Raw genomic sequence first — 144,179 nt, 5'->3', positions numbered from 1 at the left:
GGGATGATAGGTGTGCACCACTGCACCCTGCCTCCAGTTAATTTTAATCACCATCATTATTTCCCTTTGCTGACTAGTCATAGCAGTTACCTGTGTCATTCACAGTTTTTGTGTTTGGTTATATTTAATTTGGAATATAGATTTTTTTCATACAATTTAATAATGGATCTAATCATTTGCACTGAAGTCCTTAAGGACAGTAACTTTCTCACATATTTATTTTTAATTCTCTCAGATAAAACAGGCTAGAGATTTTATGATTCTAAAATTTTTATTTTGTTCAAATGAACTTTAGTGTAGCTCTCTATCAATGACAATTATAGAATTAATGATTCATTTAAGTTTTTAATATAGCTGTCTTTCTTATATATATTCAAGATTTCATTTTTAGCCAATCATGGTGGCACATACGTGTAATTCCAGTGATTAGCGAGGCTGAGGCAGGAGGATAGAAAGTTCAAAGCAGTCTCAGCAACTGAGACCCTGTCTCTAAATAAATAAACAAACAAACAAATAAATAAATAGACCCAAGGATGTGGCTCAGTGGTTAGGCAACCCTGAGTTCAATCCCTGATACCAAAAAAAAAAAAAAGAAAGAAAAGAAAAAGAAAAAGATTTCCTTTTTACCCAAGGCTACCTAATCTTTGCTTAGAAATTTATATTTAAATATTCAAAAAAGAACAAAACAGAAGTGAACTGCATAAATTCCCCTAGAGTTTTCCATGTTAATACGCAAAACAACTAATACTTTATATAGCAAGATGTCATCAAAAACAGGAACACTATTCACAAGATGTTTTTAATAATTTCCTTCCTTCTTGGGACAGGATGATATAGCTCAGTGATGGAGTGCTTGCTTGCCTAGTGTATGTGAGGCCCTGGGTTTGAGCCTTGCACCTAAAAAATTAACAAATAAATAGCAAATGAATAAAATTTCCTGAGCAGAGCCAGTGGTCTGGGTCTATAATCCCAGCTATTCAGGAGACTGAGGCAGGAGGACAGAGAGTTCAAGGTCAACCTGGGCTATAATATAATGTGGGACGCTGTCTTCAAAAAAGAAAAGAAAAAAATGTTTTCCTTTCTGACCTAAAAATCCAGGAATCACACTGGAGCTTTTCAAAGTGGTTTGAATTGCTGTATAATCTTTAAAGAAATGAAATCAGTAAAACTGAATCCACATCAGAAACAACTTTAAGGACTCATATGAACTCTCTAAATTACATTCAGATGTCAACATCATTTTCATTCATTCATACATTGGTGCCTAATCATTTTATACCAGGCACTGGAGATCCAAATTCACAGTCTAGTAGGGAATAAAGACAGATACATTATTATTTAAGCACTATTTTCTGTCAGATTTTACTGTTTCTTAAAGCCCAGCTCAAGTGCTGCCTCTTCAATGAATCATCTTCCTGTTTGCTTCAGAGAGAATTCCATGTTCCCCAAGTATACTGTCCCCTCATAGCAGTCCCCACTGTGATATCATTATATAGATTTCTCAAAGATTCTGCATCCCCTATAGAGCAGATAATTGTGTTTACAGTGGAACCAAAGCACATGTTTATGATATTGGACTTAGTGATAAAGATTTTATCTTCTGAATGTGGAAAAGATATGGTCATCAATGGGCATGGTGGTACATACCTATAATCCCAGCTACTGGGGAGATTAAGGCAAGAAGATAACAAGTTCAGAAACAGCCTGGGCAGCTTAGTGAGACTGTCACAAAATGAAAAGGACTGGGGATGTAGCTTAGTGGTTGAGTATCCCAGTACCACAAATAAATTAATAAATAGAATATACACATGTGCACACACAAGGTAATCCTATCTCTTGTTCGTGTGTTTCCTGAATACTTAATTACTCACATTTCCAAATATTAGAAAGAAAGAAAACAAATAATAAGTAATTAAATTATTTACATTAGCATAGAAATTTGTTCTGATATATTGTTAAATGAAAAACCAAGTCATATAATCAAACATAAATTATAGTCCCATTTTTTTCAAAGCTACCCTTTTTAAAAATGTGTGCTGTATTTAGAAAAATCAGAAAGAATGAACATTAGTCTATTAAAAATAATTACTTCTGGCCACAAAATGAAAAATGAAATTTTCCATTTTTTAACCTTTTATATTTGTGCTTTATCAATTTATTGTTTTATATGTTTGCACTATTTTCAATTAGATTAAAAGAACAATAGAAATAACAAACACTATTCAACTCGTGGCATTTTTTTTATTAAAATCTTTTTTATTTTTACAGACTGCATTTTGATTCATTGTACACAAATGGGATGTAACTTTTCATTTCTATGGTTGTACACAATGTAGATTCACACATTCATGTAATCATACATGTACATAGGGTAATACTGTCTGTCTCATTCTACTATCTTCCGATCCCCCACCCCCTCCCACCCTTTTTTCCCCTACACCATCCAAAGTTTCTTCATTCTTCTCCCCCAACCACCGTTATATATCGTCATCCACTTATCAGAGAAAACATTTGGCCTTTGGTTTTTTGGGCTTGGCCTATTTCACTTAACATGATATTTTTCAACTTCATCCATTTACCAGTAAATGCCATAATTTTATTCTTCTTTATAAGTAATATTTATGAGTAATATCCCATTGTGTATATATAACACAGTTTCTTTTTTTTTTTTTTTTCACAGTTTCTTTATAACACAGTTTCTTGTTTTTTTTTTTTTTTCACAGTTTCTTTACCCATTCATCAATTGAAGGGCATCTAGGTTGGTTCTACAATCTAGCTATTATGAATTGAGCTGCTATGAACATTGATATGGCTGTATCACTGTAGTATGCTGATTTTAAGTCCTTTGGGTATAAACCATGGAGTGGGATAGCTGAATCAAATGGTGGGTCCATTCCAACTTTTCTGAGGAATCTCCATACTGCTTTCCAGAGTGGCTGCACCAATTTGCACCTCCACCAGCAATGTATGAGTGTGCCTCTTTCCCCACTTCCATGCCAACACTTATTATTGCTTGTGTTCTTGAGAATAGCCTTTCTAATTAGAGTTAGATGAAATCTTAGGGTGGTTTTAATTTGCATTTTTCTAATTACTAGGGATGATGAGCATTTTTTCATATATTTGTTGATCACCTGTATATCTTCTGTGAAGTGTCTGCTCATTTTCTTAACCCATTTGTTGATTGGGTTCTTTGTATTTTTGGTGTAAAGTTTTTTAAGTTCTTTATAAACTTTGGAGATGAGTGCTCTACCTGAAGTGTGTGTGGAAAAGATTTTCTCCCACTCTTTAGGCTCTCTTTTCACATTATTGATTGTTTCCCGTCCTGAGAAAAAGCTTTTTAGTTTGAATCTATCCCATTTATTAATTCTTGCTTTTATTTCTTGTGCTATGGGGGTCTTGTGAAGGAAGTCTGGTCCTAAGCCAACATGATGTAGATTGGGGCCTACTTTTTCTTCTATTTGGTGAAGGGTCTCAGGTCTAATTCCTAGATCCTTGATTCATTTTGCAACTTGTGGCATCTTTGTCAGATCTTTCTGCCTCAAAAATATTCCAAAGTGGGTGATTTAACTGCAAACAAGAGGAGGAGCTGATGTCATTATTTAGATACATTTATCAATTTGGAATGAAGCCTTTATCACAGACAACAGTGTTCACAAATGTTTGACTCAAATAAACTTTATTTCATAGGCATATATGTGAAAGAGTGATGTGAGGGAGGAAGAATTCCTCACTGTGTGTACTTTAAGCAGGAGTCACCTTCAGTCTTCTGCACTCCTTCCTGATGAATCATAAGACTCATCTCTTGCCATACTCCAATATCTGTTACACTCTCCCACCTACCTGCCTTTGGCTATGCTTCACATATGTTCTCACCTCTTCACCTTCTTCTACCTCTACAAGTTCTGTAGTTATTTAAGGACTTGGTTGAATCTTATATCTGCCTTAAGACTTTGCCAGATTGTCCCCTACCTATTATGTTCTATTATTTTAGTACTATTTTTAGTTCTATTACTATATGAAGTTTGAGTTATACTACAGTTTGTATGTTCATATGTGAATACATATTTCATCTTGATTGTGAATTTCTAGAAATTAGAACATTGTTTAATTCATCCTGATTTGAGTATGGAATTTTTTTTTTTTAAACTCATACTAAACCTTAAAGAGATGTTATCTGAGATGAATTAAATGTGTTTATGCAGGTCATTCCTCTACAACCATCCCTCTCCCAATCCTCCCATCTCAATAGGGTCAATTTTTTGCATTTATAAAACAAAACAAAAGCAGAAGTCATAAAATGAGAAGTTTATGTTCAGAAATTCTTCTTCCCTAACTGTACTGTGTGTTCTGAAGAAAACATCTTGCTGTTAAACTCTCCCACTCTGTTCTTCTTTTTGTATCTAAGCCACTTAGAAATGACTCACTTAGAAACTTTTCTTGTGATCTCCGCCAGTGGTCTAGATCATGAGGCTTACTTTACCATCGGAAACAGAGAGAAGGGAAAGAGAGAACTCAGCAAGTTGCTTAAACATCCTTCATGACTTCATTGTGGCTAAGTGTGGAGGTCAGTCAGGACTCGTGGGGACCTGCAGATTGGTGCTGAAGCTAGTCTTGGGTTTTTTGGTAAGAAAACCTAAATTGATCTGATGACTTGTGCTTAACCGGCTTTGGTTATTGCAGATAAGGATTTCAGGGTTATTATCTCCAATTTTCCTCTATTCCTTCCCCACCTTTTATTTCTCTTGTCTTATCCTTTGTCTGCTTTTATTTTTATAAATATTTCACATTCTAATTGTCTTTGCTTTTAACATCTTCATTCTGAAATATAGTGAATTTTTATGCCATCCCCCCCCCTTTGGGGGGGGGAACAGGGGTGCTTAACCACAGAGTCACAACCCCAGCCCTTTTTATTTATTTATTTATTTTATTTTAAGACAGGGTCTCACTAAGTTGGTTAAGGCCCTGCTAAATTGCTGAGGCTGGCTTTGAACTTGCAATCCTCCTGCCTCAGTCTTCCGAAGTAACTGGAACTACAGGCATACACCACTGCACCTGGCTCATTTTTTCCTCTATTAAAGTATCTATGAGTCACCTCCTATTCTTTGATTCCAGATTTCCCCATTAGTTTTGGGGGTTTTTTTTGTTTTTTTTTTTTTTTTTAATCATTGATTACACACACATACATGCACACAGAAATTCTCATTCTACTGCCTTCTTTTTTTTTTTTTTTTCTTCTATTCTTCCCATTTCTTATTGCTACTGGCTCTGTCATCCTATCATTACTATTTGATTCTGGGATAAAATAGTTTTCCTTTCCTTATCATAGATGAATTTTAATTTCAGGATTTTATCTTTTTAACTACTATGACCACTTCTACAATGAAATCTAAGGAAAAAGTTTTCTACTAATCTTAAACATAGAGGTATTTTTTAGTTAAAGCTGAGGAAATGTAAAACATGATCTTGCTTTTAAGTCCTGACTCATATATACTTTCATTTCAAGACAGATAATGTATTATAACATACCTCATACAGATACTTCTCTCATATTGGAATTTTGCTCTTTTCAACTCTTTTTATTTCAGTTTGTGCAGTGCCATTTATTAGCAATACCTCAGGTTTTTTACTTATGTGATGCTTTGCATTAAAAAGATAATCGGCCTGACACTCAGTGGACCTAGCATCTTGAAAACCTCCTGAGTTGTGATTGTGTGAAAGTGACCTAATCTACTGAGTTTCAATATGAAAAACTACAAAACAAAAGTAGAGAGAACTAGAGATGATTGTTTTCTTCCAGTCCTAGCAATCTATGATTTTACCCTTCTTTCATTGTTTTATGGATCTATGCATAAGTCTGTATGAATCTCTGCATAAATGGTGCAATAGATCAGAGTAGCTGCCATTCACAACAGGGAAGGAAGGGATCATGATAGGACTTGAATATTTTAGTAGAAAAGGCCACAGAAAGGAGAATGGGAATCATTTCTTCTTTTCTATTTTGTTGACTTGTTATTTTAACTTCTGCTAATCCTATATATCTCCTTGAAAATGTTTGTTTAACTCAGCAGAACTACTTTCAAGTCAGGAAAACACTTTGGGCCTCTATAAAAAGAAATGTAGAGTGATACTGTATCCAGTAAGAATTAGGAACTTAAAGAGGAAGTTAGAAGCAACGGCATAAGAATTAAGAAAACAACCATGATAAGGATTAAATGGATAAGAATTAGAATTTTAAATTTAATTAAAGATGAAGAAAAAACTAACCAGGCACAGTGACACATACCTGTAAACCCAGCGGCTCAGGAGGCTGAAGCAGGAGGATGGAAAGTTCAAAGTCAGCCTTAGCAACTTACTGAGGCCCTAAACAACTTAGACCCTGTCTCAAAATAAAAATAAAAATAAAAAAGGACTGGGGATGTGGCTCAGTAGTTAAGCACCCCTGGCTTCAAGTCCCAGTACCAAAAAAAAAAAAAAGGAGAAAAAAAGTCAGACCCAGAGGTGAGCACTCATCTCTTCAAGTTATCTTTAGCCTTTATATCATATAAGGTATTGAGTTAAATTCTGTGGAACAATTATTTATGCAGAAGACTATTTTACCACTATGAAATTTAAGGCCAGAATGATAGATAAGACAGTCACAATCATAATTATAACACAAGACAAAAATGTGCCATTGCATAGAGCTTATGAAAAAAGATTCAAACATGTAAAATTAATAGACTGAAGAATTAATTTCTGAATGGTATTATGAGAGATTATTTCAAGGAAGATACCATATTTGAGCTTGATCTTGAAGAAAATGTAATATTTCAACAGATAGAGATTAAGGATGGAGGAAAGAAGAGACTAAATGAAAGACATAATTCCAGATAGAAGTAAACAACATTAGCCAAGAAATTTAAAAATGACATTAATGGAAGAATGAATCCTTTGGGAAAGTAGGATCACAAATTTTACATTTTGGAGGATGAAGACAGAAACAGAGTTTTGGATTTGTTTCCTAGAAGTAATTTTAGCACAGTAATGGGGGTGGAATAGAAATTAAAAAGATTAAGAAGGAAGTGGTTAGCACAATGCTCCCCCCCAAAGAGCCAACATCCTTTAAAAGAGAAACTATGCTAAATTAAGAAACTTAAGATATATAACACCCTGGAGCAAAGTATGATTCTAGATTGGATATTGTCAGGGACAAATCAATTATAAAAAATATTTTGGGGACAATTGAAAAATAATTGGGCAAAGACTGGATATTCCTTAAGGTACAATCTTACTATGTAATGTGAAGACTGGTAACTGAAATCAGAAAGAAGTTTACAAAACAATATGTATTTACACTACTATTTGTAGCTGCATTATTCACAATAGCTTTAAGGTGGAAGGAATCTGAAAGTCCATTACAGATGATTTGATAAATAAACCCTCATCTATGCATTGGAATATTAGCCATAAAAATGAAGGGAATAATGACACATTCCATAACATGAATGACAGTATGTTCAATGAAAAAAAAAATCCAGATACAAAAAGAAAAAGACTGAGTGATTTCACTTACATGAAGTATGTAAAATAGTCAAATTCATAAAAGTTGAGAGAATGTTGGTTGCCAGGGTCAGGGGGAAGGAGGGAACTGGGAATTGCTTCATGGGTACAGAGTTTCCTTTTTGCAATATGAAAAGGTTCTGATAATTAGTTTCACAACAATGTGAATGCAGTAAATACTGCAGAACTACACACTTAAGAATGGTTAAGGCAGGGTGCAATGGCACACACCTGTGATGGCAGCTACTCAGGAGGCTGAGGCAGGAGGAACACAAGTTTGAGGCAAATTTGGCAACTTAGTGAGACCCTGTCTCCAAATGAAATTTTTAAAAGCTGGAGATATGCAAGACCATGAATTTAATGCCCAATACTGAAAAAGAAAGGAAGAAAAGAAGAAAAAAGAAAAGAGAAAAGAAAAGGAAGGAAGGAAGGAAGGAAGGAAGGAAGGAAGGAAGGAAGAAAAGACTAAGATGGTAAATTTTGCGTTGTGTGTTTTACCATTTAAATTTTTTAAAAAATATTCATGGTATGATCAAATTTTGTTAAACTTTGTTTAAAAAATAAATGCATATACATATGTAGACATACATATATATGGAAAAAAGATCTAAAGAATATAAATTAAGATACTTAAGGTCTAGGATTGTGGCTCAGTGGTAAAGCGTTCACCTAGCATGTGTGAGGCACTGGGTTTGAGCCTCAGCAGCACATAAATATACATAAGTAAAATAAAGGTATCGTGTCCATCTACAACTAAAAAAGTATTTAAAAGAAAAAGATACTTAACTTTTTTTTTGACCAGGGATTGAACCTAGGGGCACTCAACCACCGAGTCACATCCCCAGTCCTTTATTGTATTTTATTTAGAGCGAGGGTCTCACTGAGTTGCTTGGGTCCTCCCTAAGTTGCTGAGGTTTGACTTTGAACTCACGAACCCCTGCCTTAGACTCCTGAGCCACTGGGATTACAGGCGTGAGCTCATGTTCTTATTTTGCTTGTCTGTTTCCAACTCTCTTCATGCCTATTTCTTGCTTTTGTAATAGTAAAGCTGTCTTTCCCAAATTATACTTATAAAACACAAATAAGAAAGAAATGATGTGTATCAAAACAGTCAATGCAAAGAGTATCAACAACTCTTGAGGAATCTGATAGTAAAAGAAGATGAAGTAGTATCTGAAAGACACAACTGAATGGAGACTCCCTCTTTTTGTGGTGGTTGAGTCCTTTGAAAGTCTGCTGAAGGGAATGGATCCAACTTCTGCCTTCAGAGAAATGAAAATAAATAAAGTTAAAATTTTGCATATCACTTTAGATGGTGAAGCTTTCAAAAGCTTTTTCATCACCTCAGGTTGGGGACCACAGTTCCAGAAGTTTTATTTATTCCTTTAGCTTACTGTTTTGTTTGTTACTGTTGAACTCTGGGGCACTTGATCACTGAGCCACATCTCAGCCCTATTTTGAATTTAATTTAGAAACAGGGTCTCACTGAGTTGCTTAGTGCCTCACTTTTGCTGAGGCTGGCTTTGAACTTATGATCCTCCTATCTCAGCCTCCTGAACTGCTGGGATTACAGGCTTGAGCCACTGCGCCCGGTTTACTGGTTTGTTTTTAATAGGGGATATGGAGGGAATCAGTGGAAAATGAGAGCTGAAAGTACAAAAACAAAACAAAACAAACAAACAAGAAACCCAAATTTGCACTAATATGGACTTCTACGTGAAATTGTTTTGATACACATTTAAAAATATACAGCAGATTTTAAATTGTCTGACAGAAAATATTTTTATGTGGTTTATTATGAAGTCAAGTGTTATGGTTTGGATATGTGGTATCCCCCAACAGCTCATGCATGAGACAATGCAAAAATGTTCAGAGGTAAAATAATTGGATTATGAGAGTTGTGACCTAATCAGTGGATTAATTCACTTTTATGGATTAACTGGGTTTAAGTAGGTACGGTGTGGCTGGAGGAAGTAGGTCACTGGGGGCAGGACTTTGGAGTTTATATTTTATCCCTGGTGAATGGAGCATTCTCTCTCTCTCTCTCTCTCTCTCTCTCTCTCTCTCTCTCTCTCTCTCTCTCTCTCTCTCTCTCTTTCTCTCTCTCTCTCTCTGATTTCTGGTTGCCATGTCCTGAGCTGCTATCCTCTGTCATGCCCTTCTGCCGTGAAATTATCCCTCACCTCTGAAAGCATGAGCCAAAATAAACTTTTCCTCCTCTAAGTTGCTCTTTGTCAGATCTTTTGATCACAATAATGCAAAGCTGACTAAAACATCAAGGAATACAAATGTTGTGAAGACCTTCTGACTTTGTGGTGCCACATCAATACGTAGGAAGTTTAGGATTCTAAGAATACACATTTTACAAAGGTACTGTTTGTTTTAATATTTTTTCATCTTTTTGCAGAAGTTTAACAATGGAGTCATTCTCTGCTGAGACCAATTCAACTGACCTACCCTCCCAGCCTTTGTATGAACCCCAAATAATTCTCTCCATGGTCATTCTTGGCCTCACTTTTTTATTAGGATTGCCAGGCAATGGGCTGGTGTTATGGGTGGCTGGCCTAAAGATGCATCGGACAGTGAACACGGTTTGGTTTCTCCACCTCACCCTGGCAGATTTTCTTTGCTGCCTCTCCTTGCCCTTCTCCCTGGCTCACTTAGCTCTCCAGGGATACTGGCCCTATGGCTGGTTCCTGTGCAAGCTTATCCCCTCCATCATCATCCTCAACATGTTTGCCAGTGTCTTCCTGCTTACTGCCATTAGCCTGGACCGCTGTCTGATGGTACTTAGGCCAATCTGGTGTCAGAATCATCGCAATGTGAGGACAGTCTTCGCTATTTGCGGATGTATTTGGATGGTGTCTTTTGCAATGTGTATTCCTGTGTTTGTGTACCGGGAAACATTCACTGAAGATAATGTTGAAAGGTGTGGCTACAATTTTGGTCTCTCCAGCTCATTAGATTATTCGGACTACACCTATGATCTAGATGTATTGGAAAATGGGTCTTTTACCAACTCCATTGTTCAGCAGCTGGGAAAAATGGCTAAGTTAAATTTTTCCTCTTTCCCAACAAATGATCATCCTTGGACAGCTCCCACTGTCCTCCAATCTCAAACATTTCAAAAACCTTCTGGAGATTTGATCCCTGCGGAGTCAGCAAGATTATCTAGTCAACATCCACCTTACAATTCGCATAAGCCTCCTGATATTTCACCTGCAAGCCCCAGTGGGCCTCTCATCGAAGATCACAAAACTAACGGCCTGCACAACCCTCATACTTTTCTCCCTACTGATTTAGACCTTTACCCCAGCACTCCTAATGATGCCTTATATGAGCCTGAGCTATCACATGATTTCCTGGATTATGATTTAGGCCAATTCACAGATAACAGTCAAGTGCCAAAACCTCTGATGGCAATAAGCATCACAAGGTTAGTGGTGGGTTTCTTGCTGCCTTTTATTATCATGGTGTGCTGTTACAGCCTCATCGTTTTTCGAATGCGACGGAGCCAATTGGTGAAGTCTCGGAGCAAAACTTTCCGAGTGACGATGATGGTTGTGACTGTATTTCTTGTCTGTTGGACTCCGTACCATATTGTTGGAGTCCTATTATTGGTTATTAACCCAGAATCTCCCTTGAGGGAAGCTCTGTTATCCTGGGACCACGTGGCCATTGCTCTAGCATCTGCCAATAGTTGTTTCAATCCCTTCCTTTATGCCCTCTTGGGGAAAGATTTTAGGAAGAAAGCAAGGCAGTCCATGAAGGGTATTCTGGAGGCAGCCTTCAGTGAGGAACTTACTCACTCTACCAGCTGCCCTCCAAACAAAGTCTTTTCAGAAAGAAACAGCCTCAGTACAGGTGTGTGAAAATACAGAGCCACCTATGAAAGTAGATGTTTTTAGGTGAGTATATGTAAAAGAATGAGGGATATGGTGAGCAGGAGACTTCAGAAACCATCAAATAACCAATCCAGCTATTCTCAAAGTATGGTCCCAAATCACTAGCATCAGGATCAACTGGAAACTGTTAGAAATTCAATTCTCAAACTTCCATTGCTGAATCAGAATCTCTGGGAGGTGAGGCCCATTGTTTTAACAGACCCTTTTGTTTCTGATCGACACTGAATTAGAGAATCATTATAAAAATTAGTCTATTTCTATCCCTGTCTAAGCCATGAGAGATGAATGAGAATCTAGTCTTTTTTCTTTTCTTTTTTTCTTTTTTTTTTTTTTTTTTTTGTACAGGGAATTTAACCCAGAGGTGCTTTACCACTGAGGTATATTGAGGTATATTCTCACAGCCTCCCACCTTTTTTTTTTTTTTTTTAAGACAGGTTTTCACTAAGTTGTTTAGGTCCTCACTAATTTGCTGAGGCTGGTTTGAACTTGCAATCCTCCTGCCTCAGCCTTCTGAGTAACTGAAATTACAGGCATGCACCACCATGCTCAGCCTAGTCTATTTTTCAATGTTTCCATCACTAAGTCTTTTACTTTTCTTTTCTTTTTTTTTTTGGGGGTGGGGGGAAGGTGTGGTACAAGGGATTGAACTTAGGGGCACTCAATCACTGAGCTGCATCTCCAGTCCTATTTTGTATTGTATTTAGGGGCAGGGTCTCACTGAGTTGCTTAGTGCCTCACTTTTGCTGAGTCTGGCTTTGAATTCTCAATGTTCCTGCCTCAGCCTCCCGAGCCACTGGAATTACAGGCATGCGCCACTGTGCCCAACTGAGTTTTTTCTTTAGCATTATCTAAATCCTTTTCCATTACTAACATAAGACCACTTCTTCTTGTCCTATGTGAGTAGAAGATAATCATTTATTCTATATGACTTTGTTATGATGTTGGTGGTGACCGTTTTAAATGAAAATAAGTTGCAAAAAGAAAAAGCATATGAAAACAGAGTTATGCACCTGAATCTGGAACAGAGTACAATGCTGGATGTCTGCTGCTGAGAATATCCCTGGATACAGGACAAGGGAATTCAAAGTTTCCAAGATTACCATTAAATGAGCATCTATTGTGTGACTATAGACTATGGATACATCTAAAAACTTACTTATGAAATGTTTTGGAAACTGTTTTGGGGCGTTCTCTATTTGTTCATTTAATCTGCCTACTGATAAAACTATCTATCTTTCATTTCTTTTAAATTTCTAAATTTTCTTACTGCTCCCCTGTGCAGGCTGTTAATCTTCCACATCAGACTTTGTTCCTCAACTAACCCCTGATTTTCTAAGATTCTAGTTAGTCCTCTTGCCCCAAATGAATACTTACCAAGGAACTTATTTCAAATGAAAGAAGAAAGAGAATGGAGGATGGAGAAGCATTTCTTTAATTCACTGAAAAATGACTGACAACCCTGCCAGGAATACCATTAAAAAGTGTTTTAAACATGGCTGCTTCTTGCCCAAATTAGCAGATGTAGCTTTTAAGTTTTTATTATTCTTATTATTTTGCTACCAGGGATTGAACCCAGGGGGTGCTTAACCACTGAGTTACATCCACAGCCTCTTTTATTTTTTATTTTGAGACAGTCTCTAAGTAGCTTAGAGCCTTGCTAAGTTGCTGAGGCTTTTGAACTTGAGATCCTCCTGCCTCAGCCTCCAGAGTTGATGGGATTACAGGCATGTGCCACTGTGCCCAGCAGCTTTTACGTTTTTAAAATTAATCTTTATATTTATCAAGTAAAAGAAAGTAACATACACATCTAATTATTACAGAATTTAAGGATTATAATAAAATATGAGGCCTTCTATTCCACTGTCCAAAAACTCCCGCCTCCCACTCTCATTTCCCAGAGATAACCCTTGTAACAATTTTAGTTATTTCTCCTGATATTGACCATGTTTCTAAGTAATGTGCTTTTGCAGCAGTTTTTGTAGACATAATAAAATGACTCCTTGTTTTGAAAGATGAAGATTTTTATCCAGGTATCTTCATATTTCTAAAATTGTTTATTCAACATGCGAACTTTCATAACCTGCTCATGAACACAATTTTTCTCCTAATTTGCCTATATATTCCAAAAACTTGTATAGCTTTCCTTTGTTTTTATTAAAAATTTTATGAACACATACTAATCATACATATTAATGGGACTTTTTTTTTTTTTTTTTTTGCCATGCTGGGGATTGAACCCAGGGCCTTGTGCTTATGAGGCAGGCACTCTACCAACTGAACTACATCCCCAGTCCTATTAATGGGACTTGGTGTGATATTTCCATACAGGCATACAGCATGCACTCATCAAATCCAACCACCCTTTTCCCGTCACACCCACTCCCAAGTACCACACCCCACCACACACACACCTTTCCCAATCTCTAGTAATCACAATTTTACTCTCAGATCAACTTTTTAACCTCTACCTATGAGACAGAACATGTTGTACTTGTCTTTCTGTGCCTGGCTTATTTCCCCTAACATAATGTCCTCAAGGTCCATCCATTTTACTGCAAATAACAAGATTTCATTTCTCTTTGTGGCTGAAAAACACTCTATTGTGTATGTATATCACATTTTCTTTATCCATTCAATTGTCAATGGGTACCTAGGCTGATTCCATATCTTAGCTACTGTAAATAGTGTGACTGTAAACCTTTGGTTTTTAAAAAAGCATTCTTCAATTCCCACCACACACTCTTTTTCCTGTGTATTTCATCATATTAAACCTTTGAGAGTTCAGCTTGTTTGTACCACAACATAGCCTTATCTAAGTTAAGTATGACTTACTCCAAAAAAATAGAAAATGAGATGTATTTTAGACTTTCAAAACCTTATGGTTTGCTCAATAATTGAGGTGAGGGTCTGGACTACAAATTTGTTGTAAGGTACTATGCAGAAACATTTCAAACCACTTGGAATTTTTTCAGTTGTGAGGTAATAATGTCTGACCTGATGGAAGATTTGCAGTAATAATACATTTTCAATTTAATTTGCTTATGTATTTCATGGGAATAAAGTTTTTTGCTCATAGTTCCTTGCAAGTGTCAGAAATTCATGGATCCTGGGGCTGGGAGATAGCTCAGTCGGTAGAGTGCTTGCCTTGCAAGCACAAGGCCCTGGGTTCGACCTCCAGCACCCAAAAAAAAAAAAAAGAAATTCATGGATCCTTTTAATGGATACTCAGAACATATTGTAACCTTTAAATATGCACTAAATAAATCTCATAGTAAATGACAGTAAACTTGCTATAATAGGAATTCACCATGCTTCCAGAAACCCCAACATATCCCATAAGACCCTAAGAGTAAGTTCCGAATTCCTGGGTTTAGTGTATAGGATATTATGGGAATGCTTTTGGCCTAGTTATGAAGACTGACTATACAATGGATAATTGTAATTGTTAGATTCCTTTTGAGAGGTCCATTTACTTTAAAATTATATTCTGAAGAAATCCCTACAAGTAGAATTCTCTCATTTCAGATTTAAAAAATAAATAAGTAATAAAAGGCTAATGACTACCCATAACTCTGTCTTCTCTAGGAAGTCCTAGACAGGGACATGAATCCTGAAAGTGGAGTATTTTTTTTTTAATATTTCTTTTAGTTGTATATGGATACAAAGCCTTTACTTATTTAGTTTTATGTGGTGCTGAGGATCAAACTCAGTGCCTCACACATGCTAGGCAAGCACTTTACCACTGAGCCACAACTCTACCCCCAAGGTGTAGTATTTTGAATCGTAAACTATTCTAGAATGCGAGCAAGGTGGGCCTTCTCCATCCATGAACCTGCAAGGGGTTACTGACTATCCCAACAAAATTTCACTATATTTAATAGCATTTGAGAAAAGGACTGTTAAAGGCATACTTTTAGTTCTTTCCATCAGTATTACAAAAACAGAAAAAAAGTCCAAAGTCAACTAATTAAACCCAGAGGTGAGGTGTGGGAAAGGAACTAAAAAGAAAACTGAAACTAAAGGCCTTCACACTTCTCCAGTCCTACCTGGCAAAAAGAAATTGGAGACCAATACTAGTAAGATAAAACTGGAAACATTCTTTTTTCTTTTTTTTTTTTTTATTAAGAAAGCATGCAAAAAAAAAAAAAAAAAAAAACAACAACAAAAAACAAACCCAACAACATCAACTTGTGAGACCATACACCCTTCCCAGCCTGCACCAATGCAAAGCATTATGGGTGGTATAAAGGACTCACCAGACCAGAAACATGGGGGTTGAGGAGAGGAAGCCTGGGATGGTTAGGTTGATACCAAACTTTTGTCCCTCTCCTCTGTTTTCTCCCTTATTTCCTCACATAGGCAGTGAGCTCCTGCATTTTTCACACATCACCCAATACAACAACAACTATACTGAGTGTCCAGCAATGCTGGACCAACAAGAAAAAGTAGTACTCTTTCCATTTCATGGAGGGGAAGAGAAACTGAGGCCCAAAGGGAGTCAGGTTTGTCCTGTGACATTTAGCAAGGCTGAGTTTGGTGGAGAAAAGCTGGAATCTCAGGAGCCTGCTGACCAATCTCCAGTCCCAGCCCCCAAAGTTCAGTTACTCTGGCTGCTCACAGGCATTCTTAATGAGACTAGTTTTCAGAAGACATAGATGAACAAGGGGTATTTGTGTGTATGATGTAGCCTACCCTTCCTAACTCTGTATGGAACTGAGTAGAAAGGGGTTTAGAAAAGAGAAGTGTTAATCTGTTAAGAAGGAATCTTGAGGGCTGGGGAGATAGCTCAGTTGGTAGAGTGCTTGCCTTGCATGCACAAGGCCCTGGGTTCGATCCCCAGCACCGCAAAAAAAAAAAAAGAAGGAATCTTGGGGAGAACTGAAGGGAAGTTGTATGTAGGATGCACCTTGAATGGAAGGAATAAGGAAGAGATACCTAACATAGGGACACTGGGCAAAGGCATTTTGCCACCCTCTATGAGAAATGCTCCTCTCCCTAAAGAAAAATATTGTGTCATACTTCAATCCCACTAAGTATTCTCCAACACAAAGAGAGATTCAATCCAATCTCACCCCCATTTCTTTCTTACAAAGGCTTCAAAGAAATAAAGTGCTCTTTAGTTAACTGCCCTATCTTGCCCCTTTACTTCAGTCTCACTGGACTTCTCCAACAAACTCTCATATATAACCCCTTTCCAAAGAAAGGAAAGGGGTGAATGACAGGGAAAAGCAGGAGATCAGAAAGCCCAATATCTTGGAAAACATAGATAAATAAAAGAATATGAACAAACAGTGCAAATCACACAGAGGGACGTGTCCATTCCATACATTCTGTCCTGCAGCTTTTAGAAAGGGAAAATTCAGTGAAATAAAAATAAAATTGTTCTTCCCTCACCTAACTCAAATGCAACAATTAACATTAAATATACACTAAGAACTTTGCAGCAATAAATCATGGCCATCTCTTGTTGAAGGAAATAAGTTATCCCTGTAATTTCTTCTGGAAGTTGCCCTTGGCCCTCACTGAACTCTTTCTTCTAGATTATTTGCTCCCCTCTCCTAATTTCCTCTACCTATCAGGAGCCTAATTGCAAAAGCTTCAGCCCTGATGATCTGGATTTCAAGGGTAGCATCTTCCTATGTAGTTAAATAAATGAAATATTCCCTATCCATATCTATGCTAGCTCTCTTTTCCTCTCCCCACCTCCACTATCAGTCCTGTAGGTGTGATTATGCTATGATGTGGGGAAAAGATTCTCATAGTATGAATGCCTTACTTTTTCTTTCTTGAGACTCCCAGAAAATAAAGGAAGTAAACAAGATGGTTTGAAGATTAGGGCAAACAACTAGTGGGCAAAATGATATTTGCTCCATGGAAAAAGGCAATGGATGACAATCAATAATTGTAAGAGCCATCATTAATTTTAAGAGAGAATTATTTTTAAAAAGCCAAAATGGCTCAGTTGAAATCATCTCCAAGAAGTAGGGTCTATGCTGAGTAGTTGTCCTCATGCCCAACCACAGAAAAAGAGTTCAAGCCAAGATCAATCCAATTTCCTTAGAGAATGGGCTAAGAATAAGCCATTGAAAGCTTATGTGACATACCAGTATATACCCAATTTCTCACTGGTTTATATTCCATCACTTCTCCACAGTGTTCTACTCAACCCAATCCAGTCTCTAATTCCACTAAGATTTTATTGTCACCTCCTGCACCATCATCCCTTTTATCCTTGAGGGGAATGAGGATTATCAGAAGTAAGAACTGATGGTATAAAGGGACAGGGATGAGCTCAGAGGACAGAATTAGCACCATTGAGTAAAACCTGCAAATTCATGGCTGCCAAGCAATGTTTTAGACCCCTTCTACTCGACAGTGTGAACTCTCCAGTCCTGAGCTGAAACAGACAGGAACAGTAAACAATTTAAAGCTGGGACATGGGTTCTCATTGAGAAATTGAGACCTTTCTGTACAGCTATCATGGCCTTGTCTTCCAACCTGATGATTTTAAATTAGCAAGGGGCAGACATAGTTCATGGTGTAGGAACAGGAGATTAGGGACAGTATATAACCAACAATAATAATATTAATAATAATAACATAATTAGAATAATAATAAAAGAATTAGGGAAAAACAGGACAAGAGAAGAATGAGACAAGAAAAAGGAAATTATCTTCGGCAGCATCTTGTGGTGGCTTCTCTGACAGAGAAAGAACAAAAAGAAGATATATATATCTATATACAGGCAGGGGAAGGGATGGGCTGGGGTTGCTCTCTCTTCATGGTCAGACTTCACCACCAGACTCTGGGCTGATGTCCACACTCTATTAAGTGATCAAGTCCCAGTCGAAGTCATCAGGGATCTCTTCACTGGCACCAGGAGGTGGGACTGGTGGCCGAGGGACCATATGGTGTGCTGTCAGGAAGAAAGAAAGAGAGTAAAAGGAGACTGGATGAGAAGCTGCTCCATCAGTTTAGATGGACAGTGTTCAGCTCCAAATAATACCATGAAGAAGGACTCGTGCAGCTATTGCTTTATCAGCCTACAGTTATTTTTGTCGCGGGTCACCACTTCAGTAAGAGCTCAGAAAATAAACTAGAGGAAGCCAGGTTATATGACAAAAAAATATTGTGCCATCAGCTATTATATTATGAAGACTATTAGTTATGATAATATAACATGACAAGGTAATATTACACTAAATAGCAATATATAAATTTGAATTTGTAAGCTGGGCACAATGACACACCCCTGTAATCCCATCTATTTAGGAAGCTGAGTCAGGTGAATCACAAGTTCAAGGTCAGTCTGGGCAACTTAGTGAGATCCTGTCTCGGAATAAAAAATAAAAAGGGATGGGTATGTAGCTCAGAGGTAAAGCTCCCCTGGGTTCAATCCCTAGTATCACAAAAAGAAAAAAAAAAAAAAGACGAAAGAAGAAAAGAAATTCGTATTACATGGACAGAGTCAGATGTCACCACCAAAATTGAAAACATTCATGATTATACAGGATGACAAGAGTGATTTTCCTAAAATGTATTTAAATGAAAAAGACCTATTCATTTTATATTATCTATGGCAATTCAGTGTCTCCCCCACTTCCACCTCCATCATCAAAGTTCAATCCCAGGCTAGGGGTGTATCTCAGTGGTGAAGTGCTTACCTAACATGCATGAGGCCCTGGGCTCAATCCCCAGCACCGCAAAAAAAAAAAAACAAAAAAAGATAGTTATAATCCAAGCCTCTGGTCAGGTGACAAGAAAGCAGCCATGTGCACAAAGCAGGTATATTTGTATAAAAAATTAATTTTATTTGCCTGAATAATATTTTCTATCTAGAGTCTACAGCTAGACACAAATGCCCCCCACATATATCTTTTGCTTATATTTGTGCTTTTATTTCCTTTCATTATTGTAACAACAAGTAAGTTTTAAAGTAAATCTAGGGCGGAGATGGGTCTGGTAGGGGCTCTCATGCCTCCACAAAATTAGCATTGCTTGCTTTCCTATTTGTAGAACTCATGGAGAGTCTACGACAGGCAGAGCAGAACTGGACTCTCGACCAGCATCACACTAGGAGTGCTTATCTAAAATACACAAGGGGGGCAGGCCATATAGCCCACCAGGTAGAGTGCCTGCCTCTCATGCTGGAGGCCTGGGTTCGAGTCCCCAGCACTGTGGGATCGTGGAAATTACAGGTAAAATACACAAGGCCCTGGGTTCAATTCCCAGCACTGCTAAATGAAAAAATAAATCAGACTTTTTAAGTCTCCTCTGATATATACCTCTTAGCAAGTAAGCCCATCCCTATCCTTGGGCTTTGGGAATCACGGACAGCTCACTCCCTTCTAGCAGGTGCAGGCAAAAGGACAGAGAGCAGGCTGAGAGTCAGAAGAAAGCAAAACAACTTAACAGGGAAGAGAGTGCTCAGTTGTTTCAGGGCTCAGTCCCAATTAATACTTCCAGAGAGTGAAACACCCTTCCTGGCTCTTACCTGGACGATTATATCCTGCTGAGTCCTGGGTGGTGATTGGGTATATTGGTGATGGACCAGGGTAGAGGTGGGGGCCTTGTGGATGTCCATAGGAGTTCACTGACAAAATAAGACAAGAGTTAGTTGAGTGGGGAATCACTGTACTCAACAAAGTAGGGAGAAAAAACTTGCAGCTTTCTTTCCACCAATCTCTACCTCCCTTCCCTGCCATAGCTCCTGTGGGCATGAAAGTGTTCTACAAAACTTACCAGTTCTCAATCACCTAGGGTAAAAAAGAATGGATGCTAAAAGTGTGAAATATCCAATATAAAAACGACAATTACATAGAGTGCTCAGTGATCATCAAATCTCTCCTTTCAATGGTTTGATCCACCTGATATGATCCAGGAAAGGGTTACTGAGACACAATTTGTAATGGGGACTTTCTCTAATAAATTTTCTTCCTTTTCCTAAGTCATTTTGATCTCTCAAACCAAGGTCTGAAAAGGAATCACACAGTCTATTTCTTTTACATTTTTCAGGACTCACTGATTCAACAGATAGATTGAATGTCAATGTGGCTAACAAATTGGTCCCACTGCTCAGCAATGGATCACTATTATTTCTCTCATTTCTTTTTTACTTTTTGCCCACCTTCCTTTTCATCATAGTCTCTTTCTTGGAGCTTATTTTGTCATTACCTTGGTTCATGGCTGGTTCCTGTTTGCCACTGGTGAGGGCGCAAGAGTCAGTAATACGGGCAGGGGCTGGTGGCCGGTGGGAGCCCCCTTGAGGAGGCATGTGACCAGTCTGAGTTAGGAAGTGGTTGAGGGAGTCACACAGATTAGCAATGTGATGCTGGTCGAGAGTCCAGTTCTTCTGCTCTGCCTGTCGTAGACTCTCCATGAGTTCTACAAATAGGAAAGCAAGCAATGCTAATTTTGTGGAGGCATGAGAGCCCCTACCAGACCCATCTCTATTTCACTGTCCCACCCACATCATAAGTCAACACCATTGATAATATGCATTAACAATTCAATTTAAGTGCCCTACATTTTCAAGCTCCTTTTCTATTTGTTCCTTACCAAATTCTTATTATAATTTCTATCTTACCAATGAATAAAACACACTTTCAAAGTAACTGAATGAATTAGCTGTGGTCACACTGTCAGGAAGTGGTGACAAAACTACAAAGCAGTGGTCCAGGGTTTCTAAATTCCAAGAGCCTTCCCTCTTCTAAAGATAAAACTGACTAGAAGAAATCATTACCATATTTTGAGTTAGGACAAAATTAATTTGAAGACATTATCAATATTATCCATCTGGGACTGGGATTGTAGCTCAGTGGTAGGGTACTTGCCTAGCATGTGAGACATACTGGGTTCTACCCTCAGCACCACATAAAAACAAATAAATAAAACAAGGGTATTATGGCCATCTATAACTAAAAAAATATTAAAAAAGAATAGGATACTGGATCATATAGTCATAAAATAATATTTTAAAAAATATTATCCATCTGTGTAATGTAGAGGGGAAATAATGAAATACTTCAAATTTCACTTATCCACCCTCTTCTCACTCTATTGGATTTTTCTACTTATTCTTTTCCTCCAGTCATCATCCTTTAGGCACTAACCTGAGAACTGTGACTGCTCAATGCTGGACCAGTTAAGTCGATTCACCATCTTGAAGCTCTCCTTTAAGGAGTCAATATTGGAGCACCAATCAGGAGGAAAGGCTGTAAAGAAGAAAGTGGGTAATAAGATAAAGTAAAGTATAAGACAGCAGTCAACTGATAACAGACTGACTTCATGCAATATTCTTGCACTTACACAGTTTATCAGTTGCATTACTAAAACAGTTTTGGACTTTCCCTGCCTGGAGATCTAGGACTGCTAAAGCTATCTATGTTTTAAGTACAGCTCAGTTCGCAGGCAGAAGAACATGCAAAAAAAAAAAAAAAAAAAAAAAAAAAAAAATCCTAATTATGCACAAATATGAAAGGGAACAATGAAATCCTTAATCCCCAAATCCTTTATAAAATAGAGCTGTATGCAGCAACTTCCATATGCTCAGATAAGCTCTTGGAAGATTGAGGCTAAAGGACTCACTATTGACTTCCTAATCAACTGTGGCTCTATGGCAGAGTCAGAACAAGGGGCTCATTCACCCTGTCCTAGGCTTTCTTTATACCCTGTTTACTCACCAAAGCCAGTACTGTTGATGGGCGCCTGGCCTTGTGCCTGCTGCTGTGGTGGTGGTGGCTGCTGGGCAGGGTGGGAGTGGGGATGGTGCTGATGAGGATGGTAGCCTCCGTGCTGCAGTGGGGGTGGATGCATGGCCATCACAGGGGGAGGCCCATAGCTGTCAGCCCCAGTTTGCTTTGCCCCTGGTGGAGTACAACCATCAGGGCTTGGAGTATGCAGTGGAGGGGCACCCCCTACAGTTGAGGGGCCCTGGGCTGGTGCCTGCTGTGGCTGTGGCTGTGATTGTTGGGGAGGTGGCTGTGGCTGCTGCTGCTGCTGCTGTTGAGGTGGTGGTGGCTGTTGCTGCTGATACATGTAGTAGTTGTTAGAGGGTGGCATGTCCCCCAGAAGAGACGAAAAGCCTGCAGAGTGAGGAAGAAGCAGGCACATGACTTAGGCAATGCATGTTTCCCTAAATGGAATTTTTTCGGGGTCAAGATGGGGGACCTCAGACAGAAACTATAGAATTAAAAGAATAAGAGTGTTCTGGGATCCTGTGCCTATAATCCCAGCAATTTAGGATGCCAGCCTGGGCAACTTAGCATGACTGTCTCAAAACGAAAAAATAAAAAAGGGTGGGGATGTACCTCAGTAGTAGAGCATCCCTGGGTTCAATCTCCAGTACCATAAAACAAAACAAAACAAAACAAAAAACCAAGAAAGAAAGAAAAAACTCCTAGGATATCTGTGTCACTCCTGGCAGATAACAGATCGGAAAGCAGTTAAGTTAGGGCAGGGCATTGGCAGTGTGGCGATCACTGACATTTTAATTTAAAGGTCAGTGTGCACTAAATTTTTATACTACTTTTCAGGGATTTTGGTATAGGCCAGGAATCATGGTTTCAAAAATCAGATAGCAGGTGAAATTTTAAAAGGAAATTATAAATAAAACTGAGCAATTGGGTACCTCTTTACTCCTCTACTGTTACTGCCTTCGTTTATTCACTACCAACAAATGGAGCTTGGGTGAAAAGCAGAGTGGGTAATGGATTCACTTCCCAAGAAGATTGGACAGGGAAGCAATAGAGACTGGGGTAGGGGCTTTTAGTCACAGCTGAACTTGGGTGAACACTTTGTTGTCCTCACTCCATTCAATATAATGTTTTACTTCGTTTTGTTCAGACATTTTTTCCGGACTCCCTACCTCCAGTCAACCAACCACCTGAGTTAGAGTAATTTCTACTGATCCCCTGGAATATAAAAAGAAAGAATTTCATAATGATTATAATATATATTTTCCAAAAAGTGACTAATAATCAGTTCTTATCATTTTGTTAAGCCCCTGCTGCCTACAAAGGGCCACAGAAAGAGAAGTGAGCTACCTCACTTGAACTTGAACCCCTTACCTCTACCTCTAGTTTCTTTTTTAAAAAAGTCAGGAAATGCAGAGGCTAAGTGAGATGATCTCTCAAGTGGACTCCCAATAACAACTCTTAAGTCATTCTCACAGGATAATTAGAGAAATGTGAAAATGGTTAAGATGTTAAATGATATTAAGAAAACATTATTAAAAAAAAAAAAAAGAAAAGAAAACATTATTAACTGTGTTAGGAGTGATGGTGGCAAGGTAGATAAAGGAAACATCTTCATCATTTGGCAACATATTATTGAAATTATATTTATGGGTGGAATGAAACAATGTCTGGAAATTGCATGAAATTATTCCAATTTCACAAAAAAGCTGGGTGGTAAATAAAACAAGCTTAACAAAATATTGGTAACTTAAAATTTAGGTGATGGAAACATGGAGGTCTATTATACTATTCCCTCTAGCATATGTTTTAAATTTTTCATTAAAAAAGGTTATATAAATAGAACTATACAATAGAATAAAAATAAATTTTTATAACAAAATACAGGGACTGTTGGGAGAGGATGCTACTGCTGTCCCCTAGTGGTCACCCTCTAAATGACTTGCTGGCAGCTATAAAATCATGGCCTGTGGGCAGGGGATGTAGCTCAGAGGTGAGTGCTTGCCTAACAAATACTGGCCCTGGGTTCCATCCCAGCACCAGGAAGGGAAAAAAAAAATCACTGTCCCTGGTTCTAGACAGGGCAATCCATCAACTCATTTTTTTGAGGCTTATAACCCAGGATACCCCTGAAACAGTTGTATTATGCCAAACAGTTTTAGTTCCTGACATGTTTCCTATGAACAGTGATCAATTACTTTGCATATAAATATAAGAAATGAGAGAGAGAGAGAAGAGAATGTCACCACTTATACAAAAACATAAGGGAATACAGGTACCCATCCCAACTCCAGACTCACCATGCTGCGAGGAAGAAGAGGACTTCTCCAGCATGGATTTATAGAGGTTGCGGAAAGACCAGCTTAGATCCTGAAAGTTGATCTCTGAGTAGGAGAATTTGAAGTCATGGTTGGTGTTATAGAGGGGAGGGGGACCCTCAGAACTTTCTCGGCCTGGGGTTCCTGCTGCCACTGCTCCGCCATCCACAGACCCTGTCCCCTGCAAAAACATGTAAAAAAAGTCCTGATCTGTGTTCCAGCTGAGGGATCAATACAGCACTTCAATGGTCACCAGGCTCTTCTGCCTGTCCTCTTGGTCCCCTCCCAAATATTCAATGGCACAGCATCATTTTCTCCTTTTCTCACTGGTTGTTCTCAAGTCTGGCTTCATTCTCCATTTCTTCTTTTTTTTTTTTTTTTGGCAGTACTGGGGATCGAACTCAGGGCCTTGTGCTTGCGAGGTAAGCACTCTACCAGCTGAGCTATCTCCCTAGCCCTCTCCATTTCTTCTTTGACTGCCCTTTCCCTACATTACATCCATACCCTTCTTTCCCTTCTCATGGCTTTTTCTGACTCCCCTTCCTCCTTCTCATCTCTTTTTTCCCCTCATTTTTCTGAAAGTTCTGTTACATCTTTCTCTCCCTCTCCCTTTCCCTCTTTGGGAGTCCCTCTTTGGCTTTCCCCTTCTTTTCCAATTTTATCATCCTAACATATCACAGATAATACAAAATTTTGAACAGAAACCTATCTGAAGCCAACAACCATCCATCCAACCATCCATCCCTGTGCCCTCTACCACTTATGCTTCCTACCTGGCTATAGCTGGCCATAGATGTGGGACTCTGAAGAGACATCTGAGGATTCCCCTCAGGAGGCAACGAGGCTTCTCCACTCCCTGGAACACCTCCCCGTGGGCTCTTGCTTGCTTCCTGTTCTGGGGAGTCTTGGGATAGCTGAGGGTATAGCAACAGAAAAGAAATCTGTAAGAAAAAGTGAAATATCTTCCCAAGACCCCTCTGCTGGCATTCCACCTTAGCCTTGGAAAGGACTGAATATTCAGAAAAGGAGGTAGAAAGAACAACTGACTCAGAAATGGCTTCTTCCCAGGAAGAGGAAACTTACATCATCATCTGGAGGATGTCTTCTCTTTCGGGAAATGTCAGGGCAGGTGTCTATTGTCCAGTAAGAGCCCTGGAAGAAGAACCCATTCCCACTGAGAAAAAAACAATCACCTACAGAAGTTCCCGCTTTTGGAAACACAGATATTTAGGAAGAGAGTCACATAATCTAATAGCCATATTAAGAAATGGGTCTGGAGCTTGGGGTGTAGCTCAGTGGTAGAGTGCTTGCCTAGCAGGTGTGATGCTCTGGATTTGATGTCCAGCACTGAGAAAGGTGCAGGGGGCGGGGCATGGAGCAGGGGGATAGTGCATTTACACAGATTCTTCTTCTTTTTTTTTTTTTTCCTTTTATACCAGGGCTTGAACCCACAAGCCAAGAGCTACCACTAAGAGCTACATCTTAGCTCTTTTTAATCTTTATTTTGAAACAGTCTCAGTCTCACTAAGTTACTGAGGCTGGCTTCGAATTTGTGATCCTCCTTCCTTGGCCTTCCAAATCACTGGGATTATAGGCATATACCACCATGCATACTAGACATTTACACAGAATCCTGAGGGTACTAGGTATTAATGAGAAGGAAACCTGTCCTAAAAGCTCACTGGGTGTGTCAGAGGTAGTCCTGTGGTCCAAATATAAGTCTCAATTATTCTAAAGGGGTAGAACTACAATATTTAGTACAAAGAACTGCAAAATGTCCAGAGAAGAAACAGCTATTCCCTTTCTTTGTGACCTGAGGCAAAACTCATCTGGCCTTTAGCATCTACTTCTGCAAATGGGGAGAATGTTTCATCTCTTCTCTTATGAAAGTAAAAACTAGAGATTTCTTTCCATAATTTTTTGGTGTAATATAGTTGTACATAATGATGGGATTTGTTGTTATAGATTCATACAAGTATACGGTATAAGAATATAATTTAGCCAAAATCATTCCCAGTACCTCTCCTCCTTCCTCCCCCTGGTCCCTTTCTTCTACTCTACTGATTCCCTTTCCTTTTTATGAGACTAACCCCATCAACCGCCACCCAGTCTTTCTTTTGCTTTTTCTTGTCTAGCTTCCATATATGAGAGAACCAACATAAAATCCTTGACCTTCCTAGTTTGGCTTATTTCACTTAACATCATGTTCTCAAATTCCATCCATTTTCCTGCAAATGACATAATTTAATTTTTCTTTATGAATGAAAAATTTGCTTTATGGCACTTTTTTTAATCCATTCATCTGTTGATGGACACCTAGGCTGGTTTTATAGTTTGGCCATTGTGAGTTGTGCTGCTAGAAACATGGGTATGCATGTTATACTGTAGTATGATGACTTAATTCTTCAGGAAAAATACTGAGTAGTGGTATAGCTGGGTCATATGGTGATTCCATGCCTAGTCTTTTGAGGAACCTCCATAGAGATTTCTACTGATTTATAGTCCTAGCCAAAAGTGTAAAGTGTTCCTTTTTCTCCATATCCTCTCCAGCATACAAAGGTTATTAAGTCAATGTTTTACATCTAGGAAAAAAAAAAAAAAAAAAGAATGCCACACAAAAGAAAGGGAGCTTCAAAATCAACTTTACACACAGTTCTATTGAAAAAAAAAAAGATTTCACAATCTTCCTTAGTCATCCATTCTAGTTGGGGCCCACAAGCTTGTCAACTAAGCTCTTCCTTTGAGGAAAAATAAAGATGCTTCTCTAATTAACATGATTTCCTCTTCTGGGTAATTAAAACAGTCACAGGACTCTAGACCATCAACTACTTCTTCTGCTCCTCCCCTGGATTCTCCCATTGCAGTATCTCACCTTTCCAGGGTCATCCCGAGGTCTAGGCACCTTCCGGAAACACTTGTTGAGAGACAGATTGTGCCGAATGGAATTCTGGGGAAGAAGAAAATAAAATTAGATGCAAGCATGTGTGAAGCAGAAAATTTTCTGATAGGACACAAAAGAACATAATGCACAATAAAGTTCAAGGATCAGAGTAAATTTAGCAGCTATTACCTACATTGATAGAGGAAATTACATATCATAAAGCAGGAGCAAGGGGATAAGAAAATGAAGAAATTAAATTGATGAGATTAATCAGCATTATAGCCATCCTCTCATCTGAAAACCTCACTATACGGTTTTTCAACTTTTCCACTCAACTGACAACAGGTATATAAATGCCTCAAAAATTATATCTGCCATCGGGCATGGTGGCACATGCCAGTAATTCCAGCAGCTTGGGAAGGAGGATTGTGAGTTCAAGGTCAGCCTCAGCAACTTAGTGAGGTCTTAGGCAACTCAGTGAGACCCTGTGTCTAAATAAAATATAAAAAAGAGCTGGAGATGTGACTCAGTGGTTAAGTGCCCCTGGGTGGTTCAATCCCCAGTACCAAAAAAAAAAAAAAAAAATCACAACTGCCCAGTTCCTCAATCCACCTAATCAATAGCAAAAAGAAAAATGTTTTTAAAACTGTTTATATAGACTACAACAAAATATAATTCAGGGATAAAACAAAGGAACAGATCACCTTCACTCTCAATAGAATGGTCACATCTGGACAAAAGAATATTGTTTATATGTGTTCAGTGAGATTTGAAGGTTGTGGTCTAGTGAAGACATTTACAATGGGAAAGCAGAATGCTTTCAATAGTCTTCAGTTTACTGTCTGGTTTGTAAGTTAACTGATTTAAAGAGTGAGAAAACTACATTAAATTCCCATTCCTACAAAACAACTGGCAAATGAGCTGTTCCCCACAAAAATTATAGTATCAGCCTTCCTTCTTTGCTTGGAAGAGCAACCCCTTCTTCCTTCAACTCTAGGCAAACAACTTAACTTCGTATTACTTGCTTGGTGGACCAGCTGTAGATTAAAGACCTACAATTTTTTTTTGGTATAGATTTTTCAAAAGATGATGACTATGTGCGATGAAGCTATGGAAATTTGGTAGGCTTCCTACCTCTAGGTAGGAGGGAGTAATGCCATGCCTTGCACAGTGACTTGAACATAGCAGAATGACAATAAATATTTGTGAAATGAATGAGTGTCCTTTTTGAGGAATCAGAAGAAAAGAGGGTTTGATGAGCAACAGCATCCTGCATCCATAACTATACTTGCTGGTTTGGCATCACTGGAGTTTCCCTGATATATCTTAAGAAAATCATTCAATTCTGAAAAAGGTAAAAGATATGAGATTTTTAAATTTACATATCTTTGAGACAAGGTAGAGCGAACTGACCAGATTGTAGAAAGGAAACAAAGGTAAAGAAAAAGGCTGTCAAAGGCTAAAAATAAGCCCAGGTTCTAGAAGCAGTCCCACCTTCCAACCAATGCCAGCATTCTTGTAATAGGGGAAGTTATCACAGATCCAACGGTAAATCTCACTGAGGGTCATCTTCTTGGCTGGAGAGGAGTTGATGGCATAGGTGATGAGGGTGGCATAGCTGTATCGTGGTTTGCCATCCTGGTGCACTGCTGCCTCATCTTTGCTCAGGGTGGCATTAGGATCTGTGGGTGAGCCTGGGGAACACTTGCGGCTGCCCCCTGGAGTTCCAGCCTGGGAGGCACTCCCAAGCTTCTCAATAGTAGCTCGGAGGGTCAATTGGGGAAGCCAGTCTATGGAGGTGAGGCTACTTTCTAGGTCAGAAGCCATGTTACTTCTGGGCTCTGCAGAGAAAAGGAAAAAGGTAGACAGGAAAATAGATGAGTGTTACTTCCAGTTACTGCAGACAAGAAATACCAGATTCTTAATGTTTAAGGGAAGTATTTCTTCCCACTATACTTCCCATAGGAGATTCCCCTCCTGGGATGGCCCTCAACCAGTTTCCTCAGAACTCCCAGGCAGATATATCATCAATCAAATACAGAAGACCAACTGCTACTTATCCTACATCTAACACAGAGCATCTCCACAAGGCCTCTTTCTACAGGCAGGACCAGACGCTAAACCTCATACCAAATTGAGATATGCCCTCAAATCTCTTTACATACAGCCCTACAACATAATATTTCAGAACTTTGCAGCAATACACATGTTTAAAAACCCACTAAGCAGGTAAAATTAGTTCATTCTCCAATTATATGACACTTGCTATATTTGCATACAACATCCACAGGTAGATAGCACAAGCGTACATGTAAAGAAAAACAGTTTGAGTAAACACAGATGTATACTAATGAAGCAAATACCAACATTTTTAAAGTTGTTTCATATAAATATATAATGATCATTCAGCCTTTTTATCTCAGACATATGTGCTTATGAGGCATATTAAACATATCCCAGGTATAAATTATATATGACAACCAGCAAAGACCAGATACAAAACTAACAGATAAACAGTGGGACACATACATGGAGGTCACAATTAGATATATAGCATACATTACCAACAAAACACAAATTCACACAGAAGAAAGAGATTCTGAGTACACTGCTACCCTCACACCTTTAAAACTACCCCTTGCTTGCTCCCACCCACAGACAAAAGCACCAAGAAAAAAACATCAGCAAGGACCTCCCACCACTCAGCCTGCAGGCTTCACTGAGCCAGGGAGACACCCAGCTGTGTGTGTATCCGTAACAATCAGATAGCCTGACTAAAAATAGCCACTCTGGGGCTAAGAGCTGGCTCCCCTTCCCCACCCTTCTCCTCCCTCCTTCCTTCCCAGCCAGCCACGCAGGCTCGTTACACCTCCATGCAAACTCCCAAGGCTGCCAGGCCGCCCACGCTTGATGTTTGCACGACCAGCTGCCAACCACACTGCCAGGGTGCTCTTGCTGCCAGAGAGGTGTTGCTACAGTGACATCTTGGTGGGAGAAGGTGAAGAGTTGGGGTGATATCTATACTACAGGGTCTAGAAAGGTTGGCAAGAATCACTAGGTAGCCATTTGCCACTCCCTTAGAGATGATGCCAGCAACCCCCTAAGCACTTGCTGCCTAACAGGTTTGTGCCTGCACAGCTGCCAGATTCCAGCTAGCATTTCTTCCTCAGTCCCACCAGGGCATTGCTCTAGAGGAGTCAGGCCTAGAACACTTGAGTTCAGATCTCGAACAGAAACATATTAGGTAGGTGATGTCTAAACCCACAGCCAGATACATGCACGAGCATATACATACAAGTATACACAATTCTACATATTTTGCAGGTCAAACCTCGATTTCAGACAAGACCCCCACCAACCCATTTCCTGACCCCAATACATCTTTCAGGCTCTCTTTTAAGTAGTAATTCTTCTGTTCTTGACACCTACCCTTTCTGCAAAGGTCAGCATTCTCACTCCCCTCTTCTCCAAGGTCCCACCAATATAATCTGTGTGTACACAAGTACACAGTTCTGTGCCTGCCCAGAAACACATGCAGTCCACAAGGCTGAAGAAAACACCTTAGTGCCTCAGGGGCCTGGGCAGTCAGAGACCCAATTGCAACACAAGAATTATTTGACAGGAAAAAAAAAAAAAAAAAAAAAAAAAAAAAAAACACGGGGGTGGGTCTATAAATAACATCATAAAGGTTTCCCCTTTATCCTTAGCCCCTCTCCCCATAATCCTCCTTTCATCCTACTACCACCACCTTGCCCAAAATCATGGCTACTTGGAGAATAGGGATACTTAATCATTCCAGGAAACCACACACCTTCTCCCAGCCTCTGGGCTATAGCAGGGAGTTTAGGCAATATCTCAGTCCTATAGCTGTGTTCCCCCAGCTGAACAGCAACATACCAATTAGCAGGTTCTCAATGACCTGGGATCTCCTGGGTCCTGCCCAGAAGGAGAGATCCTGAAAGAGGTTTTACCCTATTTTCTTTCCTTGAGACAGGGTCTATATTGCCCAGGATGGCCTCAAACTCCTGCACTCAAGGACTACAGGTAAGTACCATCATGCTCAGCTCTCTATTCCCTATTATTTCCTGTGGAAGATCCTAGGAAATCTATCTTTCTTTCTTCCTTCCTTCCTTTCTTCCAGGGATTGAACCCATGGGCACTTAAGCAGTCCTTATTTTAGATTTTATTTAGAGACAGAGTCTGGCTAAGTTGCTTAAGGCCTTGCTAAGTTGCTGTGGCTGGCTTTGAACTTGTGACACTCCTGCCTCAGTCTCCTGAACCACTGGGATTACAGGCATGTGCCACCACACCTAGAAGGAAATCTCATCTTAAGAGCACAGACCTTCAGTTTATATCTCATCTGAAACTCTCTCAACACTGAACAAGAGCATGAAAGTGAATTTAAAGTGTTTAGAGAGCTTAGAGAATCCATTTACACATTCCAAACACCTGAATGGAAGCACTCAGCCTTTTACTAGTTGTTCTGTGCCCTTTTCTTCCCTTACTGGTCCCAGCACCAGATTAGGACACTGAGGTTAAATTTAACCTTTCTTCAATACCCTGCCAGTCAGTTCTCTAGATAGAAAACTCAGTAGTCAAAATATACCCAATCTTACCAGCTACAAGAAGCTTCCAGGGTCAGCTACTTCTGGTCTTCCAATACCACTCTCCTAAAACTTGTCCCACTTCCTGACCCCATTCACTTCCCCATTCTTGAATTGCAGCCCAGTGTGTAGAACCTCCAAGACTGAGGTTCCTCAGCTCTGTTGGCAACTCTGCTACTGACTCAGACTGTCCCTGACCTTCCCTTGCTCCCTGATGAAGTCTTAATGCCTCAGTTTCCCCCTTCAATAAGAGATGAAGTCATCAGCCCTGCCAAAGCTTTATCCCTGGAGGGAAGGGAATGAAGCTTAATGAGCTCCTGACTACCATACATTCCACGCTCCCCAAAATAATGGCACAGACTAATGTTCGGGGTTATTATTAGAAAGGCAAACAAGAGGTAGTTCCATTTCTCAGTCCAACCAACCTAGTTACCCAGACCTCTCATTCCAGGTGGGCCTCATGCCACTGGGCTTGGGCAGAACCTGAGTCAGGCCACATTCTTCCCCGGGTCCTGGAAGACTGAAAGGAAATACCCCCAGAAACTGGGAAAGGCAGCCAAAGGGCAGGCTCCATCACATCCACAGAACTTCTAATGAGGACTATAGTACCCGAGGAAAGAGAAAAACAGAAAAACATTCTGTGATAAGTGAAAGCCCAATCCTGGGTGAGATGTGTAAGATCCAAAATACTGACACAGTTTACTTCTCATCTTATCTCAATGACTTGCAGTTGTTTTCTGTGTAGTGCCAAAGTCAGGTATTAAGGAGTAATAACTTTCTACCCTGCACCTAATTCCAAAACTAATAGGACAGTGGCTAAGTGTACCTCATAATCAGTCAGGCTGCCTGTGTTTTAATCCCAGCTCTATTACCTCTGGCTGTGCCATCTCAAGCAAGTCACCTAATCTCTCTGTCTTAGTTTCATCATCTATAAAACAGAGACAATTAATGTCCCTACAAGTATTGTTATGAGAATTTAAAGTTAGTATTTTTAAAGTACTTTGTATGTGCTACCTAGGTATAGCTGTTATTTTTGAACGGGGAAATAAAAAGAATATTAGTAGGCTGGAAGTGTAGCATAGTAGTAAAGTAAATGCTCAGCATGTGTGCAAAGAGAATATTAAAATTTAAAAATTGGAAAACTGACAGACCATAAAGAGGTAAGACTGGAAGCAGCAAGCCTGCACCAAGTATACAATGTCAGAATTGAAAATTTTTCCTTTAGAGATTATATCACCAGAGTACTGAATAATGCTAAGTCTGAAAAAAACCCCAAGGATGAAGGAATAGGGAAAACACTACCTCCTGTCTTTCAAGAGGAACTCCATGTAGTTGTAAGACACGGTCTGGAAAATAGCAATTTCTATCTCTTAATTAATCCAACCCAATAACCACCTGCTTCTAATTGATTCCTTGTATTCAAGGAGAGTTAGGGAAACTCAGATCTAGCAGGGCCTGTTAAACTATACAACAGTAGTATATCTGGAGCTCTTATGATACACTTCTTCCTAAACTATTCAGAAGTTGTATCCCAGCATCTGGTAAAGTGCTTTGCATGAAACAGACTGTTTTAAAAGTGGGGGAAGCTGTTCCAGTCTTAGAAGTCAGGGATTCTCATCCTTGGGAGACTAGAGATATGAGTGATAAAACTCCCTTACTGGTCCCAGAAGAAGTGGTTCCAACATGAGACTGGACTTCCCTGATACTTGGGATGAAGCTCCAACTAGCCAGGGGAATGACAAGCCTTTTCTCCCAGCTGGGCATCCTTAATCACTGCCATTTCTTTGCATCAGGTCACCTGCTCCTACAGGCCTATCAGAAACACAACTCTAGGGAACTGGAGTACAGTTTGAAATGGACATGTCCCTGTCTCCAACACTTATGCAAAACACTGACAAGAGATGAAGCCACACTCCCACCTCAATGAAGAAACACATGCAACATTCTACTGCACAGCCATACAAATCTGTGGGGTATAGCCCTGTCTCATACCACCACCAACAGGTATCTTTCAGGAACAAGTAGACATACCAAGGACTTAAACGACCACTGACAACCTAGACAGAAAGGGGAGGAAATATCCCAAGGGGAGGAAGCCTTTCACATGGGCTTGCTGTGGGGTACAGTGCCCCTTAAAAAAGATAAGGTATCTCCCAATGGTAAGGCAGGAAGCCTGACACTCAGTTAAGTGACCTCGGGTTGAAAAGTAGAAACCTACTAAAACACAGCCCAGGATGAGTTAGAAAAATTTCCTGGCACCTTCTTCCTGCTTTTTCTGAAGATTCGATAATTAACTTCGATAATTTCCTTTCTTATGAAGGGAAACTTAAACACAAAATTCCAGGAACCCAAACTGAACAAGAAACAGAGGATAAAGACTATTAGGTGCATTTCTGGAAAGAAATAATAAACCCCTCAGAGGTCAAATCTCCTAGTGGTCAACTATTCAGATGGAAGCTTGAAGGGAGGATAGCAACAACCCTCCTCTCTTTCTATCAAGGGTAAATGGGAAGGAGATAGGTATAGGACTGGGGTAGATCCAGGATTTGTGAAGAACTTCAACCCAGGAGTGGTCATTTCTCTGTACACTGTCTTTTCACCTCAAGACATGTGGGATTCATATTTTCCCTTTGGATTTTGTGGGGAGAGATATATACATCCAGCTAGGAATGAGAATGTCAGGGGAGGAGTACTCTCAGTTTCTGAAGTAGGGTTAGTGGGGACAGACTGTTTCTCTTGCTTGTAAACAGTAATCACAGGGGGTTGTAGAGGACACCTCTGGTGACACTTAGCTGACCTAGGCATGCCCTAGACCAGGCTAGGACACAAGATGCCACCATGACTTTGGTGAGGGCCCACTCTCCAGGTGAAAAGACCCAAGGATGGAAGGTGATACAGAGTCCAGTTAGGTCATGTCCATTGTCACACAGTATACATGGAGTTCTGAAAAAGCAACTGTTGTCAGTGATCCAGTTGTCCTCATAAGAATACATCCACTTCCCTAGGGACCTCAAATGAGTCTCCTCCCTTTAGTCCCCAAACACTAACAAACCCATTTCTCTGAGTCTCTGCAACAAGATGTGGGTTCCAACCCATAAGGTCCTTCAGAACACATTTTCCAGAGGATTCTGAATTATTACTCTACTTTCCCCAGTAATGAAACCTAAGATTTATCGTTTCAGTCCCCAGCAGGTACACTGATGCCTAAAGATGACAAAGATGAAAGAAAGCACTAACCTGTCTCCACCAGTCCCCCGGCAAAGGGAGGAAACCACCTGGTACTGGAGTTTGAAGTTGGAGGGATTCCCCTCTTCAGAGGCAGGCGACTGGTCTCATCCTCAGTGGCTCTTCCTGTCCTTGGCTGAGCCTCCCAAGTTTGTGAGGGGAACTGGGTCCCCTGAGGATGAGGAGCCGAGAGGGGAGTGGGCGGGGGAGGAGAAGGAGGTCCTACCTGGGGAAGGTGGCACACACCCCACACCCTGCCAGTTACCCTGGGGAGGAGGGGAGGAGCCTCTCCCAACCAGGAGTTGTCTCCTCCCCCTTGGGGGAGTCCCTCTCCCCCCCAAACTGAATCTTTCGGGGGCGAAGGGCTCTTTCTGTCTGCTGGAAATCTGAGCGGAGGGGCTCTACCCGGTTCCACTGTATAGGTACAAGGAAGTTTCCGCCTTTCTCCAGAAAGGCGGAAAACCAATTCCTCCTCTCGCTGGAGTGTCCTTTGCTTCTGAACCTAAGAACGCCTCTCCTCCGTGAGTGCTGGGTAGGATGGAGGGTGTCTACTCCACAGGCATATTCCCCTTTCTCTTTGCCTCAAAAGTCCTGAACTGTTTAGAGTGTGTTTGGAGGGTGGAGACACGCTGGGGCGGTCTCGCTCGGGTTCCTTAAGGGAGGATTGCCTCTTTCTGCTTTTGGGGGTCTTCTCCCGAGCCACTGTGGGGGTTTCCTCGCCTCCTGGAAGGCAAACCGCGTCTCCTACAGCGAGCTTTTCTTTCCTTCACCCAAGGGGGCTCGGGGTCTTCCCTCCAACAGGGGAGAGGGTGCTCTGGTCCCCGCTCCCACCCACGTTCCTGGGGTGTCCCAGAGGGTGGGGTTTTCGTACTCCCCGCTCTCCCCCGGCTGGCCTGGGCAGCAGGGTCCGGGAGGCCGCGGCTTCCGACTCGTCACTGGCTACTGTGGCGGCAGCGCCTCCTCCAGTCCCGTCCCGACCGGTCCGCTGCCTTTGGCTCGTGGGGCTCCCAGCGCTGCCACCTCTCGGGCTCCGGCCAGTCGGGGCTCCCGGAGAGCCAGAAGGCGGACGGACAGTGTCAGGGCTCGGCTCGGGCTCGGGCTCGGCTCGGCTCCGCTGCAGGCCCCGGCTCCTCCCCGGCCTCCGCGCCGCACTCCGCGCCCCTCCCCCTCCCCCGCCCGCCGGGCCGCCGCCTCCCCACGCGGGTTAAGGAGGAGCGGGGCGGCGCGGAGCTGCGAGCCGCCGGGGTGTGCGCTCCGCCGGGCAGCCGCGCGGCTGCTTCCCGCTGAAACGCCCAGTCGCAGCGCAGTCACCTGCAGCCGCCTCCCCGCCGCTGCGCTCCGTGCAGCTTGTGGTCTACCTAGGGTTGCATCCCATTGCTCCCTGTCTGAAGAGTCTCGTAAACACCTTGCAATGTCAATTTCAATTTACACACTAACTCTGGTACTCTGATCTTTTTCCATTCTGCTGTATGCTCTGTACAGATGAGCAACCTCAGTTTTCTCAGAAATTTCTTTGATGAGCTTTTCTTTTCCCGAGGCAGTTTATAAAGGATTATAGAGATTGAGGGGAAGTTAATATATTACCCTGACATCATCCTGGAGTTCAGTAAATGCTCTTCTGAATGAGTGGATACATAAAAGTTTAAATGACCTTGCAACCGAAAAATAAACATCAGAAAATCTGGGTCCTATTCGCTGTTCAGGCTCTACAAACTTGTGTAAGGGCTTTGTTCTATGCAATCTTGGTCCGGGAAGAGGGGACCCAGACACTCCTCTGCCTACTCCATAAGGCTCTTGCAATTACCAAATGAGTTAATTTTAACTATACAGTATGCAAAGGGCACGAAATATGACTTGTTCAGTTCACTTGCCAATCCTACAATATCTTGTCCTGAGTGTCATATAGAATGTTTTTAAAGCACATCCTTAGCTAGGTGTAGTGGCGCACGCCTGTAATCCCCAGGACTGAGCCAAGGGAATCACAAGTTTAAGGCCAGCCTCAGCAATCTTAGCTAGGCACTAAGCAACTTAGACCCTGTCTCAAAACAAAAAATAAAAAGGGGTTGGGGATATGACTCTGTGGTGAAGTGCCCCCGAGTTCACTCCATGGTGCCCAAAATAAATAAATAAAGCACATCCTCCGCCCCTTACAGAACAATCTATTGAAAGACAGAAAATGCCACTAGAAAACCCTCTTCAGCTTCCTCCATTCATGATTATGCTACAAACTCTTATGTATTTTATCCTCTGGCTTATTAAACTTTTCTCAAACTACTCTGTTCTATTACAAAATAACATGAAGACAAAAAGATTGCCTTCATTTAATATTTGAATTGCCCGAAAAGACTGCATACACAATATTACAACTTGACTATATTTCACCTTTAGATAGTAAAGGTTTTTTGTCTTCTGTTTAAATATACACTACATAATTTATTTAAATTATAGGTACATATAATTACATTATATTTATAATGTGCAGGCATTAAAGCTAAGCACATAGCTGGGAGCAGTGGTGCAGTCCTGTATTCCCAGTAACTGAGGAGTCTGAAGCAAGATGATTCCAAATTTGAGGACAGCCTGGGAAATTTAGTGAGACCCAGCCCCAGCAGCTTAACAAAATAAAATTTTAAAGAGTAGAGAATGTAGCTCAGTGGTAGAGTGATTGCCTAGAAAGTGTGAGGCCCTAGGTTTGATCCCCAGTACCACAAAAAAAAAAAAAATCAAGCTAAGTATTTTACAGGTGTTATCACATTTGATTCTTCTGGCAATCCTATAAGCCAATATAATTATACCTTTTACGGGTGTGAAAAACTATGACTTACAGATATTAACTGTGTCTAAATTCACATAATTAGTTCACATAAGTCACACATAGTTCACATAATTAAGAGTAGTGTTTTATATCAAGACTTACACTTAAATCCAATGTGACTCTTAACCTCTATTTCATTGTCCTGAACTGTGAGAAATAAAAGTCATCCTCAGCCAGGTGTGATGGCCCACACCTATAACTCCAGAGAGTAGAGAGGCTGAGGCAGGATGATCACAAGTTCGGACGACCTCAGCAACTTAGTGACACCCTGTCTCAAAAAATTTTTGAAAAGGACTGGGGAAGTAGCTCAGTCATAAAACACTGCTGGGTTCAATCCCCAATACCACACACACACAAAATAAATAAATAAATCTTGAAAAGAGTAATTGTATTTAATTCTGGAAGTAAAATAGGAATTGTTTTATTTTTATATTTTCCTAATTTAGGTATTTTGCAAAGACTTTTTTTTTTTAAGCATTGAGGATTGAACCCAAGGGGGCTTAATCACTGAGCTATATCCCCAACCCTTTTTATTTTTTATTTTAAGACAGGATCTCACTAAGTTGCTTAGGGCCTTGTTAAGTTGCTGAGGCTGGCATCGAACTTTTGATTCTCTTGCCTCAGCTTGCCCAGTTTCTGAGATCACAGGCATGTGCCATCATACCCATTTAGACATAATTTTAATGAACCACTTTTGTATATACTGAATGTATTCCAGTAAGAAAATCGGGTTTTAAAAACTTGTCTAATATGATCATATAGTTGTTTTTTAAAATGTATATGTATGTGTATATTTTTAGGATGGATAAAGATAAGAACTTGAAGGTTACTTTAACTTCATTTTTTACTAATCTGTAATTAGTGTTTTTAATGGGTTTGCTTATGTAATTTTTAAAATAAAAATTTAGAAACCTGATAATCTTGGTTCGTTTTACCCTAAAGACAGAAGGAAAGATTTGCATTCATTTTTTCCTTTAATTTCTAGTAAGGAAGGTGATAAAAAGCCACTGAAATATGCAAAAAAAAAAAAAAAAAAAAAAAAAAAAAAAAAAAAAACACCGAAATGTAAGGATCTACCATTCTTTATTATAGAGCATATTATATAATTATTTTGAGTATAAGTCCACTTTGACCAAAACTCTTCATACCATCTGTGACTAACATGCCACAGTACACACTTTGGAAGTGTTTTTAAAAGACCAGTGTGCTATTTGAAATGTAATTTGGTGGATAAGATTCGTGTATTCAGATCTCAGCTTTGACCCTTGATAACTGAGATAATTTGGGTAAATCACTGCTTTGCTAACTGCTTTGTGACTCGGTTTCTGCATCAATTAAATGGGGATAATCATGGTATCTACTTTTTAGTGTTCATAATGACTTCACACATGTAATGCACTTAGATAAATGTTTGAGGGAAGGGAACCCTAGAAATTAAAAGACACTTAAAAGACACCAACAAATTGTAATATATATATATATATGTGGACCAAGAGAAATGTGCATCAAATGCAATATCTGGACTTTTGGGGAGAGCCTGATTAGAACAAAGCAACTGGATGAAATATGAGACAACTAGTGAAATTTCAATACTGACTTGATAATATCAAAAATTATACTTTAGATGCATTTTTTTAAAAGTTTTTTTTGTTTTGTTTTGTTTTTTTGACAACAAGGATTGAACTCAGGGGCGCTTAACCACCAAGCTACATCCCCAGCCCTTTTTTGTATTTTGTTTAGAGACAGTGTCTCACTGAGTTGCTTAGGGGCTCCATAAGTTGCTGAGGCTGCTTTTGAACTTTCTATCCTCCTGTCTCAGCCTCCCAAGCTGCTGAGATTACAGGTGGACTCTACCATGGTCATCTAAGAAGCTTAATTTTTAAAAACATGCATATGGGAGCATATAGGCTTGAAATTTGCTTCAGGATAATTTGTGGAGAAAAGTAGAGATGATAAAAAAAATTGGCCAAATATTGCTTATTACAATACTTTTTTTAAAGAAAAATAGTATTCTATGTTTGAGTTTGAAAATTTACAAGACAGACTAATTTAAGAGAAAAATGTTACAAATCCTGGAACATAATAAGGGCTATCAAAGTGTTTACTATTATTATAGGCTTTCTATGTATAAAAATTACCTTAATGTTTGTTTGCACCCATTACAATGTTTTCTTTTACACGACTTTTATTACTCATACCAAATTTAGAAAACAAGGGATTATCATCCTTATTTTATAAAGAAGACTGGATCGGAGCCAAGACCACAAGGACCTGAAGTATACCACCGTCATTCTTCCAGCTTCCTGGGAAATTGGTAACTGAATTTGCTTACAAACGATTTATTTATGATATTTTAAGCTTATATTTACAAATCAGAAAAATTCTAACTGCCACTTTCAAAAGGTGATCACAGGGGAAAAGACAATAACAGAAGCGATTAAACCATAAAGGAAAAGTTCGCTACATAATTTATATTTTCTTTATATAGTTTATTCTTTAAAACTTTCTACATAAATTTTATATCCTCCACCCAATCTGATTAATTCCCTCAAATATAAGACTAGCACCAAGGTTCAGAGACTGGAGAATGAGAGACCCCGTGGGAAGCGCCATTGGTAGCAGGAGGCCCTCACATCCGGGAGGCCCAGCCACCCAGCTGGTCTGTTCCACCTTAAGAAGCTTTAGCCTCTCCCCAAACCGAACAGGCACTCAGCTCCTCCCACCCCCGTGTCAGCCCGGGCCCGGGAACGTGGAGAAGGGAGGAGAGGCGCGCTGAATGGAAAGATTGGCGCCAAAGGCTGCAGGATCCCTGCTTCCCCTTACTCTACCCCGCCGGAGAGCAGCGTGTGAACCACGCGCCACTGGGATTGGGATTTTTTTCCGGAGGATTTAAGGGATGGGGATGAGTTCTCCTGAAACGCGGGCGGGGTGGACTGTGAGCCATGGGGCCCATCTTGGGGTGGGGTCGGAAGGGGACAGAATCGGGCATATGATATAAACGGTTCGGTATGCAGCCATCGTTAGCAAGAAGTTGTAACTTCACTGGTTCGGGAAGCACCTCTTGGAATCATCTATAAAAGAAGGGGCAAGTTTTCCATTCTCCGCCCCAATTCCCCATCGTCATTTTAATTGGTTGGCTTTAGGATGGGCTGGGCCCAAGTTTGCTCGTTGATTGGCTACGTAGGCAATCTATCACAGGACGTCTCAAAAGAGGAGCGGCCATTTGGGGAGGAAGTGGAGATTATTTTGGTACCTCCTACCCTAACTGCTGATTGGTTGAGGTTTGCAGTGATGTAAAACTAGGGAATGAATATGTCCCCTCAAGAGAAAGTCCTATTGGCCATTCTCTCAGGGACGAAGTCTAGGGTGGGACTGGGAAGAGTGAGCCCAACTCTTGTTATTGTAGGGAAGGACCAAATTGATTGAAACACGGAAATGGGTTTAGAAGGAAACTAAAGGAAAATGAGGGAAATCCGCGGCACCTTCGTTGCCCGCAAACCAGGTCATTTCCTGTAGGGGATGGATAGTTTCCTGTTTACTTCTCCGAAGTCAGCCGTGTAAGCTGGCTTTTTGGAATATTTGTGGCAATTTAACCTTTATGAACTTTTGGTCCCAAGCTTCCTATTTATTTATGTTACCCAAGAGAATGAATGAGACAGAGGAAAAGAAAAGCGGGGAGTTTATCCCTGTCTTTAGAAAAGGATGGGAAAACAGCCTCTAATTTAGAAAACTTAAGTTGACCGTGGGTCGTGGTATCCAAGCAGATAGTTTACTGAAGCGTGACGGAGATACCAGACCTGATTATAAAATGAAATTATAAGAACATTATAATGAAGACAATGCCTGAGGAAAGGATCAATTTTCTTACACTTTGTAATTTTCTGACCTCTAAAGAATATAGCTACATCACTTAATTGCTAGTATAAATTGTAGGTTACAATGCCAATTAACTGCTGTCTGAACTATAACCTCATTGACTTAGTTCTTAGAAATATAGCGCTTAGGGAGATAAAGTCATCTTGAGTTACTGCTGCCTGGGGTGAAGGCCACTTCACAATAATACTCCCAGGTGTTTTACGGTCTTTGTTCTACACTTGTGAACTACTTATCGTAAATTCCCTGTGCATAAAGGTCTTTGGTCACTTAGGCCAAGAATTCAAGCCCACCAATGTTGTAATGGTTAAGAAATGTCAAATTTTCTATAAAAGCCCCAAGTAAACTGAGCTCCAGACAAAGAACTTAAGAGCACTAGTTCATCTGGGTCCACTGGAGTTAAGCCAAAAAAGTGGAGATGTTAAAAATTTCAAGAATTTTAAAAAATATTTTAGTTGTAGATGGATACAATACCTTTATTTTATCTATTTATTTTTATGTGGTGCTGAGAATCAAACCCAGTGCCTCATGCACACTAGGCAAGTGCTCTACCACTAAGCTACAACCCCAGCCCCTAAAATGTTCAAGAATTTTTAAGAAAAGTGTTTAAACTCTCACTCCTTCCTGGTGCAGTGTCCTGAGCGGCTTTCCTCCACCACACTCTTCCTGCATGAGGTTCTGCCTCACCTTGGACCCAGAGCAATGAAGTTGGCCATCTATGGACCGAGATCACTGAAACGGAATGTACTGCAAAAGATCCCCAATTCCTCCACCCTCTGAAAGCATCTCACAGAAAATTCCTTCAGCCAACGAAGTTTCTAATTCCAGAAAGCTCTCTTTTGTGGTCTTGCTCCCAGACTGGCAGATGTCACCAGGAAAAATATATCACCATATCCAACTTCTGAACTAACAAGTGAATTCCAGCCATCATGGCCCAAGTGGGGCTCAAAAAGATCATGCCTCAGATTTTTACCCTCCTTATTATTTTTCTTATTGAAGCTACAGCTGGATCTCTTTTCTTTCTTTCTTCACAAAATGACTTTAAAATAGTCCTCACTTATTGTGTTTGTATCCTCATCTGTACTCCTTTTTGCCTCTCCCTACATTTATTTCTGTAGCCTATTATGTTTGTTTTGTTTTGTTTTGTTTTTGGTACCTGGGATTGAACCCAGGAGTGCTTAACCACTGAGTCACATCACTTTTTTATTTTTTATTTTGAGACAGGGTCTCACGAAGTTGCTTAGGACCTCTCTAATTTGCTAAGGCTGAACTTGAACTTGTGATCCTCCTGCTTCAGCCTCCCCAGTCTCTGGAATTACTGGCAAGCCACCACCAGGCCTGGCCTATTTTGTTCATTTTAAAGACCACCAATGTCCTCCCAATGGGTCCTTCTCCACCCATCCTATTGAATCAACAGTGTTTTTAGTGTTTTTGAAAGCCCCTTTTCTCTCTTGACTTCTGAGAACTTCTCTATCCCAATTTCTATCCTCACTTTCACCAATCTCTCACAATTTCACTAACTAGCTCTTCTTCCTTCAATCTTCTCTGGATGAGGTATTCTTTAGAGTTCTGCCTTCTGCCTCTACTTATTCTACAAGTGCTCATTCCTACTCTCACACATTAATAAACAACTTCTTTCCTGGTCTCCATAAAAAAATTTTTTTAAGTTTTTAAGAGAAAAACCCACTTCATTCCTAGTAATGCTAAATAAGTCATGCAAAAACACAAAAATGATTTTTAGGTTGACAATTCATACATTTATAGCACTGTCTCTTTTCATTATACTCTATAAGACAAAACAAAAGTCAGGGGTGATGGGGGCCGGGGCATGGGAGTTGATAATGTAGAACCAAGCACCAACTCTAAGAAAGGAAAAAAAAAAAATTATTGTTCCCAGTAACAGATCCAAACCCTCAAACAAATAAAGAGATTGTGTGTGTGTTACTGGGGATGGAATAAACCCGGTGCTCTGCACATGCTAGGCAAGTACTTTACCACTGAGCTACGCCCCCAGCCTAGGGGTGGTATCTTGACTGGTGACAACACGAGATATTGAGTTAAATAGAACCTTGGGTTTTAGAAAAATGCTCAGTTGGAGCCTGGCTGCTGGCCCTTTTGAAACAATGGTAATCATGAGTTTGTTTCATCTAGGGAGGCCCAAGAAGCAGCTATAAGACTTCAAAAAACCAGGGATGAAAGCAACATGTTACACTTCATTTGGTATTTATGGAAAAAGGAAAAAAGGGAGTATAGGAGCATAGGAGGGACTGGTCGAGGCACAGGGGGGACAATGTATTTATTGCTCAGTCAGGTATTATTTGTCAGGGTTGGTTGCACTAAACAGAAACTCCCTTAAGGAGAAAAAACTTTAATATAGGGACTTAAGTACTTACAATATCTTTGAAAGTACTGGAGAAACGGGATCTCTGCTACATTCCAAAAGTTGCTCTAAGAATGGAATTACTGAAGTTGCCCATGGGCATAGCTTCAGAAAGATGAAGCATGAAGACTATATGGCTAGTCTATGCTTGACCAGACTGTAGTCATATGCATAGTCAAAGCATAGCTATAGGACTGGGGTTGCGGCTTAATGACAAAGCACTTGCCTACCATGTGAAAGGCACTGGGTTCAATCTCAGCACTGCATAAATAAATAAAATAAAGGTCCATTGCCAACTAAAAAAAGAAAGGATAGCTATAATATGCTTTGAATTGAAGAGCACATCACCCTGCCTGTGATCCAGGAATCAAGGACCTACTGCTACTAATGCTGCCTCAACAGCCTTCATTAACCATGAAACCAATAATTAGGCATTGCAACACTGCTACAGAAAAGCCAACAAGCCAGTCGTGGTGGCATATGCCTGTGGTCCCAGCAGTTAGGGAAGCTAAGGCTAGAGGATCGCAAATTCTAAACCAGCTTCAGCAACTTAGCAAGGCCCTGTCTCAAAGTAAACAAATAAATAAATAAAAACTGAGTGCCCCTGGATTCAATACCCAGTACCAAAAAACAAGAAAAGAAAAGCTGACCAGCAGGAGCAGCTGGTGCGGCCAGTAGACAGCCTGTGCCTGACTTTCACTTTTCAAGTTTCTCCAGTGTGCAAATTATTGATAGATCATAATTTATAGCTAGAATCCTAGCTGTGAGAAAATCTGTGAAATACAGTTTTTGATTTTCCATCCTCTGTAGTACAGAAAGGCATATAAAAAGAAATTGGTGACTTCAGAAGAATTCTTGGGTAACAGACAAGAATAGATACTCTAGTACATACTAAAAAGAGTTAAATATGTGCCTATCTTATTACAGGTCTTTACCTATAATCCCAGCTACTACAGAGGCTGAGGCAGGAGGATCACAAGTTCAAGACTGGCCTCAGCAACTTAGAGAGACCCTTTCTCAAAATAAAAAACTAAAAAGGTCTGGGGGTATAGCTCAGTGGTAGAGAGCCCCTGGGTTCAATCTCTAGCAGCAACAACAACAACAGAAAGAGAATGTGGATCAACCATATCTACAAGTATATGTGGATCCACATTTAAAAATTTTTCTTGGTAGCAAGTACTGAGCCAGAAGCAGCAAGAGAATGAGGCAACAGGACTAGGAAGAGGGCTGGGGATATAGCCCAGTTGGTAGAGTGCTTGCCTTGCAAGCACAAGGCCCTAGGTTCAGTCCCCAGCACCACAAAAAAAAAAGGACTAGGGAGATAGCTCAATGGTAGAATGTTTGTGGCATGTGGCATGCTTTAGGCCCTGGGTTCAATCCCCAGCACTGAAAAAAAAAAAAAAAAAAAAATGAAGGATGAAGCAAAAGTCTACATCAACTTTTTAATTTTATAAACCGGCAGTGAAATAAGGGAGAGCATAAAACTTATAATATTAGGATCCGGGAGCGTCGGGTCGCGAAGCGGGAGGACGGGGTTGTGCCTGCTGCCCAGAGCCAGGCTTGGGCCTCCTTGGCCGGACCCCAGTCGCGCCCGCTCCGGGCTCGGTGGGCGGAGGCTGCGCCCATGAGCCCGACTCAGATGAGCTCCTTAGTGAGGAAGGTGAGGACTCAGACTTGGAAGGTACACTATGGGGGATGTAGAAGGATATTCTTGACCTCCCTTCAAAAAGAGCAGATCTGAGGTTGTTGGCATGGAGCTGTAGATGAGGAACTTCCTTCTGAGCTAGGTGTGTCTGGGAACATCCACTCAGAAGTCCTGTGAAACACGCAGCTCGCTTTTGGAAGACATTCTTCATCTGACTGAGCACAGTGGAACACCTCCTGAGCATGAGCTGTACAAGTGTTGGCAGGGTTTTACCAGCACCCACAATAGCTGCTTAGAGCAGAGCACTCCAGAAGCGAGCAGAGACCTTTATTTCTTGAAGAGTCGTGGAGTTCACATAGCAGAGAGGACCTTAACATGCAGGGAGGATGGGAAGGACTTCAGTGCCAACTCATATCTTTTTCAACAAAGCCCCCTCACAGTGGTTGGAAACCACCTGAGGACATTCAGGACCAGGAGGTCTTTAAAGTGGACAAAATGATTATGGCTGCAGATTATGTGGGAAAGTCTTTTGCCACCAACATATGCTGTTTGAGCACCAAAAAATCCACACTAGGGAAAGACCTTATGAATGTAGTGAATGTGGGAATCATATTTAAGTACAACTCCCACCTTATTAAGCATCAGCGAAATCACACTGGAGAAAAGCCATACAAATGTAGCGAATGTGGGAAAACCTTCAGTCTCAAATACCATGTTGTTGTACACCAGAAAATTCACTCTAGAGAAAGGCCCTATGAATGCACTGAATGTGGGAAACCCTTCATTAGAAAGCTACACCTTATTCAGTACCAGAAAATCAACATTGAAAGATTCTTTATGAAAAGCTCTGATCTCATGGAGCACCAGAGAATTTCCAGGCCCAGGCCAAGGTCTTTTGAATGTACTCAGTGTGGGAAAGCTTTCATTACACAGTCCTACCTTATTAGTCACCAGAAAAATCCATACTGGAGAAAGGCGTTACGAGTGCAGCCAATGCGGGAAATTCTTTGTGTTACATGCTAAACTTATTAGACATCAGAAAGTTCACACTGGAGAACAGCCTTACTGTTGTTGTGAATGTACAACTCCAGATTTACTATTCATCAGAGAATACACAGTGGAGAAAGCCAGTGTGAAAAATTGTTTAGATACCGCTCCACCCTGATTAGACATCAGAAAGTTCATACTGGAGAAAGGCCTTATGAATGCAACAAATGTGGAAAATTCTTTTTAGACAGCACACTTCTTATTCATCAGAGAGTTCACACTGGTGAAAAACCTTACAAATGCAGCAAGTGTGGGAAATTCTTTAGCTATCACTCCCATACTTGATACACATCAGAGAGTTCACAGTGGGGAAAGGCCTTATGAGTGTAGTGAATGTGGGAAATTCCTTTACCACAACTCAAATCAAATTAGACACTGGAGAAATCACATTGGAGAAAAGCCTTATGACTGCAACAAATGTGGGAAAGGTTTTAGCCAAAATTTCCACCTCGTTCAGCACCCAAAAGTTCACACTAAAGAAAAATATGAGTGCAATGTGGCAAACTCTTTATGAACAGTTCCACACCCGTTAGTTTTCAGAGAGTTCACCCTGGAGAAAAACCTTAAGAGTGCAATGAACGTGGGAAAGTCTTTAGATACAATTCGAGTCTTATTAAACATAGGAGAATTTACATGGGAGGAAGGCCTTAGGGCAGTGAATGTAGGAAGGGCTTCAACCAAAACTCTCACCTCATTCAGCACCAAAAAGTTCACATCAGATAAAGAACTTACAAGTAAATGTGGAAAGACTTCAGACAAATATGCTCTGATTTACCATTGAGAACTAGTTTGTTTTTTTTTTAATTTCTAAAATGCCAATAACAAAATGTATCATCATTACAATGTTAAAGTGTACAGCTCAGTAATTGTTCACATTGTGCAATGAATGTCCAGAAGTCTTTTAGCCATACAAAATGAAAACTCTATACCCTTTTAACCACTCATTTTCCATTACACCCAGCCTCTAACAACCACCTCTCTGAACTTCATTAGTACTCTCTATAAGGAAAATTGTTTTTCTATTATTTTGTGCCTTATGTCTTCAAAATGATTCAAATTTCCTTTTTAAGGCTGAATGAAATCCCATTATAGGTATATTAAAAAAAAAAAACTTATAATATTGCTAGGCAAACACATGACCAACTACAGTCTTCTGTGACCATCATTTTAATGCACAAGGCCCCAGGTTCAATTCCCAGCACTGCAAAAAAAAAAAAAAAAAAAAAAAATATATATATATATATATGTATTATATATATATATGTGCATATATATAATTACCATCATATCATAAAAGAATTTAAAAATTGTATTAAAAAATTACCAAAAAAGGTAAAAGATTATAGTATCAGAATTTAAGAATTGAATAAATTTAACATCAAGAAAATACTATTTTGTCTTTTGTGGGGGGTACTGGTGATTGAACTTGGGCACTTGACCACTGAGCCACATCCACAGCCCTATTTTTTTTTTTTTTTTTTAATTTAGAGATAGTGTCTCACTGAGTTGCTTAGGCCTCCTTTTTGCTGAGGCTGGCTTTGGTACTTGCAATCCTTCTGCCTCAGCCTCCCAAGTCACTGGGATTCCTGGCTGTGCCACTGTGCCTTACTGTCCTTTCTTTCTTTTTTTAAATATTTTTTTTTAGTTGTCAACGAATCCTTTATTTTCTTTCTTTATTTATATGTGGTGCTGAGGATCGAACCCCAGTGCCTCACACATGCCAGGCAAGTACTCTACCACTGAGCCACATCTCCAGCCCTGTTCTTCCTTTCTTGATGAACACTTTATTCCAGTGTGGCAGGGCTCCAAGAACACTTCGCTTATTCCTAGCCCTGCTTAGGACTGGCTGAATAATCTTGAACAAATTACTAGGCCTTCACTTATTGCTAATTAATATTAGTACTATGAATAAATATTAACATTTAAGTAGGAGGAAGAGCTGGGTATGGTGGTGTACATTTGTTATCTCAGCAATTCAGGAGGCTGACACAAATTGAAGGCCAGCCTGGACAACTTAGGAAGATCCTATAGCAAAATTTTAAAGAAGAAAAAAATTAAAAGGGTTAGGAATGTAGCTCAGTGGTACAGCATCCCTGAAATCCCCACTACCTCAAGAAATGGGGGTGGGAGGAGAGGAATAGTGGGAGGTGGAAGGGGGAGAAGAAAAGAGTAAGGGGGAAAAGGAGGAGGAGGAAAAGAAGAAAGAAAAAAATATAGAAGATACTTGTTTTGGGCACTTTACAACTGAGATACATTCCCCATCCTTTATGTTTTGTTTTGTTTTTGAGACAGGGTCTCACTAAGTTGCTTAGGGGCTTGCTAAATTGCTGAGGCTGGCTTCAAACTTTTGATCCTCCTGACTCAGCCTCCGGAGTGACGGAGATTACAGGCATGTGCCTTTGGGGCCAAACCAGAAGGTAAGCATGTGGGCTGGGAATGTAGTTCAGTGGTACAGTGCTTGCTAGCATGCATGAGTGCTTGGTTTGATTCCCCAGCAACATACGCACACAAAATAAATAAATAAAATATAAATGAGCATATAGTAAGAAAAAGTGTTAGTAGACAAATAAGAAAGGCATTACATTAGATCTCTTGGTTCCTTCTACAGCTTATAAACTCTACTTATGCCAGCTTTCTCTCTCTCTCTCTCTCTCTCTCTCTCTCTCTCTCTCTCTCTGTGTCTTTGAAACTGGGAATTGAATCAAGGGCCTTGAACATGCTAGGCAAGCACCCTATCACTGAGCTACACGCCTAGCCTCAGCGACCCAGATTTTACAAATGACTCCAGATCTTTCTTTTTCACATCACTCCTTTTGTTCAAAAGTATTCCATGAATGCAATATGTCAATAAAATATAATCCATATTATTCAACCTGGTATTCAAGGCCCTTCTCAGCCTGGTCCTAATCTATATTTACTGCCATTCCTGCTCTGAAAAAACAAACTGGCACCACCTGATTAGGTGTCTTTGCTTCTGTAATTATTTCCCCTTATTTTATTTTGACAAATATTCACAGAAATTATTAAGCTTTTTTTTCTCTATTTTATTTTATTTTGTACTAGGGCTTGAACCTAGGGCCTTGTGCATAACAGGCCAGGGCTCTACCACAGTGCTACACCCCCAGCCTATTAAGCATTTTTTATGTGCCATACTTTGTGTTAGATTTTTCAACAAGTTTGAAGATGCATCTGGCTGAGCTTCTGCTAGGGTAACCAACCATCCCAAAGTTGCTCAGGACTATCCTGGATTTAGAACTAAAGTTTCTACCTCTAGGGAAAACCCTCGGTTAGTTCTTGGAAAACTGAGACAGTTGATAATATACCTACTGCCCAGAAGAACTTTATGAGGATCTCAAGATTTCTTCTAACTCAGAAATTCTGTCTAGAACTATATTCTTTTTCCCAACCTTCTTCCAAGAAAAATATTTTGGATTTCCCTAACAATTAACATAATTTCAAAGACCATTCCTATTCCCAAGGAATGACATTTATTGTTTGTGCCACCTTCTAAATAACTATGAGCTCCAGGAAAACAGAGACATTTTTTCTGGTCTCCACAGTGCCTATCAGTGCCTAATTAGTAATTATAAAATGATTATATGTTTACTTGAATTGAGAACGTATCCAAATTAACACTCATGCTTTTTTTTTTTTCCAGTACTTGGGATTGAACCCAGAGACCCAGAGATGCTCTACCACTGAGTTACATCTCCAGCCTTTTTACTTTAAAAAAATTTTTTTTTATTTTGAGACAGGATGTCTCTAAATTACTGAGGCTGGTCTCAAACTTGTGATCCTTCTGCCCTTCTGTAATCTCTGGGATTAGAGGTGTATTCCATCAAGCCCCACTAAGACTCCCCCCCCTTTTTGATTGGTGCATTATAATTACACATAATAATGGGATTCATTGTTATATATTCATACATGCATGTGATAAAACAACAATTTTGTCAATTTCTTTAATTAGAAATCTTTCAAAAGCAGTACACATGGAGAGAAATGTTAAGTTGGCTGATAGTTTTTATAAAGTGAGCAGTATCCAAACCAAGTCACAGAACACATCCCAGAAGCCCTTGTGTCCCTTCCCAGTCACAAGACCCTCTTATGGTCTGAGTCCGCTTTCTGTTGCTGATAACATGACACTACAAACTGAGTAAGTTACAAAGAAAAAAAGGTTTATTTTGGTTCATTATTCTGATGCAAGGTCAATGTGTCACAGCTGGTAATGGTCTTTTTGCTGGCAGAGTCCTGAGGCAGCACATGGAAACAGAAAGAGTGTAAGAGACCTAGACAGATGGACTTTTTCGGTAGACCCACTTTCAGATAACCCATAACCCATTAGCCCATTAATCACATCAATGGATTAATTCATTCTTTTTTTTTTTTTTTTTTTTTTTTTGTGATGCTGGGGATCGAACCCAGGGCCTTTAATTCATTCTTGAGGGTAGAGCCCTAATTACCCCTCAAAAGTTCCACCTGGTCCCACCACTTATAATGGGAATTAAATTTCAACAAGAATTTCAGAGGGGACAAACCATATTCAAACTAACAACAGGTAACCACAATCTATACTTAGGACAGAACAGATTGGTTTCGCCTGTTTTTGACCTTAACATAAATGGAATCATGAAATATGTTTTCTATTGCATGTTTCTTTCATATTTGTGAGATTTATTCATATAGTTGCACGTGTCTTTAGCGCATGCTGTCTCTTACTATACAACATATTCCACTGTGTAAATATACCACAATGTATTTATTCATTCTCCTATCATTGGACATTTAGCTTATTTCTAATATGGAGCTAGGCAAACACTGCTTAGGTGAACATTCTAGTACCTATTTTTTTGGTGAGCATAGGCACACATTTCTGTTAAACATATACCTAGGAGTAGAATTTTTGGGTAATAGGGTAGGTATATGTTCTGCATTAATAAATATTACCAGTTTTCCAAAGTGATTATAACAGTTATTGCTTTATATTCCCATTAACAATGTGTGAGAGTTCTGGATGCTTCACATTCCCTCCTTTGTCATTCATCTCCTTCCCCTCCCTCCCTCCAGCCTTTGTTTAGCCATTCTGATGGATGTGTACTGGTCTCCAAGGAGGTTCTAATTTGAAGTTCCCTGATGACTCATTCAGTTGCACACCTTTGCAGGTGTTTATTGTCCATTGGGAAATCCTCTTTTGAGAAGTGCAGTGTAGATCTTTTTAAAAACTCAACTCGTGAACTCTTTTCCTCACCATGAAAACATGGTGAGACTCGGAGTGATTCTAAGTTAGGTCTGACATTTTTTGTCTGGAGGAGAGCAACTTCTAAATCGCCTTTGTGTTCTATATATTGAGGCCCTGTTTTAGACAGCAAGGGTTGACCTTTATTACTTCTAACCCCCAAATTCCACAGTCCTTTACCAGAGGTAAAAAGACAATTGACTTTTTATTATAACTGCTGCCAGGCGTGGTGGCCCATGCTGAAGCAGGAGGATGGCAAGTTCAAGGCCAGTCTGGGCAACTTAGCCAGATACTGTCTCAAAAATGAAAAGGGATGGGGATGTAGTTCGCTCGGTGGCAAAGTGCCCCTAGGTTAAAACCTCCACACCAAAAATAAATAAATAAATAAATAAATAAATAAAGGAAAGAAAGAAAGAGAGAGAGAGAGAGAAAGAGAGAGAGGGGAAAGAAAGAAAAGAAAAGAAAAGAAAGAAAATGAAAGAAAAGAGAAAGAGAGAGAGAGGGGAAAGAAAGAAAAGAAAAGAAAGAGAAAGAGAGGGGAAAGAAAGAAAAGAAAGAAAGAAAGAAAGAAAGAAAGAAAGAAAGAGAGAGAAAGAAAGAAAGAAAAGAAAGAAAGTAAGAAAATGAAAGAAAAGAAAGAAAGAAAAAGTTAAAAAGTTACTGGAAGAACTACCTGAAACCCCTCAGCCTCCTCAGCCGGACCCGGCAGGGATATCTGGGGGCACCACCTCGGGGGCGTGGAGGCGCCGCGCCGCGCGGGTATCTCTTAAAGCAGAAATGTTAACACCCTTTTAACCGCGGCGGTAGGGATGGTGGGCCCAGAAGTGTTGCCGGGTAAAGGGCTCCCCGCTTCCGCCGCAGGAAGCCGCCTGAGGGGGCGTCCGGAGGAACCCCAGGCCGCGGCCGGCCGGGGCTGGTCAGTTGGCACTAGTGGAAGGTGAGAAGCAGGACTGGGGCCAGGGTGGCCGCGACTCGCCAACGGGGCGGGACCTCTGCTCAGAGGTGGGTGGGTGCGTGTCCTGCTGACGGAGAGAGCCGGGAGTCACGTTTTACCATCACATCAACGGATCACTCAATATAGAATGCTGGGCTTGGCCAGGCAGCGCGGGGGTCCTAACGGCTGCGCGGCGCGGCGGGCGGAAGCGCTGTCACTCCGGGTCGCGGCGGCCTGGGACTAGCGCGGAGGCTCGGGTGGCCGGGAGATGGGCGGTTGAGCAGAGCTTACCCGCGGTTGCCGGTAGGCATGGTCGTTACGCTGCGCTGCCCCTGGATCTGCAGGAGACCGGGAACGCGGATCCAAGCTGGGGTCGTGTAGAGGCGGAGGTTACGGGAGCAAGAGGCCCGCGGTTCTGCCGAAACTAGCAAGTAACCTCCTGGCATTGGGAGAATTATTTATTTACTGAGCACCTACTATGCTCCAGCACTGCTTAAGGCGCTGGGATCCCACAGTGAACAGGGTGGGCAAACACCCCGCCCTCCTGGACCTTACATTCAGGCAACAGACAAGAAAATTCATAAGTTTATAATAATATGACATACAGTGATCAGTCTTATTAAGAAAAGCATAATAGAACTGTGAAATAGAGGATTGTATGTTAAGGTAGGACTGGGGAAGAGGTCATTCAGAGAAAATCTTTCCAAGGACGTGTCCTCTCACCCAGATCTGAAGGAAATGAGGATGCCTTGAATGGTCCTAGCAGAGAGAATGGGAGAACTGATCTGTTGTTTAGCCTTGAAATTTGTCTACCTGGAGCTTAAATGTTTTGTACATGAAATTATCTTTGTAGATTTTAGCAAAAGGAAAATTGACGTTTTCTTAGCAAATTATGTGATATTCATTCATCTACCACCGGATTCATGCAATGCTTTATTCCTGAAGTGTGAGAGAAAGGTTGGAAGACCAACTGCCTTTGTTATTAGTTTGGCAAAATTAATTTTTAGTTCATTACATATACTAAATGTAGAATTTCCACTGGTTTACAGGAAGTCTTAATCTGAGTTCATTTTTGCAGATAATTAAGTAAAAACCTCACTTTTTAAGAAAAGTGCTTTTATTTTAATTAAAGGAATAGGGAGGGTTTTTTTGGGAGGGGACAGGGGCTTTGTTTGTTTTCCCAAATAAGAATAACCCGAGGGCAAGAACTAGCTGACAGGAAAGAGAAGAGATAGTTCTAGGAACTGAGAAAGGTAACAGAGGATATGAAAAGGAAAAAGTAGTAAGGATGATGTGAAATAACCAGAAGAACAATCTGTTCTCATTCTCCTCCTCCTCCTAATAAACTCAGGAAACAGTACTTGTGCTTCAACATTCCACATCTCAGCTGATTTTCCAAAACTACCCATCCTAGTCAGGAGAATAGGTAGAAGATAAAACAGACGCAGACTTGATAACTAGTTAAGCAGAATCATGATTTTCAACTCTACCATAGCTCACTAGCAGTTTAAGCTAATATAAAACTTTAAGGAGCAGCTTGTTTCAAATATTTTTAACTTTATATGGCAAAGTAAGTCACATTAAAATCATGGAGTTTTATGGCAGCAAGGTCACCTACTCTAACCCCTGTTCATTTTGCCATAGGAAAATTGTGCTAGTTTTTGACCAAGCAGTGATTCAATATATAAAGTTGCTGTTTTTGCCATAATCAACTGTTTTTCCCTTTTCTCTCCCTAGAACCTTTAAATTGATAAAAATCCCATCCCAACTATTGAACAAATGAAAAGATCTTTGTTGAGGACCCCTAAATTGACTTAACCTAAGATACCATTAGAGTTGTATGAGATTTTGCCTTCCACAAGTATTTGTTGGAGTGTCCTTTGGCCAGGAGCCTAATTAGATAGAGTGAATAAATAACAAGCTAATTAAAATTTACAGGAAGTTCTACTTGAAGAGGATTGAAGGGAGAGGCAATTCTCAGTAGAACAGAGAGATGGAGAACAACTAACAGTGTGAGTATTAAGATATCAAATTGGTTTGTCTTGATAACATGTGGGACATACTTAAGTGTGGTTAAAAAGACTATTATAGCCAACAGACTTTGTACATGTCTACATTTTGAAAATTCAGTTAATTAGCATTTGCTATTTGTGGTGTTTTGTGCTTAAATATGTATTATCAGAACAATAAGAACACTCGTGTTCATCATTATGATTGCAAACAGGTTTCATTAAAAATTATACGCAACTGGTTTTGAGGAAATCTTGAACCATGGCATTATAGATATAAAGAGTAACAGTGAATAAACTCAGTTATAACTATTCTTATTGAGTTGACTCTAGAGTGTGAGTCATATTATTTGCAAAACATTGTTATAAAGATCCACAAAAACAATTGAGTAAGATTTCAGTTTTTAGAATGGGATGGGAGTAGGATAGGCATCTTCTAATAGTTAAATTACATGTTTCCTAAATGCAATGACTAGGGGTCATACTTGGAAACACTTTACATAAACTGCTTCTCTGGAAATTCACTAGTATCTTGAGTGGCTTGCATCTCAGACTTTCAGATTGTTTTCTTTGTGGATATTTTAATGGTCATTCTTAGGAAGCAGAGCTGGAAGAAAGGAAGCATTTGTTCTTCTCTCACATTTTCTAAAAGATATGTTAAAAAGTCAACACATTTTATAAGGAGAAAAAAGAAAATCTACAGTATAACAGTCATATAGTAATGAAACCTCCCAGTCTTCAGTAGCCTGATGCATGAGAGGTACTGACAATGAGCTCCAGCAGGCGTCTCAGGATGGCTTTTGTCCCACCTAAAGATCTGAGCTATGGCTTCAAGGATTATCCAAGATGGCCGCTCTGGCTTTGAAATGTGGTGGCAAATGGGGAGCTGCAACTCAGGGTGAGGACGTGTTCAGCTGGAGGTCCTGGAGGTGGGATGCGGTTGGTCAGGCAGGGGTCCTGGAGGTCCGGTGTGTTTGGTGTGGTTGTGGGATCCTGGAGGCCGGGTACAATCAGTCAGTCTTGGGTCCCTGTGATAGGGCACAGTCAGTTGGTCTGGGGGTCCTGGCGGCAGGGAGCAGTCAGTTGATGTAAGGGCCCCAGAGGCAGGGAGTGATCATCGGGCTGAGGGATCCTGGAAACAGGGCTCTGTCAGACCGGCCAGGGGTCCTACGGGGCCTGGCTGTTGTCTCAAAATGGCAGTAGCCATGTGTAATCAAACCTGCAGGTACTGTGACAGTGAACTTCCAGGCAACAGCAGGCAGCTGGTGCTCCACTGGCGGTAGGCGATCAGTTTGCTGACTGTTGTTGGACGATCGGGAGGTGAACCTCGTGCGTTGGGTGATGGATAGGTGTAAGGCAGGCATTGGACCCACCAGAGGCAGGCAAATGGCGGGTGATAGGCGCCTGACAGTGAGCAATCTGCACTCAAAAAAGGTGTTGATATGCTGGCAGACTGCAGGTCATCACAGCAGACAAATGGGGTAAACACCAGGGAATCCATATGCAGCAAAAACTGCTTCACCAAGAAACAGATATCCTCTGCTTAAAACCAGAGTTATGGAGCGACGAGAAACGCAGCCTCCCTCCAGTCTGTCATCTTGGATCCCCAAAAAGTCAACACATTTTAAAAGGCAATATAGCTTGGTGTGGTTGTGCACACTTGTAATCCCAGCTACTCAGGAGGCTGAGACAGGAGGATCTAAAGTTCAAGGTCATCCTGGGTAGCTTGTTGAGACTCTGTCCCAAAATAAAAAATTAGGTAGAGCACCACCTGTGGGTTCAATCCCTAGCATGTGTGTGTGTGCGTGGGGGGGGTATTTATATGACAATTTTAAGATGATTTTGAAAAGATGTTAGAGGAAGCCCCATAAAAGGAAATATGGGACATAGAAATTAGTCAAAAAGTGATCTTTTTTTTTTATGTGTTCATTTTTTTACCAACCAAGAGTGAAGTTCCTGTATCCTCCACCCACTCCCGCTCCCCACCCAAGTCTCCCTGGTGCATATCCAGACTTACCCTATTTATTTAATTTAATAATTAGAATTCATTGCTTAAGACTAGGAATTACTTTGTTTTCCATTTCAAAAATCATAGCTATTCTATCTCTGTTATTTCTGGACTTCCTGATTATGCAAATTTTTTATTATTAAGGTGTCATCTGTCATTGTTGCTTTATTTTAAAAGATTTGTATGCCTGTGAATCTCTCAATAATACAGAAATCAAGGGTAGAAATTTGGTGGGAATTAAGGATAAGTAAAGTTTAAAAGTGTTTGTTGATACTGTTATTAGCAATTTTACTTTGACAAAACTGTTTTGACATAGCCAAGTACAACTGATTATAAAAAATTGTCCGATATCATTACTAATTAGACAGATCAAGGGATTCAGAATCAAGAGGAATGAGGAGACAAAGATATAATACATAGTATGAAAAAGATAACCTTATATCATTATTTACCCACTGGATTTTAGTTTAGGTTGAAGAGGGGATCAGGAAAGAATAGAGATTTAGGACTTTTTTTTTGGTGGTAGTGGAGATCAAATCAGGGCCTACCACATGGTAGGCCAGCACTCTAGCACTCCACCACTGAGCTATATCCCTCACCCTTTTAATTTTTAATTTTGAGATAGGGTCTCTCAATGTTGTGGAGGCTGGCCTTGAACTTGTGATCATTATGCCTCAGCCTGCTGAGTAACTGGGATTACAGACGTGGGCACCTTGCCCATTTTATAGGGATATAGATATAGAAAACAAAACTAAAGATTTTCAAACATCCTTATTTTTTAGCCCTATGTAATTCCTCAGCTTCATATGTTAAGGAAGAACATGCAGGTAAATTGACCTATAAATATGATTTGTATAAATCATGATGGGAATCAGACATATTGTTCTTTTATTCAAGCATTCTTCCTCTAATAAAACAACTTATGAGATAATAAGTAGCATTTCTTTTCTGGAAAGATGTAGTAGTCTCAATGACTCATTTATTCATTTGAATTGCTCAGATGACTATTATATGACAAGCCTGGACCTGCCCTCATAGAATTATATTCTAATGAAGAAAATGACAAATTCTAAAAAAAGTAAAGCAACACAAGGGAATAGAAAATAGAAGGGCTGGAGGGGAGGAATTTACTTATTCTACTGCGAACAAGGATAGACTCTTCAAGGTGAATTTGATAGGAAACCAGAATGATGATAAGGAGTTAGCCATAAGAAAATCTGGAGAATCTGTGTTGCATCCATAGGGAATGGCATATGTAAAGATCATAGAGGGGTTCTTTCAAAGTTGCAGAGACTGGCCTTGAACTGACAGTCCTCCTGGTAATGATTTAGTAGTTTAGAGCAGGGGTCGGCCCGCTCTGTGTAAACAGCCAGAAAAAAGTACTTTTAGGGGGCTGGGGAGATAGCTCAGTTGGTAGAGTGCTTGCCTTGTAAGCACAAGGCCCTGAGTTCGATCCCCAGCACCCAAAAAAAAAAAAAAAAAAGTACTTTTAGATTTTGTGGACCATATGGTTTGGTTCACAACTATTCAGCAGCTCTATGTGATATTATTAAAGCAGCCATAGACATTACATAAATAAATTATCATGAAGTCTTACTTATATTAAAAAAGGCAGACGTGACAGCAAAACACAAGCCATAAAAGGAAAAATGAATAAAATGGGGCTTATCAAAATGAAAAGCTTTTGCTCTGCAAAAACCCTGTGGGAGCTGGGCACAGTACCACACACGTGTAATCCCAGGGATTCACCAGGCTGAGGCAGCCTTAGCAACCTAGCAGGACCCTAAGGAACTTAGCAAGACCATGTTTCAAAAAATAAAAAGGGCTGAGGATGTGGCTTAGTGGATAAGCACCTCAGAGTTCAATCCTTGGTACTAAAAAACAAAAACAAAAACACACGCAAAATAAAATGACCTTTTTATAGGGTCATCTGGAAAAGACAAGCAGAATATTTGCAAACCACATATCCCCAAAGGACTCATGTATAGAAAATATAAAGCATTCTCAAAATTCAACAGTAAACTGTAATCAAACTAGTGTGGTACTGGCATAAGGACAGATATATAAATCAGTAGAATCAAACAGAGTTCAGAAATTAACCCCCTGTTGTGATATTTATGGATTACTTGATCTTCATGTTATTTCCCAACCCCCTGTGTTGATTTTTGACAAGAGTGTCAAGACCACTTAGTGGGGAAAGAATAGTGTTTTCAAATGGTACAGGGGCAGGTTGATTGGACCCTTACCTCACAGTATATACAAAAGTTAATTCAAAATGAATCAAATATATAGATTAGGAGCTAAAATCATAAAACTGTTAGGAAAAAATATAGATATAAATCTGTGATCTTGTATTAGGCAGTTTTTCCTTAAGAGAAAAAAGCCTGAGCATCAAATGGAAAAATAGACATACTGTACATAATCCTAATTAAAAACTTTTCTTCTTCCAAAGACACCATCAAGAAAGTGAAAAGACAACCCACAGAATGGGGGATAATTATATTAAATCATGTATCTGATAAAGTACTTGTATTTAGAATATATAAAGGACTATTACAATGTAATAAAAACACAAACAACTCAATTAAAGAGCCGAGAATAGAGCTCACTGGTAGAACACTTGGCCGATATGCGTGAGGACTGTAATTCAATACCTTAGCACCACTGGTGGGGGAAAGAGAAGGATAAAGGATCTGAGAACACAGTTTTTGGAAGAAGATATACAAATGTCCAATAAGCATGAATAGATGCTCAACGTTACTAGCTGACAAGGAAATGCAAATTACAACTACTGTAAAATACCACTTCAAATTCACTAGATTTTCTATAATTGAAAAGTCAGACATTAACAATTGTTGGCAAGGATGTGGAGAAATTGATCCTGGTATGACGGTGCATTGCTATAATCCCAGCTACTCAGCAAACTGATACCAGAAGATCACAAGTTCAAAGACTTAGTGAGATTGTCTCTAAATAAAAAATAAAAAGGGATGGGGTTGTAGCTCCATGGTTTATACCCCTAAATTCAATCCCCAGTACAAAGAAAAAAAAAAAAAAAAAGGTGGACTGAGGTTGTGACTTAGTGGTAGAGTGCTTGCCTAGCATGTGTGAGGCACTGGGTTCAATTCTCAGCACCACATATAAGTAAATGAATAAAAATAAAGATCTGTCAACATTTAAAAAAACTAAAAATACTAAAAAAAAAAAAAAAAACTTGGATTCAGGTGCTCATTGCAGGATCATTCATAAGATTGGAAATACCCAAACATCCATCAACTTATAATCAGATAAGTAAAATGTGGTATATCCATACAATGAAATATTATTCAGCAATAAAAAATGAAGGAAGTACTGTTACAGCTACAACATGGTTGAACCTTGAAAATATTACTCTGGGTAAAAGAAGCCAGTGACTAAAGACTGTATATTAATGTGATTCCACTTATGTGAAATAGGCAAATGCATGCAGGTAAAAGGTAGAGGTGATTAACCAACTTTGAATATACTAAAATCCATTCCAGTATACACTTTAGAGAATGAATTGTAGAGTATGTATAGTATGTGGGTTTATATCTCAAAAGAGCTGTTATTTTTTTAAAAATCTAAAAAATTTAAAAAATGAGAGTCAAAAGACATGAGCGGACATCACCACTCTTGTAATCCCAGCTACTTGGAAAGATGAGGCAGGAAGATCATAAGTTCAAGGCCAGCCCAGGCAATTTAGTGAGACCCTATCTCAAACTTTTAAAAAATGGGATTGGTGATGCAGCCCAGTGGTAGAGCACATGGTAGTATATGCAAGGCCCTGAACTCTAAAGGCTCAGGACAGCAAAAAATAAGACCACTTCAACGAAATGTCACTTTGTATTTTACAAGAATAACTAAATTAAAAATATCAATCACATCAATTGCAGGTGAGGCTACAGAGAAACTAGATCATTTATACATTAATATTGAAAATATAAAGTGGTACAGTCATCTTAGTAAACACTATGGCACTTTCTTATAAAAGTAAGCATATGACTCAGCAATTGCATTCTTGGACATTTATCCCAGAGAAACAAAAACACAGTCATGGGCTAGGGATGAAGCTCAGTGGTGGAGTGCTTGCCTAGCATGTGTGAGACACTGGGTTTGATCCACAGTAACAGGGGAAGGCATACAAACCCAAACACAGTCATATAAAAACCAACGCATAGCTGGGCATGGTGGCTTAAGCCTATAATCCCAGCAACCCAGGAGGCTGAGGCAGGAGGATCACATGTTTAAAGCCAACCTCAGCAAGTTAGCTAGGCCCTAAGCAGCTCAGTAAGAATGTATCTCAAAATTAAAAAGTGGGGGCATGCCGCTGGGAACGTAGCTTAATGGTTTAGGGCCCCTGGGTTCAATTCCCTGTACCAAAAAAAAAAAAAGAATGTTCATAGCTTTATTTCTCATAGCCCCAAACTCCTAAACTGTAAGCATCATAAAGTCCTTTAACAGGTGAATGGTTAAACAAACTGGATACATTCATACTATAAAATACTAAGAAAAAAAAAGAAATGAACTATTGATAAACCTAACAACTTGAATAGATTCTAACAGAATTGTGCTGAATGAAAGGAGCTAATCTCAAATATTGTACTATCCCATTTGTATAATAATCATAAAATGACAAAATTATAGAGACAAATGACAGACTAGTGGTTGCTAGTGATTGAGGTTCAGGGAGACATGACTAATAGAGGAAACATGATGGATTCTTCTGATACAGCTGTTCTGTGTCTTGATTATGGCAATATGAATGTACACTTGTGACAAAATTGCAAAGAACCAAACCAGGTTTGATGGCATATGCCTGTAATCCCAGCTATTCCCCCGGGGAGCCTAAGGCAGGAGGACTGCAAGTTCTAGGCCAACCTGGGCAACTTGGTAAGACACTGTCTATAAATAAAAATAGAGTGGAACACAGTTCAGCATTGGAGCACTTGCTGAGCATGCATGAAACCCTGGGAAAATCCCCAGTAATGGGGTTGAAAAATTGCCAAGAACTAAAGAACTCTCAAATGGGTGCATTTAAAACTGTTAATATCTGAATTTAAGACTGGTGGCTTACATCAATAACCATTTCCTGTTTGTGATATTGTACTGTTATGCAAGATGCTGCCATCAGGGGAAACTAGGTGAATATATGAGATCTCTGTATTATTTGTTTTTCTACATATGGATTCACAATCATCTTGAATTAAAAGGAAAAATAAAACTACAGGCTGCATTTGACCCATGCATTTGCCTGTTGAATTCAAAAACAGGAAGGAGGGATTGTGGTACAGCAAAAAGAGTTGTAGAAAATTCTGTTGGAGAGACAGGCTTGAGTCAGATCACTTTGGGCCTAAAGTTTATGAAGAGCTGTTTTAAGTCTTTATTCTACATATGATAGAAGGCCACTCCAGAGGGTTTTTTTTTAAAATATTTTTTTAGATGTTGATAGGCCTTTTCTTTTACTCATTTACTTATATGTGGTGCTGAGAATCGAACCCAGTGCCTCACACATGCTAGGCAAGCTCTCTACCACTGAGCCACAACTCCAGCTCCCACTCCAGAGGTTTTGACCAAGGGAGAAATATGATCAAATTTATGTTTCTAAGAGATCACTTTTGCTGTTAGACAATGGACTTTATGGGAGCAAACAAAGGCAGAGAGATGAGTTATCTTATGAATCCAAAGTAGAGATTATGGTTAGTTAGGCAAGTAACAGGGCTAGTAGAAGCAGGTGGATTCAGAAGACAGGACTTGCTAATGAATTGGGGAGGGAGTGAAGGGAATACAGAACACAAAATCAGTTCCTGTTTTGGGGTTAAGCCATTGAGATGGGAAAATTGTGGGGAGAACCAGTTAGAGGGGAGAACTGGGGCAGGAGCCTGGAGTACTCTTCAGTTTGAGATTCCTATTAGCCATCCAGGTGTACACATCAAGTCCGCAGCTCAGAGATAAGGTCCAGGTTGCAGACTTGGAGTTGATATGGATAATAATTAAAGCAATAGGCCTTGAGAAAAAACCCAGAGAGTGAGTGTCAAAGAAAAGTATTTTGAGGATTGCAGCTTGAGGACACAGCAGCATTTACAAATGCTGAGAAAAGACAGTGAGAAAGTAGAAACTAGAACCAGGCACAGTGGCACGTCTTTAATCCCAGTTACTTAGGAAGCTCAAAAGTTCAAGGCCAACCTGGACAATTTAACAAGACCCTGTACCAAAATAAAATAAACAAACAAACAAAAAATAGGATGGGGATGTGGCTTAGTGGTAGAGCAACCCTGGGTTCAATCCTCTGTACTGCAAAAAAAAAAAAAAAAAAAAGAACCAGGACAGATTGGTGTATTAAAAGCCCAAAGCCAAGCAAACAAGCAAAAGAATTTTACTGAAACACAGAGGGAGTGGTCAGTTTTGTCACATATAATTGGTTTGGGGAAAAACAGTAGAGAACTGACCATTTGGTAAGATGAAGTTTCTTGACCTTGACTGGAGTTTTCAAACAAAGGTATAGGGACAAAAGACATAGGGCATGGATTAAACAGAGAAAGATTTAAGGAAATGGAGGAATTTTACTTTAGAAGGGAACATGGGCTTAGTTCAGTAGTAGAGTACTTGCCTGTCATGCTTGAGACCTGGGCTTAATCCTCAGCACTGCAAAATAAATAAATAGAAGCACAGATACAGGGGTTCTCATCTTAAGCAGTACATAAATCAAGAGAATTATTTTTTTAATGACCATGAAGGAATGTGTGCATTATTATTATTATTATTATTTTTAATGAATACCTTGATACCCATCACCATGCCTAAAAGACAATCGCCAGGCATAGTAGCTATAATCTCAGCTACTAGAAAGGCTGAAGCAGGAAGATCATAAACCTCAGCAAAGTAGCTCAGTGGTAAGAGTACTTGCCTAGCATGCTCGAGGCCTGGGGTTCAATCCCCACTACCACTAAAAGAAATAGAATCTTATAGGATTTGAAGATTTCCCTAACTTTTTAACTATCCCAGAAGTATCCACTTTTCTGCAATGTGAGAGTGAATTGATTTGGGACATAAAGCTCTGCAGAGCAGCGCTAAGGGTTTGCTTGAGATTATATCCTAACTTTAGCTTGAAACTAGTTACCACAGTATGGACTTTTCCCTAGCTATGTTTATTTAGTTAGTAAATACAGGCAAGCAGAATAAGAACTGCTGGATTTAACCAAGGGTTGAAATTTTATCATGGAATATAACAGGAGGGAAGGAGTGCCAGAGAATTTCAATTTTATGCAAGGGAGTGTTAGAGTTGATCAATCAGAAAATTTAAATTGGGTGAAGTGAAAAGTCAAAACAGTGGGAGAGTGATGAGGCAATGAAAAATTGATAGGCTTGATAATTTAAAGACTCTGTCTTTTTTTTTTTTTTTTTTTTTTTTTGTACCAGGGATTGAACCCAGGGGCACTTAACCACTGAGCCACATCCCCAGCCTTTTTTAATATTTTATTTAGAGACAGGGTCTCACTAAGTTGCTTAGGGCCTTGCTAAGTTGCTGAGGCTGACTTTGAAATTGTGATCCTGAGCCACTGGGATTATAGGCATAGGCCACTATGCCCATTGAGACTGCTCTCTATCAAATTTTTGGAGAAGCCAGTGACTCCAGAGACTGAGACCAACCTAAGCAATTTAGCGAGACCCTGTCTCAAAATAAAAATAAAAAGAACTGAGTGTGTATTTAGTGGTAGTGCCCTGGGTTCAATAACCAGTATCAATAACAAAGAAATCTTGAGAGAGGAAGTGATGGTGGTCAGTGTGAGATGCAAAAAGTGGAGTTTTGGGAAGGGTACATTTTTATTAATGACCAGGGCTAGGATGTTGTCATGGAGATAAGATGATTGGAAATGAGTGGACAAGGAACTGAGAGGCCAGTGTATTGTATTGAAGGAACTATCTCCAGGCATGATGATAGTAGGAGTGGTTTAAAACTGAGAGAATGGGTCAGGTTTTAAAATCTTCAGGAAATGAGGGGAAGTGAGCCAGTGATCAGCACGATTGTAATATCCTGATGGCATGAACTTCAAAGGAGATGAGTTTTTGAGGGACTAATGGATGAGAAACAGTTTCAGATAGGCAATGAGGAACTTCATAAGAGTGGCAAATGACATGCTGAACCTGCTCTCTAATGTTTTCAGATGAGTGAGCTACTTGAAAGTATGAAAAAGGAATTCATGGGGAAAGGGGTATTTTCAGTGAATTTTGAAAGAAAAAGAATTTTCAGGGAAATAAACTTGGAAAGATAATTACAGGCAGGGGAAATGCTGTTACCAAAGCAGGAGCTGTTGCGTCCCACCCACGACTGGTGCTTTTGGGAATCCAACTCCAGAGCCTGTTCCTATGGTGCTAGTACCATCTTTGGTATTGCAAGATCTATTTGGCAGTAGGCCGCCAGGTGGCGGTGTATATCTTTGTGGCACCTCTCCCAATACTGGCTGTGTTGTGGTCCAAGAGGAAAAAATGAAAGAATTAGCCTAAGAATAGCTGAGGTGAGACATATGCTAAGCGGATTGCTGTATTTCATTAGGCCTAGGAGGTAAAAACGTCTGGAGAAGATAGTAAATTTGAAAAAAATTTAGGGAATAGATCAGGGAAAAAGTAAAAGGAAATGCAGTACCTGGAGTCAGGGGTACATGGTGGGCTTTAAGTAGGGGCCAGCCCTACTCCTTCACACCCCTAGTTTGCTTTCCCAGAGGAACTCACAAGTCAGGGAGTTAAAGACACCCGTGGAACCAGAGTCACAGAATTAGAATTTCCCTAACCCCCGTAAGAAAGATTCCCCGGAGAAGATATGTGCCAACTTGATCAGAGGCTCAAACGAAAACAATCTCAATGTGAAGGACCACTTCGGATGCCCATGGAGACTGTGAGCATCACTACAAAAAAAAGTCTTGTGGTAAAAGTTCTAAGACTTGGAATGGTTTTCAGAGGAGAATCCACAAAGGACACTGACCAGCCCAGGTCTTCTGAGGTGGTTCAACAGGTCGCTTCCATCGGTATTGAACCAGGAGTTGAGGATGAAGTCACGAATGCAGATGCTTAAATCAACTATTTTAATAAATCTTCTAATTGTTTAAAGAAGCAGCAGCAACAGCCAAAAGGAGGAACCAAAGACAAAGGAAGAGACTTGTAATCTTGTGGTGTAGGGTGGGGCAGAGGCACCCAGGCATTACTGAAAAAAAGCTAGGAGCAATAATTTTCAAACATTCTTCCCCCCCCATTTATTCCTAAAATAACTGAAAAACTGTGTACCCCCTTTACACATTAAGTTGACATCTAGAAAAAATTCTTTTATGTTTTAATTGCTTCTAGGGATTAACTTCTGCTGTCTGGTATATAGAAGACATGCATTCAGGGCCACTGCTAGCCTTTCCAGTGCTTTTGTGCAAATTAGGAAAAGGTGCTTCTGTAGGGAAAAACAGGTTTTCTAGGGCTGGTGCCCTTATGCAAAGAAACAAGTGCCCCATTCTCTGGCTAAGGAGCAGCCCCTTACCAGTGTGTTATAAACTGTGTTTTTCCCCTTTCTATTCTAAGAACTACACAGAAAAGTTTCAGCCTCCACTTGTCCCCCAGACTGTGCAGTCATACACAAAGGCATTGCAGACTTTTAATTTTTTTTTCTTTAAACTTTGGAATACAGACTTAGTTTATTTAACTTACGGAAATACAAACAAAAGTGTCAAAGCCTTTGTTCATGGCCCATGAGCAGGTCACACTTCTGTCAGAAAAAGTCTAACTTCTTTTTTTAATTTCAACTAAAAATGTCAAGTCAGGTGTAGTAGTGCATACCTAAAATCCTGGCTACTCAGGAGGCCGAGGCAGGAAGATTGCAAGTTTGAGGCTAGCCCTGGCAACTTAGTGAGACCCTGTCTCAAAATAAAAAGTACTCATGATGTAACTCAGTGGTAGAGTGCCTCAGTCCAACCCTAGTGCCCCCCACCAAAAGAAATAAAGAATCTCTATGCCAACCATCTTACTCTTTTTTGTTGTTGTTGTTGTTGTTGTTCCAGGAGTGAGGATGCCAGCCGGGGCAACATGGGGAAATCCTGTCTCAAAATAAAGAATAAAAAGGGCTGGGGATGTAATCGTGTGGTTGATTGCCCCTAGCCTCAATACACAGTACTGCCCCCCACAAAAGTTTAAGATGGGTTAGAGATAAACCTTTCTTTTCCAAAGTAGAAGTAATTAAAAGAATAGAGAATAAAAAAGAGTAAACCAGGTACATTCTTAAGAAAACCAGTTTTAGGAAAGAAAACACATTAAAATCCAAAATGTGAAAAGTCCTTCAATTAAAAACAGGTATGGCAAGGCATGGTGACCCACACCTGTAATCCCAGTGACTCAGGAGGCTGAGGCAGGAGGATTGCAAGTTTGAGGCCAACCTCAGCAATTTAGTGAGGCCCTAAGCAATTTAGCAAGACCTTATCTCAAAAATAAAGAATAAAAAGGGCTGGGGATGTGACTCAGTGGTTAAGCACCCCTGGGTTAAATCCCTGGGACCCAAAACAAAACAGGTATGCAAATTTGAAGTCTGTTAGATAAAAAAAAAACTTGTGTCCAAACTAGTCAGAATTTTACATGTCATATTTTATACTAAAAAAAGTAAAATTTTGAACCTGATATAGCTAATTATAGATCTTAAATTATTAAGTTCATTTTATGCTATGAGGCTGGTATATGAAGGAGTATTTGTGGATTGGAAAAAGTGATATTTAGGGTAACAGGGGCATCCCAACCTGATCAAGGAGATTATAAAGCAATAGGTAAATTATATGGCCTGCTTAGATTGCTTCTTACATTCCCAATATTGCTGATCCAGCCATTTGGGGGGCAAGGGGAACAGTCATCAGAAAACAAATAGAAACTGAAACTGACATAACTATCTTAAAATTGTGAAATGAATTGCTTAGTGTCCAGAGTGGGAGTCATGGAGTTCCCCTGGGAAGTGATGTGGTCATCTTAATGGGCAAATGTTGCTTCACTGATTTCCCAAGCTACATATGAAGAGAAATACCTTCTGGAAAGTCTGCCTGTGGAATAAGCTGTTATAAGACCTCTGGTTCAAGGTTCTGTGCTGTGTGAGACTCGGGATAATAATAATTTAGTATTTTAAAGTTTACAAAGAACTTTGAAATATATTATTTAATCCTTCCATTAGTACAATGCCTATTATCACTCTGTGTATAAAAGCTTGGCCAAGGTCATAGAGTTTGTAAAAGACTTTCCACTTTACAATGAGTGCTTTCTAACATTTGAAGTGCCCAATGTAAATCCAGTTCTTTGTACTGAAAAAAGCTATTGTGTGACTAAACCATAAAACTTTATAACTTTTTTCAATATCAGTAGCAGATTTCCTTTACTAATTGTTTTATCCATTATTAAATATTATGTTCATAGCTAAGGCAGAGGGACATCAGGGGAAAAGGAACCAGAAGTATACTGGGTGACTAGAGTTTGACTTTTTATGGATACTCATTGATAATTAAAAATTATCAGTAGCATATCCCTTAGTTTAAGAATTGTATTAGGTATTTCCTTTACTTTATCTGATTTAATTAATCCTCCTAACAATCTGTGGGATGAAACAGAACTTTATCAACCTCTGTTTAAGATTGCTAGTCAAAAAATTTTTTTGGCATAGGTATATCCAAATCTTTCATGGGACATATTTATGCTTAAAAAAATAGCTGGATATAGTGGTACATGCCTTTAATCCCAGCTACTTGGGAAAGTGGGGCCAGCCTGGGCAATTTAGCAAGACCTTGATTCAAAATAAAATAAAAAGATCTGGGGCTGTAGCTCAGAGGTAAAATGTTCCTGGGTTCAATCACAAGTGCTGCCCCCACAAATCATCTGAAATTTATCCGAAATTTAAATATAATTGAATATCCTGTTTGTTTTTTCTACATCTGGGAACCCTATCTGTTTTGTTTTGTTTTGTTTTGTTTTTTTAATCCCTCATATTAAGAAGAAATTACTCCTCTCCCTCTCCTTAGGGGAAAAAAAGATTTACTTCAAAACACATCACAAGCGCTTGGGATGTAGTAGTAGAGTGCTCGCCTAGCATGTGCCAGACCCTGGGTTCCATTCCCAGTACTGGGGAAAACACACGCACATACTCTACAAACTTCCCTAATTAATGCTCTTTTGTCTTACTAATGTTTGGATGGTAAGAGGAGCTAAAAGAAGTTAAAAGTTGTTAATGTTTTGAATAACTTTTACAGAAATCTACTGAAGGAACTGTATGAAATCCCAGAAATAGTCCAATCCCAAATTTATCTGTAAATCCCAAATCCTAATCCTAATTGTAAGTAGGATATATTTCTCTTTACAAATCCCCCCTGTGAATAGATATGTTGGTGCTGCCTTGCAGTGAGCATGTAAAATGTTAGAGAACTGAAAAGGACCTTGGAGATCATCTAATCACCTAGAATGTAACTTTTTTTTCTTTTTCTTTAAAAATTTTTTTTTTTTTACAGACTGCATTTTGATTCATTGTACACAAATGGGGTACAACTTTTCATTTCTATGGTTGTACACAATGTAGAGTCACACCATTCATGTATTCATACATATACATAGGGTAATACTGTCTATTTCATTCTACTATCTTTCAGTCCCCCACCCCATTTTTCTCTACACCATCCAAATAGAATGTAACTTTTGAATCTTAATCCTGAAGGGTTATCTGCAGAACATGTGAGGACTTTCTATACAGTCCTTTTTTTATCTATTGCCAGGAGATTGTCAGCCTGCCTCATTTTTCCCCTATTGTTGCCTATGCTCTCTCCCAGACACCTCTCCTTGTCTGAGTACACAACATTCCAAATATCTTTTGTTCTTAGGTCTCAAAGTCTTATCTGTGGCTCCAAAGTGGCTGCGATAAACCCTCAGCAGGAGAGGGAAAGTGATATGGAACAATTAGAGATGAATAAAAAGAAACTGAGATTAGCTGAATATTTTCTAAAGACTTCCTCCTACAAGGAAGGCCACTAGCCCTCAGAAAAGCTGTTTTTCATGAGCAAATAGCACATTTTGGATACTTAGCAGTGGCTTTAAACCATAAGAATACAATATCTATGAATATACAGAGAATAGTGTCAAGAGGGTCCGATTGTGTAATGCTTGATCAATAAATGTTTATTGAATGAATACCTCAAGGTCAGGTTTTATTACTTTCTCTGCTTTGTTGCAACCATGCCTTATTTTTCCCAGCTATATTGAAGAAAACAAAAGCAAACAAGAAATCATGAGATCTGTTTCTCTAGAAAGTTTACTTAAGGGCTAGGGATATAGGCTTAGTTGATAGGGTGCTTGCCTCGCATGCACCAAGGCCCTGGGTTCAATCCCCAAAAAAGTTTACTTAAAAACAAAGTTTTGCATTAGGTATACTTTTTAAGTCCTTTTGATACTTGATATTCTGAACCCGCTGCCAGTATCTCATTCCTAATCATCATCATCTTTTAGTATAACAGCATCCTTACTTGTTTCTTCTTTGCACTCAGTGATCTTTCTACAACCTCATATCTGATCATGTTATTACCATTCTTAACCTTTTAACTTTTTGTGGTGTTCAGAACAAAGTCCATACTCCTTGACCTGGCATGCCTGTCATATTTGTTCACTTATAATAAGTCCCTCTCTACCTCTTTGTCTCTTCTCACTCCTTAGTCTTCTATGCTGCAGCCCGGCTGGAATTCTTGCAGGATCAAGACACACCACACCCTGTCCTTCAAGGTTTTGGTATCACTGTACCAGAACCTAGAACACTATTTTCTCCTATCTCCCTTCATCTTACTTTGTCAGAGTAACTACTACTTAGTCTTCAGTGATTGCTCAATATATATTCTCACAGAGCAAGTCTTTTTACACACCACCACACCCTTGCCTCTTGCTAGAACTGTGTCTCTCCCCAGCATCCCCAGCTGGATTGGAAGTCTGGTACTGCCAAACTTCATGGGGAGCACCATTTGCATACTCTGATGTATACATAATGAGACACAATCTGTAGTCTTAGCAGTGTCCCCACAGGAGTTTAGAAGTCCTATAGATCTGTGCTTCTGACTTTAATAATAGACTAATACCCTACAGTGACATTGCCTGTTGTCGTTCTCTTCCACACAACTGTAAACTTTATAATGCTAAGCCTTGTATTGAACACTGGAAGAAAACAAAAGGAATCAAATATGTATACCATAGGATATGGTTAGTCCCATAATAGAGCTGTTTTTTTTTTTAAGTGTTGTATAAACACTCAGGAAAGCATACTTAGTTGTTTGTAAGAGTTCAAAAGAATAAAGGAATACTTGAACAGGCAGAAATGGTTAAAAAGAAAAAAAAACACTATATTTCAAGCAAGAAAAGGAGTGCAGACATAGTTTGGTGTGACTAGTTAGGTAGAAGTGAATAAGGATAGAAACTAAGATTGTATAAGGCCCTGTGTGCTATATTAATGAATATGAATTTTATTCTGTTGGCAGAAGTCATGGAAAACATTCAAGCACAACAATTATATAACCCAATTTGTTTTAAATTCAATGTGTTTTAAAATACATTTTACTCAATATTATTGAGCATACTTGTCTTCATTTTTGTCTTGTTTTGTTTGCTGTGCTGGGGATAGAACCCAGGGCCTCGCATGTGCTAACCATGCACTCTTCCACTAAATTATACTTCCAGCTATTTGTTTTGTTCTGTTTTGTTTTTTTTACTCTAGAAAAATGTATAAGTGAAAGACTTCTAAAGTTCCACTCACTAGAATTGGCCACTTTAATAGTTTGTTATATTGCCTCATATTTTCTTCCTGTACACATATGTGTTTCTCTATTGTTTATTTCTTTTTTTTCTGGGGTGAGGCGGGGTTGCATATAGGGGATTGAACTCAGGGACACTCAACCCTGAGCCACATCCCCAGCCCTATTTTCTATTTTATTTTGAGAAAAGGTCTCACTGAGTTGCTTAGCGCCTCACTGTTGCTGAGGCTGTCTTTGTACTCTCAATCCTCCTGCCTCAGCCTCCTAAACCACTGGGATTATAGGCATATGCCACCTCTCCCGACTTCTATAGTGTATTTCTAATAATAAGATCTTTCTAAATATAACTTTTTGACACCGCTTTTTTTTCCCATTCCATTCTACCATCTTTGCCAGCCTCTGCCCCCTCCCCTCCCCTTATTCTCCTCTGCCCAATCTAAAGTCCCTCCATTCTTCCCTTACACGGCCGCCCCTACCTGCCAGCATCCATTTATCAGAGAAAACATTTGGCCTTTGGATTTTGGGATTGGCTTATCCCTCTTAGCATGATATTCTCCAACTCCATTCATTTACCTGCAAATGCCATAATTTTATTCTTCTTTAAGGCTGAGTAATAGTCCATTGTGTATATATGTATATATACCACAGTTTCTTTATCCATTCATCTATTGAAGGACATCTAGGTTGGTTTCACAATTTAGCTATTGTGCCACTGCCTTTTGTTTTTTAAAGGAATTGTAAGTATCTTATGTGAGGACAAATTACAAAAATATTATCATCCATAACAAGAATACAAGCATATGTAAATATACTCTATTTTGCTAATATTAAACATAGAAATGATATTCCATTTCATTTACAAGTTTGGACAAATTAAAAAGAATGATTACTATTCAGTTTTGCTGGGGATATAATATAATTAGTGGGAATAAAAGTATTTTATGAGAGGGCAATCTAGCAATTTTTCAGAATTTGAAATACACATATCTTTGAATTTACCAATTCTATATATGCAGAATTTTCCTACAAAATCTATCAGACATTTATCCTTGAGGGATAAATAAATGTAAAAAGATGCTTATTGCAGCATTATTTATAACAGAAAAATGATCTAAATGGACAATAAATCATGGTGTCCCCTACCATATTGTGACCACTTTGCAGCATGTCTGTATACTCTAGGAATGTCCATGACTGTTGGATGAAAAAAATAAATGCTGAAACGATATATAATTCCATTTTTGTAAAATTATACATGTGTACAAGTGGAGTATGTATATTTATTCACCTGTAATTTATGTACGAAACATAGTATGTGTGCCCATACGTGTGTATTACATACACCCAAGTTTTTAACCATGGTTAAACTTGAAATAGAATTGTGATTCTGTGAAGGTCTTTAACTTTTTGATTTTTACATTGGTGTGGTTTTGATTTTTTTTTTTTTTTTTTTTTTTGGTACTGGAGATTGAACCCAGAGTTGCGTCTGCTGAGCCATATCACAGCCCTTTTTCACTTTGAGACAGGATCTCGCTAAATTTCTGAGGCTGACTGGCACAGTGGTGTACCCCTGTAATCCCAGCAGCTCTGGAGGCTGAGGCAGGACAATCCGCGAGTTCAAAGCCAGTCTCCAAAAAGGTGAGGTGCTGAGCAACTCAGTGAGAGCCTGTTTCTAAATAAAATACAAAATAGGGCGGGGGATGTAGCTCAGTGGTTGAGTGCCCCTGTGTTCAATCCCTGGTACAAATAAATAAATAAATAGATAGATACATACATACATACATTCCCTGAGGCTGGCTTTGAACTCACAATCCTCCTGCCTTAGCCTCCTGAGCTGATGGAATTACAGGTGTATGTCACTGCACCCGAATTTTTTAACAATGAAAATATATAATTTTGGGCTGGGGTTATGGCTTAGTGGTAGAGCACTCTCCTAGCATGTGTGAGGCCCTGGGTTCAAGCCTCAGCACCACATAAAAAAATAAAATAAAGGTATTGTGTCCACCTACAACTAAAAAAAAGAAAGAAGAAGAAGAAGAAGCCAGACACAAAGGAATAAATGCATTATTTAAACAAAAAAAAAAAAAGAAAGAAAGAAAGAAAAAGAAAATAAATCATTTTAAAAATATACAGGGAACCTGGGCACAGTGGTGCACACCTGTAATCCCAGCAGCTCAGGAGGCTAAGGCAGGAGTATCTCAAGTTCTAAGTCAGCCTCAGTAGTTTAGCCAGGTGCTAAGCAACTCAGTGAGACCCTGTCTCTCAATAAAATATAGAAAAGAACTGGGGGTGTGGCTCAGTGGTGGAGCCACTGAGTTCAGTCTCTGGTACCAAACGCACACAGAAACACACACACACACACACACACACGCACGCACACACACACACCAAGGGAGGTACTGGGGAAAAAAATTGACCAAATTATATTATGTGCATGTACAAATATTTAACAATGAATGCCATTGTTATATATAATTATAATGCACTAATAAAGGGAAAAAAGTAAAATAAATTCAATTCAAAATGAAAAATATATAATGAATAAATATGGATCTAGACGTATTCAAATCAATATATTTAGTTATAGTTCATTTTTTAAATAGTTACATGTATTTCCTTGTGTCTACACTTACTGAGAGGCTTCTCTGTAACAGGCACCAGACTGGGTATTGAAGTAAGTAAGCATTTAAATAGAAAGTGCCAGAGAAGATCTTCTTTAAGAAGGGTAATTAGGGAAGATCTTTCTCCTTAGTGACCTTGAAGAGAATCCAAAGGAATATGCTAGCCATGGGGGAAGAGCTTTCTTGACAGATATAAATAGGGCCCTTCCATACAAAAGAGCTTGATGTGCCTGAGAAATTGAAAAAAAACGATCATTGTGTTGGAACCAGTAAATAAGGGGAAGTAATAGTTCAAGGTGAGAATGTTCTTTTTAAAAAAATTCCTGGAGCTTGGGATGTAGTTCAGTGGTAGAGTGCCTGCCTAGCACTCGTGAGGCCCTGGGTTCCAACCCCAGTACTGAAAAAAAATTCTTCTAGATATTTAGGTTGTTTCCACATTTCTCCTGTGATGTTTGAATGGTACAATGATATTTTTGTACTTTTGTTTTTTTCTTTTGGCCGTTCTGGGGAATGGAAACCATGACCCTTGTGCTTGCTGGACAAATGCTGTACCACAGAGCTACATTTCCAGCCCTTATGTTTAATTTTATGAGGAACTGCCAATCTGTTTTCAAAGTACTGTACCATTTTATACTCCCTCAGCAATATATGAAATTTCTGATTTCTCAGTATCCTCACCAACAACATTTTTTTTCTTTTTCTTTTTTGAATTGGGTGTCGAACCCAGGGCTTTGCAAATGCAAGGTAGACACTTTGCCACTGAGCTACATCCCAGCCCCTGTTATTATTATTATTATTATTATTATTTTTTAGCTACTATAGCTTATTTTAGTAGGCATGAGTTGATATCTTATTGTGGATTTAATTTGTATTTCTTTCTTTCTTTTCTTTTTTTTTTTTTGGTTCCAAGATTGAACTCAGAGGCACTTGACCACATCCCCAACCCTGTTTTGTATTTTATTTAGAGACAGGGTCTCACTGAGTTGCTTAGTGCCTTGCTGTTACTGAGGCTGCCTTTGAATTTGTGATCCTCCTGCTTTAGCCCCTTGAACCACAGGGGTTACAGGCATGCACCACAGCACCTGGCTTCTTGTTGGCATTTCTTGAAGCATAAACATGGTTATTATTATAATTTTTTTTTAAGAAATAACCTTATCAGGAGATTCCTTTTTTTTTTTTTTAAAGGGATTTAACCCAGGGAAGCTTAACCACTTTTTTATATTTTATGTAGAGACAGGGTCTCGCTGAGCTCAGAGCCTCGCTATATTGCTGAGGCTGACTTTGAACTTGCCATCCTCCTACCTCAGCCTCCTGAACTGAAATTACAGACATGTATCACCAAACCTGGCAAACATTGTTATTTTTAATAAAGTTCAATTTATCTTAATTTTGTTGTTATTGCTTATGCTTTTGATGTTGTATCAAAAAATTTTTTTCAGACCCAAAGTCCCCAGAATTTACTACTTTTAAATATGTAGTCTATTTTGAGTTTATTTTTATGTGCGTTGTAAGGAAGGAGTCCAACCTTTTTTTTTTTTTTTTCTTTTTTTGGCAATGCTGGGGATTGAACCCAGGGCCTTGTGCTTGCAAGGCAAGCACTCTACCAACTGAGCTATATCCCCAGCCCCTGAAGGAGTCCAACTTTATGCAAATGCTTCTGACTGTCCTCTTGTTATATAGCACAATTTTCAAAAGAAAAATCTTGTGAATAATTAGTTCAGTGTGGTGGGACATTTTTTGAAAGCAAATTTGAAAGGACTTGACAGCTAGAAGGTGAAGGAGATAGAAGGATCAAAGTTTACTTGGGGAATAGGATTATTTTCAATGCCATTAAGCAAGTCCGAGAGAAAGTGCAGAAGAAGTTTGGAAGATCAGTTTTAGGCATGTTGACTTTGAGATGCCTAGGTTATCTATATGGAGATTTATAGCCATCAACTATAAATTTTGTCTGAAATTCAAAAGAAAGTTCAAGGCTGGGAATGTAGTTCAGTGGCAGAGCACTTGCCTAGCAAGAGACCCTGAGTTCAATCCCCAGTATCCAAAAAAAAAAAAAAAAAAAAAAAAGACCTAAGAGAAAGTTTAAAGTGAAAAAACAGTAGGTTTTAGAAGTCTCCTTTCTCTTTAGGCAAGGTTGAGATCAGTGAGAATCTGGTCACCTGGACTCAACATTTAAGAGTCGTTGAGGAGAGCTCAGCCTAGAGGTCATGCCTATAATTTCAGCTACTTGGGAGGCTGAGACAGGAGGAGCTCAAGTTTAAGGCCAGTCTACACAACTTTATCTCAAATATAAAATTTAAAAAAAAATTATTGAGAAGAAAATAGCAATAAAAGAGAAGTAGATTTAGGAATTAAAGAAGTTTAAGATTACTCAGAAAAAAGTGTGGAAGGCAAAAGGACTCTTTTTTGGTGATGGTGGGGATCAAACCCAGGGCACCAAGCATGATAGGCAAATGCTCTGCCACTGTGCAATAACTACAGCTCTCTGTGGCAGAGGTTTTAAAGTTAACTATTCTTCCACTTTATTGATATCTTCAATCCATTGACCTCTGATAGATTAAAGGTAATCACAAAATCTTCGCTTCTCCACCTGTTGAGAGATGAAGCCTAATCCTTCCTTCCCTATGTCAATTCTGGCCTTAACGACTTACCTGATCTTATGTAATGAACTAGATGTTCTGGAACTTCCAATACTTAAGTCTTCTTAGATCATAAGAAACCTTTCAGCTTCTCTTCCAGCCTTTTGAAACACTTGCTCTTGGAACTCATCAACAATTACATGAGGGAGCCTAAGCAGATCTGTGGACAGGCCCATGTGGGAGAAACCAGAGCACCCCCATCAGTAGTTCCAACTAAAAGTTTGAAGCAACTAACCAAGGTATGGTAAGTGGAGTTGGTACAGTATGTCTGCCAGTGGGCTGAGCTGGACTATAACGCCACTTATGTGAATAAGCAGGCTTGGGCTTGGATCCTTCAGTTACTTTCAAGTCACTCCAGCTAATGTTGTGTGGAGCAGAGTAGAGCCATTCATCTGAGTCCCTCACAAATTTCTGACCCACAAAATGATGAATAAAATAAAAATCTTTAGTCACTGAATTTTGAGTGGTTTGCTACTCATTAATAGATAACTTTTCCATCCCTTTTCACTTTCTTCCCTATTGTTTTATCTTTCTAATATCCTAAATCAGTTTTCAGTAAACTGGCTTATAGATTTGTGAACAATTTTATAAATGAAGTTTTATCAGAACACAACCACAACCACTTATTTTCCTATTGCCTGTGACTATTTTTGCTGTAAAAACAAAGCTGCAGCAGAGACTGTGTGGCCCCCAAAGCCTAAAATATTTATATATGGCCTTATGCAGAAAAAAAAATTGCCAATTCCTGTCCTCCACTCCTTTGCCCAGTAGTCCATCTCTTTCACCTACCTGAAAAATCCCCAGGATTGGTTTAAACTTGTTTTGACACTGCACCCAGGATGCTGAAAATGATCAGACAACTGGCAGAGGATTGGTACCATTTGTAAATTAATAGTCACTAATCTCGTTGAGTTATCAATAATGCTCAGCAATGTATAATTGTCTAGTCTAATTTTGTACCCAGCGTAGAAGTAATTATCCAGCTTGTCTATATCATTATTTGGTTATTCTTTTATTAAACAAATATTGCTTGAGGATCTAGTATACATCAGATTCCTTCTAGACATTAAGAATGAGACAAAAAAAAAAAGAATGAGACAGCTGGGCATGGCACCTGTAATCCCAGCATCATAGGAGACTGAGACAGGGCTGCAATTCAAGCTTAGCAAGAACCTGTCTCAAAATAAAAATAAAAAAGAGCTAGAGATATTCAGTGTTAGAGTCTATGCCTCTGGGTTTAAAAAAAGAATATGTGACAATAATGTTGATAGAAAAAGACCCTTCATCCATTTACCAGCAAATGGCATATTTTTATTCTTCTTTATGGCTGAATAATATTCTATTGTGTATATATATGCCACAGTTTCTTTATCCATTCGTCAGTTGAAAGGCATCTAGGTTAGTTTCACAGTCTGACTATTGTGAATTGAGCTGCTGTGAACATGGGTGTGGCTGCATCACTGTAGTATGCTGATTTTAAGTCCTTTGGGTATAAATCGAGGAGTGGGATAGCTGGGTCTAATGGTGGGACCATTCCAAACTTTCTGAGGAATCTCCATACTGCTTTCCAGAAATATTTTTTCAGAAATATGTTCACCTTTTATAATACATATGTTTTCTTTCCTGTTATCATTAGTGTGTCAGGGTCTAACTATGGCATTTGACTTCTAATTTTCTTCTAATCTGTTATTGGGGTTAGATATCAAGTAACCAATTTAAGTTTGGCAAGGAATGTTAGCATTTTGCTTTGTATTTTTGGGACATTTATAGTTTAAAAAGAGAGAGTATAAGCCTCCTGAGAGGGGGGCCAAAGGAGTTCTTCTGTGAGTAAATGAGTAAAGGTAAATGAGTAAATCTCTGAATTCTAGTGAAATAATTTTTTGGGGGAGGGGCAGTGCTGGGACACTGCTTAGCTACATCCCCAACCTTTTTAATTTTTATTTTGAGACAAGATCTCTCCAGGCTATTTTGAACTGGTGATCCGGTTGCCTCAGCTTCTCAAGTATCTGGCATGGCATAGTACCGGACTGTTTTTCTAACCTATCTTCAAAATAAATGAGTTTTTCAAAAAATTGAGTTTCAGATGGGTAGAGTATTTCAGTCTTTAACACAGGGTCTCATTAGAGATTTTCTTCAGAAATCTTGCTGAAATCAAAATTTCAAATGCCTTATTGAAATTAAGGTGTACAATTTTGAAGATAGTGATTCTCAACCAGTAGTGATTTTGTTCCCAAGGACATTTGGCAATTTTTGGAGATAGTTTTGTTGTTCCAAATGTGGCAAAGGAAGTCCTGGTATCTAAAGTTTAGAGGCCAGGGATGCTGCTAAACAGCCTATAATACACAGGACAAGCCCCATAACAAAGAATTATCCAGCACAGATATCAATAGAACCTAGATTTGGAAACCCTGGACTCTACAACTTCCCTGATTTTATTAACCTTATGGAAAAAGTTTGACATGTTTTAGTGAATTAATCCTGTCGCGCTCCCTGCCCGCAGAGAGACACGACACCTGGTTCTTTTCAGCCCTTTTATTGCGCGCACCCCCATCCTCTCAGTTCTTCCTTTGTTCCTCCTTTTGAGGAACTTACACTCCAATATATACAGTACTTGTAACCAATCAGCATTTTCGCACGAGGGGAAAGCATTAACATATACAGGCAGCGAAGGCAGGCATATAGTGGACCTGTACTGTCCATCAGGGAGCTTAGCCAATCCCTGGAACTTCCTCAAAATAATGTCAGTTGTTTGTGCAAAAGTTAACTGCTCTGGCTCACTGCCAGGCGCCATCTTAGCCTTGCCACACCTAGGGCCAGGGGTCCGGCCGAAACCCCGACATAATCCTGCTTCCAGTCAATCACAACTTTCTCCTTTTTTTTTTTTTTTCTTTTTGCAGTGCTGGGGATCAAACCCAGGGCCTTATGCTTACAAGGCAAGCATTCTACCAACTGAGCTATATCTCCAGCCCCAACTTTCTCCTTTTTTTGCATGCCAACCATCTGTTAGTAATCCCTCTAGAATTTAGTGGAAAAATAATGAAACACTACTTTTTTTCCACTTAAAAAAAGTTTTTAAGCCAGGCATGGTGGTATATCCCTGTAATCCCAGTGACTCAGCAGGCTGAGGCAGAAGGATCGCAAGTTCAAGGCCAACCTCAGCAATTTAGCTAGACCTGTCTCAAAATGAAAAATAAAAAGGTCTGGGGACTCAGTTTAGTGATTAAGCATCCCTAGATTCATTCCCTGGTACCTCCGCCCCACAAAAGTTTTCATTTTTGTCATCTCTCCCAGCCTTCATGTTTTTCAAAAAATTAACAGTGCCCAGCAATTAAATATGGACATTCTTTCCGTATGTTGTTATTGACAGCAAAATTATACAAAATCTCTTATCTCATTGCCCCTCTGGCCTTTAGCTTCGTTCCCCATGTTTTACTCATTCTTTCCAGTTGAAAGGTCATTTTTCTTGAGAAGTTGAATAAACCTTCTGTTTTTCTGTCATCTTTTAATATTAGGTAAATACAACTTAAACTAGGAGCTCTGTTTTTTGAGGTGCCACAACAAGGCATGTGGCTATTTTAGGATGTGACTGTACTAATCATGTTGACTCGTTAGTTATTGGTGAGATAAGTGGGGCAGAAGTCACTGTTCTGCCCCTGATTGCATCTAGAGGTAGTGGTGTGCGAGGCAAAGAGGAATGCTCTTCTCTGCACGTCCTCCATGGTGGGAATAAGTGACTCTTTTCCTGGGGCTATTTTAGTATTTCTTCGTATTGACTGCAGCTGTCAAGATCAAAGCAACAACTAAGAACTTCATTCTAAGAGTACCTGAAAAGAGCAAGGTCTGATAGAGATTAAAAGGTGAAAGGAGAGAAATAAATTCTTTCTCAGCTATACCCAGAAGCAGCTAAGTAGATCTTTTCAGATACTTCTAATTCTTCAAGTTCCAGCTGTTACCACTCAGACTCTTAAGGTAAAAATCATCTTTCCCCAGTACCTTTATGTTTAGAGCTAAAGATTCATTCAGTCAAATATTTATTGAATATAAGTACCAAGGAAATCTTTCAAAAATTTGGAAATTTCATGTATGTATTTGAAAGAAAAATGATAAGTGAATACTTGTTTAGTAATTGAAATATTTATATAATTTATCATCTTTCAGATGTAATGATTGCTTTGCATGCATGAATCACTAAGTATCTGTATAGAAGGTGTATTATAGCACCACTGAGATTGCAATAAATAAAATGGCTAGAATCCTTCTCCTTTGACAGTAAGATCACCTTTTAGAATTAGAGAACTGAGACAGGTTTAATGGCTCAACAAGTTTTAACATAGTCTGTAGCATAGCAAATCAATGTCCACGGTCTGTGCTGATGCCTGGGTTTTCTAACTTACAACCTTTTCTTTGTTCTAGAACTAGAAGCGAGAGCCAGTTTTGATTTCCACCATGGGGGCAAGGGAAGCAATGGAAAGGAAAGATTAGAAAAAGCAGAGGGGATCAAGCCCAGGACTCAGGAATGATGGAGCATAAATGGAAAATGCACTGTCATTGAGGGATATCTCCAGCCCCCTGGCTCTTTTTCTTTCATTTTTTAAAAATAGTTCAGTAATCTCCCATTGTGTGGATATAAAAGTTTATTGGGTCATGGTATTGATCCCCAGCACTGAAGGAAAAAAAAGTGGGGGTGATAGGAAAATTTTTGCTCTGAACCTGCAACTGCTTTACAAAACTGAAGTCTATTTTCAAAAAAATGAGCTAGCAAACCACTAAAATACTTGGAGGTATGTTAAATGCATATTGCTCAGTGAAAGAAGCCAGCTGAAATAGCTAAATGTTCTGTGTGATGCCAACCATATTACATTCTGGAAAAGCAAAATTATAAGACAGTAATAAGAATAAGATCATTGATTCCAGGGGTTTACAGAGAGAAGGAAAAGAGGAATAAATACATGGAACACAGAGGATTATTAGTGCAGTTAAGCTGTTGTATGTGATGCTATAATGGTAAATACATGACATTTGTCAAAATTCAGGGGAGTATAAGAACACAAAAAGCAAACCCTAGTGCAAACTATAGACTTTGGGAAATGTTAATTTTTCAATAGTAGTAGTTCATCAGTTATTAAAAAGTTACTGCACTAATGCAAGATGTTAATAATAGAAGAAACTTCATGTACATGAGACAGAACAAGGTGAAGGGGAAGGGGATATTTAGAATTTAGCACAGTTTCTTTAAAAACCTAAAGCAGCTCTGAAATCTAAAGTCTATGTTTTAAAAATAAAAACAAATAAAGAAAAAGCAGAGGGGTAGGGGGTATAGCTTAGTGGTAGAACACTTGCCTGTGTTCCATCCTTAGCACTGCAGAGGGTGGGGTGGGTGGGCATAGAAAATGATGAGTTTTGGGGGTTTTTTTGCAGTACTGGGGCACTCTACCACCTGAGTAACATCCCCAACCCTTTTAATTTTTTTTATTTTGAAACAGGTATTGCTAAATTGCCCAGGCTGGCCTTGAATTTGAGATTCCCGCCCCAGCCTCCCAAGTAGCTGGGATTACAGGCGAACATTCCTATACCTAGCAAGAAGACTTTTTAATTGGGGCAGAGCATATGAGATAAAAGTGACACATTTGACATATCTGGAGTACAAGAAGGATATAGTTTTTATGAAAAAAATAATCTCACATAATGGGACAGTTATATAATCTCAGCTATTTGGTAGGCTTAGGCAGCAGGATTGCAAGTTTGATTGCCGTGGCAATTCAAAAGGGGTGGGAATGTAGCTTAATGATAAAGTGCCCCTGGTTTCAATCCCCAATACCTTGCTTCATTCCCCACCAGTGAACTCATGAAGGAGCGCCACTCATATTCAAAGACTGATGCAGCAGAGGCCAAACTTGCTTTACCAGCATTATTCCTTACTAGACCCCATAAGAAGCCAACTCCTTAGCTAAAATGGACTAAGCTATTCCTCAAACTTCCCCACAAACTTTCTTTTTCTGTTTTTTTGGGGGTGGTGCTGGGGATTGAACTCAGGGGCACTCAACCACTGAGCCACATTCCCAGCCCTATTTTGTATTTTATTTAGAGATAGGTTATCACTGAATTGCTTAGCACCTCACTTTTGCTGAGGCTGGTTTTGAACTCACAATCCTGCTGCCTCAACCTCTTGAGCCACTGGGATTACAGGCATGGGCCATATGCCTGGCCCCACAACTTTCTACCATAGACATTTCCCCAGGCCATCATATCTTACTAAAGTACCCCTCTCTAATCTCTCTCTCCTATCTCTTAATCCATTAAGTCCCAAGTTTTTAATTTTGCATATCTTTCAATGAGATTGACACAGGTGCATTAAAATAAGTAGGAAATCATAATACAAAACATATATACATATATAAATATATATATATATATAAATGTTAACATGATGGTTATATTATAATATAGTTTTTATTATATATTATGTATTACATACTATATTTAAGTTTTATGGGTCGTCCACATCTGGATAATGGACAAAATGGATTAATCTATCATTCCAAGATCTATTCCAAATACAGTAGTCCCACTTTGCCAGTGGTTTTAGTTTCTACTGTTTCAGTTACTCACAGGCTCCTGTGGTCCTAAAACATTAACTGGAAAATTTCAGAAATAAATAATTCAGAAGGTTTAAATTGCAAGCCATTCTGATTAGTGTGATGAAGTCTCACAGTGTCCCATTTCATCCCGCTAGGAATATGAATTATCACTTTGTCCAGCCTCTCACACTGTAAATGCTACCCACCATAGTCAATTAGTTGGCATCTCCATTATGAAATTGACGCTTATTGCAGTGTTTGTGTTCAAGTAATCCTAATTTTACAATTTAATAGTGGCCTCTAAAGTACAAAAGTAGTGATATGTCAACCAAGCATGGTGGCACACACCTGTAGTCCCAGCTACTCAGGGAGCTGAGGCAGGATGATTCCTTGAGCTCATGAGTTAGAGACTAACCTGGAATGTAGTAAGACTTCATCGCAAAACAAACAAAACAAAGAATGCTATATGCCAAAGAGAAACTGTAAAGTGTCTTTTAAGTGAAAAGGTGAAATCATATCTTAGGTATTATATATAGGAAAAATATAGTATATGGAGGGTTCAGAACTATCCACAGTTTCAGACATCCACTGTGGTCTTTGAATCTATCCTTTATGGATAAGAGGAGACTACTGTACTAACTACATGAAGTCTAGATTGTTCCCACATGAAAAATATCTTTTGACTTTGGCTTTCTTCACACTTTATCTTCTCTTCTCCATTACCAGATTATTACTTGAGGGCAGGGATTTGGTTTTCTGCATTATTCAGCAGAGTGCTCTGCATTTTATAGACTTTCTTAATATACACAAGTGTACATGTTGTATTTTTTCATTATCACCTTTATAAATAGCCTCATTCAAATCTTCATGGACTTGAAAAGCTGATTTTTAGGTCTTTTTTTTTTATTATTAAGATATTTTCTCATCCAAAGATTAAGATGTCCAAGTATGAGCTTGACTAATGAGTGAAAATAGAGAGTAGAATTAAAAGAAGCAAATTTCTGATTAGGATGGGAGGGGTGGGGCAAGAATGCCATTAGGTAGAGAGACATGAAAAAGAATGAGATAGCCATAAGGAGCTCTAAGTTAGTGGCTTTATAACACCATGAGAAATGGAGGGAAATAAGAAAGAGGGAATTGTGAAAATTTTAAGATACAAATATTGAAGAGATAAGAGAATAATGAAGACAAAGGTCATGTCTAAGGGAAGTATTCCTAGCCTTTGGTTGTCGTAGGGAGGTTTCTTTCTATTTATATCAGAAGACCACTGACAAGGAAAGAAAGTGGAAGACAGCACAGAAGTGAAGGTACCCTCTTTATAACCTCCCACTGGTTCCTTCCTTGGAAATAAGAATGACTCATGGAGGCACAAATACACATTTCCTAGGAACTGTCTGCTCTCAGCCAGAATCTATCTGCAGCAGTTTTCTGCAGAATCTTGAATAATCTGGTTCATCATCTGACTGGTTTTCTCCTCTCCTGTGTCTCTACATATATTTAGGTTTCTGGGTTTGCTTAGGTCTGTTTTCTTGGTTCCTCTACTCTGTGTTCCCCTAACTGTGGGCAATGCCTTTATCCATTTCTGTAAGGATGTTTATTTATGGCACTTTATCACTTGTTGTAGTTTCTTTCTTGACTATCTCTATCTCATATGTTAGTGCCTATTCCTTTTGCCTCAGTCTTTTTCCTTTTCCTTTCTTTCTATACTATTTCCTATTGTGCTTCTGCCACTGCTTTTCTCTACCAGGTATTTTGTTATGACAATACTCTCCCCATAGTAACCCTTACTGTAGGGGAAAAATGAGGGAAAGGAAAAGGAAGAGAGGGGTAGAATAGATAGGCAAAGAAAGGCTAGATTGGAGTTGGAGGGTGAGTATTTGGATTGAGTTCTAGAACAGAGTACAAACTATGTTGATTGATACCAATCAAAAACCCTAGGACCCAAAAGGGACCCAAAGCTAATTCCTGTTGGCAGAACTCATTCAGCAAATCCTATCTGTTACATGTTTATCTGTCTCCCTTTCTATGATCCATATGAAGTATTCTTTCTTTCTATTTTAGGTTCCTTGATTCTTATACATGTATGGTTTCTGATGTACCATGAAAAATAATTATCTATCAAGGTTTATTAATATTCACATTGTAACCACAAGGTCTTTCTTTTGATTTTCTACAGTTCTTTTTACTAAGATTAGTTCTGGACACCATAATTTAAGCATACATGACTGACCTCTGGAAAGAAAAATATCATGATAGTTCCACTCTCACTTAGGAATAGAATGTTAGATAAGAAATTTCATAAGTAATAAGCTAGCCACAGTGGTGCATGCCTGTAATCCAAGCAACTTGAGAGGCTGAGGCAAAAGGGTTGGAAGTTCACGGCAGCCTAAGCAACTTAGTGAGGCCCTAAGCCTCAAAAATAAAAAGTAAAGAAGGGGAGGGGATGTGGCTCAGCGGTTAAGTTAAATCCCTAGTACCAGGAGGAGGAGAAGGAGGAGAGAAAGAAATTCAATAAATAAAAAATTTTCTCAACAAACAATAAGATTTATTTCATATAGGGTAAGATTACTCAGTGAGGTAATGGGATCATTCTGCCCAGAGTTCCAGGGTGCTCTACCTCTACCTTTTTATTTTTTATTTTGAGACAGGGTCTCTCTAAGTTGCCCAGACTGGCCTTGAACTTGGGATCCTCCTGCCTTAGCCTCCTGAGTAGCTGGGATTACAAGTGTGCACCACTGAGCCTGCCCAGAGATCTGTAAAACTGTATAAGTGTCTCTATATCTGTAAAGAAATTAACTAGAACAGTTGTTCATAAACTTCAGCTCTCATTTCCTAGTGCTTCCTTTGACCCCAACCTGGAGAGCTCAATAGACACAAATTCATTAGCTTCACTCTCAGTGATCCCAATTCTGTAAGTTTAGGGGGGTGGAGGTGTGGTGGGGCCTGGATTTGCACTTATAAGACTTTCAGGAAATGCTGATGCTGTGGTCCATGGACAGTGATTTGAGTAGCAATAGTCTAGCTGATCTCGAGTCAAGGAGTATAAGTGATATCTGTAGTACATATATGTGTGAATATTGCATTGTTCCTTTGATTAAAAATACTTTTTTTTACCTCTGGGAATGAAGAAGCATAAATGGTTTAAATCAGGTAGGTTTTGGTTTTTATCTGCCCATTTGCAAGCTTTGATATCCATTTTACTCCTTGTATCACTTTGTAGAGTGACTAACCATTCAGGTTGGTCCTGGGTCTTTTGGTACTAAAGCCAGGACAGTCCTGGGCAAACTAGATAGTTGTGTGACCATTCACATGAGGCCAATGACATAGAAGGAATATATAAGGAAAAATAAGCTTTAAAGTATTGGGAAATGTGATTTCTAGTCCTAATTCACAACTTATTAATTTTGTGACTTGAATTTAGGCATTTGAATTCTCTAAGTTTCACTTTCTATACCTATAAAATGGAGATGGTAATACGTAGTCTATTTACTGCACAAAAATGTTTCACAATGAACTAAAATAATATATACAAAAGGTTTTGTGTTTTGTTTTGGTTTTGCTTTTTTCATTGCTGGGGATCAAAACCAGGGAGTACTCTTAACTACTAAGTTACACCCCAACCCTAAAAGATTTTTATTAAAATACCATATCCATATAAAGACAAAGATGTAGCTCACTTATTTTTGTTTAGAATTTATTGTTTATTGCCAAAGGTAATAAGTCCCATTAATCCCATTCTTAAGTACATACTCAAAAGAAAAGCGTTCATACAGTTGACAAATAACAGGAATGTGTTTAAAGGCTCAAACATAAAAGCAATAATATGTACATCAAAGGAAGAATGGAAACATTTTAACATTGATGAGTACTATAGCAACAAGCAATGAACTACTGATACATACCAATAATATTCAGATAGTATGTTCAATGAAAAAAATTCTAGTACAAAATAGTATATACACTATGATTCCATATAAAGATCAAGAACAACAAAATTAATTGATGATGATGGAAATCAGTGTAGTGGTTTCTCTTGGGATGGAGGCTATAGTCTAGAATCTGGCATAAGAAGATTTTCTGGAAGGTAGAAATATTCTAGAATTCAGATCTGGGTAGTGGTTTTATAAGTGAATACAGTTAAAAATCATAAGTTTATTTTTACCTGCTTTATGTTATATATATACATATATAATTATATATATTTATTTTATATATATATATCAGTTAAAAAGGGAGACAAATTCTTTTGAAATATTTCAATTCTAACAACCCCAGCACTATGAAAAAAAAAAAAAAAAAAACTTTTTAAAGTTGAACATTTAATGAGTGAATCTAGAGTTTATCCCCTAATTCCAAGTTGATGACCAGATGTCTGGGTTTCTGGACTTCAGCAATGTAACAGTAAAAGGAAGCGGAAACCTTGTGTCACTGGTTCAGGAAGAGGGCCAGGTTCACATCAACATTGCGACAAAACAGAGTGGGTTCCCCCCCCCATCTAACTTTTTTTTTTTTTTTTCTTATTCTTTCTTCTTTATGTGCTTCCTTCCTTCTTCCTTTTCTTCTTAATTTTCATCTTTGTGTCCTTGTGCTTACTGTTTGTCTTAGGTTTATTTTTCATCCTCCCCCACCCACAACACACCCTTTGGGAAGGAGAGGATTTCTACTTGCCATTAACTTTTCTCAGTAGCCTACTTTCCCATTGTTTTTAGTGTGTCTCATTAAACTCAATGGTCCGTGATGACATTTTCTTTTATGAGTCTATTCCAGGGGCTCACATCCTGTCCCCCTGCCCAAGGAGCCTTCCAGTGGCATTTACAGCTACATTCCCAGACTTGTATCCACTTGTTCTTCAAACATTGCCTGTGCTAGTCCCACTCTCATTAGGGCAGGTCCCCTAGAAAGCCTCCAGGAAATTCTTCCTACATTCCCGCCCAGCTTTCTACTTAGCAATTCTGAGTCTCAACCTTCCTGAGGAAAAAGTAAAAAAGAAAACAATGTTTTTCAGGAAGTATTAGTCAGCTTACCAAGTTGTCTAAGGGTCTAATAAAGGCAGTGTTGGTGTTAAAGTAATCAAGTATCAGAAATATTGCACAGGTTAAGAGAAAAACAAAAAACAAAACAAAACCCTATACCTCCACAGGGCACGGTGGCGGCATCTGCCTGTAATTCCAGCGACTACCGAGGCTGAGGCACTAGGATCCCAAGTTTGAGGCCATCCTCAGAAACTTGGGAGACCATGTCAAAATAAAAAATAAAAAGAACTAGCAATGTGGATCACTGGTAAAGTGCCTGTGGGTTCAGTCTTCAGAGAAAGGAAAGAAAAGAGGAAAGAAAGGAGGGAAGAAAAAGAAAAGTATGCCTCTCCATATATGAGTCTTCCCTTTTAAACTGAGTTGGTCTAATTTCTTCTTTCTGTAGTTCTAATGTTTGGTTCATAGAAAGTACTTAGTAAATATGTTAAAGAAAAATGACCTAGCAAGCGCAGCAAAAATCAGGGTGCAAAGGGAATTTTTTAAGATGAAAACCTATGTGCTGATTGAGGGATGGTTACAGGCATAAAAGACGAGTATCCGTCAGAAGTCGCCGATTTGTACACCTAAAATGTGCGGACGTTACCGTATACATTTTACACATAAATAAAATTAAAGAAACGAATCAGCATGTTGCAGAGCATTACGAAGGGAAAGATCTGGTTAAAATACGAGGCTACGTAGAATTCTGAAGCGTGGTGTGTATGCTGGGGACCTGCGCTGCAGAGGCAGTGCGGTCAGAGTAAGGTGGAGTAAGGAAACAGATTGACACTCCTGAGTGATGCTAAAAGGATGTTGGAGAGTGAGTAGCCTCGAACAGAACCATCTGCCCTTAAGGCAAGACTCTTGCGTAACCTTTTGCAGCACCCTAGAGATGCCTCCGATTCCTGAAAATTGCGACTTTCTCTGGCCAATCGGGTGGGTGCTCCTGCCGCTCCTCCCAGCATCTGGCCGGGGCGGGGCAGCTGAGGCGTGCTAGCGTTGTCCGCGTGCTCCGCGTGATCAGCGCCTTCCTGTCACTGCCGAGGACGTGCAGCATGGCACGGCGCCCGCTGCAGGCTCGCATCTTTTCCCCGCCCTAATAGCCCCCGGAGAGGGGCGCGGAGGTGTGTTCACTTCTCTTGTCCGACTTACTGACTCACACGTGCGCACATTTTTTCTGTTTCTGCACTCGAGTTCTACCTCGGGCCAATTTGGGGTCAATTGGCCAAGGAGGGGGAGAGAAAAATGAAAAGAACAGAAGTGGAAAGGCATGCAGAGAGTTTAGAAGAAAAACAGTGAATGGAGCTCAGGATACAGGGAAAGCATATTCTTAGTGTAGTGGTGGACCGAGAAAAGACGGAGGAAGGGCTGTTTTGAAGTAATCAAAACGCTGAGAAAGATAAGAGATTGGGAATGAAGACTGAGGATGTAGCTCAGTGGTAGCATGTGTAAGATCCTTGGTTAGATCCCCAGCCCACGGGGAGCAAAACAATAACAAAAGATTGGGGATGGAATAGTAGTAAGAGTAAGGGCGTCAAAGAAGAGAATTGTATGAGGAACTGAGGAAAAAGCAAATCGCTGGCTAATTCGGGTTGGTTTTGCACGATGCCTGCCATTGCAGAAGTTCCTGAGAAGGGAAACCAGGAAAGCAGGGCAATACAAAATCAAGGACTTACCTGTTCCTGCCTCATTTTCCTTACTGTTGAGATATGAATAAATTTCTCTGTTGTTACTCATCTTTTCCTTTTTACATTATGTTGAAAACTATGGAAGCTTGCCACATTTAAAGAATGAGGTGATTTATTTATCATAACCTCCTATTTGTGTGTTATATTTTAGTTAAGCACTTACTAGTGCCCGTCATGTCACTTGCTATAAACATTTTAGGACTTAGAATAGACGTATTCAGCATTTGACTCTTGTCTTTGGAACAGCATGTGGCATAAGTCAATATTAGGAAACCCAACCTTTAAACTACCCTATTGCCCCCCCAGTCTGAATTTGCAAACAAATGAATAAAAACAATCATTTATATTATAGAATTATGCGAAATTTCAAAAATCATGTAGGGCTTGGATTTTATAACAGGATCCCAAAGTATGTTTGGAAATGTGACTCAGCATTTAGCAGCCATAGTAATCAGTTAAGTGTAAACAAATGACTAACATGTTTAGTAATGTACTCTACACTGATTTATTCAAGGACTAATTCCACTGAGGTCTTTATTGCTATCCTGTTACCCACATCCCATTTCTTCCATCACTTCCTTAGGTAGATGGGGGGGAAATGATGGTAACCCTGAGGCTCCAGTTTGCATTTCCCAACTTTTCTCCAAAGTTGGAAATGGAGACTTCCATTTCTTCAATTTGTAAAAGAAATATTTATTAGAAGATGAAGAAATCCCTGGTGACAGTCTTTTTAGTAAATTACCGTATACTTACATCCTTACATCCTTACATCATCATCCTTACAGCCCTCCTGCCTGTATCATCTTTGGTGGTTATTTAAAAATGCAGTGTGCTTGCCACTTTCTGAGGGGTCACAGAAAATACCCATGGAGTTAAGGTAGACAGACAGGGAGACTGGACTTGAAGATGAGCCATCAGCCTGTCTTTTCTTTAGCCATTCTCTAGTCCATTCCTAACTGTTCTCTTCCTAATAATATGAAGTACAGCACTGAGTTCAAAGTGACCACTAGGGATGTAAGCGATAGAATATCTATACTGTGCTTTTAAATAAGTAAAAAGAACTAGGGGAGTCTATGGTCTCTCAGTAACTAGGAAACCAGTTTATAGAGCCAATGTCCTGAAGTAGAGGTCACCCTCAACACTGGCATTTCTCCCATTCCCTGTTATATGAAATTAGAGAAATTTGGAAGAAAAAATTTTCTATTTCCTAATCTCAGGCTTTTGGCATCTTCATTTTAGTAGGCCTACTTTTTTGGATTTTTACAACTCAAAATGTGTGTATCCCACACTGGTATGATGGCACATGTCTATAATCCCAGCTACTGGGGAGGTTGAGACAGGACTGCAAGTTGGAGGCCACTGGGGGCAATTTAGCCAGACCCTGTCTCAAAATAGTTTAAGCTTAGTACAGTGGTGTACACCTGTAGTCCCAATACTTGGAGTTCTGAAACAGAATTGCACGTTCAAGACCAGAGTAGGCAATTTAGCAAAACTATTTCAAAATTAAATTTTGAAAGTTGGGGATGTAGCTTAGTGGTATAGCACCTCTAGGTTCAATCCCAGTACCAATAAATAAATAATTAATTAAATTAAAGATAAAAAGTTTTAAAGGACTGGGTTATAGCTCAGTGCATAAAGCCCTGGGTTCGATCCATAGCACTGCAAAACAAAAAGTGTGTTCTTTAGAAATATGACTCCAAGGTTGGTAATGGAGACTACCATTTCTCCAATTTGAAAAAGAAATATTTATTAGAAGATGAGGAAATCTTTCTTTCTTCATTCACCCTTTGCTACCACAGTGCCCAGTACTCCTGACTTGGGGCTAATATGACCCTATCACCTCAGAACTTTGTCATGCCATTTCACTTGATTCATCTACTGTCTAACTCAGGAGTTGGCAAATTTTACTATAAAGGGTCAGATGGTAAATATATTAGGATTTGTGGGCCATACAATCTTTGTTATAACTGCCTCTGCTGGTATCATGAAAAAGCAGCCATTGTGAATATATAATTGAATGACTGTGGTTGTATTCCAATAAAATTTTATTTGTGGACATTGAAGTTTGAATTTTATAAGTCATGAAATATTATTCTTATTTTGATTCTCCCCCAACCATCTAACATGTTAAAAAAATTGGTTTATGGTGGTAAAAAATAGTTATTAGAGGGCCTAGGATGTAGCTCAATGGTAGAGGACTTGACTAACTTGTGCAAGGCCCTGGGTTCCATCCTTGCCCCCTGCCCCCACCAAAAGAAAAAAACAAGTGTTAAATTGGATTTGACCCTAGTGCCATAGTTTGCAGACCCCTTGTCTAACTGAACAGAAAGGTAATTAGCTTTCCAAAGCCATTAGTCCTGAGGAAGACTCCCATTTTCCCTTGTGTTTCTATAAGCAAAGAGAACACTGATAAATTTCAAGAGCTTTCCTTTCCTCTTCCTGCCATCCTCATTTTCTCTCCACCTATGAGGATCATCTCTCCTAGCCTGAGAATAAAATTTTCATTGAACCATTGGAGAAAGATGTCTCCCTTTTCCTACAACTTTTGAACAGCCACTTATCATCTGCCTCCAGATTTCTTGCACCCAGGCCATGCTTCCTGTTTATGACAACCTTCTTAAAAAGGGAGTAAGAACAGACTTCACTTCTAAGGATGAAGGGGTGAGAGTGAGGATAAAAATATAGTGGTTGTCTCAGGCATTTTTTCCTTTCATTGGCTTTATCTTTCTCTTAACCTACAGAAATAGAATAGAGTACAGTTAGAAAACTTGTTCTGCCCAGAACTATAGGTTCTTGAGCAAAGTACTTTGAGATTTCTTGTAAGAAATCAAGATGATAATACCAAATTTACAGTATTGTTAGCCAGGATCTTAGCTACTCAAGAGGCGGAAGCTGGAGCATCCTGGAAACAGCAAGATGTTGTCTTAAAGTTAAAAAATGAAAGGGGTTGGGATGCAGTTCCCTGAGTTCAATCCCCATTGCTGCAATAATAATAATAATTCTTTAAAAGTTGAAATAAGTGGATGAGGAGGGTGAACACAGGAAAATAAAATAGAACTAAAAAGTTAAAATGTGGGGCTGGGGTTGTAGATCAGTGGTGGAGCACTCACCTAGCATGTGTGAGGCACTGGGTTTGAATCTCAGCACCGCATATAAATAAATAAAAATAAAAGCCCATCAACAACTCAAAAAAATTTTTTTAAATTAAAATGTCTATGCAAACTCAGCCCACAGTTTAAGATCCATGCAAGTAAGAAATGGAGTTTGCCTACCACCTCCACCACGTATCCCAATGGCTAAAACTAGGCCTGGCAACATAGTACATCTATATAATGAATGAATCCAGACTTATATCCTCTTGCAGATTTTTTAGGCCATTTGTCTTTATTCATTATTGTTGTCAATATGTTGCTCTATTGCTACTTTTTAATAGTATTGAAAGGTATCAGGACAGAGAATACCAAGGAAAGGCCCCCAAATCCTTTAAGGGCCACTTTGTCAGGTTAGAGGATTTAATGGATTATCTCTTTCCTCTGAATTTTGTAAAAAGCAGTCCACTTACTTATAATTGGAATTAAACTGGATTTAAAAGTCTGCCTTGAACCTAGTATTTCTTTTTTTTAAGTTGTCAACGGATCTTTATTTATTTATATGAGGTTCTGAGAAACAACCCAGGGCCTCACACGTGCTAGGCAAGCGCTCTACCACTGAGTACAACCCCAGCCACTGAACCTAGTATCTAAAGAATATAAATGTACCAGGCATGGTGGCACATACCTGTAATCCCAGTAACTCTGGAGGCAGAGGCAGAAGGATCACAAATTCAACCCAAGCCTTAGCAATTTACCCAAATCCTCAGCAATTTATAGAGACCCTGTCTCAAAACAAAAAATAAAAAAGGGCTGGGGAAGTATCTCAGTGGTAAAGTGCCCCTGTGTTCAATCCCCAATACTGGGGGGTGGGGGGGGGAGATAAAATATGATTGCAATTAAAATCATTTCCCCAAATTTAACATCTAAACAGTTATAGGATTGTAGGGTCAAACCATTGATGTCAACACACCTTCCACACATTTTAATAATAGGTACATATTCATTCAATAAATTTGCATCCAACCACGAGAGAAATACAAGACTTTGCACACCCATGAGATTTTGCAGATGCATGCCAAATAAGGACAGAAAGCCAAAGGATGAGGTAAAACAGATGATGAGGGAGATACTGGCTGCATCTCTAGGCAGCAGCAACACAAAAGTAAATTCCATAGGAGGAGGGGAGAAGTAGAAAAAAAGAATGGACCGGTGCATTTGTTCAGCTTTGAGTGATGGAGCTGGTTGCTTCAGAGATTCAGCTGACCAGCTGACGGTCTTCAGTGCACGTCTACACTTGCTTACGCAGCCTCTTAAAAAAAAAAAAAAAAAACAACGTAGGCAGGCGGTGCTAACACCTACGGGGGAGACAGAAGGGAAGAGATTCTTTGGTTTCTGGGCCCGCCTCATCCAAATATTTCTACGTTTGTCTCATTCAGCTAGAGGAGCAAAGTAAGAAGGGTTCTTTCTGAGAAAGATGTGTATTAGGGAGGGTGATTTTTTGCAACACAGAAAAATTACATGGCGCTTGTAAATTAAGCATATATAGTAGAATGAGCACCAAATCATACAATTATTCCAAAACACAGTGACTGGGATGCTGTATATCAGGCAATAGGTATTCAAACAAACAAAAAAACCCAACTGTATCAATACACATAGTATGCCAGAACAATGGCTTATGCCTGTAATCCCAGCTGCTCAGGAGACTGAGGCAGAAGGATCACAAGTTCAAGGCCAGCATGGACAATTTAGTAAGACCCTGTTGAAAGTGAAAAATAAAAAGGGCTGAGGATGAGCTCAGTGGTCCTGGATTTGATTCCAAGTACTCACCCCCATAATGCACATAATATAGAAGGTTTTGATAAGGAGAGAACACCCATTCTCAATTTAGTTTAAGAGAACTTTGCCTCCACTGGTCACATCTCTTCCTCCAAGAATTACTAAAGGCAGATGCTAAAGTATTACAGTGACCATTTTTGGACAAGTGGAGGTGAAAATTTCAGTTCCTTCTGACTATGGCCTGTTCTGAAGATGTGTAATTCTTGCTAAAATACCCTAATCCTATTGGTGCACTATCCCTACACTCAGAGGGAATGCTTACTTACTCTTAAGCTCCCCTTTGCTAGGAAGGAATTGGGGGTCTGTGATTTACACAGAACTGTGCCTGGAGAGGAGGCACACCCTGAAAGGTGGGAATAGAAGCAAACAATGCCTGCAATTTCCACCTTCTAGTTTTCCCTGAGCACCCAGGGAGAGGTGGATTTTTCTCCCCCTTCCTCTATAGCTTTCAATGTTTGGCAGCCCCTCCAGCTGTTTCTTGGGTGTTATACTACTTTTTGAGACTGGGATAAGACATTGTGACCCCCTGTTCTCAGAAAAGTACACTGAAATACAACATTTGCATTTACTTTTGTGGAAGTGTTATGTACTTGTCTAGTCCTTTTTAGAATCCACATTAATAAACACCACATTGGAACTTCAATAGTCTTTTTCCCTCTAAAGATGATAAATCTCTCCTGAGAGGTTATGCTTTACAGGGCTAGAGGGCCACTAAAATTAAGGAAGAGCCCTGCTAAAAGAACATAGGCCTTTAATTATGAAACATTGCATTGAAAAGTGCCCACAGACTGGCATGTGGTTATGGTTTTTTGAAAGGGTGGATGTGAGTCAGCATGAGCACTTTAGTTATCATGTAGCTATTTTCCTGTAAATTAGCCAGGCAGGGGTATCCTGCTGATAGTGGCTGCAGAATAGCTACATAGAGAAGGAAGGGCATTCATATTTTAGAGAATTGCTAGGGTAAATTTAAAGAACCCTCTTTACTTCATACTTTATTAAAAATAACAATGTTTGCCAGGCTTGGTGGTACATGTCTGTAATCTCAGTTCAGGAGGCTGAGGCAAGAGGATGACAAGTTCAAAGCCAGCCTCAGCAACTTAGCCAGGCCCTAAGCAACTTAGTAAGACTTTGTCTCAATAAAAAATAAAAAGGACTGGGGATGTAACTCAGTGGTTAAGCTCCCCTGTGGGTTCAATTCCTAGTAAAAAACAAAACAAAACAAAACAAAAACTTGTTTGTGATCACCCTTCTTGGTATTTACCCAGATGAGTTGAAATCCTCCATCCATAAAATGCTTATAGCAACTTTATTCATAATTGCTAAAATTTGGAAGCAACCAAGATGTTCTTAAATAGAGAAATGGATAAACTGGGGTATGTCTATGTAGTGGAATATTATTCAGCAATAAAATGAACTATCCACAAAAGACGTTGAGGAAACTTTAGTGCATGTATGACTAAGTGAAAGAAACCAACATGCAGAGGCTACCTTACAAGTTCAACTATATGACATGCCGGAAAAGGAAAAATAATGTAGACAGTAAAAGGAGCTGTGTTTGCTAAGGGCTGGAGGAGGAAAGAAAGGAGGACAAAGCATGAGATTTTTAGGGCAGCGAAATTATCCTTTATGATACTATGATGGTGGACATATTTCATTACACATTGATCAAAACCCACAGAATGTAGAACACAAAAGAATGAACTCTGATATAGACTATGAACTTTAACACTAATGTTGCCCATATTAGCTCATCAATAACAAATGTCCTACACTAATTCAAGATATTAAAGATAGGGAGAACTCTATGTGCTTTCTTTTTTAAAAAATTTCCTTTTGTTATTTAATTGTTTTTAAAAATGTTATTTGTTCTTTTTAAAGATACATGACAGCAGAGTATATTTCGACATACATATATGGAGTATAACTTAATCTAATTAAGATCCCATTCTTGTGGTTGCATACGATGTGGAGTTTCACTGGTGGTGTGTTCATATATGAACATAGGAAAGTTATATCAAATTCTCTATATGCTTTCCATTCAATTTTTCTGTAAACCCAAAACTACCCCTCCCCAAAGTAAAGTCTGTTAGTTTTGTTTGTTTGTTTGTTTGTTTTAATATGGTAGTGCACACCTGTAATCAGCAACTCAGGAAGCTGAGGCAGGAGAATCACAAATTTGAGACCAGCCTGGGCAACTTAGCAAGACCCTGTATCAAAAATAAAATTTAAGAGGGAGGTACTAGGAAGTGATATTGGCCAAATTATATTGTTATATTGTATGCATGTACAAATATGTAATAAATTCCATCACTATGTACAACTATAATGCACCAATAAAAAATGTGGAAAAAATGTAATAGTGAATCTTGAGTATGTCCAATGGAGAGAGTGAGAGGTCTCTGCATCAAACCCACATGTTCCTACCACCTGTCAGTGTTGAATGCATTAGATGCATGTAACTTGATGAAACCAGCCACTAAAATCATTCTAGTCACTGCCTAAAAAATTGAAAAAGTGATGAGCAAATAGTTCAATGATAAGAGTGTTTGTCTGGCACCTGTGAGGCCTTGGGTTCAATCCCCAATCTGAAAGAAAATAAAAATGAATAAAAACTACCTACTTGATTACATGTCGCTTTCCCTTCATACCCACCATTAGAACTTAAAGGCAGAGAATGTATCTGTTTTATCTTTATGTTCCAAGAATCTAGGTTTGAAGAGAATGGGGGCATTCTTACCCTTACCAATGCATATCCTGACAAAATCTTAGACTTAACACATTTCAACAAAACTCTTAATTTGACCCCTCAAATCTTTTCCTCCATGCATCACGATTGAAGTAAATGGCAACTCATTCTTCCATAGCAGGGACCATAACCTGTAAGATCATTTTTGACTCCCTTTCTTTTTTTTTCCCCTCTCTCATGCCAAACATCTAGACCATCAACTAATCATGTTGGTTCTACTTTGCAAATATATTTAAATCCATCAACAACTCACTATCACCCTGGTTTAGGCCTCTGTCATTTCTCACCAGGACCAGTAACCTCCTAACTGGTCCCTGTGTTCTCTTGCCCTCTGTCTTAGGCCCCCCTTGTGGTACTATGACAAAATACCACTGAACAGGTAATTTATAAATAATAGAAGTTTATTTCTCACAGTTCTAAAAGGCTGGGAAGTTCAAAATTAAGGCACTGGCAGACTTGGCATCTGGTGAAAACTACTCTCTCATCTTCCATGATGGCTCTCTCTTCTGCAACCTCTGAAGGGAGAAAAATGTGTCCTCACATGGTAGAAGGTAGAGGCCAAAAAAAAAAAAAAAAGAGTGGACAAACTGTCTGTAGCCCCTTTTATAGGGAATTAATTAGCCCATTGTTAAAAGCAGAACCCTCATGACTTAATTTTTTTCTCCACACTTGGGCCTTATGCATGCTAGGCAAGTGTTCTAACTCTGAACTACATCCCCAATCCCTTGGTTGCTTCTTTTTGTTGTTGTTTTGTTTTTTGTTTTTGCTGTACTGGGGATTGAACCCAGGGCTTTAGCTTACACTAATTCAGTCCTATACCATCAAGCTCGGTCGGTAGAGTGCTTGCCTTGTAAGCACAAGGCCCTGGGTTCAATCCCCAGCACCCCCCCAAAAAAAAAAAAAAAAAAAAAATTGCCAAACCTGGCTTTGAACTCTTGATCCTCCTGCCTCAGCCTCCCAAACTGCTGGGATTACAGGCATGTGCTACCACGCCCAGCTACTTAACTGGGTTTTTTTTTTGTGGTGTTTTTTGTGTTTTGGAGATTGAACCCAGGAACTTGTGCATGCTAAGAAAATGCTCTACCACTGACTGAGCTATACCCGCCTCCAGCCCAAAAGGCTCAGTTATCATTACTTGACAACTAACTCCATACATGGTTATAGAGTTTCAGATGTGCATATTTGTTTATTATCTGTTGTATTAGTGCGCCAAAGCTGCCATAACAAAATGCCACCCACAGGTGACTCGAACAACAGAAATTTGTTTTCTCACAGTTCTGGAGCCTGGAAGTCTAAGATAAAGATACAAGCAGCATTGTTTTTTCCTGAGATCTTGCTCCTTGTGTTAGTTAGCCATCACCATAACAAAATACATGACATAATCAAATTACAAAGAGAAAAGATTTGTTTGAATTTGTAGTTTTTGAGGTTCAAAAACTTCATGTTTGGTTGCCCCATTGCTTTGGGCCTGTTATGAGACAGCACATCAGGCAGGAACAGGTAGCAGTGCAAAACCATTCACCACATGGCCAGGAAGCAAAAGAGAAAGAAGGCAGAACTGGAGACCCACAGTCCCCTTAAAGAGCATGCCCCCAGTGACCTAAGGACCCCTCAGATAGCCCCATTTCTTGAACATTTCCCCACCTCTCAATAATGCCACCCTGGGGAATCAAGCCTTTAACTCATGGACCTTTGGAGGACATGCAACATCCAAACTACAGCACTTCCTGACTTGTAGATGACTGCCTTCTCTATCCTCACCTGGCCTTTTCTCTACTCATGCACATGCCTAGTACCTCTTCTTATAAGGACACCAACCATACTGTACTAAGGCTTTATCCTTATGACTTCATTTAACCCTATTTTCCCCAAATGTTCCCCCACACACACACCAAAGACCCATGTGCTAATGACTTGGTCTCTAGTCAATACTGTTGGGAGATGGTGGTACCAGTGGAAGAGGGCATGTCCTTGAAGAGGATAAAGGAACCCTGACCTCCTTCCCCTTCCCTTTTCTCTTTCCCTTACTGGCTACCAAGAAGTGAACAAACATCCTCTTCCACATTCTCCCAACTAGGATGTGCTATGCTGTTCCAGGCCCAAAGGCACTGGGACCAGGGGACCATGGATTGGCAACCCTGGAATCATGAGCCAAAGCAAACCTTTTTTCCTTATAAGTTAATTATCTTAGGCATTTTGTTATAGTGATGCAAGGCTGACTAATACAGTTTTTAAATATACAGTTCAATAGTGTTAGGTATATTCACATTGTTATGAAACAGATTTCTAGAACTTTTTTATCTTATACACATGAAACTCTGTACCCATTAAACAATCACTTCTCTTTCCTACATTCCACATGCCCTTGAACCAGCATTCTATTTTCTATGAATTTGAGTAGTTTGATACCTCATAAATGTTATTGTACAGAATTTAGCTTTTTGTGACTGATTTATTTCATTTAGCATAATGTCCTCAAGATTCAGCCACTTATAGCATGACAAGATTTTCTTCCTTTTAAAGGCTGAAATTGTATTCTGTTTTATGCATTTACTGTAGTTTGTTTATCCATTCGTTAGTCGATGGACATTTGGGTTTCTTCTACCTGTTGTCTCTTATAAATACTGCTTCATGTAAATACATGGATATACAAATAGCTCTTTAAGATTCTTACTTTAAAATTAAAAAAAAAAAAAAGACTCTACTTCAGATCTTTTGGAGATATACCCTGAAGTAGGGTTACTGGATCATATTAATGATCTTAATGTACTCAGGTACATACTGGGTATGTTATCTTATAGTTTTGATTTGCTTTTCTCTGTAATTAGTGATATTGAGCATTTTTTTCTTTTTTGGTACCAGAGATTTGGTACCAGAGAGTGGTTAAGAACCCAGGGGTGCTTAACCACTGAGCCACATCTCCAGCCCTTTTTATTTTTTATTTAGAGACAGAGTCTCACCAAGTTGCTTAGGGCCTGGCTAAGTTGCTGAGGCTGGTTTTGAACTTGATATCCTCCTGCCTCAGCCTTCTGAGCTACTGGGATTCTGAGCTGTGGGCCACCAAGCCTAGCATGGACATTTTTTTCAATGCTTAATTGGCCATTTGTATATTATCTTTGAAAAAATGTCTATTAAAGTCCTGGTGCTTCAGCTACCCCAGTAACTGGGACTACAAGTGTGTTCTACCTGACCTGACTAGTGTTGTTGTCGTTGTTGTTATCTATTTGCCATTTTATAGCAAAGATCCCCTTTCCTCCAGTTTCCAGTAATGTATTCCTCTTTTCTACCTGAGAATGCACCAGAATCATCACTACCTTCCATATTACAACCAACAATCTCTTCAAATAGTCTAGGCTTTTTTCTAGTAAAATTCTTCCAGTCTCTTCCCATTGCCCATTTCCGAAGCTACTTCCAGATTTTTAGCATTGTTATAGCTGCACCCCATTTCTTGGCATGAAAATTCAGCATTTATTTAGGGTTCTCCTAGAAGAACCAATAGGTTGTATGAGATTTATTTTAAGGAATTGACTTTCACTATTAGAGCAGCTGGAAAGTCCAAAGTCTGCAGCCACTGTGTTTCAAAGGATAATCTACTTTATTCAGAGTCCACAAATTTAAGTTAAATCTCATCCAAAATGCCCACACAGAAACCTCCAGAACGTTGACCAAATGTCTGGGCACTCTGATCCTGCCAGTTGGACACATCATAAAATGTCCAGTATGTCTATTAAAATGTAAACTCTATTAAGGTAGCCCTATCAGATGTTTTAGTGACATCTGTATTTACTGTACTTAGAACTGTATCTAATGTAAAGTAGGTATTCAGTAAACAGTTGATGAAAATGCATAAATGATCAGCTGAACAAATCAGTATTTGCAATGTCAGCAGAGCTCATCAGGGGTCGGGGTGTAGCTGTGTGGCAGAGTATTTGCCTATAATGCATGAGGCCTTAGATTTATCCCCAGCACTGCAGACACAAAATCAAAAACGAAAACAACCCATAATTTATTACATCTGTAATCCCAGTGACTGGGAAAGTTAAGGTGGAGGAATCACAAGTTCTAGGCCAACCAGGGTCATGCCTGAAAATAAAAAATCAAAAGGGCTGGGATGTCAGTACCAGGAAAAGGAAAAGAAACCACTACCACAACAAAAATCAGATTATCCTATATTTTTTCATTTTCATTGTTTTAATTTTTTCAATAATTCTGCAAGATGGATGGTATTATTGTGGGGCGCAACTTAAGAACAGACCGATCACCCCTGAGATGTACAAATTTGAGAGTCTTTATTAGCTGAGGAGTTGACTGTCCCACACAATGCCCCCAAAATGGCTATTGGGAGAACAGCCCTGAACGTAGGGTTGCAGGGGTTCTTATACCAAAAATCACATCAATCATAAGTGTCTGTTGCTATGATTCAAAACTACAAATGAAACACCATGAGATCTAAAATCATAAGCAGAAGGGGAAGTGGGTCAAAACGACCTTAGTTGGGTACAAGTTAAAGAATGGTCACCAACATCTAGACAATTGTTCTCTGACAGGGTACATGGTCCAAGAAAAATAAGAACCAAAAAGAGAACAATTTTACATTATATAAGAATCGCCATTTTGTGTTATTAAACGTTGTTGATGGACACAGAGGTGGGGTGTTCGCCCCGGGGAGAAGCATTTCCTACATGACATGGAGTCTCAGGGTAAAACGGAGTCATTGCCCATATAGCCTGGCCCATAACAGTATGACCTCCAATTTAATGCTGGAGTTCAGATATACAGAAATTAAGTGACTTTTTTTAAATGTCTGAAGTCTACTTCATGTTCCAAAACTGATTTTTTTTTTTGACTTCCTACCTGTGTCCAGTTAACTACGTTAAACTGAAATAATTTTCTCTCTACCTATTCTTCTTGGTGTTGACAGTAAGAGGAAGTAGATAAAGTAATAACGCCAAGTCACAGGATGTCATATGTCTTTTCCATCCTGCTAGGTGTTAAACAATATACAATGAGTAAGGAGGGTATTTGCACCAACTCCGCCCAAGGTAGCGGCAGCTGTGATCTGTAAGGGCAGGAGTCAGAGGAAACTTCTGCTTTAGGGCAGATCCTCATTTCAGGGAAACACTAAGGTACTCTGCAAAGAGATGGTTTCTAATCCTGGAAAAAAACCAGCTAGGAAAACACTTGAGGGAGTCTATAAATATAAGCACAAAAGATTTTTCTCAGTGCTGTTGCTCTTTCTGGATTAGTTTGGTATATGGGGATTGGTGAGAGCTTTGAGCTAAATTATGGGTAGCCGTTGTATAATATAGTGATTTTATGCATTTGAATTTTGACAAGACATCCACTTCCCCCTTAGTGACTTGTTCTTCCTTTTTCCTCAGATCTTCCTTTATCAACAGTAATGACCTACTTATATTTCTAGATCTTTGTTATCTTTGTTTAGAGTATACTCTGACATATTACTGATTATTAACAATAAGGACAATGTGCATGATGCTTAGTACAGTAGAATCTATTTAATTTCTCTGTCAAGTACAAGTATTAAAAAGTACTTGGGCTGGGGATATAACTCAATTGGTAGAGTGCTTGCCTCGCATGCACAAGGCCCTGGGTTCAATCCCCAGCACCACAGAGCAACCAAAGGATGAACAACAAGAACAAAAACAAACAAACAAGCAAAAGAAAAGCAAAAAAACATAAAATGAAGGTTTTAAGGAGATCATTTGTTTGGTCATTGTCTTTTTGTTGTTGTTTATTTTGGCTATCCTAGGGATTGAACCCAGGGCCTTGTGCATGCTAGGCAAGAGGCAAGCCTAGTTGACTGTTTAGTCAGAGTTTAGAAGATGAATTTTGCTAGTAAAACTGACAAGAGACTAATTATAATTTTTTTTCGTGGAAGTACTAGGGATTGAGTTCAGGGACTTGCACTTGCTAGGCAAGTGTTCTACCACTTAACTACATTCTCAACTCTTTCTTTCTTTTCTTTTCTTCTTATTTTTAGTTTGTTCCTTTTAGACATGACAGTAGAGTGTATTTTGACTCTTCCCCTCCTTTGGAGATTTGGGGGTCCCTAAGTTGCTCAGGCAGACCTTGAACTTGTGATTTTCCTACCTCAGCCTCCTGAGTCATAGGAATTACAGGCGTGTACCACCTCACCTAGCTAAAATAGATTATAAAATTTTAACTGACAGTCTGGTTTATCAATGCATTAATCAAGTTTTCATTGCTATAACAAAATACTTGAGAAAATCAACTTAGAGGAGGAAAGATTTTTTTGGCTTACAGTATGAAAGTTTTCAGTCCATGGACTCCATCTCTGTGGACTTGTGGTAAGGCAAAATGTCATGGTTGGGAGGGTGTGGCAAAGCAAGGCTGCTCACCTGTTGGAGAGGGAGAGGGACATGTACCCTTACAAGGGAATGCTTCCAATGACGTTATCCTCTAACAAGGTCCTGCCTCCTACAGTTTCCACCACCTTCCAATATTCTGTTCAACTGTGAATCCACCAATGGGTAAGCCATTGATGAGGTTAAAGCTCTCATGATCCAATCATTTTCTAAAAGCCCCACCTCCATACATTGCTGCATTGGGGACCAAGTCTTCCATGCATGAGCCTTTAGGGAACATGCTAGATCCAAATTATAACATTGGAAAAAAGGGAAATTGGGTCATCTTCATCTGTCACACTATCTACCCATATCCATAAAAGGTTTTACTTATGTAAGGGACTATTTTTTATTTTAAGAAGTTTTGCTCTGTTGCTCATGCTAGCCTCAGACAAGAGCCTCCTTGTCTCAGCCTAGCTGGGACTACAGGCCTCTGTTAAGGGGCATTTTTTAAGACTTCTGTAAATCCTTACCTTTATTAATGAATCCTTTCTATAATATCATATAATTAAGTTACAGTTTATTGAGATAATTAACAGTCCTAAGAATATTCTTTGGATGTGTTTTATTTATTTAGTTGAACATATTTTGATCATCTATCTACAGTTGGCATAGACACAGAGATAGATAAAACACTAGGTTAAAAAAAGTCTCTACCAAAAGAGTGCTCACAGTTTAGATAGGTAAGCAAATAATCACTGTGAGACTTATTAAATATTCTATTTTAAGTATGTTTGAGAGAGATAATGGCATAAAAGAAATCAGATCTTAGGTTTGCCTGAGAATGTTTCACAAAAGGCAAAGAGATGCTGGTTACCATAGTATGATGAGGAGTTAGTTTCAAAGGATATTCAAGATGGAAGAGTATGAAAGAGTGAGTCTCCAATGACATTGGTGTTATGTGGTGGATTGTATAAACTAAAATTCATCACTACTACCACACTCTGTAAGTCAAAGCTCACCACAGATCCTGGCAGTACAGACTAATGATACAAATATTAAAAATAAAGTTGCTCAGTTCACAATAGCCAGATTGTGGAACCAACCTAGATGTCCTTCAATTGATGAATGGATAAAGAAACTGTGGTATATATATACAATGGAATATTACTCAGCCATAAAGAATGATAAAATTATGGCATTTGCAAGCAAATGGATGAAACTGGAGAATATCATGCTAAGTGAGATAAGCCAATCTCAAAAAACCAAAGGAAGAATGATATCGCTAATAAGTGGATGATGACACATAATGGGGGGTGGGAGGGGTTAGTGTTGGGATTGGAGTTGGGTTTAGGGAGGGGGGCAGGAATGGAGGAAGGAAGGACTGTATAGAGGGAGGGGAGGGGTGGAAGGGGTGGGGGAGAAGGGAAAAAAATGGCAGAATGAATCAAACAACATTACCCTATGTAAATTTATGATTACACAAATGGTATGCCTTTACGCCATGTACACACAGAGAAACAACATGTATCCCATTTGTTTACAATAAAAAAAGTAAAAAAAAAAATAAATAAAGTAACTACTGTAAGTGAAATGTAAAGAAAAATTTTCTCAATAGTAAAATATCTACCTTAATATTATTTATTATTTATTATTATTATTATGTTTAATGTCTTTTAAAATATCATTACAATTATAAACAGTGTTCTAAATGCTTATGAATGACAAATGTGTCTGCTCTAAAATGACCTATGGCTGACGGATTTGAAGTTCAACTATAATTTATTATAAAAAGGAAAAAAGATGCAGATTGTTTCTATGTTAATCTGTAATTAATTCAACAACCATTCAACTTTTCTATATGTGAAGCACTTACAAACTTTTTTAAAAAGATCATTTTTAATTGGTGCATTATAATTGTTTATAATAGTGGGCTTTGTTGTTACATATTTGTGCATGGTCAGTTTCATTCCCCAGTACCACCTCTTTCTTTCCCCTTCTCCCTCCCTGTTAACCCCTTCCTCTACTGGTCTCCCTTCTTCATGAGATCTCCCCCACTCCCCTCCCCTCTTCCCCTCTTTTTCCTCTCTAGTTTCCACATACAAAAGAAAACATACCACCCTTTACTTTCTGAGTCTGGCTTATTTTGCTTACTATAATACTCTCTAGTTTCATTCATCTTCCTGCAAATTGTATAATTACCTTTTTTATGACTGAGTAAAACTGCATTATGTATATTTACGCCACTTTCTTTTCTTTTTTTGTTTTTTAGTAGTAGGGGAGCTTTGCCACTGAGCTAAGTCCCCAGGCCCCCCTGCCCTTTTTTAAATTTTGAGACAGGATCTGGCTAATTTGCTTAGAGCCTCACTAAGTTATTGAGTCTGGTCCCCAACTTGCAATCCTCCTACCTCAGCCTCCTGAGTCACTGGGATTACTGGCATGCATTACCATAGTTTCTTGATCTGTTCATCTGTTGGTAGACACCAGTCTGGTTCCATAATTGACTCTTGAGAATTGTGCCATTATAAACACGGGTATGCATGTATTGCTATAGTACGTTAATTCTTTTGGATAAATACTGAGGAGTGGTCTAGCTGGGTCACAAAGTGTTCCATTCCTAGTCTTTTGAGGAACCTCCATACTGATTTCCATAGTGATTGTACTCACGTAGAAAGCACTTACAAACTTTAAAAGTTTCAAAATTGTACAGAGTTGATAAAAACACTATACTACCTGTATTAGTCCATTTTCTGTTACCATAATATCTAAGGCTGATTACTTATAAGACATTTGTTTAGCTCACAGTTTTGGAAGCTGAAATCCAAACAGCATAGTGCTGACTCTAATGAGGGCCCTCCTAGCTGTGTCACTTCATGGCAGATGGCAATCAAGAAGGCGTTCAGATAGCAAGAGGGACTCCAAGCCTCTGAAAGAAGGCTGTGAGTACACCTCCCTATGACCTAATGACCTCCTAGTAGGCTTCATTTCTTTTTTTTTTTTTTTTTGCGGTGCTGGGGATTGAACCCAGGGCCTTATGCTTTTATGCTTCCAAGGCAAGCACTCTACCAACTGAGCTATATCCCCAGCCCCAACTGAGCTATATCCCCAGCCCTAACTGAGCTATATCCCCAGCCCTTCATTTCTTAACAGTCCCATCACATTGTTACACTGGGACCAAGCTTCTAACACAGGAACCATTGGAAGGCACCCTTAAATCATATCCACACCATGACATACAATGACCAGATACTCAGATTTTCCAAGCCAATTCTGATGTCAATGTTTTGTTCCAGTTTCCGACGATGTAAGATTTTATTTTGATTGTTTGTTTTGGGTACCAGGGACTGAACCCAGGGTTGCTTAACCACTGAGCTACATCCCCAGCTCTTTAAAAAAAAAAAAAAAAAAAATTTTGAGACAGGGCCTTGCTAACGCTAGCTTTGAACTTATGATCCTCCTGCCTCAAATTTCGGAGCCACTGGGATTATAGGTGTGCACCACCATACCTGCCATGTAGGATGATCTTAATATATTAGTTATAAGCATGATGAATTTGTGGATTGAGTCTTCCACTAGTACTATTGTATTTATTCAATGATAGTTTTATAGACATGTAGAGTAAAAGAAAACCTTCATAATGAGTTAATATATACAATAACCTTGCTTCTACTACCAGTCTTGTCCTGTTTGTATGGCCTAGCAGCATGACTACATGAATGCTTTAGTGGAATCTATTAAATAATTTAGTTTATTCAGTCATTCATTTGCCCAGCATTATGTAAAGTACCTTGGGATAAAGAAAAGGCACAAAATCCCTGCCTCTGAGGGATTCACTTGCAAGTCAGAGAAACAGACAAGAAAATTTAAAGACATAGGAACAATGTGAAAAATCCATTTCCTACACAAGGACATGCTTCAGTCAAAACTGGAAGACTTTCCAGCCAGGTGCAGTGGCACTTATGGCTGCTGTTCTGGCTACCCAGGAGGTACCCAAGGCAGGAGCTCAAGAGTCTAGGCCAGCCTGAGCCATATAGCAAAATCCCATCTCAAAAAATACAGACACCAGTGTGTGGTGGCTACAAACAGCAATCTCCTTTGTAGCATAGACAGCCTGTTGCTTGTATGGGTTGTCCTAAGTGACCTTGGAGACAGCACTTTAGAGTGGATCTTTGTATTTCTGATCTCATGATGTCCCCAGTCTAAGCTTCAGACAGGTATGAGGTATGCCTTTGGGAAACCCAAGGGCACTGTGGCCAGGGGTCACATTGGCCAAGTCATCATGTCCATCTGCAGGAAGCTACAGAACAATGAACATGTGATAGAGGCCCTATGCAGGGCCAAGTTCAAGTTCCCAGCCTCCAGAAAATCCACATCTTAAAGAAGTGGGGCTTTACCAAGTTTAATGCTGATGAATTTGAAGACATGATGACTGAGAAAAGGCTCATTCCTGATGTCTGTGGGGTCAAATATATCCCCAATTGTGGTCACCTGGACAAATGGTGAGCTCTGCACTCATGAGGGCTTCCACTCTATTGTGCCTGTCTTAATCACCAGTAAATCCTGTATTGTGAAAGAAAGAAAGAAAGAGAAAAGGAAAGGAAAGAAAAGAAAAGAAAAAAGTTAAGGATGTTCCTTTGCATCCCCCTGATAGATCTTCCTTAGGTTTTCCATCACGCTGCAACTTCCATATATTTCTATAACTTCTACATACAGCCATTGACTGATTTAACTAACGTACATGGGTACCCTATTTTATTTGGGGCCCAACAGAAACAACCAAGCTAGATCATACTTCCATGGAGTACCAAGTTAGAAATAAAATGGAATATCCTAAGATATGTATAATCTTCACATCTTTCTTTTGGCCAAGAGGATTTGCATTTAAATTGGGAAATATTTTTACACAAAAGAGTGAAAGATACTGTTTTAAAGGCAGAGTAAGACTATAAGGTAGTTTACTCAGGGTTTGTTTTTTTGTTCTTTGTTTTGTTTTTGTACTGGGGTGGGGATTGAACTCAGAGGCACTCAATCACTGAGCCTCGTCCCCAGCTCTATTTTGTATATCATTTAAAAACAGGGTCTTACGGAATTGCTTAGCACCTTGCTTTTGACGAGGCTGATTTTGAACTTGAGATCCTCCTGCCTCAACCTCCTGCCTCCTGCCTTAGTCACTGCCCCCAGCAGAGGGCTTGTTTTAAACGTGAGGAATAGTTTGCTTTGACTGGGACACAGGATAGATATACTCCCAATTTTTATTTCCTCTGGTACATATTGTAAATTCCAGATAAGACTGAACTAGTCACATGTGATCTAAAGCACATGAAATATGACTTGTGCAACTGAGGGACTTAATTGCTAATTTATTTCCTTTTTAATCCATTTATGTTTGTATAAATGTGAAGCACTACTGGGAATGTGGATTAGTGGTAGAGCACTTGGCTGGTATGTATGAGACCCTGGGTTCCATCTCCAGCACCAGGGGACAGGGAAAAAAGAAAATGAAGCAGAGTGTGGTAGGGGAAACTGAAGCAGTGTAAAAACTGGAAGCCAGGCTGGGGATGGAGCTCCACTGTGAAGTGCTCGTCAAGCATTTGTGAGGCCCTGGGTCAATCCCCCATAACACACACACACACACAAACAGGAAGCTGTTTAAAATACTTCTGTAACAGTTATTGTTTTAAAAGGGGTACATTTCACCTCGATCATTGAAAATTTAGTGTTCCAATTGAAGTGTGCTATGTCAAATAACACATTAAATTTTGAAGGCCTAACACATTAAAAAGTAAAATGCTTATGAGTATTGCTGGGCATGGTGGCACATGCCAGAGGCTGAAGCAGGAGGATTGCAAGTTCAAGGCCAACCTCAGCAAATTAACCAGACCCTCAGCAATTTAAAGAGACCCTGTCTCAAAATAAAAAAACTTTAAAAAGCCAGGCATGGTGGGGCATGCCTGTTATCCTAGCAGCTTGGGAGGCTGAGGCAGGAGGATCACGAGTTCAAAGCCAACCTCAGCAATTTAGCAGGCCCTAAGCAACTCAGAGAGATCCTGAATAAAATATAAAAAGGGACTGGGGATGTGGCCCAGTGGTTGAGAACTCTTGGGTTCAATCCCTAGTACTAAAAACAGAAAAAGTTAAAAAAAGGGGTGGGGTATAGCTCATTGTTAAAGTACCCTTGGGCTCAATTCCCCAGTATTAGTAGTAATAATAATAATAATAATAATAATAATGTTTTGTATAAATAGATTAGGTATTAAAATATTATTTAAATTATTATATATTAAAATGAGAAATGTGAGAACTGTGAATATAGCCTGGTGGTAGAGCAGAATGTGGGATATATTAGGTTAGACAAAATATAATATTAAAATTAACAACCTTTTTTTAATGTAACTACTAGAAATTGTTAAATTATACATGTGGCTTACATTATATTTCTTTTGGACAGTGTTGGTCTGAACTTTTATTTAGGAATCATTGAAGATATTTGATAAAGAGATTGATGTGCTCAGAGGGGCTGGGGATATAGCTCAGTTCATAGAGTACTTGCCTGTCAAGCACAAGACCCTGAATTCAATCCCCAGCACCACAAAAAAAAAAAAAAAGAAAGAAAAAAAAAAAGAAAGAAAGAAAAGGAAAAGAAAAGAAGAGAGAGAGAGAAAGATTATGTGCTCAGAATTTTAATTTAGGGTAATTCATCTAGCACTACTCTGAGATGGAATAATTTCTGAAGAAGAGATTATAGGAGAGAAGATCCCTTAGAAGGTAATAAGGGCATGAGAGTTGGAATTAAGTCCTTCAGGATTGATGGAAGTAATGAATGGTTTAAACCTAGTTTAGACAGGAAAATCAACATTTTTCAAATTTTTTCTTTTTTCACCCGAGGTTTTGTTTTCTAGTGTTTTCAGATTCAAAGTGAACTCTGCTGACACATTATCTGATAAAGAAAGCTTTAAAAATAACACAGTATGACACAAGTTATTTTTACGAAGAATGTTATAATGTAAGCAAAGAGTAGGAATTAATGTTGGCAGTCTTTAGAGAAGTCAGTAGGTTTTCTGCGTGTCTTGAAATGCCATTTATGTTGTTCTATGAAAAGGACAGTTTTCCCTGTCTTTACCTTAAACTGGTTAAAACCTTGGATTCTCTGATTTTAAGATTGTTTGTTTATTGGCTTTTCAACCTGGTTATCACAGTGTCTGATGGCTAGGATTGATATTTACATTCCCCAGACTTCTGTACTTTAGAACTAAGAAATCTTAGACAAGATTTTTTTTCTTTCTAAACGAACTTACATTAAACTATTAGCTCACCAACATATTCCATTTCAAAATGTACCTATTTCCTCCTTTCTAATTTCTCTTAAAGACAGAAGATCTCACAAGAAATCAAATCGCCAGGATAGGTGCGGTAGGCATCTTGCCTTGGTGACCCACCCTAGCATACTCTCTCCCTTACGACTGGTCATAAGTACTGTGACCTGAACTCGGAGAGCCTTGGAATCTAGTGGGGCCTCATCCAAAAGGACACAACCTTAGTCACCCAATTAACCTCCACCAAACATTTAATTGAGCAACTGTTATCTGTTGCCTAAGGTGAGGATTTATCTAACTTGAAGTCTGTTATGTAAGGCTAAGGTCAGTACTAAACTGATCTTTGAGCTTCTTAGGTCCCCCACTTGTTCAAAAGAGTATTTGTTCAGCACACTTTTTAGATTCTTGAGATTCAGCTGAATTCCTGTTGTAACCCCTAAGATAGGCATATTGCTAGAAGTTGTACCTGCTCCTTCATTACCAAGCAAACCACTTAGCTTTTTCTTTATTTTCTTACTGTGGCTCAGGGGATCTAACTCACAGTCTCATGCATGATAATGCAATCACTTTATCATTGAACTACACTCCCAGCCCACCTGGCTCTTCAAAGATAATCTCAGATTGAGTTCAACCAAAAAAACAAAAACAAAAACAAAAACAAATCTCAGATCTGTTTCCCTTTCACCCCCCTTCTTTCTGGTGAGAAAGAAAATATTCTATTTGTTACAAATTTCAAACATCTAAGACACAATTTTCAGTATTATCTTTCTCCATAGCAATTTTACGCAAATTATTCAGAGATAAATATAATCCTGGGCCTTCACAATTATTTCATTTGTTCCCATTTTTTGGAGCCTGCTCTGTATACTGAATGGAATCGTTCAGATGTATTTTTTACTTTCATACTCTTCTAAAACATTAAAAAATGCCAGGTATGCTGAACACTGTAGTGCATGCCTATAATCCCAGCTGCACAGGAAACTGATGCAGGAGGATTCCAAGTCTGAGACCAGGCTGGCAATTTAGTAAGACCCTGTCTCAAAATAAAAAATTAAAAGAGCTGGGGATGTAGCTGAGTGGTAGAGTACCCCTGGGTTCAGTCCCCAGTATCGCAAAAACATTAGAAAATAATTTTAAGACTAGAAAGAGGGAGAAAGAAAAGACAAAGTGATTTGGAACCAAGAATGACTGTGTAAAGGTCTGGGGGGTGTAGCTCAGTGGTGGAGCACTTGCTAGTATGCATGAGCCTGAAGGTTCAATCCCCAGTATGGGGGCGGGTGCATTTTGTGACAAAAAAATAATAAATAAAAGTCAAAAATAAAAAAAAAAAAAAAGAAGAAAATCTAGAGGTAAAGAGGGCATCGTGGTGTTCCTACTATAAGCTACAGCTGTGATTCATGTGATAATACACATTAATGTGTGGCTAAGTTTAATTTTAAAATTGAAGGAGTTTTAAATATTGTTCTATTAAATACAACTTTGTTGTTCTGGTAGGACTACATATTACTCTAACTTGTAAAATATACACAGGATTTCTAAGACATACAAAACAAAGAAAGTAAACTCTCATTAACTATTTTTCATTGATTATGTGCTAAAATGATAATATTTCAGTTATATTTGTTTTGATAATTATTGTAATTTCTCTTGTTTATTTTAAAATTTTTACTATGGCTACTAGAAAACGGCTTGCATTATATTTCTGTTGGACAGTACTGCCCATAGGGATATTCTTTTTTCTTTTGGCTGCTAAATTTAGTTGTTGTGGTAATTAATGGGACTTCTGGCTGCCTATTTCCTGGAAAGGAAGGATGAAATGGGGAAAGAGAGGTGTGATTCCAGGGACAGTTTTCTTTGATGTCATATTTCACTCATCCTCACTTCCCTCTCAGCTAAAGATCAAATTTAGAAAATATCCTTATTTAAGGAAATAAGAAAACTAATCTGATTGACTTTAGGTCCAGTGGTATCAGTTTGGATTCTAGGCCCAGGACCAAAACCCTGAAGGAAGATGAACTTTCCCCATCTCCCATCTAGAAAAATTTTAACTCTTTTACCAGGTTGCTTCTCCCCACCTCTCACCTCAGTCTCCTGTACTTTGTTGCTTGGCTACAAATTAATGGGCATTAGGAATTTGACCATTGATGTTTCCCCTCCAGTAAAGCCTTGATATTATCTCTCACTTACACAACTGTTTAACCACAAACTAAATTGTTTGCTTTGTTTACTTGCAATTCTGGAGCCACTTGTCTCTCCCCTTCATTATCCTTCATCTTCTTCAATTCTCATTTTTCTCATTTTTTCCCATTCGTCTTGTTCAGTTTTTGTGTATAGTGTAGTAATCAGATATTTATCTCAAACTTTTCTTTCAAGAAATTCACAGCCCATAACTAATAAGATATCAATAATCCTTTCCAGGTGTGTGAGAATCATTTACCCTTGTCCCCTTTTTATTTTATATATTTATACACACACACACACACACACACACACACACATACATATCCATATATTTTAGTTGTAGATGGACACAGTACTGTTATTTTTTATTTATTTATTTTTATGTGGTGCTGAGGATGGGGCCCAGTGCAAATGGACAAGCAAGCCACTGCTGAGCTACCCCAGCCCCCTCTTTTTTTTTTTTTTTTTTTTCCTCTTTTATTTTTTTTAATGGAAGAAATGAAACACTAAATTCCTTGAGGGCAGAACTTTTTGATCCTATTCACTGAAGAATCACCAACTTCTTGGAAAGAAGCACATAACATGTGCTCAGCAAATATCTGTTTAATCCAATGTGATATTTATTGCATTTCTAGATGCTATAAGAGCAAGACTAGAGGCAAAGCACTGCAGAATTCAGAAGGGGTGATGTGGTCAGTGTTATTAAGGAATTTGGATTGTATCGTAAGCAGTTGATCTCTCCTTCCTACAGTCCAAGAGAGTTGATCGGGCTTCTAGAAATTCAGGTTTCATTCATCCTAGTAAGATCATACTAATCTGAGGACAAGTAGAACCAAAAACTGGTCAAAATTATTCTCACAATTTTTTTCGTGCTACACTGTCTTTCCTTCCTTTTCAAGACTGTATACCCAGCCTTTAATTTTAAAAGCAGCTAAGTTATAGGATCATGAATTCTTTCTGCTTACACTCCTTTAAACCACTTTAAATCTGATAGGCGTGCCCACTCAACTTTGCCTTATGTAGATAGATTTATTTTCTCTTCCTTGATTGATTCAGTTCAGAGCAGATTCAAGAGCTAAAAGTAATGTATTTGCCCTCCCTCCAGACTTTTCTGGTAGCGTTTTGTCTGTGAAACTAAGAAGCTGTAACTGCTATTAGAAAAAGGAAGGGATCTGGATGAGCTTTGAAAAAAAAAAAAAAGAAAGAAAAGAAAACAGGAGGTGGAGAGTGACAGGATGTGGTTTTAAAAGGGTGGGGGTGATTGCCTGGAAGCGGGAAGGGGCCGAGGGTGTGGGGAGGAGTTCTGAAGTTCTGATAATAGAGGTCGCTAAATTCCTGAGGTCACAGATTATTTGGGGGCGGGTGTAGGGCGTAGAGCGTAGGGCGGGGATGGAGTGGGAGCGGGGGGATGGTTTACAGGCTCCACCCTTCGCAGAGATTATAAATAGGCTTGCTCCAAACTAGAGCTAGAGATGCTGTATTGGTGAGAGTGAGTGCCGATCGCCCCTGAAGACCTGAAGACCTAAGAGAACTTGGCTGCCGAGAAGGACATTTTGAAGGTTTTGTTGGCTGGAAGAGGTGTCTCTGGAATTCCATCCCTAGATCTTTCTTCGGGATTTGAAGAAAACTAAATTAGGACCATGGGGACACAGAAGGTAAGGATGATAGTTACTGTTATTTTTGGTTGTTTGTGGTACTCGGAGGACGGCAAATCTAGGTGCCGATTACTGTGTTCTGTTTTTTTCTGATTCACTAAGCCATCTTGAGGCCTTTCCATTTCTCCTCCAGCCTGTGAAGCAACAGTTTAACCTGTTCTCTTTGAATGTCACACCTGATAAAGAGAACAGCCCGCTTCCATTCACCTTTCTCTCATAGCAAAGTCACTGCAGAAGTTTTGTTTGCTTCTCAATTTTATTTTACATAACCGTACCATGAGATGGTTGAGTAGTCAGAGGATTGGGGCTGCTGATTGTGTGGCTTAAAGTGTGGGTCTGAGATCAGCATAAAGACTTGGATAGGTACAGGTCAGCATCCAACCCTCCATCTATAACCTATGAAATTCCTTGGATAATGAGCGAAATTCCAATTGTCCTTATTGTTTTGATTATGAGTGCAGAATATATTAATATATTCTGTGTTGTGTATGCAGTATTTGTAGGGGAGAAAAGCATTTGCACTAAGAAAATTATTTGAAAATAAAGGAAATTAGGAAAAAGGGTTGAAAGAAAATGGGACCAAAAAAGAAAAAGCCCCCAACGTTGGTGAGTGATGAGAGGGGAAGGATGGGGTTTTACTAAATGGAAAAGGATTTAACAGAAAAAGCTTTAGCAGTAGAGTCCTGAGGGGTGCTTCTGCTGACTTGGAACTGAGGCCGCTGCCAGTCGTGGGAAGGTCACCTCACCTACAGAAGTTCCCAGCCTGTCACCTTGTCTAACCTAAGTAAAAAGGAGTTTAAAATAAGTAAAAATTGAAGACATTGCGAGGGAGATGAGAAGTGATTCCCCTACTAAGAGATGTCTCCTAATGTTGGAAGTAAGCAAGTATCTTCCCCTACTGTAATGTAGCAATACAGTATTTAGTATCAGGTCAACTTGGGGCCAGGATGTAGCACATATCTATAGTAGGTTACAAGATCCAGAGGTAAGAGCAGTCCAGTGATGAACCCACTACCACTTCTGTGTATTTATTCTAGGTACAGCTGAGACTACACTAGATCTGTTTGCAAAATAATCAGTTCTTAAGAATCCTAAGGGTATCTTTTCCTCTGCCCTTCCAGTTCTCAAGTACAGCTCTATGCTTGCCTTTTCATGGTGCAGTTTTTTAAATGCTTCCAAACCAAGTAACCCAGGTCCTCTAAGTTTCTTTTCCATATTTTTCTAAATCTTGTATTTTTGTCCTCTTCATATCACTCATAGGTCAGGTTCTCCTGATAATTTCCACAATTAGTAAGAGACAATCAGTCAAAAGTTTTAAAAGATTGTTTCCTCCCTGTCTTCTACTCCTCAGGTGACCCCATCTCTGATCTTTGCTATCTCTGTTGCTACAATCGGCTCTTTCCAGTTTGGCTACAACACTGGAGTCATCAATGCTCCTGAGACTGTGAGTATCAGTCATTTAGATTCTGAGTGTGGAATAAGGGAAGTGTTCGTTTAAGTAGGGCTTCAAAAAATTCAGAATCTAAGACAAATTTCGTGTCTTCCTTAAGAAGGAAGAGGGAGCGAGAGAGATGTCTAGGTGAGTCACTTAAGGAAAGCAAAAAGCTCATGCTCCACCGTACCCTGGGCTGGTCCTTCCTCTTATCCTCTTGTGATAACACTTCCTGTAGTATCCCTTAGGGGTTAGTAACAAAGAAGTGGTGGAGGGGGGTGGGGGGAGGGGGGGCTCCTAGGATAAGACTGGGGCAGACCATATCAGTGCTGCCACCTACTGGGACTTTTAGGGCAAATTTTTTTTTTTTTTTTTTTTTTTTTTTTTTTTTACGGTGCTGGGGATCGAACCCAGGGCCTTGTGCTTGCGAGGTGAGCACTCTACCAACTGAGCTATCTCCCCAGCCCAGGACAAATTTTTAAAATTGCTTTTTTCAGAGTTAATAACATTTAACTCCAACTTGCTATTGGTCTCTTCCAGCCCCATTATTAAGTCCCTTGATTGTCTACCTATAAAGTCATAGCAATGCTGTCTTAAGGAGGAAACAGTCCCTATAATTTTTCTCTTGTTCTCATCCAACTGTAACAGTCTGCTCTCCTTCCACCCACTTTATTTTGCAGATCATAAAAGACTTTCTCAACTACACTTTGGAAGAGAGGTTAGAAGACCTTCCCAGTACAACATTGCTCACAAGTCTTTGGTCCTTGTCTGTGGCCATCTTTTCTGTTGGTGGTATGATGGGCTCCTTTTCAGTTGGACTCTTTGTCAACCGCTTTGGCAGGTATTGACCAGAAACTGGGAAAGGAAGTGGACTATACAGGTTGCTTTGAGGAAAGCATAGAAAATTAGATTAGGGAGGTGATGATCCATCTGAATGAGACTCATCAAATTCTAATCAGTAAATACGTAGTCTACCTGGCTCTGAGTATGACTGCTCTTTCTTGAAGTTCTACTGCATCGAGCTCTCACTTGGCCTTCAAAAGATGAAGATCATGTGAGTGATGGACCTTTGCAGTCTCACTTAGTTTAATTCAGAATTATTCTCTAGTAACTTCAACCCTGAAGTTTCTTAGAGTGTTTTTATTTTTTATTTTTTATTTTTTGTGGTGCTGGGGATCGAACCCAGGGCCTTATGCTTGCAAGGCAAGCACTCTCCTGACTGAGCTTTTCCCCAGCCCAAGTGTTTTTATTTAAAAGGTCAGAGTTACTTGCTTTTCTAAAAATATTTGGGATTTAACTTATTCCTGTTACTGATTAGAAAAAACAAACAAGCAAACAATACTAATAGGTAGGGACCAGGGAGAGGACTGCACACTTAGAATTCCTGGGGGAGCTGTTGAAAGTCCCAATGCCAGGTCATACCCCAAACAAATTAATGAACATGTCTGGGGATGAGATCCACGTATCAGTATTTTTGAAAGCTACCCAGATGTTCAATGTGGTGGCACATACCTGTAAACCCAGCATTTCAGAAGACTGAGGCAGGAGGATCACAAGCTCAAGACTAGCTTCAGCAACTTGGTGAGGATCTGTCTCAAAACAAAAAGGGCCAGTGAAGTTGCTCAGTGGTAGAGCGCCCCTGAGTTCAGTCCCTGGGCTACCTCAGTCTTTTTTTGTGTTGACCCCAGGGTGCTTTACCACTGAACTATATTCCCAGTCCTTTTTATTTTTGAGACAGGGTCTTGCTAAGTTGCAGAGGGTGGCTTCAGACTTGATCCTTTCAGTACCATGCCTGGCTCTCAAATATTTATTGTTAATAGCATCTTATCATTATAATGTTAGTGATATCTATACATTGCATAAAAGGCATTAAAAAGCAGTTAATGGGGCCTGGGGGTGTAGCTTGGTGGTAGGGTGCCTGCCTAACATGCATGAGGCCGTGGGGTCAATCCCTAGTACAGAAAAGAAAATCATTTAATCGGACTGGGAATGTAGCTAAGTGCTAGAGCATTTGCCTAACATGCTCAAGGACCTGAGTTTGATCCCCAGCAATCAAATAAAATGAAAGTATAAGATTAACAGTGATCCAGAAATGTCTTGAAGTGTGTACCAGCTGTATCAGAATTGCTGCCCAAGGTAATCGTTCTCCAAGTTCATTTTGCATCATATCACCTGGAGGGCTTTTTACAACACCGCTGGTACATGTCCCCAGAGTCAAATCTAATGCTTAAATATTGATGAGGTGGAAGAATTTTAATTTCTAGCAGTTTCTAACTGATGCTGTTAGTTTGTTGAGTCACTTGAGAACTACTTGGTAGAATGCTTACTAAAATCCTAGGTAACAGCTGAGACTTGCACAGTCTAAAATGTATTCTTTCAGTGAGTTTTATATATGAAGAGGTGCAAAAACCATTGTTGTTCCAACTAGAAACATTCCAAGAATAGAAAGTGGAAAAGAATTTAAGCCAAAGGAGAAAATAAGAGCCTGCAGAAGGACAGAACAATGAGGAAAGAAGGGGAGAGATTAGGACCTTCTCACTTTACTAACAAGTAGGGGAGAGATTAGGATCTTCTCACTTTACTGACCTTACTTTGTCTTTGGTTAACCCCATAGGCGCAATTCAATGCTTATTGTCAACCTGTTGGCCCTTGCTGGTGGCTGCCTCATGGGGTTCTGCAAGATTGCTGAGTCAGTTGAGATGTTAATCCTGGGTCGCCTGATTATTGGCCTTTTCTGCGGACTCTGCACAGGTTTTGTGCCCATGTACATTGGAGAAGTGTCACCCACTGATCTGCGGGGTGCCTTTGGCACTCTTAACCAGCTGGGGATCGTCATTGGGATTCTGGTGGCTCAGGTACATTAGAATTTCTTACTGAATGAGTGTTGATTTCATGTTTGTTAATGAGTTAACATAGGTGAAGAACTCAAGAATGACTGGCATGTATTCTATTATATATGGTGTATGTGTGTACACATAAAGTTTCAGTTATTACTATAGCTCATAGGCTGTAGCTCATGAAGCAAGCAAGACAAAAAAGTATAAGAGACAATTTATCTTTTTTCTATGATAAAGAATGGATGATTTTTAAACTTTTTAAAATGAACTTGTGGCCTAGGAAGTATGGGGTTTATAGCATTATCTTTGGTTTCTAGATCTTTGGTCTGGAATTTATCCTGGGCTCTGAAGAACGGTGGCCTGTGTTGCTGGGCTTAACAATCATTCCAGCTATCCTACAAAGTATAGCTCTTCCATTTTGCCCTGAAAGTCCTAGATTCTTGCTCATTAACAGAAAAGAAGAGGAGAATGCTAAGAGGAGTGAGTATCTTTCAGACTTCATGATAAGAATTTATGGTTATGATTTGTTAAGGACGAAGGTATTGGATCTGTTTTTTTGTCATCCCCTCTCCCTGCCTCTCAGAACCCAAGGGAAGAGTTTTCTGATTTATTACTATTGAGTGAGACTTTCAACCCCTAAAGTTAGGTAAGAAGGCAATTAAGGCATGGATGTTTACTTATCCCTGGGTGTCCTTTCCGTCTCCGTGACAAAATAACTGAGAAAGTCAACTTAGGAGGAAAGATTTGTTTTGATTCATGATTTCTGAGGTTTCAGTCCAAAGTCAGCAGGCTCCATCGCTTTGGGCCTAAGGTGAGACAGAATATCATGGCAAAAGGGTATGACAAGAGTTGTTACCTCATGGTGGCAGGAAGCAGAGAAAAGGACCTAGGGCTGGGGTGGAAGGCAGTGATGGAACACTTGCATAACATGCTCAAGGCCCGGGTTCAATCCCCAGCACCACATACACTTGAACACACAAAGGTATACTCCCCAAAGTCGTGCCCCCAATGACTGGCTTACTCCCTTCAACTGCGTCCTGCCTTTGACAGTTCCCACCACCTCCTAATAGCCCATTCACTTGTAAGTCCATCAATTAACCAATCCTTTCAGATTAGAGCCCTTATGAGCTAATCACTTGAACATTGTTCCTCGGGGACCAAGGTGTCAACTCATGAGCCTTTGGGGGACACACCAAATCCAATCTTAACAGTTCCTTCATTTCAAATGACTTCCTAGCTGTGTAAAAGGGAAAAATGATTTGGGGGGCAGTACGGTATCTTTATCCTTTCTATTTCTTTTTACCAGTCCTCCAACGGTTGTGGGGCACACAGGATGTGAACCAAGATATTCTGGAGATGAAAGAAGAGAGTGTTAGAATGTCACAAGAAAAGCAAGTATCTGTGCTGCAGCTCTTTAGATCATCCAGCTACCAACAGCCCATCCTCATTTCCATTGTGCTCCAGCTCTCGCAGCAGCTCTCTGGGATCAATGCTGTGAGTATCTACTTTGGGGTTGAAGGAATCCTGCAATATTTCACTTAACAAAGTCTGAAGTTTCTCGTAATGCATACAAGGAACAGCCTCTCAAATACTGATTATTATCTAGTTTTTGATGGAGTTAATATTTTTATTAAAACTATCTGTTTTACAAGGGTGAAAAAATGGGTAGAGTGAAAAATGGGTAGAGTGAAAATTTTGTTGTCCTTAGTCTTGGAAATGACAGTTAATATTTGTCCTCTTCCAATTTTTTTTCAATATGTAGGCATCACATATTTTATCTTTCCCTGCTAATTTTTTGATGCTGAGGCTAAGGATTGAACAAGGGCCTTACACATGCTCTACCACTGAGGCACATTCCCAAACCTCACCACATATTTTTAAATTTCCATTCCTCTTTAACTAATCTATCTTATGATGTCATCAAATATAATGTTGATAATGTAGGCCATACAACTAAATACATCCTAGAATTTATACATCTTGGCTTTTTTCCCAGGACTTTATAGTCTAAAATCAGAGTAAGACTCTGGGGGCGAAATAGAAATTAACAACAGAAGAGTGACTTTAATAGTCTAAAGTGGGGCAAGATAGAAGTTGCCATTTGATAGGCAGCCTCTGTATACTAAAGTAGCAATGATGAACCAGGAAAAATGGTGTGTGCATGTAGTTCCAGCTGCATGGGAGGTTGAGGCAACAGGATCACTTGAGGCCAGCCTGGGCATTGTAGCAGGACCCAGGATCAAAAAAATAAAGGATATAACATAGCAGTAGTGCTTCTTGTGAGACTCTTCAGAATCTGGGAAGAAACATGGCTAGAAAAAGCCTCCCAAGTGGTTTTAATGGATCCCAGTCTCAAATTTCCTCAATTGAAAATGATGATTGGCCATATTATTGGAATAAAATATGTTCCCAAGACTTTCAAAGCAGCAGGACTAGAACTAAAGTGAAGGCCTTACATATAAGCACAGCCCTGGGAATAAAGAATATATATACCCAGTGTGCCTCCCTTGCTGCCTCACCCTAGTATCTGCCCTGCCAGACAGGATCAGAAAAGCAGTAAATGACAGCACTCTGCAGGACTGACTTGTCCCACTTCAGAAAATGGTGTGTAAATTCCATATTTTTGAACTAAGATGGCTCTCAATTGAGTCTGACCAGATTTTGCCCTGGGTCTAGTCTAACCCAACGCTGTCTGCACTGGAATTATAGGGTGGGAATCCTGAGCCACTGAATTGAGAATATCATATAAAGGGCCTGGAAATTCTTTTGTCTGGAAGGAAATGACACAGAGTAGGCTTGGAAATCACTTTTCCAAACCACTTTTGAACAAACGAATGATGTTTTCTAATTTCCCTTGAAGGCAGATGGGTAAGGTGGGATAGTCTTTACCTAGTAGCAAGCTACTTATTTAGATCGTGATGTAGGAGCTAGCTTACTTAGCTTAATTGTACTAGATAATCTTACTGAAAGAAATTTGCTTGAGATATGTGTATCTACATTTTGAGTTTTCATTTCATTTCTTTTTACTGAGGATTGAGACAGGGTTTCCAAGTTGCACAAACTGGCCTTGACTTGTGATCCTCCTGCCTCAGCCTCCAGAATCAATAGCATTACAGGAATATGCTACAATTCCCAGTTTGTAATTTTATTTTTTTTATTTATTTTTTTTTGTGTGGTGCTGGGGATCGAACCCAGGGCTCTGTGCTTGCAAGGCAAGCACTTTACCATCTGAGCTATCTCTGCAGCCCTATAATTTTATTTTAGAAGATATAAATATGCATAGTTAACCACTTTAGGTACTAGGGATTTGAAGAGTTGTTACTCTGAAGGAAAATCCCATTGTAGAGAGATATATCCACCCAAAAGACTAGGGAATGTTGCTCTAGCAGCAAATACTCTGGGTGATATCATAAACTCCACAGCTGGACCTGAGGGATCTAGGTGTTACCTTGTTACCATACGGTCTGAGTACAATATTTTGATAGTTTTTTAAACTATGGTAGTTATAGCAACCCTATATTTTAGCCCAGTGGTGAGTGCTTGCCTACTGTGCAAAAGGCCCAGGGTTTTGTCCCCAGCACAAAAATAAAAGTGTACCAACAAGAATAATGTATTTCATAGTGTGTAGTAAATAAAATTAATAGCTGATATTACTTCTTAATACACTTGGCAAGGACTGAGGTCTAGGAAATCCATTCCAAACTCTATTATTTGATGAAACTAAGGTTTTTCAATTTTTCCACTATCAAAGTAGGACATCAATGTTCACATCAATATCTTAGAGTTTGGGGAAGAGTCCGTTAAGAAAGTTCTTAGCAGGACTTCAGTCGTTATGTAAATTAATAAGGTAGAAATGATGAAAAAAATAAAAGGAGCAGTGGGAATGAGCATTAGAAGAAAAATACAAATGAGTAACTCGAATGGAGCAAACTTAAGAGAATGGAATAAGAGATAATTCATTTGCAGAAAAATATTGTGCACAAAAACCAAAAAGACCACCTAGGACTTTGAGTTCAGTTTTTGAGAGTTCTATCTAACTGTTATGCATATCAAAGGTGTGTCTTTTGTTTCCTGTTAGGTGTTCTATTACTCAACAGGAATCTTCAAGGACGCAGGTGTTGAGGAGCCAATATATGCCACCATTGGAGCGGGTGTGGTTAACACTATTTTCACTGTAGTTTCTGTAAGTCGAATAGTTTGAATATTTGGAGAGGGGAGAAAAGAGGAAATCTTGCCACAGATGTTCAGGCAGTTTGCATGTTCTTCAACTGCCATACCATTAGTTAGCTAAATCTCTTTTTGTTGTTATTGTTTAGTTCCTCTTTGAGAAAAAGAATATCATGGTAGTCTTCACCCTTCAAGCAAAGATGGAATGACAGGAAAGGGGGAGGTATAGAAGGGTCATATATGTGACTGGAGAAGGATAGTTGTGGCTATAGCAAATATCCTACTGTTGGCAAGGCAGATGTCTAGTGGCTCTTAGGGGTTTTCATGAAATGGAAACCAGAAGTTTATGTTATGTTCTTTTTTCAGCTGTTTCTGGTGGAAAGGGCAGGAAGAAGGACTTTACATATGATAGGCCTTGGAGGGATGGCTGTGTGTTCCATCATGATGACTATTTCTTTGTTATTGAAGGTGAGTATTCTTTGAGTGAAGGAAAGGGGGATGGTATGGAGAGATTACATTTGACTCCCTGGCAAGGGGGTGGGTTGTTGAGGTTGAAGGTCATCAATAAAGTCAAATTTAAGAGATACAGGATGCCCAGAGTTTTTAAGAAAGGTGGATCATCAGATTTTTAACCTGATATTACCCTTAATGTGTGTATGATGTAGCTTATAAGTAAGATCATAGCTGTGATTTCAGAAACCCAAGGTTTTGGATTCCAAATCCAGTAATTGCATTGTGCCACAGGACAGAAGGAACTTCATTTTAATCAGCACTCATCTCTGCAAAACTAGACCCCTGGATCACACTTTGTTAATACCAACTTTCTTCCATTTCTTCCTCTTATAGGATGAGTATGATTCGATGAGCTTTGTCTGTATCACAGCTATCTTGGTCTATGTGGCCTTTTTTGAGATTGGACCAGGCCCCATTCCATGGTTTATTGTGGCTGAACTCTTTGGACAGGGACCACGCCCAGCTGCCATGGCAGTGGCTGGTTGTTCTAACTGGACCTCCAATTTTTTAGTTGGACTGCTCTTTCCCTCAGCTGCAGTAAGTAAATTAAAACAAAACTCAACCTCCTTGAAATCAGCCCATTTAGGTCAACATGTCTTAAGATACACCTTAATAATCACTACTGACCCCATGAAGGATTAGATCTCAAGGGCTTTAAACCAGCTTTTCCTTATTTTCATGAAATACAGAAAAATAAGTAACAAAAGATTGAAGCAGGAGGATAAATTGAAGCAAGAGGGTAAAACTGGGAACTTTGTTTTTGCGATACTGGGGACTGATCCCAGGGACACTGGCACTAAAATACATCCTCAGCTCCTTTTATTTTTTGAGACAGGGTCTCACTAAATTGCCCAGGATGGCCTCTAATTTACAGTCCTTCTGCCTCAACCTTCCAGGTTTCTGTGATTACAGGCATGCATTGCCACGCCAGACTTAATCTGAGAACTTTTAAAGACCACTTTCCCAAGATGGTGTTTGCCTAAAATCAGAATGATACTGAGCCTCAAAGGGTTCCGAATCCATTCTTAATCCATAATTTGAATTAGCATTAATGATTTCATGATCTTAAAATGCTTACTAGGAGACAGGGGGCAGCAGCACACATGCCTATGATTCCAGCAAATCTGGAGGCTAAGACAGGAGGCTAAGTTTTGAGACCTGCCTGGGAAATTTAGGAAGACATTTTCTCAAGAAAAAAAAAAGGATTAGTGGTGCAGCTCAGGGTAAAAAACCACAAGTTCAATCCCCAGAACTGTAAATAAATGAATAAATCAAATGCTTAGGGGGTATTTGAAAGCAGCTAACTCGTGAATAGAAAAGAAACAATAAAAAATTGCAGAGAAACATAGGAAATAAGCAATGGCATCATGAATGAATATCTGAAGAAACATTGCTGTTTCCATTAAATATAGAGGGGTTATAGCTTGAGGCCCTTTGGAGACATAGATATGAAGGAAATGTCAATGACCAGATTTTGACATGAACCTTCCTTTTTTTGTTTCTCTCTCTAGGTCTATTTGGGAGCCTATGTTTTTCTTGTGTTTGCCACTTTCCTCATTATGTTCCTGATCTTCACCTTCTTCAAAGTCCCTGAGACCCGAGGCAGGACTTTTGAGGATATCACACGGGCCTTTGAAGGGCAGGTTAATGAGTCCAATAGATCTGGGAAAGGCTCCGTGGTGGAGATGAACAGCATCCCACCTATTAAAGAGAACACCACCAATGTCTAGTCAGACCTCCTTCCACCTCCCTCTCAACATAGAAAGCAACCGCTCCCTGAATAGGGAGAGAAACTTCATCAGGATGAACCCAGGACTGCTTCCGAATGCTGCTACTTGATTCCCTACTCATCCCACACACTCCTGAACATTCAGATGAACCCAGTGCTGGGGTTAGTCAGATCTTCAATGCTTTTTAAATACTTCATTTCTTGGACATTCTCTCCTGTTTAGGAGAGACCAAGTGAAACTACCTTCATTTCAGGAGGGATTTGCTGCTGGCATATGACAACTTTGCCAGCTCTTCTTCCCTTAGGTTCTGAGAATTGCCTCACTGGGGCACATAGGGGTGCAGTTCCCCCAACGTCAGACTTGTCAGGAAGCAGATATACATAGAGTGTGGAGGGTTGTGGGGAATTTAACAAGAGCACCTTCCTCATTTTCATATAGCTCTGCACAGCAAAGTAACTTGAGTTTTATTTATCTTCTGGTTTTATTGCATAAATATTTATTTTTTTAAGTATAAAGTAATTTTACCAAATAATGAAAACATAAGGAAATAAAGGTTAGAGGGAGGTATTTAAAGAGAGGTTACAGGGCAAAGAAGATATTAGAGAGGTTAAGGTACAAGAAGGAAGAATGGAGGAAGAAATGTTTGGTGGAGGGTATGTGATATGGTGCCTGAAGTCTGCATGTTGTCTAATGACAATGTGTTTCAGATGGAAACTTAGTTTAATTTCTCAGAAGAGTCATGTGCCTGTATAAAAAAAGCTACTGGTTTCCTTTGGGACTTTTCTTTAAGATTGTAGTTTATAGTATTACTTGAAATCTAATGGTTACTAAGATGGGTGTTATAGTTAATGGCGGTTGATGCGTTTTAATTTTGGATGGAGTCCAGAGAAGGGAAGGGTATTTGCAGAAAGCTTTCTTCCCTTCCCAACCACTTCCTTAATCCAAACAACTCCTTCTCCTGATAGTGGACTCATGTTTTAAGTAACTGCATTACCTATCTGGTGGCAGAGCCTTCCAAATGAAAAACCTAAAAAAATTGGTTCCTGCTAGATGTTCAGTATTTCTCCATTTTGTTAAGATTTTATATGTTTTAACTTTTTTTTAAAGGGATTCAAAGGAAAATGTTTATAGCTAACTTGGAATTTGTAACCTCAGGTCTGGGAAAGGTGTTTTTTTTTTTTTTTTTTAACGATTATTATCTGGTTTCAGTATGTTGTTGCTCTAAGGTCATGGCATGCCTGTCTGTGTCTGTTACATGTCAAATTACCCTTATTACCATGTTACCCTGATACTACTATATCAGGTACCCTTAGGGGACTTGAATCTTTCTGATAGACACATTTGAAATAGTACGAGTAAATGTACAGTGTAGCCCACACTTGAGAATATGAATGTATGTGCACTGTCACTTTGCTCTGGTTGAAAGTAGTTTATTGTTTGTTCCTATAGCCTTCTTCGAATACATTGTATTAAAACTCATCCCTATGTACATAGGTAACACTGCCTCAGCTGGGTGGAACTTTAGATTCAGGTTCATCTGGCTACCTTTCCCTATTGGAGTTGGGGAGAACTTCTACATCTTGAGACTGAGGATGTAGGGCTCAGCCTCACTACACATGGGAGGGACAATGGAAATAGGAAAGAGTGTAAGATCAGGGCATTTGACTCTTGGGGACATTGGATATGGGGAGAAGGAGGCATTGTTTTAAGAGAAACAAAGGAGGTCTTGATTCTAACTGGAGTGTTTCAGAGGGTTATACATGGTGAGATTTACTGCTGCCCCATACAGGTCCTGGACACCTCCACAACCATCTAATTCCCCAGTGCATTTCTAAGTGGAGATTGACCCTGAGGATACACCCTCTCTTCCCTTTTTCATACGTTGCCTGATCCCCCACCCCTTGTCCCACGTTGGTGCTTACACGTCAGATCCTTTAGCCAAACCCTTGCATATAACAGTATTTTATTCCCCAGTTCTCATCAGTCCCTCTGGTCATTGAACCTTTGGATGCAAACTCTCATAACTATGGAGTAGCCCTTTGTTGGAAAAGGGGACTTCTCAGACTTCTTCTGGCTCCTCTGTGAGTTGGCAGTTATGCAGGGTAGAACTTTTCCCACTTTTCAGTGACCAGGTTGTGAATATTTCCATATGGATTTTCTATTAATGTTATTGTGGTTCTTTGTTTTGAAATAAAAATTCTGAATGTACATATGATATCACAGGCTCATTTTCTTTGTCTTTCTATTTGTAATATTAAAATCAGCTTTAAATCCTGGCTTTGCCTACTTGCTACCTGTTGTGACATTGAGCTAGTCTCTTGGAGTATCATATATGAAAATATTCATACTTGTTTATTATGTGGATTAAATTTAAAAAGCCTTCCTGCATTACTTCTTATACCTAATAAATTAAGTTGCTTTCTTTCTATAGTGAGAATAATCTGTTGGATTCTGCTTTTCTCTCATGCTTATACTTACTCCAGTCTTTGCACTCAAAATTCATCCCATACTTCATGTTGATCCGTGAGTCACTATCCTATTTAAGATCCATCAATCACTTCAATAAATTAGAGCTAAACATTTAAATTTAAATTTACTTAGGCTGAACTAATGCACTCAAAATGCACTTTCTAGGACAGTAGTCCCCACTTCTGAGGATACTTTTCAAGATTCCCAGTGGCTTTCTGAAATCACAGATGATACCAAACCGTAATCTAGAGATGATTTAAAGTATATGGATTATACATAAATGTTATGCCACTATGTAAGGGAATTGAACATCTAGATTTCAGTATCCATGGGGGTCCTAGTGTTATGGAGCACAACTTAAGAACAGACTGATCACCATTGGGAAGTCCAAACTTGAGAGTCTTTATTAAGCCGCCGGCTGACTGTCTCACACAATGCCCCAAAAAAATGGCTATTGGGAGAACAGCCCTGACCACAGGGTTGTAGGGGTTCTTATACCAAAAATCACATTAATCATAAGTGTTGCTATGATTCGAAATTACACATTAACATCATGAGATCATCGACAGAGGGGGACGTGGATCAAAATGACCCTTACCTAGGTACAAACTAAATGGTTACTAACAACCACACAATTACCGTTTACTTGGTACATTGGTTAGGAGCAATAGGGATCAAAAGAGAGCAATGTTTCATTACATAAGAATTGTCATTTTGTATTACTAAACATGTCACGCTAAGTAACTGATGATGAGGACAGAGATGGGGTATTCCCATGGGAGAAACTTATTTCCTACATAACATGGAGTCTCAGGGCAAAATGGAGTCTGTTTAGTCATTTCCCTTAGAGTCTGACCTATAGCATTCTCATGGAGTCAGATCTGTCAACCCATTACACTAGAACCTATTCCCCCCAGATACTGAGAATGACTATAGTATGATTTTTTTCTATACATATATCCTGCATTGAAGCATCATATTATCCCATGAATATACAATTTGGGAGCTTGGAATGTACCCCAGTGGTAGAGCATTTCCCTAGAATGACCAGGCTCTGCATTCAATCCCCAGCACCACAAAAACAGTACGATTTTTATATTTTTATGTATCAGTCAAAAAATTGAGACAAAAGTTTAATTTTTGAATCAGACACAGCAAAAATCACAATAACTGTGTATCTTAGAAGCTTCAAAATATAACTGTTTTTTCCCTTAGGTTGAGAACTTTGATTTTTTTCACTTGAAGTCCTTTACAACCAGGCATGGTGACTCACACCTGTAATCCCAGCTGCTCAGGAGGCCAAGGCAAGAGGATTACCAGTTCAAAGCCAGCCTCAGCAATTTAGCGAGACCCTCCCTGCTACAAAATATAAAATAAAAAGGTCTGGGAAAGTAGTTCAGTGATAAAGCACTCCTAGATTCAATCCCCAGTATCATACATACAGAGGGGGGAAAAGGAACAAATACCTGAACAGACATTTCTCAAAAGAAGACATACAAATGGCCAACAGGTATATATAAAAGGTCTGAACTTCACTAATCATGAAAATATAAATCAAAACAATGAGCTCCCCTCACTCCAATTAGAACAACTATGACCAAAAAGACAAAAGATAACTTGAGCAGACCAGGATGTGGAGAAAAGGGAACCCTACCCATAGTTGGTAGGAATGTAAATTAGCATTATGGAAAAAGGATGGAGGTTCCACAAAAATTAAAAGTAGAATTACCATATGACCTAGCACTCTTACTGCTGAATATAAATCCAAAGGAAGTTAAGTCAGAGTGTCCAGGAGATCTGCACTTCCATGTTTGTTGCAGCATTATTTACAATAGACAAGAAATGAAATCAACATAATTATTCATCAACAGACAAAAAATAGCCAGGTGAGGTGACTCTTGCCTATAATCCTAGCAACCTGGGAGGCTAGAGGAGTGTCACAAGTTTGAGGCCAGCCTCTGCAATTTATAAAGGCCCTATCTCAAAATAAAAAATAAAAAGGGCTGGGCATGTGGTTCAGTGGGAGACCTCCACTGAGTTCAATCCCAATTACCAAAATAAATTTTAAAATAAAGACAAAATAAAATGTAAATACATATTAGATAAGAAGGCGGTACCGGGTACAGTGGCACATGCCTATAATCCAAGCAACTCTGAAGGTTGAGGCAGGAGAATTGCCAAGTTCTAGGTTTGCTTTAGCAATTTAGGCTCTAAGCAACTGAGTGAGATTTTATCTCAAAAAATAAAAAAGAGTGGGGATGTAGTGTACTGGTAAAACACCCTGGGTTCAATCCCCAGTATCACACACACACACACACACACACACACACACACACACACACGCACACACATTCTGGATACTAAAAATAAAGTAGGACACATGCCTACAATCCCAGAAGTTCAGGAGGCTGAGGCAGGAGGATTTCGAGTTCAAACCAGCCTCAGCAACTTAGTGAGGCCCTAAGCAACTCAGCGAGACTGTCTCAAAAAGTAAAAAGGGCTCAGGATGTGGCTCAGTGGTTAAACACACCAGGCTCAATTCCCAATACAAAAAAAGATGGGCTGGGGAGATAGCTCAGTTGGTAGAGTGCCTGCCTCGCAAGCACAAGGCCCTGGGTTCAATCCCCAGCACCTAAGGGGAAAAAAAAAAAAAAAGAGGTCACAATGTTAAGATATGAAAGCTCTCAGGGCTGGGGAGATAGCTCAGTCGGTAGAGTGCTTGCCTTGTAAGCACAAGGCCCTGGGTTCGATTCCCCAGCACCCAAAAAAAAAAAAAAGATATGAAGGTTCTCATTCCTAGTTGAGAATTCGGGGCTGTTTGGGGGTTGGGGGCATAGCCCAGTGGTAGAGCACTTGCCCTGCTTGCAAGAAGCCCTCAGTGTGATTCCCACAACCACAAAACAAAAGCGATAACAACAACAAATTAGGTTTTTTTTTTCTTTAATTAAGTTTTTAAGCTGAAATCAGGTCAGAGTTTTTCTGATTATGGAGAATCTGATTTCCTTCTCACATTCTCTAAGTGTGTACATAGAAATCCACACTTTATACTAAGCCATTTATATCTATGTATTTAGCTATAAATCTGCCTTTCCAAATATTATGATTGTCTTTTATTGCTGAAAGATAGAGATGTGGAAAAAAGCAGGGACAGATGAGAACCTTTCTGGGAGGAGGAGAAAACCATGAATTTAAACAAGGTCAACATTTCTACAAATCCTAGAGTCACTGTTAGCCCTATAGTTCCCATGGCATGCCAACAGTCCTGAGGTTTCTTGCTCTGATTCCCTGTATAGTGCATGGAGGTTTTGTTTTATGTTTGTTCAGTCTGCTGTGCACACACAAGATGACCTCCCTTTCCCTTTTAGGACAAAGTGTTTGTAGGGTGGCAAAAACCTAAAGGTCTCTTTTAAACTTTCGCCACCTTAAGTGGTGTCTAATTTGCAGAAGAGTCAGACTCATTTCATGTGGGGGGATGCATTTTGCTGTATAAACTGTGTGTCGTTCTTCAGCTTTTGGTTTGTAGTATGGATCGGGCTTGCAATGAAAAACTTGTATCCATAAAGGTGGGCTGCACAGACGTGGGGCTGAAGAGCATGTTGCAGAGCTCAGTCCATTTCACAAAAGGCAGTCTTTCTCCAGCATACCTTTAAATAGAACAAATGCCCAAGGTAAAACTTACATCGAGAGTTGTTTTGGCAACCTGTGTGCTTTCTAAGAAGTTTAGGCTTTTCTACCCCTTCAGCCCCACTGCCAGCACTGCTAAACTGCACCCTCTGGGAGCATCTGGTAAGCCAGCGCCAATGCGTCTCCCTCCAGCTGCCATCAAGATTATCTCCCACGACTTAATGAGCTGTTCTCTGACATTTTACATAATCTGGAAGATCACAGATGGCTGTGCCTGGTGGAGATAGTCAGTAGGACAGAGGGTAACACTGATGCTCATTGGCAGGCCCCAAGGGCTAAGGGACTAAAAGAACAGTGATCATGGGTGTTGATATTGTCCTGAGCTATCACTTGCAAGAAACCAGCTTCACAAAAGAAGCCTATAAGTGCATCAAAGATTGTATGAAATCAAAGAAAAATTTGTAGGGCAGAAGCTAGAAAATGTTAAAACTCTGTGTGTTGGCAGGGAGGTATTATTAGGGATTGAAATCAGAGGTACTCTACCACTGAGCCACATCCCCAGCTGTATTTATTTATTTATTTTTGGTAGCAGGGATTGAACCAAGGGGTGCTTAACCACTGAGCCACATCTCCAGTCTTTTCTATTTTTCATTTGGAGAGAGAGACAAGGTCTCACTAAGTTGCTTAGGACCTTGCTAAGTCATTAAAACTGGCTTTGAACTCTTGATCTTCCTGCTTCGGCCTCCTGAGTCATTGGAATTACAGGTGTGCACCACTGTGCCAAGCATAGATAAGATCTTTTATGACAGGGTCTACAGAACAAATCAAGCACATCCATGCTACTTTTAAAAACTACTAGAGGCTGGGGAGACAGCTCAGCTGGTAGAGTGCTTGCCTTACAAGCTTAAGGACCTGAGTTCGATCCCCAGTACCGCAAAAAAAAAAAGCTACCAGATCATTTGAGGTATGGCCATACCTGTAATCCCAGAAACTCAGGTGGCTGAAGCAGGAGGATCTCATTTTCAAGACCAGGGCCAGCAATTAAACAAGATTCTCAGCTGGAGATGTAGCTCAGTGATAGAGCATGTCTAGCATGCACCAACCCTGAGTTCCAATTCTCAGTATCACACGTACACACAAATTATAAGTTTTTCATTACACATGTGAACATACAAAGACCCACTCTAATATTTGCCACATGGTGAGTAGAGAAAGAAGGGTTTCATGACATTCCTTATGGGAGATTAGTCATTTAGTACTTAACAGGTAAGGGAAAGGTGGACCTTATCGTAAGTTAACAAATACCAAAAAGGTTATTGGAAAAGTATACCTAATATACATATGAAAAGTGTACTGATAACATAAACTAGAAAAAAGGCCAAATGTACATTTGAAAACAAAAGGAATAACAATGTTTAGAAGAACAAAGAAGAGTATAACATTGATATCTATAAAGGTATTATGATGTTTGTCCAAGGGAGTTAAACATTAAGCATCTTTTCTGCTAGTTGAATTTGTATCTTAATACGTGACTTGGAGTTATTCTTATAATACAAAGGTTGATTTTCTTCTTACAGTCAAGTAAGATAAAGACAAAGATTTGCCATTGTATTTATTTATTTATTTATTTATTTATTTTGCTGTCCTGGGATCAAACTCAGGAGTGCTCTACCACCAAACTATACCCCTAGCCCTTTGTTTCTTTTTTTAATTAAAAAAATTTTTTTTATTAAAATCTTTTTTATTTTTACAGACTGCATTTTGATTCATTGTACACAAATGGGGTACGACTTTTCATTTCTATGGTTGTATATAATATAGATTCACACCATTCATGTAATCATACATATACACAGGGTAATACTGTCTGTTTCATTCTACTACCTTCTGTCTCCCACCCCTTCCCACCCCATTTTCCTCTACACCATCCAAAGTTCCATCATTCTTCTCTTCCACCCAAGCCCCCGGGCCCCCTCCTTGTTATATATTTTTTAGTTGTAGGTGGACACAATACCTTCATTTTTATGTGGTGCTGAGAATCAAATCCAGGGCCTCACACATGCTAGGGGTGCATGCTACCACTGAGCCACAACCCCAGCCCCTATTTGTTGATTCTTGATTTTACTTCTTGCACTTTAGGAGTCTTATTGAAGAAGTCAGATCTTGAGCCAATATGATGGAGAGTTGGACCTACTTTTTCTTCTAGTATGCACAGGGTCTCCTGTCTAATGCCAAGGCCCTTGATCCACTTTGAGTTTTGTGCAGAGTGAGATATAGGGGTTCAATTTCAATCTACTACATATGGATTTCCAGTTTTCCCAGCACCATTTGTTGAATAGGCTATCTTTTCTCTAATGTATGTTTATGGTGCCCTTGTCTGAGATAATTGTATTTATGTGGGTTTGTCTCTGTGCCTTCTACCATTGGTCTACCTGTTTATTTTGGTACCAATACCAGGCCTTTTTTGTTATGTAGCTCTGCAGTATAATTTAAGGTCTGATATTGTGATGCCTCTTGCTTCACTTTTCTTACTGAGGATAACTTTGGCTATTCTGGGCCTCTTATTTTTCAAAATGAATTTCATGTCAGTCTTTTCTATTTCTGTGAAGAATATCATTGGAATTTTATTGGGAATTGCATTAAATCTGTATAGCACTTTTAGTAGTCTGGCCATTTTGACAATATTAATTCTGCCTATTCAAGAACATAGGAGATCTTTCCATTTTCTAAGGTTTTCTTTAATTTCTTTCTTTAGTGTTCTGTAGTTTTCAATGTAGAGGTCTTTCACCTCTTTTGTTAGATTGATTCCCAAGTATTTTATTTTTTATTTTATTTTATTTATTTATTTATTTTATTTTTTATTTTTTTGCGGTGCTGGGGATTGAACCCAGGGTCTTGTGCTTGGAAGGCAAGCACTCTACCAACTGAGCTATATCTCCAGCCCTATTTTTTTATTTTTTGAATGTAATTTTTTTTATTAATTTTTTATTTTTGCAGATTGCATTTTGATTCATTGTGCACAAATGGGGTACAACTTTTCATTTGTATGGTTGTACATAATGTAGATTCACACCATTCATGTAATCATACATGTACATATACATAGGGTAATACTGTCTGTTTCATTCTACTATCTTTCCACCCCCTCCCACCCCATTTTCCTCGACACCATTCAAAATTCCTTCATTCTTCTCTCCTCCCCCACCACCCTTGTGGAATATTTTTCCTGATTTCTCGTTCAGATGATTTGTCATTGGTGTATAGGATGTTGATTTATGGGTGTTAATTTTATATCCTGCTACTTTGCTGAATTCGTTTATGAGTTCAAGGAGCTTTATGGTGGAGTTTTTTGGGTCTTCTAAACACAGAATCATGTCCTCGGTAAATAAGGATAGTTCAAACTCTTCTTTTCCTATTCCGATCTCTTTAATTTCTTTCCTTTGCTCTGGTTAGGTCTTCAAGGACTTGTTGAATAGAAGTGGTGAAAGAGGGCATTCCTATATTGTTTGTTCCAGTTTTTAGAGGGAATGCTTCCAATTTTTTCCCATTTAGAACAATGCTGGCCTTGGGTTAGCATATATAGCTTTTACAATGTTGAGGTATATTCTTACTATCCCTAGTTTTTCTTGCATTTTGAGTATGAATGAATGCTGAATTTTGTCAAATGCTTTTTCTGCTTCTATTGAGATAATCACGTGGTTCTTGTCTAGAAGTCTGTTGATATGGTGAATTACATTTATTGATTTCCATATGTTGAACCAAACTTGCATCCCTGGGATGAACCCTACTTGATCATGGTGCAGCATCTTTTAAATATGTTTTAGTATGCAATTTGCCAGGATTTTATTAAGTTTTCTTGCATCTATGTTCATGTGGGATATTAGTCTGAAGTTTTCATTCCTCCATATGTCTTTGTCTGGTTTTGGTATCAGGGCGATACCAGCTTCATAGAATGAGTTAGGAAGGGTTCTCTTCTTTACTATTTCATGGAATAATTTGAGGAGTATTGGTGTAAGTTCTTCTTTGAAGAGTTTTGTAGAACTTGGTTGAGAATTCGTCTGGTCCTGGGCTTTTTTTTGTTGGCAGGTTTTGATGGTTTCTTCTATTTCACTGCTTGAAATTGATCTGCTTAAATTTTCCATGTCTTCCTGGTTCAATTTGGGTAGCCCGTATGTCTCTAGAAATTTGTCACTGTCATCATGATTCTTTATTTTATTGCAGCATAGATTTACAAAGTAGTTTCTGATTATCATCTGTATTTCAATAGTGTTAGTGGTGGTATTTCCTTTTCCTCACAAATATTAGTCATTTGAGTTTTCTCTTTTTCTTGGTTAGTTTGGATAAGGATTTATTGATTTTATTTACTTTTTCAAAGAACCAATTTTTTTTTGTCCATTTTTTGAATTTTTTTATGTTGTTGTTTTGTTTTGTTTCAATTTTATTAATTTCAGCTCTCATTTTGATTATGTATGTACTGTATTCTACGGCTTTTAGTGTTGATTTGTTCTTCTTTTTCTAGGGCTTTGTTAGGGTTTGGATGTGAGGTGTCCCCCAAAAGCTCACATGTAAGACAATGCAGGAAGATTCAGAGAAGAAATGATTGGGTCGTAAGAGTCTTAACCCAATCAGTGAATTAATCCCTGATGGGATTAATTGAAGTGGAAGTTGTGACTGGAGGATATTGGAATTGGGGCATGGCTTTGGGGTGTATATTTTGTATCTGGGGAGTAGAGACTTTCTCTCTGCTTTCTCATGATGTGAACTGCTTCCCTCTGCCATGCTCTTCTGCCGTGATGTTCTGACTCACCTGGAGCCCCAAGGAATAGAGCTGGCCTCCTATGGACTAAGACCTCTGAAATCGTGAGCCCTCAAATAAACCTTTCCTCTTTATAATTGCGCTAGTCAGATCCTTTTAGTCACAGCAGTGAAAAAGCTGACTAAAATAGGCTTTGAGATATAATGTTAGGTTTTTTTATTTGGTGACTTTCTATTCTTTTAAAGAATGCACTCGGGTACAATACAATGAACTTTCCTCTTAGAACTGCCTTCTTAGTGTCCCAGAGATTTTGATAAGTTGTGTTGCCATTCTCCTTTACCTCTAAGTATATTTTTATTTCATCCCTGATTTCTTCTATTATCCATTGGTCATTCAATAGTGTATTATTTAGTCTCCAGGTGTTAGAGAAACTTTTTTGTTTTATTGTTGATTTCTAATTTCATTCCATTATGATCTGATAGAATGCAAAAAATTATCTCTTTCTCAATGCTTACAGGTAATTTCTTTTAAATTTGTACTAGGAAGTGTACCCAGGGGCGTTTTACCATTGATTTACATCCCCTGTTCTTCTTAATTTTTATTTTGAGACAGTCTCACAAAGTTGATGAGGCTGGCCTTGAACTTCAATCCTGCTGCTTCCTGAATCGCTGGGATTACAGGTTGTGTACATACCCAGCATAGGTTAATAAGTTCACTTTTTTTTTTTTTTTTTTTTGCGGTACTGGGGATCGAACTCGGGGCCTTGTGCTTCTGAGGCAAGCACTGTACCAAGTGAGCTATCTCCCCAGCCCATTAAGTTCACTTTTTGTAATAGAAAGCACTTAATTGAGGATCTACCATACACTCCATTTCTGTGCTGGAGGAACCAGATTGGAGTAGCGAACACAATTCAGTCCTTAAAATTTTTTTCCTTACCATTTATTTATTTCTTCATTTAACATAAATTTAATTGGGGAAAGAAACTGAGGTGTCAGTCTTGTCATAGCCTCTGTCTGTTATTTGGGCAAGTACTCAATCTTACTTTTGCATCTCAAAACTAATGTTGATTTCTTTGATCCTTCCCAGTCTAAAAATCTAGACTCCAATTTAATTAATCAAACTTCTTGTGTACTTTCAATGTCATGGACTATGCTAGGCACTAGATACGCACTGGTGGAGATTCAGCTTGTGGAATTGTAATGCAGTGTGATGGTTGGTTCCGAGCACTGTCATCTAGGTGCTTTTGGGAGAGTTTTGCCTGGGGAACTTGGGGAAAGACTACAGGAAGTAGCATGTGAACAGATTCAGGAGGATAGGCAGAAAATGTTCATATGGAGAAAAAAGGGTATTGCTAAAAGATGAAGTCACAAGTTAATTTTCTTGATGTTCTCCTGGGGAAATATATTGGTAAATTAGTATCAGTTTGGCATTCAAATTATGGGGCTTATTGTTTGTGTAGTGCTTTCTTTCTTTCTTTTTTTTTTTTTCAGTACTGGGGTCTGAATCCAGAGCCTCAAGCATGCTAAGCAAGCACTCTACAACTGAAGTACAACCCCAGCACAAATGTTTTAAAAGTCCCCCATCATTCCGAATTTTCCCTACAAATTATTAATTAGCTCCATATCTTTTTTTTTTTCTTTTTTCTTTTTCTTTGTCTTTTTTTTCTTCTTCTCTTTCTAAGTATTTAACACAGGGGTTAAATCCCCAGTCTTTTTTATTTTTGATGAAGGGAATTGAACCCAGGGACACTATACCACTGGGTTACATCCCCAACTCTTTTTTAATTTTTTAAATTTTAAGACAGGGTCTCACTAAATTGCTGAGGCTGGCCTCAAACTTATGGTCTTCCTGCCTCAGTCCCCCAAGTCTCTGTGATTACAGTTTGCTTCACCATCTCCTGCCTGATTTATTATTTTGTAACTTAGTGAGGCCCTGTCTAAAAATAAAAATAAAAAGGACCAGGGATGTAGCTCAGTGGTTAAATGAACTGGCTTCACTCTCTGGCACCAAAAAAAAAAAAAAAATAATTATATGCATATAATCTACTATTTTATGTTACAAAAACTTTGCACTTAATATTTAAAGCAGTAGGGGCTGGGGCGATAGCTCAGTCGGTAGAATGCTTGCCTTGCAAGCACAAGGCCCTGGGTTCAATTCCCAGCACCACAAAAAAAAAAAAAAAAAAAAAAAAAAAAAAAAAAAATATATATATATATATATATATATATACTGCTTTAAATATATATATATATATATATATATATATATATATATATTTTTTTTTTTTTTTTTTTTTTTGAAGCAGTAAAAGATCCACTAAGTAAGGGGCTGGAGTTGTGGCTTAGTGGTAGAGTGCTTGCCTAGCATGTGTGAGGCATTGGGTTCGACTCTCAGCACCACATAAAAATAGATGAATAAAATAAAGGTCTATCAATATCTAAAAAAAATTTTAAAAAAAAGATCCACTAAGAATAAAGTAAACGAACATTAAAACAAAATTCATTCTCTGTGTAAGCAAGTCACCATAAAAAACCTGAAAATGTTATAAAAATTAGGACAGGCCAGGCGCAGTGGCACATGCCTGTGATCCCAGCCCCTTGGGAGGATGAGTCAGGAGGATGGAGAGTTCGAAGGCGGCCTCAGCAAAAGTGAGGTGCTAAGCAAATCAGTGAAATCCTGTCCATAAGTAGATTACAAAAGAGGGCTGGGGATGTGGCTCAGTGGTCAAGTGCCCCTGAGTTCAAGCCTGGGTACAAAAAAACCAAAAAAACAAAACAGGAGAGGTGCAAACTTAATTTAAGACTTTTTATCGTATCCCTTTTCTTGGCCACAGGATCACCAAAATTTATAAACTAATATGACAGACTGGAAGGTGAAAAGAAAATTAATTACAAATTCACTTGCCAGCCTCAGTCTTTTTTTTTGGTACTGGGAATTGTGTAAGGAATCCCACGGAAACCATGCCGGACACAGGAAATCACATAAGGGAGTTTATTAAGCAAACAGAGTGTCTTCCTACAGGGTAAGAAAGAAAATGAGAGGAAAAGAAAGGGAAAGAGAAAGGGCACGCGCAAGAAGAGTGTGAAAAGCGAGGAGGAGAAACTAAGCAAGTGTGTAGGAGAGAAAAGCAAGAGAAAAGATGGCGGGGTAGCTACCGTGAAGCAGTTGAATTCCACCAGTCTAACAGGGGACCAAAAACGGAGAAGGATACTTGCAAGCTGACTGATGAACCAATAGCTAGCCAGGATGTTCACAGACTGACAAGCAGTTGGGAGGCGGGGAAAATGGCTGCACCAGAAAGGGCAGAGAGAGCATCTTTGTACATTACAAATGGAATGGGTGCTTAACCATGGTAGCCACATACCCAATCTTTTTTTTTTTTTTTTTTTTTTGAGACAGGATCTTGCTAAATTACTTAGGGTCTCGCTAAATTACTGAGGTTGACTTTGAACTTGCAATCCTCCTGCCTTCAGCCTCCAGAACTACTGGGATTATAGCAGTGTGCCATAGCACCCAGCCAGTTTGTCTTTTTGCATCCCTTTTCTTCTCTTAGAAAATTTCATTCCCTGGGGGCTGGGAATGTAGCGCAATGGTAGGGTGCTTGCCTGGCATAAGTAAAGACCCTGGGTTCAATTCCCAAATTCCCAGAACCATTAAAAAAAAAAAAAAAAAAAGAAAGAAAGAAATTGGCCAGGCGTGGTAGAACACTCCTGTAATCCCAGTGGATCAGGATGCTGAGGTAGGAGGATCACAAGTTCAAAGCCTAGCTCAGCAATTTAGCGAGAACCTGTCTAAAAATTAAAAAAAATAATAATAATAATAAAAAGGGCTGGGAATGTGGCTCATTGATTAAAGCACCTCTGGGTTCAATTTCTGATACCCCAAAAATAAAAGTAAAAATTTTTTTTTAAAATTTACTTTCCCTTTTTTTCTTCCACAAGGAGGTGGATATTACTTCCAATTATATAGTTTAATTACTTTATTAAATTTTAAAAACTAAAAAAATTCCGACCACAAGAATATGATCCTAATTAGAATAAGATATACTCCATGTATGTAAAATATGTCAAATATACTGTCATGTATACCTAAAAAGAACAAATTAAAGAAGCAAAAAACATTTAGTGAATGCAAAAAAAAAAAGAAAAAGAAAAAAAAATTTAAAAATTTAATGTTTTGATCCTTCAGCTTGCATTTCTACTTCATTTTGAACCTAATGGAAAAAAAAGACCATGTTGGATTCTGTTTTGAATAAGCCCACTGATCATAAGACCTGGTGTCTACAGCTGAAAACCTGAAATTCAAACAGATAGTGGCAGATAGGTGCAGGAAAATGGGGGAGGGTTGTTGTTACATTGCTTGTCTTCTGAGGCTAAGTGGGCTTTGCATCAATCAAGAGATTTGTTACATAAAGAAGTCAACTGGGAACTGGTGCAGTGGCACCCACCTGTAATCCCAGCGGCTGGGGAGGCTGAGACAGGAAGATTGCAAGTTCAAAACCAGCTTCAGCAAAAGTGAGGCGCTAAGCAACTCAATGAGACTCTGTCTCTAAATAAAATACAAAAGAGGGCTGGGGATGTGGCTCAGTGGTTGAGTGCCCCTGAGTTCAATCCCCAGGACGCCCCACTTCCCCCCAAAATTCAACTGGGACAGACAAAAGCTTCTGGCACAGGAAGTTAGCTCCACTAAGGATACCAAAATGTAGGCATTTGCATAGGTTTCTTGGTGTGAGGTTGTAGTGAAGCCTGATGTAAAAATAACAGCTGGTGGAGCCTCAAAATTATTCCTGGTCCCTGGGGTGGTTGATATAAATTCTATGATCTTAGAAAAAGTTGTCTTTAAGAATTTTGAGGGGCTGGGGTTGTGGCTCAGTGGTAGAGCACTTGCCTAGCACGTGTGAGGCACTAGTTTAGATTCTCAGCACTACAAAAAAAAAAAAATAATAAATAGAAGTGTTGTGTCTATCTACAACTAAAAAAGTATTTAAAAAAAATTTTTTTGAAGGGTTAGGAGTCTACAAAATTAGTTCTATGTAATGGTATCACCAGCTCCAAATGTAGTTATCAAGACACAAATCTAGATAAACTCAGGGGAGAGGACATAGCTCAATGAACACTTGCCTGCTGGTTTAATCACAGCACAGGGAAAATAGAAATCACTTTAAATCAATTATAAAGACAAGGCACAAAGTATGGTGGTTTACCTTAATACACTTAGGATGGTGCCATGTGGGGTGGAAGGGTAACAATGTTTATATGACCTGCCTACCTGCTTCTCCTACACAGCAGCCATCAGAGTGGTGGTGTGGAATGAAGGAAATGAATAGGACCTAGAATGAGAATTTGAGCTTAAATTAACCATGACTCTGCAGAAGAAACATGCCTGAACCATCATAAGAATATGTTGTCACTGAAGGATGGTAGGTAATACTTCTGGCCACAAAAGTGGCTCTCCTTAGCTTGATGAGCAGCTGTGGAATTTACTCACGAACATCCTGAGAGTGCAGGACTGCAGGACTGGATTGGGCATCGTCAATCAGTGGCCAATTTAAGATTTATGGATTTATGGATGTTGTGTGCCTCTAAGTATGTATATATGGTATAGACTGATAAGAATATTATGTGCTTCTTGATTCCTTTTTGTGTTGTTATGCTCTGCATATATAAATTGCTAAGTCTCATCAGTTACTAACTTATCTATCTTCCACAGCCAGAGAACATTGTAAAGCAATGTGAGACACAGATTATTTTATCTTTTCTCTTTCCTGCAACATTTCCCTTCACCTTCCACCCAATACTGGGGATTAAACCCGAGGCCTCAAGCAGACTAGGCGCTCTACCTCTAAGCTCTGACCCCAACCCCCTAAATCTTATATCCTCCCCAGCCCCTTCATTAATCCTTAACATCCATTCTTAACATCTCCCAAGTGGTGAGACTCCTAGATTCCTTTGTGCTGCCCACAGAACTGCAACCCCCTGCCAGTGTGTTCCTTTTATTTACTCACACCTATCTTTTACATGTGCTAGGAAAGTGCTTGTTCTTTTTGGTTGCTGGGTTATTTGTTTTTTTGTGCGTGCAGTGTTGTGGATATTGGGAAGTCCTTGTTTTAACTGTTACTAGATGAGGTTTTTTTTTTTTTTCCTTTTCTCTCTTTTTTTTAGGTCCTGGGGATTGAATCTAGGGGTGCTCTATCACTGAACCGATAATAACCCTAGGTCTTTTTTTTATTTTGACATGGGCCTTAGCTAAATTGCCCAGGCTGCTCTCCAGACATGGCACTCTTCATAACTGCAAATAACCAAAAATTTAACAATTTTCAATACAATTACACATAAAGGAAGGAAACAAGTTTGCTTGTCACTTAGCACTGTATATTTGGTTACCTTTCCTTTCCTTATTTATAAGATTACCCAGTTTTTCAACCCATAATCAAAAAATGTAATGAACGGGCTGGGGTACAGTTTAGTGTAGAGCACATGCAAATTGTGATAAAGAGCCAAGAGTGGTGGCGCACACCTGTCATCCCAGTAACTGGGGAGGCAGAGGCAGGAGGAACACAAGTTTGAGACCAGCCTCAGAAACTTAGTGAAATCATCTCAAAATTTAAAAATAGGTCTGGGGCTCTGGCTTAGTGGCAGAGTGCTTGCCTAGCACGTGTGAGGCACTGGGTTCAATCTTTAGCACCACGTACAAAAATAAGCAAATAAAATAAAGGCATGCTGTCCATCTACAACTACAAAAAATTTTTTTTTAATTAAAAATAAAAAACTGGGAATGTAGCTCAGTGCAGTGGTAAAAGATGGTTTAAGACTGGCCCAGGCAACATAGTGAGGCCCACCTCAAAAAAAAAAAAAAGTAATACCCCCCCCCATTTGAACCAAATGCTTACTAGTGGAACCACAAAGTGAAATCAAAGCAGAGACAGCTAAAGGTAAAGTAGATCTTTTATTAATTTGTACTTAAATTAACTAAACTGGTACTGATTGATCAGAATGCAACCAAGTATAACATATCTTAAATATTTTTCTACAAATATATTTTTTTTTTTTTGGGTG

At 39.2% G+C, this 144,179-nt stretch overlaps 3 protein-coding genes, 1 long non-coding RNA gene, 1 other non-coding gene and 1 pseudogene across 10 annotated transcripts; 4 read left to right on the top strand and 2 right to left on the bottom strand.

Moving 5' to 3' along the window:
• The first annotated feature begins 4,552 nt into the window (after positions 1-4,552).
• C3ar1 (complement C3a receptor 1) lies at positions 4,553-11,712 on the top strand. The gene is made up of 2 exons (XM_047550954.1): positions 4,553-4,623; positions 9,947-11,712. Exon 2 carries the CDS (start codon positions 9,957-9,959, stop codon positions 11,409-11,411), a length of 1,455 nt encoding a protein of 484 aa, XP_047406910.1. The 5' UTR covers positions 4,553-4,623; positions 9,947-9,956; the 3' UTR covers positions 11,412-11,712.
• A 3,878-nt stretch (positions 11,713-15,590) lies between these two features.
• Positions 15,591-36,317, bottom strand: Foxj2 (forkhead box J2). Of its 6 annotated transcripts, XM_047550689.1 has the most exons (13): positions 36,039-36,317; positions 35,180-35,339; positions 28,833-29,179; positions 27,330-27,404; positions 25,541-25,609; positions 25,231-25,371; positions 24,440-24,638; positions 22,128-22,529; positions 21,558-21,659; positions 20,620-20,829; positions 19,940-20,038; positions 19,110-19,145; positions 15,591-18,361 (listed from the first exon to the last, which is right to left on the bottom strand). In XM_047550689.1, the coding sequence occupies exons 3-13, from the start codon at positions 29,163-29,165 to the stop codon at positions 18,273-18,275; spliced, it is 1,755 nt and encodes a 584-aa protein (XP_047406645.1). In that variant the 5' UTR covers positions 29,166-29,179; positions 35,180-35,339; positions 36,039-36,317; the 3' UTR covers positions 15,591-18,272. The 6 variants fall into 6 exon arrangements, with proteins under 6 accessions (XP_047406645.1, XP_047406649.1, XP_047406646.1 ...); XM_047550693.1 differs by having other exon boundaries at positions 19,110-19,126; positions 35,180-36,317; XM_047550694.1 differs by having other exon boundaries at positions 18,269-18,361; positions 19,110-19,140; positions 35,180-36,317.
• Positions 35,516-43,100, top strand: LOC124983429 (uncharacterized). Its single transcript, XR_007108435.1, has 3 exons — positions 35,516-35,688; positions 40,190-40,296; positions 42,489-43,100. It is a non-coding gene; the product is annotated as an uncharacterized LOC124983429 (long non-coding RNA).
• Positions 43,101-53,061: 9,961 nt separating this feature from the next.
• Slc2a3 (solute carrier family 2 member 3) lies at positions 53,062-126,882 on the top strand. Its single transcript, XM_047549957.1, has 12 exons — positions 53,062-53,097; positions 55,033-55,106; positions 115,406-115,596; positions 116,948-117,040; positions 117,709-117,869; positions 119,643-119,883; positions 120,183-120,345; positions 121,172-121,359; positions 123,944-124,048; positions 124,399-124,500; positions 124,879-125,082; positions 126,057-126,882. Exons 3-12 carry the CDS (start codon positions 115,582-115,584, stop codon positions 126,273-126,275), a joined length of 1,491 nt encoding a protein of 496 aa, XP_047405913.1. The 5' UTR covers positions 53,062-53,097; positions 55,033-55,106; positions 115,406-115,581; the 3' UTR covers positions 126,276-126,882.
• On the bottom strand, positions 76,080-76,152 carry Trnaa-ugc (transfer RNA alanine (anticodon UGC)). The gene has a single exon. It is a non-coding gene; the product is annotated as a tRNA-Ala (tRNA).
• On the top strand, positions 108,492-108,601 carry LOC124984112 (uncharacterized; annotated as a pseudogene).
• Positions 126,883-144,179: the final 17,297 nt, after the last annotated feature.

This window comes from Sciurus carolinensis, chromosome 4 (genome assembly GCF_902686445.1).
Source record: "Sciurus carolinensis chromosome 4, mSciCar1.2, whole genome shotgun sequence".
NCBI lineage: Eukaryota > Metazoa > Chordata > Mammalia > Rodentia > Sciuridae > Sciurus > Sciurus carolinensis.
Note: the sequence above shows the minus strand (reverse complement) of the source record. Positions and strands in the feature narration are given on the sequence as shown.

Excerpts from the sequence above, each read along its gene's own strand:
- C3ar1 (XM_047550954.1), top strand. The coding sequence starts at position 9,957 with ATGGAGTCATTCTCTGCTGAGACCAATTCAACTGACCTACCCTCCCAG.
- Foxj2 (XM_047550689.1), bottom strand. The coding sequence starts at position 29,165 with ATGGCTTCTGACCTAGAAAGTAGCCTCACCTCCATAGACTGGCTTCCC. Across the intron at positions 21,660-22,127 it reads CATCAACAGTACTGGCTTTG|CCTTTCCTCCTGATTGGTGC; the intron begins GTGAGTAAACAG and ends TCTTCTTTACAG. Across the intron at positions 18,362-19,109 it reads CAGGGCCTCATGCATGTTAG|CACACCATATGGTCCCTCGG; the intron begins GTAAGCACTTCA and ends TCTTCCTGACAG.
- Slc2a3 (XM_047549957.1), top strand. Across the intron at positions 119,884-120,182 it reads TTGGGATTCTGGTGGCTCAG|ATCTTTGGTCTGGAATTTAT; the intron begins GTACATTAGAAT and ends TTTGGTTTCTAG. Across the intron at positions 124,049-124,398 it reads CTATTTTCACTGTAGTTTCT|CTGTTTCTGGTGGAAAGGGC; the intron begins GTAAGTCGAATA and ends TTCTTTTTTCAG.